The sequence below is a fragment of the Bos mutus genome, chromosome 5 (assembly GCF_027580195.1).
Source record: "Bos mutus isolate GX-2022 chromosome 5, NWIPB_WYAK_1.1, whole genome shotgun sequence".
Taxonomy (NCBI): Eukaryota; Metazoa; Chordata; class Mammalia; order Artiodactyla; family Bovidae; genus Bos; species Bos mutus.
The window spans coordinates 43280897-43425075 of NC_091621.1; the positions used below are offsets into that span (position 1 = coordinate 43280897).

At 39.4% G+C, this 144179-nt stretch overlaps 2 protein-coding genes and 1 non-coding gene across 10 annotated transcripts; 2 read left to right on the plus strand and 1 right to left on the minus strand.

Annotated features, from left to right (window-relative positions):
• The first annotated feature begins 687 nt into the window (after positions 1–687).
• Positions 688–66114, plus strand: ATF1 (activating transcription factor 1). Of its 8 annotated transcripts, none has more exons than XM_070370771.1 (8): positions 688–947; positions 8963–9061; positions 42253–42372; positions 44839–44939; positions 55609–55739; positions 59107–59289; positions 59376–59535; positions 64316–66114. In XM_070370771.1, the coding sequence occupies exons 2-8, from the start codon at positions 8969–8971 to the stop codon at positions 64458–64460; spliced, it is 933 nt and encodes a 310-aa protein (XP_070226872.1). In that variant the 5' UTR covers positions 688–947; positions 8963–8968; the 3' UTR covers positions 64461–66114. The 8 variants fall into 8 exon arrangements, with proteins under 8 accessions (XP_070226872.1, XP_070226875.1, XP_070226871.1 ...); XM_070370770.1 differs by lacking the exon at positions 688–947 and adding an exon at positions 1205–1322; XM_070370773.1 differs by lacking the exon at positions 688–947 and adding an exon at positions 1341–1566.
• TRNAG-UCC (transfer RNA glycine (anticodon UCC)) lies at positions 41754–41826 on the minus strand. Its single transcript has one exon. It is a non-coding gene; the product is annotated as a tRNA-Gly (tRNA).
• A 22396-nt stretch (positions 66115–88510) lies between the features above and the next one.
• On the plus strand, positions 88511–122352 carry TMPRSS12 (transmembrane serine protease 12). The gene is made up of 5 exons (XM_005892033.2): positions 88511–88721; positions 89700–89895; positions 106706–106974; positions 115899–116041; positions 122101–122352. Exons 1-5 carry the CDS (start codon positions 88511–88513, stop codon positions 122350–122352), a joined length of 1071 nt encoding a protein of 356 aa, XP_005892095.1.
• Positions 122353–144179: the final 21827 nt, after the last annotated feature.

Sequence of the window (144179 nt, forward strand, 5' to 3'; positions counted from 1 at the left end):
GCTTGCGCGATCTTAGGTCCCAGACCAGAGATGGAACCTTGCTTCCCCTGCAGTGGAAGCGCGTGATGCTAACCATTGCACCGCCAGGAAATTTACTGTAACTTTTCTCTAGTTTAAGTGGGCTAAATCTGTGCTTCAGCGTGACACTCTAACACACCCTACCGACACCTTGTGGGCTTTTAATCCTTTCATGTGTGATTAAAGATACAACTCTTAACGCAGTTTTATGGGATTAACATTAGTTTGGGTGGTAAGAAAAACTGAGGACAAGCCTTCAGGCTTCAAGTCACTCTGTCTACAACAGGCGGCAGGTCAGACGTGGGTCAAAGCCGGGACGTCAGCTCTGGGCCGCACCAAGTAGGAGCTGAGCTGAGACTGACGCCACGAACCGAAGAAAACTGCCTCAGGCCGAGCGGCCTCTTGAGCCCCCGAGCGAGCCCCCGAGCGGGTGCTGGCCTCTGAAAACAGACGTCTGGGAGTAGTGAAGACAGAGCTCCTGAAGCTGAAAGGAACTGCAGGTAACGCCACGCCCAACTCTCGCCAGAATAACACCTTCGCGACACGAACTCGCCATCCCGGGATACCCCGGCACAAGATGGCGGCGCGTCACGTGCGCAACGTGGTGACGTAGGACGGCGCCCTCACGGAAGGACCGCCCTAACCTCACCCCCCACGCTCTGTTACTCAGTTTTACCCCCCTTCACTCCCCCGCCCCCGGCCTGGTGTAGATCATGCCGCCAGTGGCGGCCCTGACTGCCGAGGAAACGGTAGCTTAGGACAGTTGGCTGTTAAGTGACACTGATTCTCCCCGCCCCGCCTGACCCCTAAGAAAGAGGCGCGTCCCCCGCCGCGTGAGGGGGTGGGGAAGTGGGTAGTGAATTCGGATCCACCTGGGAGGGGGGAGTGGAAGTTCCCCGCCCCGGACAGCGGCAAGGCAGCAGCCACAGGTAAGCAGGGGGCGGGGGAGGCGGGTGGGGACGTGCTCCGTGTCCCCGGGCAAGAGGAGGGCGCGGGGACACGGCCCCCGCGGGGACGCCGAGGCGGGTCGCGCGTCTGGTGGGGGTCGCGCGGGGCGGCTGCGGTGGGGGAGGGGTGCGGAGGGCGCCTGGCGGAAGGGGGAGGGGCTGCTCGCTCTCCCCCGGCGGGGCGCGCTTCCGGTTCTCGTTGCCTGGCCTGCTGCACCCCTTTAGTCGGCAGTGTTTTCCTCCCTCCCTCCCGCCTGCTGTCGCCCAATGAAAATTAAAACGAAGACCTCCCGCCGCGGGGCGGTTTTCGCCTCTGAAGCCGCCTCCGCGGCCCAAGGCGAGAGCCCTCTGTCGAAGGTCTCGGGGTTGGGACGGGAGCCGTGGGGAGGGCAGCATGGCCTTGGCCTCCGCGCGTCGTCCGCCGAGCGCCGCCAGAGACCGGTTATCTTCGCCGAAGACCGTAGAGCGTGCCCGGCGCCCTCGGGGTGCGGGACCCGGACCGCTCGCTGTTGGAGCAGAGCCAACCCTTACCATCCGGGAGCTTCCAGTCGAGTGGGCAGACATACGGTAGAATAATCATACACGAAGCAGTCATGGGAAGGTAGTGTGGAGTGACAGAACTCGTCTGTTTACCAACTGGACAGACATTCAAACCGAGAAAACGTTCTCTTCTATTTCCGCCTGTATCACAAAACTAAGCATGGTATTTCAGAGCGTCCACTTCGCCGTGGAGCATCCCGCTTGGTCTCTACTTTTATTGTAGATGTCAATGACTAGTTGTTTTGTCAACTTTTGAGGTGTAATGGGCTAATAATAGTCATCCGGATCCTTTCCGTTTCTGAGGCTTAATTCAGCATAAATTTGGCAAGCATCTTCGCCAAACTGGCCTCTTTTGTGATGTTTGTTTTATCATAGCAAAGTATATTTGCTTATGTTTGCAAAAATCATTTTATCCCGAAAATTTCATTATGAACAGATGTATACCTTTTTATTTAAATGCTGTTTTTACTATAGACTGTATAATATGCAGTTTTTCTCTGTCTCAATTAGAATCAGTACGGTGTTCTTAAAGCCGAATATGTGCTATTGAATTTGCGGTTAACTTTTAAGATTTGTCTGATACGTTTGTGCAGTCCTGCTATATCACCAGTAGGTGGTAGTGCCTTCAAAATGTTTTTTTCCCTTCACATGTCATCCCATTTATTTATATTGATACTACTGAATTTTCAGCTCTTAAAATAGGGTGTTCTCTTGTGCCTGAATTTTCCTGTTTCTAAAGCTGGGTTGAAGTAATTTTCTGAAGATATCTTGTTTGATAAGGTATTTGAAGATATCATTGTTTCCATCAGTTTTATGTAGGTAAACCCAACTAAACACGTTTTATTGCATAGTAGTAAGTGCAAGGTATTATTTTGGGAGTAGGATGTGGTCTTTGACTCCCTAGAGCTTGCCTTCTGGTAGGGAGACAGAAAACAGGTCATTTCAATTCTGTGATGAGTGCCATGAAAGGTAGAGGAAACTTGTGCCATGGGGATACAGCCAAAGCTTCTGGACTTCATCTAGACCAGTCTAAGGGAGGCAGGAAAGTTTCCCTGTAAGACTAACTCATAGGAATAGGTCACATGAGGAGGGATAGTGTTTCTGGCAGAGGAAACAGCATACATAAAAGCTGGAAGGTGAGAGAAAGCATCGCAGGCACATTGGAAGATCTGAAACAAAATAAGTATGACTAATAGCAATTTTGAGGGGATATCATGAGTTGAGTTGTGGAAATGTTTAGCAATACACTTCTTGTCCTCAGACTTGTCCATCATCTACAGGTGGAGAAACTTAAGACCCGCTTCATAATACTGTATTTGTTGATGTTTACTGTTTTACCACATACCTGATGGTCTCTGCTGCACACAGAGCATACATTCACGAGATAGAGGCCCTGTTCTTAGGCACCTTGAGACTGAGGGAAACAGACATGTCAGTAAACAGAGTTTAGAAAGTTAAGTAACCTCATTATAAATAACAAGGTACAGTGGAACAAGGAAGGAAGGACCCAGAGCAGTTGGGTTTGGGATGAAACTTAAGTTTGCCAGGTGGATAAGTTGGGGAGGTGAAGGTATTCCTGGAAGAGGGGCAGTGTAGAATGAAAGAACATGGATTTTGGGTTAAAAGAGTTTGGCTTCAGATCTTAAATTCACATCTTAGGTGAGATCCATAGAAGCAATTTCTTTGAACCTCCATTTCCGTTCAGTTGAGTTCTGTAGGACAATTGTGTCCAACAGTTCGCGACCCCATGAACTGCAGCATGCCAGGCTTCCCTGTCCATCACGAACTCCTTGAGTCCACCCAAAGCCATGTCCATCGAGTTGGTGATGCCATCCAACCATCTCATCCTCTGTCATCCCCTTCTCCTCCTGCCCTCAAATGTTTCCCAGCATCAGGGTCTTTTCCAATGAGTCAGCTCTTCGCATCAGGTGGCCAAAGTATTGGAGCTTGAGCTTCAACATCAGTCCTTCCAATGAACACCCAGGACTGATCTCCTTTAGGATGGACTGGTTGGATCTCCTTGCAGTCCAAGGGACTCTCAAGTCTTCTCCAACACCACAGTTCAAAAGCATCAATTCTTAGGCACTCAGCTTTATTTATAGTCCAACTCTCACGTCCCTACATGACCGCTGGAAAAACCATAGCCTTGACTAGACGGACGTTTGTTGACAAAGTAATGTCTCTGCTTTTGAATATACTGTCTAGGTTGGTCATAACTTTCCTTACAAAGAGTAAGAGTCTTTTAATTTCATGACTGCAGTCACCATCTGCAGTGATTTTGGAGCCCAGAAAAATAAAGTCAGCCACTGTTTCCCCATCTATTTGCCACGAAGTGAGGGGACCGGATGCCATGATCTTTGTTTCCTGAATGTTGAGCTTTAAGCCAACTTTTTCACTCCTCTTTCACTTTCATCAAGAGGCTCTTTAGTTCTTCTTCACTTTCTACCATAAGGGTGGTGTCATCTGCCTATCTGAGGTTATTGATATTTCTCCCGGCAATCCTTGATTCCAGCTTGTGCTTCCTCCAACCCAGCGTTTCTCATGATGTACTCTGCATATAAGTTAGATAAGCAGGGTGACAATATACAGCCTTGATGTACTCCTTTTCCTATTTGGAACCAGTCTGTTGTTCCATGTCCAGTTTTAACTCTTGCTTCCTGACCTGCATATAGGTTTCTCAAGAGGCAGGTCAGGTGGTCTGGTATTCCCGTCTCTTTCAGAATTTTCCGTAGTCTGTTGTGATCCACACAGTCAAAGGCTTTGGCATAGTCAGTAAAGCAGAAATAGATGTTTTTCTGGAACTCTCTTGATTTTTCGATGATCCAGCAGATGTTGGCAATTTGATCTCTGGTTCCTCTGCCTTTTCTAAAACCAGCTTGAACATCTGGAAGTTGACAGTTCATGTACTGCTGAAGCCTGGCTTGGAGAATTTTAAGTATTTACTAGCGTGTGAGTTGAGTACAGTTGTGCAGTAGTTTGAACATTCTTTGGCATTGCCTTTCTTTGGGATTGGAATGAAAACTGACCTTTTCCAGTCCTGTGGCCACTCTGAGTTTTCCAAATTTGCTGACATATTGAGTGCAGGACTTTCATGTCATCGTCTTTCAGGGTTTGAAATAGCTCCACTGGAATTCCATCACCTCCACTAGCTTTGCTTGTAGTGATGCTTCCTAAGGCCCACTTGACTTCACAGTCCAGGATGTTTGGCTCTGGGTGAGTGATCACACCATCATGATTATTTGGGTCATATGATAGTCTTATTCCTAGTTTTTCAAGAAATCTCCATACCGTTCTCCTTAGTGGCTGTATCAGTTTACATTCCAGCAGTGCAAGAGGGTTCCCTTTTCTCCACACCCTCTCCAGAATTTATTGTTTGTATATTTTTGATGATGGCCTTTCTGACTGGTGTGAAGTGATAGCTCATTGTAGTTTTGACTTGCATTTCTCTAATAATCAGAGATGTTGAGCATTTTTTCATGTGCTTATTAGCCATTTGTGTGTCCTCTTTGGAGAAATGTCTGTTTAGGTCTTCTGACCATTTTTTAATTGGGTTGTTTGCTTTTCTGATATTGAGCTGCTTGTATATTTTGGAGTTTAATCTTTTGTCAGTTGCTTCATTTGGTGGCTCAGAGGTTAAAGCGTCTGCTTCCAATGTGGGAGACCTGGGTTCAATCCCTGGGTCTGGAAGATACCCTGGGGAAGGAAATGGTAACCCACTCCAGTATTCTTGCCTGGAGAATCCCATGGACGGAGGAGCCTGGTAGGGTACAGCCCATGGGGTCGCAAAGAGTTGGACATGACTGAGCAACTTCACTTCACTCTCCTATTCTGAGGGTTGCCTTTTAATGTTGTTTATGGTTTCCTTTGCTGTGCAAAAGCTTTTAAGTTTAATTAGGTCCCATTTGTTTATTTTTGTTTTTATTTCCATTACTCTAGGAGGTGGTTCATAGAAAACCTTTTTATGATTTATGTCAGAGGGTGTTGTGCCTATGTTTTTCTCCAAAGTTTTATAGTTTCTGGTCTTACATTTAGGTCTTTAATCCATTTTGAGTTTATCTTTGTGTTGGTGTTAGGAAGTGTTCTAATTCCAGTCTTTTACATGTAGCTGTCCAGTTTTCCTAGCACTGCTTATTGAAGAGACTGTCTTTTCTTCATTGTATAGTCTTGCCTCCTTTGCCAAAGATAAGGTGCCCATAGGTGCATGGGTTTATCTCTGGGCCTTCTTTGTTCTTCCATTGGTCTGTGTTTCTGTTTTTGTGCCACTACCATACTTTCTTGATGATGGTAGCTTTGTCGTATAGTCTGAAGTCAAGAAGGGTGATTCCTCTAGCTCCATTATTCTTTCTCAAGATTGCTTTGGCTATTCGGGAACTTTTGTGTTTACCTATGAATTGTGAAATTTTTTGTTGCAGCTCTGTGAAAAATGCCATTGGTAATTTGGTAGAGACTGCATTGAATCTGTTGATTTCTTTTGGTAATAGAGGCATTTTCACAGTGTTGACTCCTCATCCCCAGGAACATGGTATATCTCTCCATGGTTTGTGTTGGCTTTGATTTCTTTCATCAGTGTCTTAACAGCTTTCTGTATACAGCTCTTTTGTCTTCTTAGGTAAGTTTATTCTTAACTATTTTATTCTCTTTGTTTTCTGCTCTATATTCTTGTGTTTTCTGAAATGGCATGTTTAAAAAGGCATTTTCAGTAGCAATAATATGTAGAAAGTATAAAATTCCATCTTTGATGCTATCTCTATGTTTAATCTGTGGGATTACTACTTCTCTTAGTGTAGATTAAAAATCACTGCATTCTTCCTAAAGAAGAGTCCATATGTAGCTTCAAAAGCAGTTCCAGAAACAACAGGGAAGCACCAGATGAACTTGTCAGAATTTTGAAGTAATCATAATAAAGTCAAATTGGAATAGTATTTGTATTAACATGATAGAAAAAGTTTATATGAAGAAATAATACAGGGTAATAGGGACAACACTAAGATCTGATGAGTGGACAAATAATATAAACAGAGCTCACGCAATTAATGGAGAATTTTAAAAATGTATGACAGTGTACCATTTTCCATCTATTGTGTTGTAATGACTTTAAAAAATTCCCATTGCTTTCTCATGTGCTTCTAGTGGACTATAGTTCTTTCAGAAAGCTTTAAATATTCATACTGCTTAACCAAGTAATTCTCCTTTTTAGAATATATCTTGTGGAAACGATTTTGTTATGTTTATTTTAATTTTTTAATCAATTGGGCTGCATGACTTGTGGGATCTTAGTTCCCTGACCAGGGATTGAACCTGGGCCCCAGCATTGAAAGTGCCAAATCCTAAACACAGGACCATCAGGGAATTCTCTCTCTTTAAAAATTCTTTGAATTATGGAAAAATACACATAAAATAAGATGTATCATAAGTATTTTGAAGTATACAATTCAGTAGTGTTCAGTACATTACGTTGTTTTGCAGCCAATCTACAGAGCTTTTTCATACCATTAAACAACAACTCTCCATCTCTCCCTCCCATCCCTATTAACCACCATTCTTTGTTTCTATGGGTTTGATTATTCCTAAGTAACTTAAATATGTGAAAGCATTCAATATTTGTCTTTTGGGCACTGGTTTATTTCACTTAGCATTATGTCCTTAAAGTCCATTTATATTGTAGCATGTATCGCAATTTCCTTCCTTTTTAAAGCCGAGTAATATACCATTGTGTACGTGTATCACATTTTGTTTATTCATTCATCCATTGATGAACATTTTAGTTGCTTCTGCCTTTTGGCTACTGTATACAGGGCTGTATTCTGCCATGTACAGGGCTGTACAAATATCTCTGTAAGACCCTGCTTTCAATTCTTTGGATAGAGGCACAAATATGGGATTGCTGGATCATATAGTAATTCTGTCTTTAATTTTTTGAGTTACTACCATGTTCTTCCTAGTGATTGCACCATTCTACATTCCCAACTACAGTGCACAAATGTTCAGTTTCCCCACATCCTTGCTAACCCTTGTTTTCTGTTTTTTAATAAATATTAGCCATCATAATGGATGTGAAGTGGTATCTTATTGTAGTTTTGATTTGTATTTCTCTAATACTTAATGAAATTGAGTATCTTTTCATTTTTTGCTGCCCAGCCTTTTCTCTTTTTATGTCTTTCAAAATGATTATAAAACCTATAAATTCTGCCTAAAACTTCTGCTGCTGCTGCTGCTAAGTCGCTTCAGTCGTGTCCGACTCTGTTCAACCCCATAGATGGAAGCCACCAGGCTCCTCCATCTCTGGGATTCTCCAGGCAAGAACACTGGAGTGGGTTGCCATTTCCTTCCCCAATGCAGGAAAGTGAAAAGTGACAGTGAAGTTGCTCAGTCGTGCCCGACTCGTAGCGACCCCATGGACTGCAGCCTACCAGGCTCCTCCATCCATGGGATTTTCCAGGCAAGAGTACTGGAGTGGGGTGCCATTGCCTTCTCGCCTAAAACTTCTACCAGTCTCTAAGTAGTTCTACTTGACATATTCCATCTCTCATAACCCACTTATTCTCATTCTTATCCAGCCTGCATGTCCTGCAGTTGATTAGATCATCTAGATCTTTAGAAAGTCCTTAGGTATGATTTCATTCATTTATTCTGTTCAACCTTTGCTCAATAAATTCTCTGTATTAAACTGTGTATCCAATTAGAAACTGTTCCCTAGACTGCAGAAAAGAATGCTTGTGTTCCTGCATATCATACTTTTTAAAAAAACATTTACCTAATATTTAGTTTCGGTTGTATGTACTGAGTCTCGTTACTGCATGTAGGCTTTCTCTGTTGCTGACGGGTGTGGGCGGGGGCGCTGCTCTTCGTTATGGGCACAGGCTTCTTGCAGTGGCTTCTTGTTGCAGAGCAGAGCCCGGGATCCGTAGTGGTAGCACACGGGCCTAGTTGCTCCATGGCGTGTGCAGTCTTTCTAGACCGTGTCCGCTGCATTGGCAGGCGGATTCTTAATCACGGGACTTCCAGGGAAGTCCTGTCACACTTCTTGAGTGGGATAGCATTTGAAAACGTAGTCATAATAATTTATGTTTGTATACCATTTATTAAATTTAAACATGATCATATGGGTCAAAACTCAAAAAAAATTAAAAGAATATGCAAGGAAAATCTTTATTCTCTTTCTATACCATAGCTACCAGTTGTCTTCCATGGAGGCAACCAAGTTATATTCTATAGCACTTTTTATTTGCCATTTTAAAAGATTTTATCATTAGGTCACTATACACCCAAGAGCAGAGGTATAGGAACATGAGTCTGGATAAACTGAACTAAGCCTTTAGTTTTGTTTTGTTTCTTCAAAACAAAAAAGCTCTGTTTTATTCTTGTGAAAAAGTATGCATGTTAAGAAGAGAAATGTCACAAGATTTCTTGAAAATGAAGTTAGCATCTTTTAACTGATTTTTTTTTTCTCCTTACAGTTGATTATGGAAGATTCTCACAAGAGTAACACTTCAGAGACAGCACCTCAATCTGGTTCCACAGTTCAGGCAGCTCATATTTCTCATATTGCTCAACAGGTAAGGCAGGAACCAGCCAAAATATTGAGCCAGTTAGCAGTGTTTGTTATTGCAGATGAATCTGTTGTTTCAAGTCAATAATTACTAACATTCAAAAAAATAAGCAATAGAGAAAAACTAAAATGTTGAAATGTATGGAAGGAAGGAATATTTACATATGTTGTCAAGATGATTCAGTTTTATTATCTTTTCTACAAAATATACTTAGTGTTGTTTTAATATGTATGTATTTCTCAGAACTTGAGATACTGATAAATTTCATGTGGTACATGATTGTTAAAATATTTTTGCTTAATGGAAAATAGGTATATTCATTTGATAATTTAAATTGATATACATGTACATTGCAGAACTGATGATTTTTTTGCTTTAATTTTTAAGTTAAAAAAAAATTTTTTTTGGCTGCATGGTAGGCAGGATCCTTAGTTCCCCGATCACGGGTTGAACCAGTGCCCTGTGCAGTGGAAGCACAGAATTTTAACCACTGGTCCACCAGAGAAGTCCCAAGAATTAATGATATTTTAAAAATTAGTTTATTTATTTTTGATTGTGTTGGGTCTTCATTGCTGCATGGGCCTTTCTCTAGTTGTGGAGATTTAGTGACTACTTAGGTTGTGGTTGGAGAAGGCAATGGCCACCCACTCCAGTACTCCTGCCTGGAAAATCCCATGGACAAAGGAGCTTGGTGGGCTGCAGTCCATGGGGTCGCAAAGAGTCGGACACGACTGAGCGACTTCACTTTCACTTTTCCCTTTCATGCGTTGGAGAAGGAAATGGCAACCCACTCCAATCTTCTTGCCTGGTGAATCCCAGGGATGGCAGAGCCTGTTGGGCTGCCGTCTATGGGGTCGCACAGAGTCAGACACGACTGAAGCGACTTAGCAGCAGCAGTAGGTTGTGGTACATGAGCTTCTCATTGCAGTGGTTTCTCTTGTTGCAGAGCACAGGCTCTAGGGCGTGCAGGCTTCAGTTGGTACAGCTCATGGGCTCAGTAGTTGTAGCTGGTGGGCTCTAGAGCTCTGGCTTCAGTAATTGTGGTGCACAGGCTTAGTTGCCCCATGGCATATGGGATCTTCCCAGACCAGGGATTGAACCTGTGTCCTCTGCACTGGCACGCAGATTCTTATCCACTGTGTTTTTAAAATTTCAGATTGTCTGATCCATGCATCTTTCTTCATATACCTCCACCAAAACAACATGTGGCATATATTTAATGTAGCAGCAGATAAAGAGAATTCAGGCATTTTCTATTAACTCAAACATTAAGGAGATAACACAGAAGTGTAAAACAATGTCATTTCTCTCACTAACCTTGGGGGGAAATATTTAGTTTTATTAATTAAAATATTATGTTAATGTGTAGTGGATTTATGATTGTTATTTTAAAATGAACTATCAAATATTTTTTAAATATCATTTAAATCTTAAATGTAAGTATTAGATGAAAAGCTGACATAAATGAAAGTTCCCCAATAATTTTTCAGAATATAAAACAGATGAAAAAGTGGGAAAACTAAGCATCTAAAGGATTAATCCTTCAGGCTTGATTTATTCTTCTCTATTATTTGGCTATATCTGTGAAGAATAACAATATTGTCTCCATGTAGGGCTGGAAAAACAGTGATAGAGTTTTTCAGTTACCTTTCTGTTAGTAGAGCCTGTCACAGATGTTTTAATTCAGTTTACTTACTTACACATTTCAGTAATTTTGGTTAGATGTGAATGTTTTCCAAGTTTCCTTAGAAGCGCTTTTACAGAGATAGAATAAGTACACTTCTAGATCTTGAATAGTTTTATAGTGATTTTTAAAAATAATGACTTTGTATCCAAATTATTGTTGCTTGCCTGCTTTATTAGACTTTAAATTCTGTGAGGAAAAAGTATCTAATACAGTAATTATTCAGTAATTCAGTATAAGGTGGGGATATAGCAGTGAACAAAGGTTTCAGTTCTCATGGAACATATATTCTAGTATTGGAGAGAATAAAACATATTAGTTGGTAATATGTGCTGTGAGGCTGATAGAGCAGGATAAGAGGGATCAGTTCAGTTCAGTCGGTCAGTCGTGTCCGACTCTTTGTGACCCCATGAATCGCAGCACACCAGGCCTCCCTGTCTATCACCAACTCTCGGAGTTCACTCAAACTCATGTCCATCGAGTCGGTGATGCCATCCAGTCATCTCATCCTCTGTCGTCCCCTTCTCCTCCTGCCCCCAGTCGCTCCCAGCATCAGGGTCTTTTCCAGTGAGTCAGCTCTTCACATGAGGTGGCCAAAGTACTGGAGTTTCAGCTTTAGCATCATTCCTTCCAAAGAACACCCAGGACTGATCTCCTTTAGAATGGACTGGTTGGATCTCCTTGCAGTCCAAGGGACTCTCAAGAGTCTTCTCCAACACCACAGTTCAAAAGCATCAATTCTTTGGCGCTCAGCTTTCTTCACAGTCCAACTCTCACATCCATACATGACCACTGGAAAAACCATAGCCTTGACTAGACGGACCTTTGTTGGCAAAGTAATGTCTCTGCTTTTGAATATGCTATCTAGGTTGATCGTAACTTTCCTTCCGAGGAGTAAGTATCTTTTAATTTCATGACTGCAGTCACCATCTGCAGTGATTTTGGAGCCCAAAAAAATGAAGTCTGACACTGTTTCCACTGTTTCCCCATCTATTTCCCATGAAGTGATGGAACCAGATGCCATGATCTTCGTTTTCTGAATGTTGAGCTTTAAGCCAACTTTTTCACTCTCCTCTTAGGAGGGATAGGGGATTGTTAATGGGGATGGGGACTTGCCGTCTGATATAAGCTGGACAGAGAAGTCCTATGTGTGGAAATATCTCTTTAATTATATGGACCAACAACTGTGAACTCAGAGACTGAACTGCATTTGGCATGGTTAAGGGATAGCAGGGCAGCCACTGTGGTGGGAGAGGCAGGTGACACAGGCGAGGTGGAGAGGTTGGGTTGGGAGGGAAGAATGCCAGATAACGCAGGCCTTGCATACTACTATAAGATGTTTGCCTTTTAATCTCGGTAAGATGAGGAACTTTTGGAGTAGTGTAAGTAAAAATGTAATCTGACTGATATTTTAATAGGATCATTCTCTCTGCTCTGTGGAGTAGAAGTAGGAAAACCAGTTAGGAGGCTGTTAAAGACACTAAACGTGCATGAAAGACAGTTGTGGCTCAGACTAAGGTGAACGCGGTGGTGGTGAGATAAAGGTAGACTCTGGGTGTAATTTGATTGTAAAGCCAACAGTGTTTGCTTTGGGATTGGATGTGGGTTCAGAGGAAAAAGGAGTTAAGATTGACTCTACAGTTTTTGACTTGAATAACTGTAATAATGGAGTTGCCATTTATTGAGATGGACAATACTGGAACTTTTTCTTTGTTTTTGGGGGGATGTTGCAGGAATTTGGCTTTTGGGCATGTTGAGTTTATGGTACTATCTGTATTAGTTTTCTGTGTTGCAGAACAAATCACTACAAATACAGTGGCTTAAAACAACATGTATTGATTATCTCATAATTTCTGGAGGGTCAGGCACTTCTTAGTTGGGTTCTCTGCTTCAGAGTTTCACAAGCTTCATCAAGATGTTGGCTAGGGCTGCCTTTTTATCTGGAGACTAGGACAGAGAAGAATTCACTTCTAAGCTCACTCAGTTTGTTGGCAGCATTCATTTTGTTGCAGCTGTAGAACTGAGAACTTCTTTTTTGACAGGCGTCCACCTTCAGTTCTTAGAGATCACCTGCAGTTTGCAACTCACAGTATGGCAGCTTGCTTCTTTAAGTTCAGCAAGAGAATTAGAATGAGTCAGCTGGCAAGACAGGGCCTTATATAACATAATCAGGGGTGATACCCTATTCCTTTGCTATAAAACGTGACGTAATCACAGGAAATAACATTCCACCATCTTTGCCTTATTCTGATGGCTAGAATGCATTGGAGAAGGAAATGACAACCCACTCCAGTGTTCTTGCCTGGAGAATCCCAGGGACGGAGGGGCCTGGTGGGCTGCCGTCTATGGGGTCGCACAGAGTTGGACACGACTGAAGTGACTTAGCAGCAGAAGCAAGCTACAGATCCCTCTAACACCCACACAAAGGCATATACACCAGAATGTGGAGACCATGGGGGCCACCTTAGAATCTGTCTGGCAAATCATACAAGTAGACTTGTCCAGCAGGTAGTTGGATATATATGGTCTGGAGTCCAGAAGAGAGGTCCAGACTAGAAATATAAATTTAGAAGTTCTACATATATATATAGGTAATATTTGAACTCATGGAGTGATTTCTGGCTTCCTTTTAGGATGTAGAAAGCTGGAGAGCATATTGCTTCCACTGTGAAACAAGAATAAGCTATAGTATATAAAAAATCATAACTTCTCTCAATGCATTAGAAGTGGGATGTGGGCATGGCTCACCTGTAGCAGAGCACAGGAAGAAAGTAGGGCTTTACTACGGGGGAAAAAAGAATTTAGCTAAATTTCTAATGAATTGCCAAAGTCTAAATGTTAGGCTAGCAAGGAATGACCCCTTGGGAGCTGCAAAACAAGGATAGGTAACACCCACTTTTAGGCTTTTCTCCAAGGACCTCCAAGAGTTGCTTATGAGAAAGATTAGGAAGCAAGGGATATAGAGAATACCTCTCTAGGTGGTACAGGCCTGCCTGGACCATTCATCCTTGTGGAAAAAAGCTTTAAGCAACCTGGGTAAGGGAATAAACCCAATTTTTCCATTATGGGTGGGAGAAGTGAAAAGAAAAAGAAAATCCATAAACCCTGAGGGAAGGGCAGAAAACTTTCCCAGGTTCAGATCATTAGTTTGCCTACTACTGGGAGAAAGCCTCACTTCCTGAGACTGAGACTTGTTCAGTTGCTAGGTCATGTGTGACTCCGCAACCCCATGGACTGCAGCACACCAGAACCAGACATCCCTGTCCTTCACTATCTCCCGGAGCTTACTCAAATTCATGTCCATCACGTCGGTGATGCCATCCAACCATCTCATCCTCTGTCGTCCCCTTCTCCTCCTGCCCTCAGTCTTTCCCAACATCAGAGTCTTTTCCAATAAGTTGGCTCTTGGCATCAGGTGGCCAAAGAATTGGAGCTTCAGCATCAGTCCTTCCATTGAATATTCAGAATTTCCTTTAGGATTGACTCCTTTAGTTTGATCTCATTGGTGTCCAGGGGGCTCTCAAGATCTTCTCCAGCATCACAATTCAAAAGCATCAATTCTTTGACGCTCAGCCTTCTTTCTGGTCCAGCTTTCATATCTATATGAGACTACTGGAAAAACCACAGCTTTGACTATATGGACCTTTGTCTGCAGTGTGATGTCTGGTTTTTAATACGCCGTCTAGGTTTGTGATAGCTTTTTTTCCAAGGAGCAAGCGTCTTAATGGCTGCAGTCACTGTCCACAGTGATTTTTGGAGCCCAAGAAAATAAAATTTGTCACTGTTTCCACTTTTTCCTCCATCTATTCGCTATGCAGTGATGGGACTGAATGCCTTGATCTTAGTTTTTTGAATGTTGAGTTTGAAGCCAGCCTTTTCACTTTCTCACTTTCATCAAGAGGCTCTTTAGTTCCTCTTTGCTTTCTGCCATTAGAGTGGTATCATCTGCATATCTGAGGTTTTTGATATTTCTCCTGGCAGTCTTGATTCCACCTTGTGATGTGTCCAGCCTGGCATTTCGAATGATGTATTCTGCATATAAGTTAAATAAGCAGGGTGACAAGTATACAGCCTTCACGTACTCCTTTTCCAATTTTGAACAGGTCAGTTGAGACTAGGCCAGGATAACAGAGAACTTCCCCATCTGCCCCCATTCCTCCAAGCACGTAAAGCAACAGCAGTCTATCCCCTACCCTTGGGGAGTGCTAAGAGTTTAGAGAGACACTGGGTCAGGTGTACAGAGAAAGCCTAAAACTGAGGGTGGAGCAAGAACATTGAGAAAAACCCTCTGGCAAACCAGACCCCACCCTAAGCAGGTCACAGCAGAGGAATTTGGAGCTGGTAGTGCACTTAAAGGGAAGCCAGTGTCTCAGAGGTAAAGAATCCGCCTGCAGTGCAGGAGCCACAAGAGATGCCGGTGATCCCTGGGTCTGGAAGATTGCTTGGAGAAGGAAATGGCAACCCACTCCAGTATTCTTGTGCGGAAAATCCTGTGGACAGGAGCCCAGTGGGCTACAGTCCAGAGGGTCTCAAAGAGTCGGACAGGACTGAGCGACTAAACACAGAAAGTGTACTTAAGGTAATCATAACAGAACCCAAGCGCCTGAATGGGGGTTTCAACTCCTGAATGGATTGACTCATCCCGCCCCCCACCATCACCTCCACTAAAAGCTTAGTAAAAGGGTGCCTATTTTTAGGCATAAATACTGTTTCCTCAGTCTCTACTCTCCTTACACATGATGTCCTTACACATGAAGCACATACAAAAAAGCAGGGGAAAAAAAAAATCACCCACTGTCAGAAGTAAAAATGATCAGTAGACTCAGGGTGACTCAGTTGTTAGAAATATCAGATAGTGAATTTAAAATAACAATAATATATTAGAGGTTCTAGTAGAAAAGGTGGAGAACATGTATGAACACGAGGTAAATTTCAGCAGAGGAATAGAAACTATGCAAGAGTCAAATGGAAATGCTAGAAATAACAATTGTGAAACAGAAGAAGTATGTGTTAGGGTTTATTCATGCGCCTGACACAACTGAGGAAAGAATCCATAAACTGAGGATAGACCAACAGAAGTTTTCCAGAGAGGAAACAGAGCAAAGGGAAAAGGAAAACAGAGCACCTGAGGTCCGTGCCGCAGTATCTCGAGGTTACTGGGCTTGAGTGTAGTCAGAGATGAAATCAATGGATTTGATTCTGGGACTCCCAACATTTGGGATTTGGGGAGATTGAAATGGGATGGCCAAAGTGGGGGGGGGGAAATCAAGAGAGATTAGGATTTTGGAAATTAAGAATGAGGTGATGGTCAGCTATGTAAGTTGCTGCTGGTACGTCAGATGAGGAGTAACAATAACTATTAATGTAGTTGATTTTCACTTTTCAAGGATTCTGTATTTGCAAATTTACCTACTTAGTAAAATTTGTTTGTAAGCCCCAAATCAGTATGTACTTTTATGGTCATTAGTGGACATGTGTGTTGTAGTGAACAATATGAGTCACTTTCTCAGTTGAGGCTGAATAATGGCAGTATTTTGTCTTACATTAGCTCTCATACTATAAACTGTTCTCTGTGTGGTCTAGTTATTGCTGTGTTTTTCACATTACTGCGCTTTTTGTTGGTGATTTTGCTGTTTAAAATGGGTTCTAAGCCTAGACCTTACGTGTTAAGTGCAAGAAGGTTGTGATGTACCTTGTGTAGAAAATAAATGTGTTCGATAAGTTTCATTCAGGTATGATTTGTAGTGCTGTTGACTGTAAGTTCGGTGTTAATGAATACTGTGTTCCAGACTGCTACAGTAAAGCTGATATTGCAATAAAGCCCAAGTCACACAAAGTTTTTGGTGTCCCAGCACATTTAAAAGTTATGTTTATAATGTATTGTAGTCTGTTAAAATGTGCCTTAGCATTCTGTTTAAATAGAGAACATACTTTAATTAAAAAAATACTTCATTGTGGGAATTCCTTGGTGGTCCAGTGCTTAGGTAGGTTAAGTAGGTAGATTGGGGATGAGCTATTCTGAAAGTTTTCTTTTGATACATTGTTTTTCAGTCAAATAAAACATTTTGAGAACATAGGTAGACTAGGGATATGCAGTAGGATTGTTGGAAAGCATTAACAGTCCACTTGAGGCTAGTGATCATGAACTTAAAGTGAGACCATTAAGTTCAGTATGTGTTTTTTCTCCAGTTGGATTCAGATACTTACTTGTGTACCAGTTACAGGCATAGAGTATGTGAGTTAGCAGGTTGCTGTTTAGTCCAGAGACTACAGCAAAGCAAGAAAAGACAAGGACATTGAAGGTGTATGTGACACAGTGATAATAATGCTGGACCTTGAAGTTGAAGCTGTGTAAGGAAGAAGTGGGTACTTGATGGAGTCGAAAGCAGGGAAAAGATGCAAGGGATTATAGGTTTCTGTGGAGTCCAAGGATTGTCGAGATTCCAAGTCGTAGAGTTAATGAAGGCAGAAAGCGAAGAAGAATTAAAGAGCCTCTTGATGAAAGTGGAAGAGGAGAGTGAAAAAGTTGGCTTAAAGATCAACATTCAGAAAACTTAAGATCATGGCATCTGGTCCCATCACTTCATGGCAAATAGGTGGGGAAACGATGGAAACAGTGAGAGACTGTATTTTGGGGGGCTCCAAAATCACTGCAGATGGTGACTGCAGCCATGAAATTAAAAGACGCTTGCTCCTTGGAAGAAAAGTTATAACCAACCTAGCCAGCGTATTAAAAAGCAGAGACATTACCAACAAAGGTCCGTCTAGTCAAAGCCATGGTTTTTCCAGTAGTCGTGTATGGATTTAAGAGTTGGACTATGTTAAAGAAAGTTGAGTGTCGAAGAATTGATGCTTTTGAACTGTGCTGTTGGAAAAGACTCTTGATAAGAGTCCCTTGAACAGCAAGGAGATCCAACCAATCCTTACTAAAGGAAATCAGCCCTGAATATTCATTGCTGAAGCTGAAACTCCAGTACTTTGGCCACCTGATGCGAAAAACTGACTCACTGGAAATAATACCCTGATGCTGGGAAAGATTGAAGGCAGGAGGAGAAGGGGCCGACAGAGGATGAGATGGTTGGATGGCATCACCGCCTCAATGGACATGAGTTTGAGTAGGCTACGGGAGTTGGTGGTGGACAGGGAAGCCTGGCGTCCTGCAGTCCATGGGGTTGCAGAGTCGGACACGACTCCGCAACTGAACTGAACTGATGAGGAGAGACGTGGTGTTCTCCAGAGGAGAGCAGAGGTTCATTTATGGCAAAAAAGTGAAGGGGAAGGGCTCAGTCCTTGGTGAGTTTCATTTAATTACAAAATATACATAGATTGAGAAGCAGCCTTGTTTAAGACCTGGTTTGAATCCTGGTTTTGTCATTTAGTGACTCTGGAACATTGGCTTGAGTCAACTTATTTAGACGTGATGTTCAGCACCTGGAAATTAAGGCATCATATGTGGTGATTTCTAAGGTCTTTTTCAGCTCATTAATTTCAGTAATTCTCATGCTGTAGAGAATTCTCATACTGTAGAGAAATTTGTGTACTTTAACCATGTGTGAATGGGGAAGCAATGACCGTAGTAACAGCTGACATGTATTGAGTCTCCACTGTGTGCCTAGTGTATTCTAAACATGTTTTAACACCTTCAAACCTCTTATCAACCTATTGTGGTTTTATAATCCCCATTTTAGAGGTTCTTACAACTATTAAGGCTAGAGATATAATTTGAATTCCAGCAGTTTGACTTCCCACACAGCTTGGGTTTCCTGGGTAGCAGACAGGACATTAGCAGGCAGGAAGTTTATTAGGAAGACTTTTGGGATTACCACCTGTGGAAGGGAAAGAAAGAAGTAGAAGGAAGCAGGATTGGGCAGAGGGAAAAGTTGGACTTTGATTCAGTCTCACTGAGGACCTCAGTGGGGATCTTTGAAGCTCAGATTGCTCTTCAGAATTGGGGTAAGGAACCAGCCAGGCCTTTTTATTCCTGCATGTACCACCAAGCATTGTGTCGTGACTGATCTGGGAAGGGGTATGTGTGACCTCAGGCAAGGTGACTCTAATCAGCCAGGGCTTTTCCAAAGGGGGCTGACCCCTGTCAGTAGCTGTCCTCCAGTAGCTGGGGAGTAAGGCTTTTACTGGAGAAAGGGATCGGCCGTTGTATCATGGTGTCTGTTACAACTGCAGACTTTATAATCACCACAGTTGTTTGTTGGCTCCAGGCAATGGATGAGGATAAATGAGGCTAATTTAAGAAATTCCAAATAAGCTTGGCTCCAGAACATTTTTAAAACTGATTGATTTTCATTCCATTCATATTTTTGACATGAGAACTTGACCCAAGGAGGGATAAGCTAAGAGTGTGTGTGTACGTGTGCACAGCAGTGTTTTTGGTAATCCTTTCTTACCTGGAGGTTCTCTGTCTAATGTCTTGGATGTTCTCAGTCATCTGGATTTTACTTTTCAGGAAAGAAAGAACTCTTCTATAGAGAGTTAGAAATCTAAGTTTACTTAGGTGTTTCCAGTATGGATGGTATGGGAACTAGAAGGGTAACTTTCCTTTTTCATTTGCTTAAATAGGGTCTTTCACAGAGCTGAAAGTTTTAAATTTTGATTAGGTTCAGTTTATAAATTTTTCCTTTTATGGACTGTGCTGACTCTAAGAACTCTTTGCTTAGTCCTAAATTTCAAAGACTTTCCCCCCATTTTCTCCTAAAGTTTTATAGTATTATATTTCACATTTAAGTCCATGATTCATTTTAAGATAATTTTTGTATAGATTTGAGGGGTTTTGTTTTCTGCTCGCCTATGTATGTACATTGCTATAGCACTGTTTGTTGAAGAGAGTCCCCTCCTCCACTGAATTGCTTTTGCCCTTTTATCCAAAATCGTTCGGGGATATTTGTCTGTTTCCAAGTTCTCTGCTGCGCTCCTTCCGCTGATCTGTGTGTCTGTCCCTGCCTCGGTGCCGCGCTGTCTTGTGTACCGTGTGTAGTGAGCCTTAACATTGCGAAGATGACTCCTCCCATTTCATTCTTTTTCAGAATTGTTTTGGCTATTTTAGGTCCTTTTCCTTACAGATTTTAGGAGAAGCTTGTCTGTGTCTGAACATGTAGATCAGTTGGGGAGAACTGACGTCTTATTCCCATATCTGTTTTGTTAGTCTTACAGCTAAGTATTTTATTTTCCTTAGAGCAGTTATAAATAGTATTGCATATTTTCTTTAGAGCTGGTGTAGGTGATATTGTATTAATTTTAGATTTCATTTATTGTAAGGACATAGAAGTGCAGTTGATTTTGGTTATTGATCTTGACCATGCAACATTGCTGAACACACTTATTCTAGGAGGGATGATTTTGGTGTTTTCATTTGTTTTTAATATTTCTTAGGATTTTGTATGTTTAGTAGTGTCAGCTGCAAATAGAGTTGGTTTTATTTCTTGTTTTCCAATCTGTATGCATTTTGTTTCTTTTTCTTGTGTTATTGTAATGGCTAGAGCTTCCAGAATTTTCTTGAATAGAGTGATGAAATGGACATCCTTTCTTTTCCCAGTTTCAAATGGAAAGCATTCATTTTTTATCATTAAATCTGACATTAGCTGTGTAAGTTTTTATAGATCCTGTTTGTGAGTTTGAGGAGGTTCCCTTCTAAGTTTTCCGAGATTTTTTTTTTTTTCCCCCATGAAATGATATTAAATCTGTCAGATGCTTCAGATGCTTTTTCTGTATCAGGTAGTGTGATCAGATGATTTTACAACTGGAAGTTTGTACCTCTTGATCCCCTTCATTTATTTCGCCCAACATTAATTCCCCTCCTTTCTGGAAAATCTGTTTGTTCTCTGTGTATGTGAGTGTATATCTTTTGTTTGTTCATTTAAAAAAAAATAGATTCCATATATAAGTAAAACTATATAGTGCTTGTTTTTCTCTGTCCCACTTATTTCACATAGCGTAATACCCTCTAGATGCATCCAGTTCAGTTCAGTCACTCAGTCGTGTCTGACTCTTTGTGACCCCATGGACTGCAGCATGTCAGGCTTCCCTGTCCATCACCAGCTCCCGGAGCTTACTCAAACTCATGTCCATCGAGTCAATGGTACCGTGCAACCATCTCATCCTCTGTCATCCCCTTCTCCTGCCTAAATCTTCCCAGCATCAGGGTCTTTTCCATGTTGTTGCAGATCACAAGATTTCCTTCTTTTTATGGCTGAGTAATATTCCATTGTTCATCATCTTTATCCATTCATTTATTGAAGGACACGTAGGTTGCTTCCATATCTTGGCTACTGTAAATAATGCTGCCATCAACATAGAGGTGCTTATACCTTTTAATTTACTTTTGGACGGTGCTGGGTCTTTGTTGCTGTGCTCTGGTTTTCTCTAGCTGTGGTGAGTGGGGGCTCCTCTTCATTGCGGCTCCTGAGCTTCTCATTGCAGTGGCTTTTCTTGTTGTGGAGCATGGGCTGTAGAGCACCTAGGCTTCGGTAGTTGTGGCACATGGGCTTAGTTGCCTGCAGCCTGTGGAATCTTCCCCCACCAATGATCGAACCTGTGTCCCCTGTAGTGGCAGGTGGATTCTTAACCACTGGACCACCAGGGAAGTACACATACATCTTTTTGAACTAGTGTTTTGGTTTTTTTGGTAAATACCCAGAAGTGGAATTGCTGGGTCCTATGGTAGTTCTATTTTTAATTTTTGAGGAATCACTGTACTGCTTTCCATTGTGTTTGGACCAGTTTACATTCTCAGCAGTGCATGAAGATTTCCCTTTTCCTCACATGCTTACCAACATTCATTTATTGTTGTTTGTTGTCTTTTTGATGATAGCCATTCTGACAGATGGTGAGGTGATATCTCATTGTGGTTTTGGTTTACATTTCCCTAGAGATAAGTGACATTGAGCATCTTTTCATGTGTCTGTTGGCCACGTGTGTGTCTTTTTTAGAAAAATGTCTATTCTGGTCTTCTGCCTATTTTAACATTTGGATTGTTTGGGGGGTTTTGGTGTTAAGTTATTTTGAGTTCTTTTTGTATTTTGGATATTAACCTTTTATTGGATATATCATTTGCAAATATCTCCTCCCATTTAGTAGGTTGCCTTTTTTTGTTGTTGAGATTATCTTTCACTGTGCTAAAAGTATTTAAGCTTGATGTAGTACCATTTGTTTATTTTTGCTTTTTGTTGCCCTTGTCTGAGGAAGCAGATTCAGAAAAATATTACTAAGACCAGTGTCCAACGTCTACTGTCTCTTTCCCTGTAGAAGTTTTATGGTTTCAGATCTTGCACTTAAGTCTAATCTTTTTTTTTTTAATTTTTATCTGTGTATAAGAAACTGGTTCACTTGTATTCTTTCATTTTGAAAGCAGATTAAGAGTTATGAACAGCTCAGATGTTCTCATCATCTACCCATTCATTTTGCACAGTGTAAAATAAGATTTTGTTATAAGGGGATTACTCTTAGCTTCAAACAGTATTAGAAAATGTGTAAAGAATAGCTAATTTCTTCAGTGGGATGTGAGAGTAGATATAAGTTACAAATATGCTAAAATAAAATTTTACCTATAGTAGACATTTTCGGATAATTTAGATACATCATTTTATCATAACAACTGTTTATAGTGTTAATACTCTGGACTTGGCCTAATGAACTGTTGGATTATAGTCCAAAATTATATAAAGTAATATGACTGAACTAATAGACCAAAGGTTCATAATTTAAGTTAATCAGTATATATGGAGGGACTTTAACATGAGAAGTCTCACTTAACAGTCTATGGTAAGAAATTAATGTTCCTCAGAATAGAACATTCTATCAGAACAAAATGTTCTGATTTATATCTGAAGTATAGTAGTAGCAAAATAGTTATTGTAATGTGTTAAGGTAGACTTGGTGAGGTCACTGAAGATGTCCAAATGTTGGAAACCCAAGAGGTCTTGAGTATATGTGAGCTTTTTCAAAGGAAATCTGAGTATACACAATAGCATTTTCTGTTGATGAAAAGTAGCATTTTCAAAGGAAATATGAGTAGCTTTTTCAAAGGAAATCTGAGTACACACAATAGCATTTTCTGTTGATGAAAAATATGAGTACACACAAATAGCATTTCCTGTTGATGAAAAGACCAAGAGGTCTTGAGTATATGTGAGCTTTTTCAAAGGAAATATGAGTACACACAGTAGCATTTTCTGTTGATGAAAAGAGGTTTTTGTAGTAAGAGGACTAAGAACAACAATTACACCTTAGAAGAAAACTCAGTACATTATATCATACACAACTATTTAGAGGAACGGTGACCAGCAAATTTCTGTCCTTAGGGTTATTAAGACTCCAACTTTGTTGAATTCATTTAAAAAAAAAAAAAATACTGAGTTTCAGAGAATTCCCTGGCGATTCAGTAGTTAGGATGCCTTGCTTCCACTGTCAGGGGCACAGGTTCAGTCCCTGGTCAGGAAACTAAGATAACAGCCTTTTTGTGTGTGTAGCACAGACAAAAATAAAACAAAACTGAGTTTGTATTTCAGAACTTTCATGTTGAGTGCATTTTGCTAAGTAATGATATAATTTGGAGTACCCTTTTTTTTTTTGGTAGCTACGTGTTTTGGCTTGTGAGATCTAGTTCCCCGATCAGGGATTGAACCCAGGCCTTGGCAGTGAAAGTGCTGAGTCCTAATCATCAGACCACCAGGGAATTACCTGTTTTTTTCTTGAGAAGCAATTCTGTGGTTTCTTGATATATCTTCTAATGAAGTAATAGAACTCAATTTTGGTCACAAAATTAATAATTCCAAAACTAATTTGCAGTAAACTTTGCTATCACATAATCCATGGTAAGCTTTCAAAAATGTTTAGTGTGCTTCTGAAAAGAAGGTATATTCTGCATTTGAATGCAGAGTTCTATATTTATTAGGTCAGCTTAGGTTGTGTTGTTAAACCTTGTATGGCTTTATCACTTTTTGTTGATTCTTTGATTTGAGAGCACTGCATTTAATCTTCCACTGTAGTTGTATATTGTGATTGAAAGTGTGCTGTGAGGCTGTTTTAAATGAATGTAGATTTTAGAAGTATATTCCTGGAGAATTACCCCTTTTGTGTCTTTATTTCTAGAAAAAACTTTGGCCTTAAATTATGATTTAATACTAATTTTAGTATCTTAATGGCAATCTTTTTTCCTGCATCTCTACTTTCAGTCTTTCTGTGTCTTTAAGTTAGGTTTTAGGTGTATCTCTTGTTAATGCTATATAACTGGATTAAAAAAAAAAAAAGATCTCTCCTAGACGTTTTCCCCCTCAGTTTTTAGGTATTATAAATTATACTTAATGAATACGCTTGTACATATCTGCTGCATACGGGTTGGTATGCAGATATTTAGTTATATTCAATTCATTTCAGTTCAGTCGCTCAGTCATGTCTGACTCTTTGCGACCCCATGAATAGCAGCACGCCAGGCCTCCCTGTCCATCACCGACTCCGGGAGTTCACTCAAACTCATGTCCATCGAGTCGGTGATGCCATCCAGCCATCTCATCCTCTGTCGTCCCCTTCTCCTCCTGCCCCCAATCCCTCCCAGCATCAGAGTCTTTTCCAATGAGACAGCTCTTCGCATGAGGTGGCCAAAGTATTGGAGTTTCAGCTTTAGCATAAGTCCTTCCAATGAACACCCAGGACTGATCTCCTTCAGAATGGACTGGTTGGATCTCCTTGAAGTTCAAGGGACTCTCAAGAGTCTTCTCCAACACCACAGTTCAAAAACATCAATTCTTTGGCGCTCAACTTTGTTCACAGTCCAACTCTCACATCCATACATGACCACTGGAAAAACCATAGCCTTGACTAGACGGACCTATGTTGGCAAAGTAATGTCTCTGCTTTTGAATATGCTATCTAGGTTGATCGTAACTTTCCTTCCAAGGAGTAAGCATCTTTTAATTTCATGACTGCAATCACCATCTGCAGTGATTTTTGGAGCCCAGAAATATTTGGGCTTTGCTGTTTCCCCATCTATTTCCCATGAACTGATGGGACCAGATGCCATGATCTTAGTTTTCTGAATGTTGAGCTTTAAGCCAACGTTTTCACTCTCCTCTTTCACTTTCATCAAGACGCTTTTTAGTTCTCTTCACTTTCTGCCATAAGGGTGGTGTCATCTGCATATCTGAGGTTATTGATATTTCTCCCAGCAGTCTTGATTCCAGCTTGTGCTTCCTCCAGCTCAGCATTTCTCATGATGTATTCTGCATATAAGTTAGATAAGCTGGGTGACAATATACAGCCTTGATGTACTCCTTTTCCTATTTGGAACCAGTCTATTGTTCCATCTCCAGTTTTAACTGTTGCTTCCTGACCTGCATACAGGTTTCTCAAGAGGCAGGTCAGGTGGTCTCATATTCCCATCTCTTGAAGAATTTTCCACAGTTTATTGTGATCCACACAGTCAAAGGCTTTGGCATAGTCAATAAAGCAGAAATAGATATTTTTCTGGAACTCTCGTGCTTTTTATATGATCCAGCGGATGTTGGCAATTTGATCTCTGGTTCCTCTGCTTTTTCTAAAACCAGCTTGAACATCAGGAAGTTCACGGTTCACGTATTGCTGAAGCCTGGCTTGGAGAATTTTGAGCATTACTTTACTAGCGTGTGAGATGAGTGCAATTGTGCGGTCGTTTGAGCATTCTTTGGCATTGCCTTTCTTTGGGATTGGAATGAAAACTGACCTTTTCCAGTCCTGTGGCCACTTTGAGTTTTCCAAATTTGCTGGCATATTGAGTGCAGCACTTTCACAGCATCATCTTTCAGGATTTGAAATAGCTCCACTGGAATTCCATCACCTCCACTAGCTTTGTTCGTAGTGATGCCTCCTAAGGCCCACTTGACTTCACATTCCAGGATGTCTGGCTCTAGGTGAGTGATCACACCATCGTGATTATCTGGGTCGTGAAGATCTTTTTTGTACAGTTCTTGTGTATTCTTGCCATCTCTTCTTAATATCTTCTGCTTTTGTTAGGTCCATACCATTTCTGTCCTTTATTGAGCCCATCTTTGCATGAAATGTCCCCTTGGTATCTCTAATTTTCTTGAGGAGATCTCTAGTCTTTCCCATTCTGTTGTTTTCCTCTATTTCTTTGCATTGATCGCTGAGGAAGGCTTTCTTATCTCTCCTTGCTATTCTTTGGAACTCTGCATTCATATGCTTATATCTTTCCTTTTCTCCTTTGCTTTTCACTTCTCTTCACAGCTATTTGTAAGGCCTCCCCAGACAGCCATTTTGCCTTTTTGCATTTCTTTTCCATGGGGATGGTCTTGATCCCTGTCTCCTGTACAATGTCACGAACCTCCGTCCATAGTTCATCAGGCACTATCTATCAGATCTAGTCCCTTAAATCTATTTCTCACTTCCACTGTATAATCATAAGGGATTTGATTTAGGTCATACCTGAATGGTCTAGTGGTTTCCTTACTTTCTTCAATTTAGGAGTTCATGATCTGAACCACAGTCAGCTCCCAGTCTTGTTTTTGCTGGCTGTGTAGAGCTTCTCCATCTTTGGCTGCAAAGAATATAATCAGTCTGATTTCGGTGTTGATCATCTGGTGATATCCATGTGTAGAGTCTTCTCTTGTGTTGTTGGGAGAGGGTGTTTGCTATGACCAGTGCATTTTCTTGGCAAAACTCTGTTAGCCTTTGCCCTGCTTCATTCCGTATTCCAAGGCCAAATTTGCTTGTTACTCCAGGTGTTTCTTGACTTCCTACTTTTGCATTCCAGTCCCCTATAATGAAAAGGACATCTTTTTTGGGTGTTAGTTCTTTTAAAAGGTCTTGTAGGTCATCATAGAACCATTCAACTTAAGCGTCTTCAGCGTTACTGGATGGGGCATAGATTTGGATTACTGTGATACTGAATGGTTTGCCTTGGAAACGAACAGATCATTCTGTCGTTTTTGAGATTGCATCCAAGTACTGCATTTCGGACTCTTTTGTTGACCATGATGGTTACTCCATTTCTTCTAAGGGATTCCTGCCCAGAGTAGTAGATATAATGGTCATCTGAGTTAAATTCACCCATTCCAGTCCATTTTAGTTCGCTGATTCCTAGAATGTCGACGTTCACTCTTGCCATCTCCTGTTTGACCACTTCCAATTTGCCTTGATTCATGGACCTGACATTCCAGGTTCCTATGCACTATTGCTCTTTACAGCATTGGACCTTGCTTCTATCACCAGTCCCATCCACAACTGGGTGTTGTTTTTGCTTTGGCTCCATCCCTTCATTCTTTCTGGAGTTATTTCTCCACTGATCTCCAGTAGCATATTGGGTACCTACTGACCCGAGGAGTTCCCCTTTCAGTATCCTATCATTTTGCCTTTTCATACTGTTCATGGGGTTCTCAAGGCAAGAACACTGAAGTGGTTTGCCATTCCCTTCTCCAGTGGACCACATTCTGTCAGACCTCTCCACCATGACCCGCCTGTCTTGGGTGGCCCCACATGGCATAGCTTAGTTTCATTGAGTTAGACAAGGCTGTGGTCCGTGTGATTAGATTGGCTAGTTTTCTGTGATTATGGTTGCAGTGTGTCTGCCCTCTGATGCCCTCTCGGAACACCTACCATCTTTCTTGGGTTTCTCCTACCTTGGACATGGGGTATCTCTTCACAGCTGCTTCATCAAAGTGCAGCTGCTTCTCCTTACCTCGGACGAGGGGTATCTCCTTATGGCCACCCCTCCTGACCTTGAACGTGGAGTAGCTCTTGTTGGCCCTCCTGCCCCTGCGCAGCCGCCGCTCTTTGGACGTGGAGTAGCTCCTCTAGGCCGCAGCCCCTGACCTCAGACGTGGGGTAGCTCATCTTGGCTACTGCCCGTGACTAGGTGAGTAATTTTTTCTACAGTATGTCCAATTACCATCCCTTACTGTACAGTTTCAAAAATTCTTTTCCTTGTGCTGAGGAGTTTTAAGTTTTATTCTCTCAGCAATTTTAAAATAGGCAATACAGTATTATTAACTATAGTCATCATGTGGTAAACTGCCTTCCTGTGACTAAGCTGTATTTTAACTGGAAGTTTGTATCTTTTGACCCCCTTTACCCATTTTGCTCACTCCCTGCCTCTGGCAGACACCAGTCTTTCTCTGTGAGCTTGATGGTGGTGGTGTTTTTATTCCACATGTAAGTGAGGTCATGTGGTTTTTGTCTTTCTGTATCTGACTTATTTCACTTAACATAATGCCCTCAAGATCTATTCATGTTGTCCCAGCTGGCAAGAGTCCAGTCTTTTTATGACTGAATAGCATTCCATTGAGGAGAAGGCGATGGCACCCCACTCCAGTACTCCTGCCTGGAAAATCCCATGGACGGAGGAGCCTGGTAGGCTGCAGTCCATGGGGTGGCTAAGAGTCGGACAGGACTGAGCTACTTCACTTTCACTTTTCACTTTCATGCATTGGAGGAGGAAATGGCAACCCACTCCAGTGTTCTTGCCTGGAGAATCCCAGGGACGGGGGAGCCTGGTGGGCTGCCGTCTGTGGGGTCGCACAGAGTCGGACACGACTGAAGCGACTTAGCAGCAGCAGCAGTATTCCATTGTAGTCTTAGACTGAAAATCTTTTATTTAGTTAGTTTTGGCTGCACTGGGTCTGCATTGTGGTGCGTGGGCTTCTCGTTGCAGTGGCTTCTCTTTGTGCATCACGGGCTCTAGGGCTTGTGGGCTCAGTAGTTGCGGCTGGCAGGCTCAGAAGTTGTGGCACATGGGCATGTGGAATCTTCCCAGGCTGGGGATTGAAGCTGTGTCTCCTGCATTAGCAGGCAGGTTCTTTACCACTGGACCACCAGGGAAGTCCCTCCTAGACTTTTAACAGAGCTTTGATCCATGTACAGTTGACATAATTACTGATACGTATTTATTCTACTATCTTATTTTGTACTTTTCGACCCACACGCTCCATGTTTCTTTTTCTCTCCTTTCTTGTCTTCTTTTGAGTTAATTGTTCTCATTCCATCCTGCCATGACTTGTATTAATTTGAACTATACATAAACTCACTACTAGTTTATTAGTGATTTTTCTTAATTACAGCATGCCTACTTAGTAAAGCCCAAAGTTAATTAATACTTTTCCTCTCAGATAGTCCAGTAACTTCAGAATATTTATTTCCCATTTATTGTCTTACTTTCTTTTAGTCACATAAAACATAATTATTTTATGTATTCATCATTTTATTCCCATATATTTATCACTTTTTTTGCTCCTCATTCCTTCTTACATGTCACAGCTTCCACTTGAGATGACTTTTAAGTATCTGCTTTAGAAAAGCCTCAGGACTATGGACATTTGGGGCTGGACAGTTCTTTGTTGTGGGGGACTGTGCATTGTGGGACATTTAGCAGCACCCGCATCTCTGCCCACTAGATGTCAGTACCAACCCCTCCACCCAGTTCTGACATCCCAAATGTCCCCACATGCTGTCAGATGTCGTTGAGGGGCAAAATCATTCCTGATTGAGAACCACTGCTTTAGAATTTACTTTGGTGTAAGTCTGCTGCTCAGTTTTTGTTTCTTGAAAGTACCTCTTTCGTTTTCATTTTTAAAAGGTACTTCGCCTGAACGTAGAATTCTAGGTTATCTTTTAGCGTGTTTAAAATAGCAGTCTGTTGGCTTCTGTCTTCCATTGTTGCTTTTGAGAAGTCAGATTAAGATACGACTATTGCTGTTTTAAATATAAACTTTTTTTTTCTTTCAGGTACTTTTATAGTCTTTTCTTTACCTTTAGTTGTTTTGCAGGTTCCCTTATATTGTGTTTCGGTGTAGAATTCTTATTTATTCCCCATGGGAGTTACCAGGGTTTTTGAGTCTATGGATTGGGGTCTGTTCTAAGACTACTTTTAGCCATTTGTCTATCCTCTTCTTTGTCCTTCTCACTCAACCTCTCATTTTCCATCTGTTTGTCTGTCCATATTGCAGTTCAGATAATTTCTTCATACCTATAATCCCACTCACTAAGTTTCACTTTAGCTTTATTTGGTGTATCTGAACAGTGATTTTTAAAATTTCAAGAATATCTTCGTTTTTAGAAAATGTTTGGTTCTTTTTCAAATCTACTATAGTTTTGTGTTTACTGAAGATATTTTCAAGCTTTTCTTGAAATATAGCCTACCGTTTATTTAAACATAGCGTAATTGTTTTATAATCTTTGATACTGTCATTATTTAAAATCATTTGGGTCTGATTGTGCTGTCTGTTGTAGTTTTTGCATCTTGTTCCTCCTACCTTGTGGTTATTTTTTCTTTACTGTCCATTAATCTTGAGAAACTGTGGACATTTTTTGTGGCGAAGGATGAGAGTTTTTCTCCAAAAATATTTACTATTGCCAGGTGCCTGGGGAATCACCTCTAGAGTTTCAGGCTCTTCTTTTCTTTTTTTGTACCGTCTAGGTCATGTTAATTTGGGTTCTACTGGAGAACTAGTAACATTTTCTTTACCCCTTCCCTCCTCCATACCTATGGAATGTTCCTTTTATTACCTTACCCTGATGATGTGGTCCTTTTTATCTTTACCTAGAGAAAACCCTGGCTTCTTAATGTTCCCCTCTCCTTTGAGAGCAGTTCAAGTCCGCCTTGATAGGTGGTTTTATTTACTCTTTTACTTGTTCTTACTGTATTTCAGGTTTTGGCTTGGTGATTTAGAATCTTGAGTCTTTAGAATATAAGAAGCAGAGGACAGAGAAGCATTAAGTATGAAACATCTAAGATTGTATGTTGTTTTTAAGTTCAAAATATATTTAATAGCAGCATTGTTTTCATTATTTTTATAGTTACCATATAGTTACAGCAAATGATACTAGTTTCTGTTTATCATAGTGAAATAAGGTTTTCTTTTTAAGTACACTTGAGTGTACAAAAGGATATGTACTTAAAGAAAAATAAGAATTGTATAGGAGATACTTGAGTTTGGCATTTTCCTGAAAGCATACTTCTGAGTATGAATTTATTTTGTTTGTAATTTGAGTATGAATTCTTTACTTTGGTCAGTTTACCATGTATGAATCCTCTCTGCCCAATCTTGTTTTAAAGTGTATTTATTTTTGGCCGTGCTGGGTCTTCGTTGCTGCACGTGTGTTTCCCTAGCTGCGACTAGTGGGAGCTGCTCTCTCGTTGCAGTGTGCAGGCTTCTCTTTGCGATGGCTTCACTTGTGGAGCTCGGGCCGTAGGGTGCAAAGGCTTCAGTAGTTACAGTTCCAGGCTCTGGACTGCAGGCTTAATAGTTGTGGTGCACCGACTTAGTTGCTCCGCGGTATGTGGGATCTTCCTGGACCAGGGATCAAACCCATGTCTCCTGTGCTGGCAGGTGGATTCTTAACCACTGAGCCACCAGGGAAGCCTCAGATCATTTTGAATCTTTAGAGACCTAGAAAGAGAAACACTTTGGGGCAAGTACAGCATACTACGGGGAAAATGTTTTTTAAACCACAAGAACTACAGTTAAATTATCTTTAAATAATAAACCAAAAGATGTAAAAATTTGACTCATTTTATTTTTCATTTGTATTTTGAATTAATGGCTCCAATCATTAATGACTGAGCAGATACCCTGGGCTTACGGGTTTGCCATAGTTGATACTGAAGTAAGTAAAAAATAATCATTCCAAATGTCAGAATAGTCTGTTCTTTCTTTTTCCTTGAAATGAAAAAGCAAAACAAATAAACTTATTATGTGGGAAGCAAATGAGAACATGCAGTGTGAGAGGTTTTAAAACTCAGTGGTAAGAAGGAAGAAGATGTCTTGCAAAGAGGATTGGGCTCTGGAGCCACACAGGATCAGCCACTATTGTGTTCACTGTTGCACTGAGTATTTTTCAAAAAACTTAATATGGAAAATTTCAAACACATTCCGAAGACAAGATGTTTGAGCCATTATGGTTCCCATCACCCTGTTTCAGCAGTTATTAAACTCACGGCTCCTTGTCCCCTCTGGTCCCCCGACAACTGGATTATATTGAAGCAAATTCTAGTTATCATTTCAGCCTTCAATGTTTTATTCTGTATCTCAAACAGAAGAACTCCTTTAAAAACATAACCACATTACTATTATCACCCCTAAATGTTATTATTATTGTCATAAAATAACCAGTATTTAAATTTTCTTGTTATTTGTTGTGTGTGTGTACACAAACAAATCTTTTTTTTCCCCTAACAGTTTGTTGAAACAAGATCCAAGTAAGAGATATATATGCAGGCTCTTTCTCTTCACCTCCCCCATTCCATTTGTTTTTTACTTATTATTTAATCTTCACTATAACTCTGAAAAAGTAATATTCTATTTACAAAGGAGAACTGAGGCCCTTGGGGGGTTACAAATTTGTTCAGTGTCACAGAGCTGAAAATGACAGCCTTTAGCTGAAAATCAGCCCACATCTGTCTGACTCCAGAAATAGATGTGCCGTTTCTGGAGTTAGAAGACTTTGGATTCATACTCTAATAAATAGAGGTTTCTTGACCATACCATTCCACTAACTCTCCAGCCTCCCTCACCCAAGTGTTTATGGTCCAAGGACCCCCCAGTTAGTGAGGTGAAAGTGTTAGTTGATCAGTCATGTCCAACTCTTTGTGACCCCAATGACTGTAGCCCACCAGTCTCCTCTGTCTATGGAATTCTGTAGGCAAGAATACTAGACTGGGTAGTCATTCCCTTCTCCAGGGGATCTTCCCAACCCAGGAATCAAACCCAGGTCTCCTGCACCGCAGGCAGACTCTTAGGGAAGCCCAGTTACGGAGCTAAAAAGCACTATGCTAATTTTTTGCCCAGCTATTTGTATAAGAATGAGCCCAGCTACCGTAGTGTGACAGGCAATCAGTTCCCCGAAGTTCCCAGTTTAAGCAGCTGCTGCTGCTGCTGCTAAGTCACTTCATTTGTGTTCAACTCTTTGTGACACCATGGACTGCAGCCCACCAGGCTCCTCCGTCCACGGGAGTTTCCAGGCAAGAGTACTGAAATGGGGTGCCATTGCCTTTTCCTCAGTTTAACCGGAGCAGCTCCAAAAAATCATTTTCTACTTCTTCTAACATCTCCCAAGAGAGATTCTGAGGTTAGTGCCATGGTGTACTAGTAGGTTCTACAGCTCTAAGGTCTAGAACTGTTCAGTGTGGTAGCCACAAATGGGTATTTCATTTTTAATTTAAATTACAATTAAATAAAATTAAACATCCCTCAGTCACACTAGCCACATTTCAAATGCTTGATAGTAACTACCATATTGCATAGTGCCGATTTATAACATTTCTATCATTGCAGAAGGCTCTGTCAGTGCTGAAAAATAACAGGTGGAGGCAATCATCTGTGTTTCAACCACAGATTAAAATTGGGGGGAGTGGGGAACAGCAGCTCCCTCTCCTTTTCTTTCTTTAAGAAGGACCTCAGGATTTAGATGGCCATGTTTGAGAGTGGCAGTGGGAAGACACAAGGCTTTAGGACTCTGAGTAGTAGGCATTTTGTGAAGTTAAAACAATGATTAGTAAGGCAAAGTGATGACTACTAGCTGAAACAAAATCTGGTGCCTTTTTTCCTTAAAATGTGCCAGATCCACAGCCTGCACAAAACACTAGGATTACCAGAAACTCTGGAGGAATGATTTACTTTTATCCTTTTAGAAATGTAAATTATCCCCCTCACAAGCTTGCCTCATTATTTGAGTGACTGGCTTTAGTTGTTCAGCAGCGAGTTGCTGAATAACCGTTGCTGGAGAATGTTGGATCACATCACCCACGTCTAAGGACAAAGCAGAAGCCCCAGCAAGATGGTAGGAAGGGCAAAATTGCGTTTAGACTCAAAACCCTTAGCCGCCAGAGAGTCTCAGAGGGCTCAAACAAACCTTGTGTGTACCAGGACCCACAGAGACTGAGCCAGAACTGTGATTGAGTGTCTCCTGGGAAGGTACAGGTCAGCAGTGGCCTGCCGCAAGGGCCTGCTGCAGGTATGGCATAAGCCCTCTTGGAGAAGGTCACCATCATCCCCACCATAGAGCTGCCAGAACTTACACAGGACTGGGGAAATGGACTCGTGAAGGGCACAAACAGAACCTTGTGAGCACCAGGACCCAGGAGAAAGGAGCAGTGACCCCACAAGAGTGATCCAGACTTGCCTGTGAGTGTCCAGGAGTCTCTGGTGGAGGTGTGGGTTGACAGTGACCTGCTGTGGGGTCGGGGGCACTGAGTGCAGCAGTGCTGCACGGGACCTTTTGAAGGAGGTCGCCATTATCTTCATTACCTCCACCTCAGGTCTAACAACAGGGAAGGAACGAAGCCCTGCCCATCAATAGAAAGTTGGATTAAATTTACTGAGCATGGCCCCACCCATCAGAACAAGACCCAGTTTCTCCCTCAGGCAATCTCTCCCATCAGGAAGTTTCCATAAGCCTCTTATCCTTACCCATCCAAGGGCAGACAGAATGAAAACTTAACCTAACTGATCACATGGACCACAGCCTTGTCTAACCCAAAGAAACTATGAGCCATGCATGCCCTGTAGGGCCACCCACCCATGGTGGATGGGTCATGATGGAGAATTCTGACAAAATGTCGTCCACTGGAGAAGGGAATGGCAAAGCATTTCAGTATTCCTGCCTTGAGAACCCCATGACCAGCATGAACAGGCAAAAACACAGGACACTGAAAGATGAACTCCCCAGGTCAGTAGGTGCTCAGTATGCTGTGGGAGATCAGTGGAGAAATAACTCCAGACAGAATGAAGAGATAGAGCCAAAGCAAAAACAACACCCACTTGTGGATATGACTGGTGATGGAAGTAAAGTCCGATGCTGTAAAGAGCAGTATTGCATAGGAACCTAGAATGTTAGGTCCATGAATCAAGGCAAATTGGAAGTGGACAAACAGTGGCAAGAGTGAACGTCAACATTTTAGGAATCAGCAAACTGAAATGGACTGGAATGGGTGAATTTAACTCATATGGCTGTTAGTTACATCTACTACTGTGGGCAAGAATCCCTTAGAAGAAATGGAGTAGCCATCATAGTCAACAAGAGTCTGAAACACGTACTTGGATACAGTCTCAAAAACGACAGAATGATCTCTGTTTGTTTCCAAGGCAAATCATTGAATATCACAGTAATCCAAGCCTACGCCCCGACCAGTAACACTGAAGAAGCTGAAGTTGAACGGTTCTATGAAGACCTACAAGACCTTTTAAAAGAACTAACACCCAAAAAAGATGTCCTTTTCATTATAGGGGACTGGAATCCACAAGTAGGAAGTCAAGAGGCACCTGGGGTGGTAAATTTGGCCTTGGAGTATAAAACGAAGCTGGTCAAAGGCTAACAGTTTTGCCAAGAGAATGCACTAATTATAGCAGACACCCTTATTCAACAACAGAAGACTCTACACGTGGACAACACCAGATGGTCAATACCGAAATTAGATTGGCTGTATTCTTTGCAGCCAAAGATGGAGAAGCTCTATACAGTCAGCAAAAACAAGACCAGGAGCTGACTGTGGCTCAGATATGAACTCCTTATTGCCAAATTCAGACTTAAATTGAAGAAATTAGGGAAACCACTAGAGCATTCAGGTATGACCTAAATCAAACCCCTTACGATTATACAGTGGAAGTGGATTAGATCTGATAGAGTACCTGAAGAACTATGGACGAAGGTTCGTGACATTGTACAAGAGGCAATGATCAAGACCATCCCCAAGAAAAAGAAATGCAAGAAGGCAAAATGGTTGTCTGAGGAGGCCTTACAAATAGCTGAGAAAAGAAGGGAAGCCAAAGGCAAAGGAAAAAAGGAAAGATATACCCATCTGAATGCAGAGTTCCAAAGAATAGTAGGGAGAGATAAGAGAGCCTTCCTCAGTGATCAGTGCAAAGAAATAGAGGAAAACAATAGAATGGGAAAGACTAGAGGTCTCTTCAAGAAAATTAGAGATACCAAGGGAACATTTCATGCAAAGAACACAATAAGGGACAGAAGTTGTATGGACCTAATAGAAGCAGACGGAGAAGGCAATGGCACCCCACTCCAGTACTTTTGCCTGGGAAAATCCCATGGATGGAGGAGCCTGGCGGGCTGTAGTCCATGGGGTCGCTAGGAGTCAGACACGACTCAGCGACTTCACTTTCACTTTTCACTTTCAAGCATTGGAGAAGGAAATGGCAGCCCACTCCAGTATTCTTCCCTGGAGAATCCCAGGGATGGGGGAGCCTGTTGGGCTGCCGTCTATGGGGTCGCACAGAGTCGGACACGACTGAAGCGACTTGGCAGCAATAGAAGCAGAAGATACTAAGGAGAGGTTCAAGAATACACAGAAGAACTACACAAAAAAGATCTTCATGACCCAGATAATCATGATGGTGTGATCAGCCACCTAGAGCCAGACATCCTGGAATGCGAAGTCACGTGGGCCTTAGGAAGCATCACTGTGAACAAAGCTAGTGGAGGTGATGGAATTCCAGATGAACTATTTCAAATCCTAAAAGATGATGCTGTGAAAGTGCTGCACTCAGTATGCCAGAAAATCTGGAAATCTCAGCAGTGGCCACAGGACTGGAAAAGGTCAGTTTTCAAAATCCCAAAGAAAGGCAATGCTAAAGAACATTAAAACTACTGCACAACTGCATTCATCTCACATACTACCAAAGTAATGCTCAAAATTCTCCAAGCCAGGCTTCAACACTATGTGAACCATGAACTTCCAGATGTTCAAGCTGGATTTAGAAAAGGCAGAGGAACCAGAGATCAAATTGCCAACATCCACTGGATCATTGAAAAAGCAAGAGAGTTCCAGAAAAACATCTACTTCTGCTTTATTGACTATGCCAAAGCCTTTGACTGTGTGGATCACAGTAAACTGTGGAAAATTCTGAAAGAGATGGGAATACCAGACCACCTGACCTGCCTCAGAGAAGCCTATATGCAGGTCAGGAAACAGCTGTTAGAACCAGACATGGAAAAACAGACTTGCTTCCAAATTGGTAAAGGAGTATGTCAAGGCTGTATATTGTCACTCTGCGTATTTAACTTATATGCAGAGTACATCATGCGAAATGCCGGGCTGGATGAAGCACAAGCTGGAATCATGATTGCTGGGAGAAATATCAATAACGTCAAATAGACCAATGACACCACCCTCATGGCAAAAAGCGAAGAAGAACTAAAGAGCCTCTTGATGAAAGTGAAAGAGGAGAGTGAAAAATGTGGCTTACAACTCAGCATTCAGAAAACGAAGATCATGGCATCTGGTCCCATCACTTCATGGCAAATAAATGGGGAAACAATGGAAACAGTGAGAGACTGTTTTCTGGGCTCCAAAATCACTGCAGATGTTGACTGCAGACATGAAATTAAAAGACGCTTACTCCTTGGAAGGAAAGCTGTGACCAACCTAGACAGCATATATAAAATGCAGAGACATTATTGTACCAACAAAGGTCCGTCTAAGCTATGGTTTTTCCAGTAGTCATGTATGGATTTAAGAGTTGGGCCTTAAAGAAAGCTGAGCACCGAAGAATTGATGCTTTTGAACTGTGGTGTTGGAGAAGGCTCTTGAGAGGCCCTTGGACAGCAAGGAGATCCAACCAGTCCATCCTAAAGGAAATCAGGTCTGAATATTCATTGGAAGGACTGATGCTGAAGCTGAAACTCCATTACTTTGGCCACCTGATGCGAAGAATCGACTCATTGGAAAAGACTGGTGCTGGGAAAGATGAAGGCAGGAGGAGAAGGGGATGACAGAGGATGAGATGGTTGGATGGCATCAATGACTCGATGGACATGAGTTTGAGTGAACTCTGGGAGTTGATGATGGACAGGGAAGCCTGGCATCCTGCAGTCCATGGGGTCACAGAGAGTCGGACACGACTGAGTGACTGAACTGAACTGGCTTTAGTTAGGATCTGAAAAGTAAGGGAACCTCTGAGTGTAATGATACCTCTAGAGCTAGACTCTTAAGATTCATGAGTTCTGTTTATTTTTACTCATTAATTTCTGGATCTCCATAGTGGGATACTGTCAACAAAAACACAGTTAGACACCTGTTAAAGGCAGCAAGATTTCACAATTCATTCATACAGTAGGGAAGAGAAACTCCAGCATAAATTAAGCTCAACTCTGCTGAAAGAAAAGTTGGGTCCCTTTTAAAATGCTGGGGTGTCCTAAAGGAAAAGTATTGAAGATGTTAGGTGGAGAGGTTGGTCAGTGTGATCAAGCCGTCTGTATCCGCTTGCTAATTGGTGCTTCTCAAATTGAGGTTCCCATCCTTCCACAAAGACTGGTAGACAAGGGCCCTTTCCTTCTCGGTGATTACATTTCAAAGGGAGGACTTTCAGGTCCTTGAGAGAGACATTTCTGGGTTGTAAAAGATTTGTATTTCAAGGGTCAGAGAAAGGATTGACAGCTGCAGTTTTTCTAAGGTTAAGTGCTCCAAGAAAAGCGAGGTCATAGGTATTGGCAAGAACAAGCAGTTAATTATTTTGGCAGCATTAAGCTTTCTCAGGGAGACCTTTTGAAGGTTCTGAGTCATCCTAGGGACACAGCCTTAAGCTGACAGAAGGTGTGCTAGAGTTTGGTCTTGTCTCTTAAAGTGTGTGAGGGCGGTTGAATGGAGTTGTTTGTGCTGGGAATCTACAGTTTTCAGTCCCTGGATAAAGGGGTTTCTGTATGTTTTTAATCGAAATATAATTGATTTGCAATGCTGTGTTACTTAATGCTGTTCAGCAAAGTGATTCAGTTACAACTAATAACAATAATAATAATCTCTCTTCTCTCTCTCTCCATATATATATGTGTGTGTGTTAGTCGCTCAGTCATGTCCAACTCTTTGCGACCCGGTGGACTACAGCCCACCAGGCTTCTCTGTCCATGGAATTCTCCAGGCAAGAATACTGGAGTGGATTGCCATTCCCTTCTCCAGAGTATATGTGCAATATTCTATGCTGGGGCTTTCCAGATGGCACTAGTGGTAAAGAATCCACCTCCCAATGCAGGAGATGCAAGATATTGCTGGGTCAGGGAGATCCCTGGAGTAGGAAGTGGCAACCCGCTCTAGTATTCTTGCCTGGGAAATTCCACGGGCAGAGGAGCCTGGTGGGCTACAGTCCGTTGGACAGCAAAGAGCTGGACACGGCTGAGTGACTGAGCACACACAATATCCTGTGCCAAACCATAAGGGAAAATAATATTGACAAGAATAGTGTATGTATGTATTTTTTTTTAAAATATTCTTTTCCCTTATGGTGTAGCATAGGATATTGAATATAGTTCTCTGTGCTGTACCTGAGTGGGACCTTGTTGTTCACCCATTCTGTGTATAAAAGCTCACATCTAACTCCAACCTCTCACTCCACTCAGTCCCTCAACCCTCCCCCTAGGTAACCACCACTCTCTCCTCTCTCTGTCTCTGATTCTGTTTCATAGGTAGGTTCATTTGTGTCGTATTTTAAATTCCATATGTAAGTGGGTATCATATGGTGTGTGTCATCCTTCTTTCTGACTTCACTTAGTATGATAATCTCTAGTTGTATTCATGATGCTGCAAGTGGCATTGTTTCATTCTTTCTAATGGCTGTGTAGTACTCCGTTGTTTAGATATACTGCATCTTCTTTATCCGTTCATCTGTTGGTGGATGTTTCTGTTGTTTCCATGTCTCGCCTATTGTGTATAGTGCTGCCATGAACGTAGGGATGCATGTATCTTTTGAATTGTGGTTTTGTCCAATATATGCTCAGGAAGTAGGATTGCTGGATCATATGGTAAATCTGTTTTTAGTTTTCCAAGGAATTTCATACTGTTTTCTATAGTGTCTGCACTACTTCACCAGCTTACAGTCTCACCAACAGTGTAGGAAGGTTCTTTTTTTTTTCTCTACACCCTCTCCAGCATTTGTTATTTGTAGACTTTTAAATATGGCCATTCTGACTGGTGTGAGGTGGTACCTCATTGTATTGTTTTGTGTGTGTGCAGGATCTTAGTTCCCTGCTACTAAGTCACTTCAGTCGTGTCCGACTCTGTGCGATCCCATAGACGGCAGCCCACCAGGCTTCCCCGTCCCTGAGATTCTCCAGGCAAGAATACTGGAGTGGGTTGCCATTTCCTTCTCCAATGTAGGAAAGTGCAAGTGAAGTTGCTCAGTCGTGTCTGACTCTTAGCGACCCCATGGACTACAGCCTACCAGGCTCCTCCGTCCATGGGATTTTCCAGGCAAGAGTACTGGAGTGGGGTGCCATTGCCTTCTCCATCTTAGTTCCCTGCTGCTGCTAAGTCGATTCAGTCGTGTCTGACTCTGTGCGACCCCATAGACGGCAGCGCACCAGGCTCCCCCGTCTCTGGGATTCTCCAGGCAAGAGCACTGGAGTGGGTTGCCATTTCCTTCTCCATCTTAGTTCCCTATCAGGGATCAAATTTGTGCCCACTTCAGTGGAAACTTGGAGTCCTAACCACTGGACCACCAAGGAATTCCCCTCCCTATAGTTTTGATTTGCATTTTTCTAATAAATTAGCAGTGTTGAGCATCTTTTCATGTGCCTGTTGGCCGTCTTTGTGTCTTCTTTGGAGAAACGTGTTATTTAGGTCTTCTGCCCATTTGGGGATTGGGTCGTTTGTTGAGTTGTATGCTCTGTTTGTAAATTTTGAAAATGAAGCCCTTGTTGGTCACATCATTTGTTAATATTTCCTCCCATTCTGTAGGTTGTCTTTTTGTTTTATTTATGGTTTCCTTGCTGTGTAAAAGTTTGTAAGTTTGATTAGGTCCCTTTTCTTTGTTTTTGTTATTATTTCTGTTGCCTTGGGAGACGGACCTAAGAAAACATAAGTACTATTTGTGTCAGAGAATGTTCCGCCTACGTTCTCTCCTGGGAGTTTTACGGTGTCAGGTGTTATTTTTGTATATAGTGAGAGGGTGTGTTGTAGCTGTCCAACTTTCCCAGCACTGCTTGCTGAAGAGACTGTCTTCTCCCATTGTATGAATATACAATATTCATACAATATTGTTTCCTGTGTTGAAGACTGACTGTAGGTGTGTAGGTTTATTTTTGGGCACTCTTTTCTGAGCCATTTATCTATATGTCTGTTTTTATGCCAATACCAGCCTGTTTTGATTACTGTAGCTTTGTAGTATTGTTGAAGTCTGGGAGGATTATACCTCATGTTTTGTTCTTTTTCTTCAGGATTTCTTTGGCAGTTCTGGGCCTTTTATGGTTCCATATGAATTTTAGGATTATTTGTTCTGGTTTGGTGAAAAACATCAGTGGTAATTTGAGAGGGATTGCATTAAATCTTTAGATTGCTTTGGGTATTATTGTGTTTTAACAATATTAACTCTCCCAATCCAAGAGCATGGCCTATCTTTCCATTTCTTTCAATTGTCTAATGTTTCCTTTATTCATGTTTTATAGTTTCAGCCTATAAGTCTTTCATCTCCTTGGTCAGGCTTATTCCTAAGTATTTTATTTTGGGAGAATGCAATTTTAAAAGGTGTTTTTTTACACTCCCTTTCTGATAATTTGGATAAATTTTTATATACAATATTTTATGACCTTTAGATATTCAGGGGATAGTGAAACGAATTTTAATCCAACTTTGGGAAAGGATAAAGAACCTTAAATGAAAGTGAATAAGGCATTGTTATTGGGAACCTGTTGCATACACAGAAAAGAGTCACAAAGGTGATTTTCAGAACTTGAGGAGCAGCCTTGAATTTTATTTTGTGTTTAAGCCCAGGATGAATGATTAGAACCAGTATAGTCTAGGGGAAGGCAAGAGATCTGAAAATTTCTGGCAAGGCTTCTTGGAAGAGGTAGAACCTGAGCTGAGTCTTGAAAGATGACGGGTGGACTTTTCTTGGTTTAGTATTTTATTGTGGTATTTCCATAAATCCCCATCTGCTTTCCACAGAAATAAAATATTTTAAGTAAAAAATTGAATCATGAAAAAAAATTTTTTTAAAGATGCTGCCCAAAGTTGGAATTTCTCACTTTTTAAAAAATTTAAAATTTTTTCTTGGCCACACCACAAATCATGTGGGATATTAGTTCCCCAACCAGGGATCGAACCTGTGTCCTCTGCAGTGGAAGCACAGAGTCTTAACCACTGGACTACCAGGGAAGCCCCTCTCTCACTTTTTGACCCTTGATTTCTTAATTGTTTTTTAACCAGCTGTCTTCAGAATGACATGTCCTAAAGAACAATGATGTTTTTATACAATCAGTTCCACCACCCAAAATATCTTCCAACCCTATTCCCCATGCATACCATCAGGAAATTATGTATCTTTCAAGACCCAGCTGAAAGAGCACTCTATCTTTGCTCCCACAGTAGATTGGTTTCTATATTTTTGCTTGTATTATAACTCTTACTCTGTTCATTTTATACTCCTAGTGCAATCCCCTGCACACAGAAAATAGCTAATGTGTGATTAATAGATGTGGTTATATATAATAAGCTCTAAAATGTGTTTTTTAGTATAAAGAACTCAGCTTCTTACATGCACAGGTATTATATTATGTTAATTGAATTTTTATTTGTTCTTAGATGTCATTAAGAGGATCTGCGCCAGTGACAATTGTACCTCTTCCTGGAAAGCAAGTACAGGTTCAGGGGGTCATCCAGACAGCTCAGTCTTCTGTAATTCACCCACCACACGTGCAAACGGTACAGAAATTAAAAGACTTAGTGGCTGAGAGAGGGCACTTGTGAACCTGGAGTCTCTGGACAACTGAAGTTGCTATAGTTTCAATATTATAGACCAAGATAATGATGTCTTAGAGATTGGACTATAGAACAAATGAAGTGAATGGAAAAGTTTTAGAACTTCTAGTTTCATGTATATACTACCCAGTGAAAACAGAAGGCAATTTTGGGGAGAAGTTATTGTTTAGAATTTAAGGAAATGAAAGATTTTCTGAAGGGAAAGCACCTTTTTATCCTAGTGGTATCCTTCACGAAAAAGAGAATTCTGAAGAAAGGGTAATGATGTGAGTGTCTTAGCAAAATAAGAAAGTACCTACTTTATGCTTAATGGTGATCAAATAAAAGAGAGTTCCCTCATTGTAAAGTTCTTACTTATACCTGTCTGTCTGTTTACACCTGGCAACAATAGGAAGGAAAGAGCCATCCTGGGTTCTTTGCTTTTTACTCTTTCTCCCCATTTTATCTTCTGGCTCCTGTGAGTCTCAGAATGCCTTTGGTCATCTCTCATTTTTAGAAGCAGCTGTCTTGGAAGAAAAGCTGTGTAGCCCATTTTCCCTCTTGAGTATATACAGTGTCTGTATAACTCATACAGTGTCTGTGTAGCTCATTTCCCTCTTGAGCATATGCAGTGTCTGTATAACTCATTTTTCCTCGAGTATATACAGTGTCTGTGTAGCTCGTTTTCCCTCTTGAGTATATACAGCACCTGGCAGGGCTGTCAGCTCTGGAGCTGCGTCTTTATGTGTTTTTTCCTTTGTGAAAGGTGATTGCTGCATGGTTTTGCTGAGTTTTTAATGTGAAGATTTTACTCTTACTTGCTAGTGAGAAGTAAGGTTCTTCCTCTTAGTTATAAGTAATGTCTTAGTTCTAGAAATTATTTTCTTACTTGAGTTCACTGGGAGGCTTTGGAGTAAATCTGCAGACAAAAGGCAAAACAGCTAAGATTTAGATTAGAAATGGTATATCTGTGATGCTTGAGGAAGCAGAAGCGACTGATCTTCTTTAATTATTACTGTATTGTTTGTTACTGTGATTATTTATTAACTATTACTGATTATGACCCGTTCTTTCTTTTCTATCAAAAGATAAAGATTTAAGATATAAAAAAGTATAAGTACACTTGAACTCATTTTTGAAGGTGATTATACAGTGTAAAACAAGCTTCTTTGGAAATTTAAGATCTAAGTCTAAATAGTTTAGGGGAAGGCTTTCTGTATACAATAGGTAATGTAGAGAATTTATTTATTATGTCCTTTCTAGAAGCCTGTTTTATTTTTTTTAAAGAAGTGTCACAATGTAGCTTCAGAAAAATGAGAAATTTAATATGTTTTAAAAATTCTTATTTCCTCAATTGTAAGATGTAACTTAAAACTTTCATATGGTTATTGTGTTAACTAGTTTTAATAGGTTTTCCTTTTTTTCTCTGCTTGAAAGCTTTCTCCTCAACATCTCCAGTATTGGCTTCTCTTGCCTTTCAGATCTCAAGTTAAATATCAAGGAGGCTTTCACAAACAATCAATAGGTTTATTATTAATAGCAGTTAACATTTAATGTGTGCTTGTGCTGTGCCGTGCACTAAATGCTCTACATGTATTTACTAATTCAATTATGAAATGAGATAAAGCTAATTATTACAGATTTTTAAGTTTACTTGTTTGTACCTGCCCTTGCCAGTGACCTCCACTTTGCCAGATCTAATGGTTGTCCTGGGTCCTTATATTATTTCACCTGCTAGCAGAATTTGACATGGTTGATCATTCTTTTCTCCTTAATACTCGTCTTTGCTAGTTTTTCAAGGACACCACACTCATTTGGTATTCCTCCTGCCTCACTGGTGGCTTATTCTTGGCCTCATTTGCTGGTTCCTCCCCTTCTTTCCAACCTCTTACTGCTAAGAATGTCCCTGGGTTTTGTCCTATCTCTCCTTCCTGAGCTCACTCAGTCTTGTGGCTTTAAGGACTGTCCTAGAGAGCTGACTTCCAATACATATTTCTAGCCCAGAGCTCTTCCCTGACACACAGGTTTGTATATTCAGCAGACTCTTCAATGTCATCATCTATTAACTAGATATTAGTTGGATATCTAGTAGTATTTCAAAGCATGTCCAAAATCCAAATCAGATAGCATTAATGATAAAAAAAATCTGAGTAGTGTGCATCAGTCTCAAGACTGATATTTACAACTCTAGTGCAGTAGTATTGCTTTATTTGGGGGATAGACATCTTAGTTCTGAGCCTGTTCCTATAGTTTAGACTCCTGAAATAAACTTTCTCCTTTTTCTTTTTCTTTCTTCTTTTAGACCTTAGATTTAATGACAAATGAATTTGGGTGGTAGGAGACAGATCATTTTTTCTGAAAGTAAAAATGAAATTTAATTCTTTTCCCACTTGGTTTGTTCATCTTAGTAAAACCAGTTCTGTTTTTCAGGTATCATCTTTATCAGAGAGTGAGGAGTCTCAGGACTCATCTGACAGCATAGGCTCCTCACAGAAAACCCACGGGATCCTAGCACGGCGCCCATCTTACAGGTTAGTGCTCATGTATCAAATCCTGTGTGTGTTATATTAACCACAGGAGTTTGAATGATGTTATACAAAGCAAATTACATCAAGAAGAAACATGTGTTTGTATCAGAAGGCATGTGTTAAGAGAGATAGGCTTGAGCCAGGTTATGAAGGGCCCCTGTTGCTGTCCTAAGGAGGAATTTAGACTTACCTTCTGGCAAAATATTAGATATCTGTATTTACTTTTAGTTAACTTTAATAGTAATTTGAAAGGACTGTAGATTTTAAGAATTGAACTACTCTGTGTTCCCTTCCTTAGCCTCCTAGCTTTTGTCTCTTCCTTATGTGTGTCCCTTTGGTGAAACACAACTCTTCTACATTCTAGGCCTCATTTCCTCCTGGAAGCATTCTTTGTTTATTTCTCTGCAGCTTCCCAAGACCAGGTTAGGTCTTTCTTCAGTGGCATCCTGTAACTGATTCCTTTTATAGTACTTTATCTCATCCTATTAGAATTCCAGTTTATTTATGGGCATGGTCTATGCATTATTTTTTGTGATTCCAGAACCTATCAAAACGACCAGCTGAAAGTAGATGCTTAATAATTACTTGCTGAAGTAATGGAGAGCTGAAGTAGTACAACTCACAGAAAGCTTTTAAAATAACCTGGGTGATTTCATATAGGGTAGTGGGATATCCGGAGAAGGCAATGTCACCCCACTCCAGTACTCTTGCCTGGAAAAGCCCATGGATGGAGGAGCCTGGTTGGCTGCAGTCCATGGGGTTGTGAAGAGTCAGACACGACTGAGCGACTTCACTTTCATGCATTGGAGAAGGAAATGGCAACCCACTCCAGTGTTCTTGCCTGGAGAATCCCAGGGACGGAGGAGCCTGGTGGGCTGCTGTCTATGGGGTCGCAGAGTCGGACACGACTGAAGCGACTTAGCAGCAGCAGTGGGATATCTTTGACATGGGTGGATCTGAGACATTTCTGTGTTAGAATCGACAAAACCTGGTGACTAGAGGGTAGGAGGAAAGGGAGACAGAAAAGGATGAAATGTTTTTGAAAGACATAAACAAATGCATAAGGTTTTAGATCTTATAAGAGAATTTTGTATAGGGTGTAGGGTCATTCCTGCCTGATGGAACAAATGGGAAAGACTTCATAAAATATGTGATTTAGTTCATTATCAGTCTGATAAATTTTGAGAGTTAGGAGCAGGAATAGGTTTTGTGAGGCAGAAAGAGAGCTTCTTAGGCTGAGGAAACAGGGTAATAAAGGTGGATTATATGATATCGAAGAAGCTGGCCTGTTCTGGGAACTGGGAATTTAAGGTACAGAGAGGAACGGGTTGGTTTAGCAAGAAAAGGTAAACAGGAGCCTCGTTACTTAGAACCTTGTTACCATGTTAAGGAATTGAGACTCTACTGAATAAACAGTTAATGAACAGAAGAAATTTTGTCTGGAATTTGGGGGAAGGGGTATGTGAAAAATAAGCCTACTAAAAGGAGCTCGTAATCTGAAACTAAAAAAAAGTAATCCAGGGACTTCTCTGGTGGTCTAATGATTAAGACTCCGTGCCTCTATGCAGGTGGCGGGGGTTTGATCCCTCATCAGGGATCTAAGATCCCACATGCCATACTGTGTGGCTTCAAAAAAGAGTAATCCAGTATGAAAGGAATTTCTCAGCTTTAGAAAACAATGTCCCAACCAGATAAATTAATATAAACTTACACCTAGATATATCTTATGAAGCAATAAAAATAAGATCTTTGGAAGAAAGCTTCCAAAGAGAAAAGATGTGACCATTAGGCAGACAACAGATTTTTGAAGTGTATTATTAGAAGACAATGGACTAAAATCTTTAAATGACAAGAGAGCATATCAGTTGGCCGGAAATTACACATCCACCTGAACAATCACTCAGAAATAATGGTGAAGTTAAAATCATTTGAAGCTGATACAAGAAATTACTAAAGGGTACATGTCAGGAAGAATAAAATGAAATGAAACAAAAGGAATGTGAATATAAGAATGGTGAACCAAGACATTAAGATACCATTGACTTTTTAGAATAATACTAATAATGATTAATTTGAGTAGTTTAAAATGAAATGTAAAAAATATACCAGACAGAAACATATAAGACTGGAATGGTCTTCCAGAGTCTTGTATTAATTACTTTTAGACTGTTAGACATAATGACCAAAGGAATATGGGTAAAATGTTTACTTTTCAAATAGGGCTCTCTCAGCACAAAACAGTTAGCTCCTAGATAAAATACTTACTAATGAATTGTGCATTTATAGGAAATAATAGAAATGTCTTCTAACCCTACTCCAATAAATATAAAGCCATGTACATTAGCTGAAACCAGAATGGGAAGCAGAAGCAAGCAAGCATGAAAGCCAAGGTATACCCATTACTTCTGCAGGAAGGGACCATGAACCCAAGATTTTTGTATTAAGCTGAGAACCCTACAAGAAGCTAGAACATCTGAAACAAAGCTTCCCCAAGTTAAGTTTTCTGAATTTATCAAAAGTCAACCAAATATGGATTTACAGTCAGAAATCAAACATACGAGGAAATAAACCATCATAAGTGAGAATCAAAAGAAACAATATATAATCAACTCAAATGCAGAAAAAGTACTTAATAAAATTCAGCACCTACTCATATTTTTAGCAAGTAAAGAATAAAAATGGACTTTCCTAGCATACATAGACTTTGAGAACTGAACTATACATACGGCAGATCATAGGTCAAGTTCCAAACTGGCCACTACATGGTGCACACAGGGTCAAATCTGAAGAGCACTGCAGAGTCTTTGAAAACGGAAACGGATGTTGGAACTACAGTGCACAGAAGGCCAATCAGGACTTGTGGCTTAGACACAACCAGGTTGATAGCCTGCTAAAAGAAGAATATCAAAAATTCTCTGCAGGATTTAAGAGTCAGGTGTCATAATATTGAAAATGTCCATTACTTGGCATACAAAGAACCTGGAAGAATCTTAACTTGTAAGGAAAGACTATCAGCAAATGCCATCATCTCCTAGATGAACAAGATAAGATACTGGAATTATATGACAAGGACTTTAAAGGAGCTATTACTGCAATGTTCTGACTAACAAGTAAGGGTAGATTCTCTTGAAATGAATGGAAAGATAGAAACTCTCAGCAAAAAAAATAGATATAAAGAGAACAAAATAGAAATTCTATAGCTGAGAAATACAGTTAACAGAAAAAAAACCTCACTGGATGGATTCAATAGGAGAACAGAGGTAAGAAGTTACTCAACTTTAAAGATAGTTCAATGGAGAGCATCCAGTCTGAAGAATAGAGATCAGAAAAATTAAGTCTCAGGGACTGGAGAAACAGTACCCAAAGATTTAACATTGTGTCATGCGAGTCATAGAATAGAAAAAAAGTATGTTGCAGAAAAAATAGTTTTTGAAATAATGACTGAAATGTTCCCAAGTTCAGTGAAACCTACAGATTCAGAAAACTTGGCAAATCTTAAACAGGATAAAACACAAAGAAACCTCTGCCCAGACATACCATAATCACATAGCTATGAAATAAACACATATTGTGAGCAACCACTTATATGACATACCACTTATAAGGGAATGCTGTGAAAGACTCTAGATTTCTCACCAAAACTGCAGGTTAGAAGAAATGAATAGCATTTTTAAAGTGCTGAAAGAAAAGAACTGTTAATCCAGAATTCTGTGTCTTGAAAAATAACCCTAGGAAATGGAGTTGAACTAAGTATTCTCAGATAAAAGAAAACTAAGAGAAATCATTAACAGTAGAGTTGCTCTAAAATAGCTACTAAGTTATTAAGACCAAAAGAAACTTGGAATAGCAAGATTTGGGCAAATAGACCGTTCTTCTGTGAATAGTTTGATAGTTGAAATATATTTGACAGTTGAAAAATCACACTGATGGGGCTTTCAGTGTATGCAGAGTTAATATATAAGACAACTTACAAGATAAATGGGATAAGGTAGGGATTTAATATGGTAGTAAGGTTTCTAAGGTTCACTTCAAGTGGTAATACATTGACTAAGTAGACTTGTCATCTGTATTGTAACACCAGAGCAACTACTAAAGAAACTATACGAAGAGATTTAGTCAAATACACAATAGGTAAATTAAAATAGAGTTTTTAAAACTCTTAACTCAAATGCAGAAGAATTTTTTTAAAAAGCAAATAATAAAATGTTAGTTCCACCAGTATCAATAATTATATTAAGAGAGCATGGGACTTCCCTGGTGCGCCAGTGGTTAAGACTCTGCACTTTCCAACCTAAATGTCCATCAACAGAGGAATGGATAAGAGAAGATATGGTCCATATACACAATGGAATATTACTCAGCCATAAAAGGAACAAAATAGTGCCATTTGCAGAGACATAGATAGACCTAGACTCTGCCATACAGAGTGAGGTGAGTCAGAAAGAGAAAAACAGATACTGTATAATATTGTTTATATTTGGAATCTAGGAAAATGGTACAGGTGAACTTATTTGCAAAGCAGAAATAGTGACACAGATGTAGAGAAAAAATTTACAGATACCAAGATGGGTGAATGGGATGAATTGGGAGATTGGGATCGACATATATACACTATTGTGTATAAAATAGATAAATTAATGAGAACCTGCTGTATGTAGCACAGGGGACTCAACTTAATGCTCTGTGGTGACCTAAACAGAAAGGACATTTAAAAAGAGGGGATATATATGTATGTATAACTGATTCACTTTGCTGTACAGCAGAAATTAATACAACACTGTAAAGCAACTACACTCTATAATAAAAACCAATGTTAAAAAAGACTGCACTTCCACTACAGGAGGCATGGGTTCCATCCATGAGCAGGGAGGTTCCACATGCCCTGTGGTGTGGCCAAAAAAAAAAAAAAGAGCACATGACTTAAACTCACTAGTTAAAAGAGATTATAAAACTGTATACCAGTATTCCTTGTGAATACAGACACAAAAATCTTCAACAAAATACTAGTAAATCAAATTAACAAATAGAAGGTATTATATACCATACTTGAGTAGGATTTATTCCAAGAATGGAAAATTGGTTTAACATCTGAAAGTCAATTAATGTAATAAATCATATTTGTAGGATAAAACCAAAAAACGTATAGTCATCTCAACAGACACAAAAAGCATTTGATGAAATCGGGGTTAAAGGGCTTCCCCAATGACTTAGCACTAAGGAATCTGCCTGCCAATTCAGGAGATGCAAGAGACACAGGTTCGATCCTTGGGTCGGGAAGATTTCCTGGAGGAGGGAATGACAACCTACTCTAGTGTTCTTGCCTACAGAATCCCAGGGAGAGAAGAGCCTGGCAGGCTGCAGTCCAAAGAGGCACACACAGCTGAATGACCAGGCACACACGCAGTGCCCTTTAATGATAAAAATCCTCATCAGACAAATAGATGGGAATTTCCTCAACTTGATGATGAGTATCTACAAAAGCCTGTAGCTGACATATTTAATGGAGAAAGATTGAATATTTTCTCCTCCTAAGAGCAGGCACAAGACAAGGCTGTGAATGTCTCATTACTTCTACTCTCAGGCAGTTAAGAAAATTAAATAAAAAGCATACTGGAAAGGAAGAAATAATAGTTTGCAGATTGCAGATGACAGTGATTACGTATATAGAAAATCCCAAAGGATCCACTAAAGTAGAAATAATAAGTTCAGCAGGATTGCAGGATACAAAATGAATTGTATTTCTCTACATTAGCAATAAACAATCCAGAAATGAAATTAAGAAAACAGTCCTACTCATAACAACATAAACTGTATAAAATACTTGAAATTAAATTTATAAATCCAAATTATATATCAGATCAGCCAAAAAGTTTGTTTGGGTTTTTTCCATATGGAAAAGCCTAAATGAACTTTTTGACCAGTCAAGTAAATTTAACAGATGTATATAATATTAATACTTGCATATTGAAAACTATAAAACTTCACTGAGAGGAATTTTAAAAAATCTTACCTGAAAAGACATTACATGTTCATCAACTGGAAGACTGAATATTGTTAAATAACCCAGTTAAAACATGAGGAAAAGACTAGAATATCCAGAGAAGAAACACAAATGGCCAATAAGCATGTAAAAAATTGTTTAGCATGATTTGTCATTCAGTTCAGTGCAGTCGCTCAGTCGTGTCTGACTCTTTGCGACCCCATGAATTGCAGCACGCCAGGCCTCCCTGTACATCACAAACTCTCAGAGTTCACTCAGACTGACGTCCATCGAGTCAGTGATGCCATCCAGCCATCTCATCCTCTGGCATCCCCTTCTCCTTCTGCCCCATCATTAGGTAAATGCAAATCAAAGTAATGAGATACCACTTCAAACCTAGTAGGATGCTTAAAAAATCCCAAACAAAGCATAACAAATGTTGGTAAGGGGGACAGTGTCTGTGGAAACAAGCTGGCAGTTCTTCAAAATACTGAACATATTTACCTTATAAACCACTACTACTATTGCTATACATATAACCAAGAGAAATAACATAATGAAAACAAAAATAAAGTGGATGTATTAGTATCATACAAAATAGACTTCAGAGCAAAAAAATTTATCAGAGATAAAGAGAAAATCAGTTCACCAAGAAGATATAACAACCTTAAATATGTATGCACTTAACAACAGAGCTTCAGAATACATGTATCAAAAACTTACAGAACTGAAAAGCAATATAAATCCACAGTTATAGTTGAAAATTTGTGTACATCTGTCTTAGTATCCAACAGAAGTTACAGCAGAAAATAAGCAAGATTATAGAACTGAACAATACCATCAACCAGTTGGATCTAATTGGCATTGTTAGAACACTTCACCTACGTGCACAAAGAATATCCACCAAGAAAGACCACGTCCTGGATCATAACAAACCTTAACAAATTTAGAAAAATTGAAATTACACAGAGTTCTTTACTCATACTTGAATTAGACTAAAGCCAATAAAGGAAAGATAACAGGAAATCTCCATACAGAAATTAACACACTTAGAAATAATCTGTGGACCAAACAGAAAATCTTAAGGGAAATTAGAAAACATTGAACTTAATGAAAGATAAAAATACAAAATACCAAACTCTGTAGGAAATAACAAATCAGTAGGAAATAGACGGAAATTTACCTTATTAAAAACACTTTATAGGAAGGAAGGTCTCAAATCAACGGTCTCAGCTTTCACTTTAAGAAACTAGGGGAAAAACAAAATAAGCTTAAAACAAGCAGGAGAAACAAAATAATAGAGATTAAGAGCAGAAATCAGGGAATTCCCTGGCAGTCTGTTGCTTAGGACTCCATGCTTCCACTGCTGGAGGGTTCAGTCCTGGTTGGGGAACTAACATCCTGCAAGACAAAGTGGCGCACGTGGGGGTGTGGGAGAGCAGAAACCCGTGAACTTAAAGAGAAAACAAACAGAGATAATATAACTGAAAGGTGGTTCTTTGCGGGGGTAGGGGGTGTGGAATCAGTAAAATTGATAATCTTGTAGCAAGATGGCTGGATGGTGACTATAAAGGGAAGAAGTCACAGGGACAAACCTTGGCAACCATGTCATTTATTCTGGTAGGGAACCATTTTGCACACGAGTGATTTGATCTCACTGACATTTTAAAAAGATGACTGGTTGTTGTGTGGAGAGCAGGCTGTAGCAAGGAGAACCTGCTAGAGGCTGTTGTTCGGTCAGGAGGAGCTGGTGGCATGGACTTGGGGAACCATAGTGGAGGTGATGAGGATGGGTAAGATTCTGAATATATTTTCAAGATAGAGACAATGAGATTTGTTTATGAATTGGATAAAGGTTGTGAGAAAGAGGACAACTCCAAAATTTTTGAAAAGTAGAGTTGATATTTACTGACATGGGTAAGACTGCCAGGGGTAGGATATCTGATACTAGATTTGGAGGTATTAAGTTTGAGGTGCCTATTGAATGGAAGCATTCAATAGACAATTGGATATGTGAGTTTCGAGTTCAGGAGAGAAGCTGAGAAAATACCATTTTGAGGGGTCATCAGTGTACACAAGGTATTCAAGCCTTTGGGACAGATGAGCTCATTGGAAAGAATGTAGATGGAGAAGTCCAAAAGACGGCTCTTTAAGATGCTCCAAGGTTGAATAAGGAGGATGAGGAAGAATGTAAGACAATGGCAAATAGTATCTCAAAATATAGTAAAAATAAAGTAATATATGCGGGAATGATAAATAACAATTTAGATAATGGCACTCATTGAGAGGGAAAAGGGAAAGGAATTGGTGGTGACATTTTGGTGTATATGTAACTTAATTCCTGTTAAAATGAGGTATCTGAAGCAAACATGGCAAAATGGCAATCAGTTGATTCCTGGTATATGGTACATAGGTGTTTTACCTTCTATCCTTTTTTTTTGCTGAGCTGGGTCTTGCACAACTTTTCTCTCGTTGAGGTGAGCTGCTCTTGAGCTACTCTCTAGCTGTGGCATGCAGGCTTCTCATTGTGGTGGCTTCTCTCATTGCTGAGCACGGGCTGTAGGGTGCACGCGCTCAGGAGTTGTAGTTCTCTGGCTCTAGAGCACAGGCTTAGTAGTTGTGGCACAGACTTAATTGCTGCACAGCGTGTGGGATCTTCAAGGAACCAGGGATTGAACAGTGGCTCCTGCATTGGCCAGCAGATTCTTTACCACTGAGCCACCAGGGAAGCCCTTCTGTACTTTCTGTGCTCAAAATCTTTCGTAACTTAAAACTGAAAAAGAAATGGGCACAGCATTCCACCTCTTCAGGCAAGGTTGGCTGCTTAGGACCATGCAGGCAGTTTGTTAAATGTATTCTCGAGCTCTGTCCTGACCAGCTCACTCAAATCATCAGAGGCGCCATTTGGGAGTCTGGATTCAATAAACCTCTCCAGATGATTCTGGTACATAGCAGGTTTGGGAAGCACAGTGGCAGTTCTGCAGATGGCTAACACAGAGTTCACAGGACCGCCACGTCCTTTGTTCTCCACTGTGGAACTTCTGGTAGTGTACTCTACACTTGTAGTTCTTGCTGGGAACACTGTCCAGGTTAAGGGGACCAAGCTGGGAAAGGATCTTCAACATGTGATAAGAGAACATCTGAAGGATCTGAAGTTATCTGGCCGCCAATGAAGAACACCTGAAGCAGTTGTCAGATACTGCAAAGCTAGGGCATGGATATAGGATTAGGGTATAAAGTTTAACTTTCTCTGGTTTCACTGGGTGGAATTAGCTTTGAATCTAAACAAGGATGAGCTCTAGCCATCCAATAATTGAATAGTTTGCTTTGTGAAATTGTGGATGCCTTATTCTTATAAATAGAAGCTGTTAGTAATGTTAGAGAATTCCTGAATGGACTGGAATTTTAGCATAGGTAACATGAAAGATCTCTTTTAATGCTAAGGGTTATTTTGTTTTTCTTTGTGATTCTTTTTTGTTACTGTTTTTGCACAAGTAGTTAAGGTTTTCTAATTTTTCTCCAACAAACGTGGAATTCTTGAGTAAAAATTTCTTTTTTCTTTTCTTCTCAGAAACAAATAATGCTCCTTCCATCCCCAGCTGTGTTTTGGAAGACCTTTCTTTTCAGCAAGGCATCTTTTTCCATTCCCTTATTTTTGCCTTATTTTTGCCTTATTTTTGTGGAGTCAAGTATACTTCTTGTTAAAATAATGAATTTTATTTATCACAAGGTACTCTGTTTTTATAGTATTTTTTTTATAATTTCCATCAAAGTTAGGAAAATGGACTCTATCCCCCTAATTTATACACACATATATACATTTTTTTACACATGGTTTATCACCAGATATCGACTGTAGTGCCCTATGCAGTAGGGTATTGTTTATCCATTCTAAATATTACCAGTTTGAATTCACTAACCCCAAACTCCCAGTTCATCCCCTTCCACCTTGGCAACCACCAGTCTTAGAGTAGTATTTTTAATCTTCTTGTTTCTTTCTGAGAACTATAGGTTTCTCTTCCTTTATAGAGTTGAAAGTTGAAAAAATAAGTTTAATCTATTGATTGATCACTGCACCATGCAGCATGTAGGATCTTAGTTCCCAGACCAGGAATCAAACCCGTGCCCTCTGCAGTGGAAGTGTGGGTTCTTGACCATTGGGCCGCCAGGAAAGTCCCCAATTTGATCTTTTTAAATAAAGGTAACTGACACTGTTTAGAAAATGAATAGCACCTTGTACTCACAGTGGAGCCACCTCTCCTATAAAGAGACCTTTTCTACCTCTGCAAGGGCCTTGTTTTTGAAAAGGCACTCTGTGGGTATTTGTTCATTGTCTCTTTTCAGGTCATCATAAACTAAAATGTAACCAGCCTGCTAAACAACGTCTTGTTGTTTAGTCACTAAGTCATGTTTGCTTCTTTGCAGCCCCATGAACTGCAGCACACACCAGGCTTCCTTGTCTTTCACTATCCCTAGCTTGAGATAAAAAAAATAGTATGTGCTAAACAAATGATTCCTTGACACCACAGTTTAGGTGTTTACTGCTGCTGCTAAGTCGCTTCAGTCATGTCCAACTCTAGGTGTCTCCTAGATCACTGTATTTTTAACCTGAAATTGAAAGAGGTTTAGTAATTTCTTTTTGTAAAGTTGTCCTCATTACCAACATTAATAATAGAGTTCTATTTTTCACAGAAAGATTTTGAAAGACCTATCTTCTGAAGATATACGGGGCAGAAAAGGAGACGGAGAAAACCCTGGAGTCTCTGCTGTCACTTCTATGTCTGTTCCAACTCCCATCTATCAGACCAGCACCGGACAGTACAGTACGTACCGGAGGCATTCCCCACCTGACAGACACAGAAAATAACCTTCCTGGGTGAAGAAGCTGGTATAGACTGTCATGCTTTAATAGTGATGAGTATTAAAGGATAATAAGTAACATTTTGAGCCAGAAATAATGCAGAGTTCTTTTTTAGCATTATCTCATTTATTCCCTACAACAATTTTGTAAGGTGGGCGGTTACCAATTTATGAGGGAACTGAGGTTAGAGAGTTAGACAATTACTATCCCTAAAGTCACACAGCTTGCTAGTGATACATAGCTTACATACTTATTTTGGGGGTAAGTCTGTGAGTTTTGACAGATGGAGTTGCCTAAGCACCACCACAATCAAGATACTTCATCACCCCCAAGAAATTCATTTGCGTTGTCCCATTTGTAAATAACCTCTCCCTTCTCTCATAAGCCCTGTTCTTTAAGTCTAATTGGCTCTTGCCACAAAACAGCTGTCCTATTCTAACCACCTCTCACCATCTCTACTGTCATCTGAACTACTGCAGTATCCGATTATCTTGCTTCCCATTCTTGCTCTGATAGTTTTCAATATTGCAGCCAAAGCAGTTTCTTTTAAATGTCTATTAGATTACACCACTTTAGCTCAAAATCTTCCAGTGGCTTTCTGACACATTTAGAATAAGTCCTACACGTCCTGCATTCAGGATCTGGCTTTGCCTACTCTGGTCTCATCTCCTGCCACTTGATGCCATTTGGTCACACAGACTTTCTTGCTGCTGCTTAAACACATGAAGCTCATTTCTGCCTCAGGATCTTTGGAGGTGTCATCCCTACCACCTGCACGTTCTTGACCCAGATCCTCACATGGCTTACATCCTCACTCTTGCTCTGCTTAAGTGTCACCTCCTCAGAGAGACCACTGTGGCTAAAATATATTGCTCCACCCTTTATTTTCTTAGGTACTTTTCCAATATAATTACATGTAAATGCTTTAAAGTATATTTGTTTAATTATAGAATATATATAATTATAGATTAGCTTATTTGATTTATGAATATAGTTCCTTGAGGGAGAGAACTTTGTCTTGTTCACAGCTATAACCTTGGCATATTGGGTCTGGCACGTAGTAGGCTTTCAGTAAAATGTGTTATGAACATGTAGTTTAAGAATATATATAGAATATTTTTGAGAACACAAACTGGGAAAAGTGGTTGCAAGGAAGGAAACTTAGGAGCAGAGCTTAGAAGCAGTTGGGAGGTTCACTTTTCATTTTAAACAAAACTGAATTTTTTTAATCATACATGTATTATTATTTCCAAAAATATTTACGACAGCGTATTAGCAAAAGTTATGATACATGGTTTACTATTATGAAAACTATATAGAAACTTAGGCCAGTATTTCATATGTTACAATCCAAGTACAGAACAGTACATGTTGTATTAAGGGCAGTTTGATGCAGCAGAACTTCCTTGGTGATGCAGATGTTCTATATCTGCATTGTTCAGTACAGTAGCTCCTAAGCTGTGTGACTACTGAGCACCTGGTGAGACTGAGGAACTGAATTTTTTATTTTAATTAATTTAAATAGCCATATGTGGCCCATGGCCACTATACTGAATAGTACAGATAGAGAGTAAATTCAACCAGGTAAATACATATGTTAATCAAGTACAGGAAGATATATTGCAAAAATGAAAACACTTCTGTATTAATGTATACATTTGCATAAATCAGAGGACGTGTATCTATAATGTGTGTGAATAGATAAATGCATCGGGTCTTAGTTGTGGTGCACGGACTCCCTAGTTGTGGCCACGGGCTCAGTCGTTGCAGCACACAGGCCTGGTTGTTCTGCAGCATGTGGGATCCTAGTTCCCCGAGAGGGGATGAACGAATGCAGGGTACCTCTGTCCGCTGCATTGCAAGGCAGTTCTTAACCACTGGACCGTCAGGGAAGTCTCTGTATTTTGATATTATATATCAGTCTATATGAGCATAGGGAGATGCCAGGAAGGATGTGCACCAAAAATAATGGTTACCTCAAGAGGGTGGTAGGAAATGGCAAGTGGAATAAATAGGGATAATGGGCCTTTTACTTTTTTTTTTAATATATTTTATTTTTTATTTATCGGCTCACTGGGTCTTCATTGCTGCGTGCAGCCTTTCTCTAGCTGTGGAAAGCAGGGGCTGCCCTCTGGTTGTAGTGCATAGTCTTCTGACTGTGGCAGCTTCTCTTATTATGGAGCATGGGCTCTGGGGCAGGCCGGCGCAGTTGCCCTGTGGCTTGTGGGATCTTCCCAGACCAGGGATCGAACCTGTGTCCCCTGCCTTGCAAGGCAGATTCTTAACCACTGGACCACCAGGGAAGGCCAGACTTTTCCTTTTTATATATATTTATGTATGTATGTCGGAGAAGGTGATGGCACCCCACTCCAGTACTCTTGCCTGGAAAATCGCGTGGACAGAGGAGCCCAGTAGGTTGCAGTCCATGGGGTCACGAAGAGTCGGACAGGACTGAGCTACTTCACTTTCACTTTTCACCTTCATGCGTTGGAGAAGGAAATGCAACCCACTCCAGTGTTCTTGCCTGGAGAATCCCAGGGACGGGGAGCCTGGTGGGCTGCCGTCTATGGGGTCGCACAGAGTCGGACAGGACTGAAGCGACTTAGCAGCAGCAGCAGCAGCATGTGTGTACGTAGTGTCTGTTACAGGGAAAGAGATGAAAGTAAGTGCTACTGTAAATTTAAAACAAATCTCTACATCTGAAAAACTTTAATGTCTTTTCTTCTGAAGTCATTTTATAAATTATGTGGGAGTATTTGTGTGTGGCAGTAGGGAAAGGCTGAGGATAACTAGAAACAGTGTCACCACTGGAGAGTGGAGCTGAGAAAGCCTATGAAGATTTATTTTTTCATTACGTAACCTTTTATCCTTTCTGAATTCCATAGGCACACTTACCTAGTCAAAAAATTTTAAGATAAAATCTTTCTAATGCTTTTAAATAAAAATTACAGACTGTGTTACTCTTTCCTTCTACTTACTTTTGCTTTAAAAGTTAGTTGTCAGTGGTATCCCCTTCTCATGCCCCAGAACTGCTGTGACAACATTAACAATTAGCATGTAGTGCTCCATAGAGCCCAAAATGACCAGTTATTGTATAATTTAAGACTAAATTTAAGATTAGTGCAAACTTTTATCTGAAATACAAAATTTTATCAAGAAATGCCAAATTTTCCTTCTTTTACATGGAACTCAACAAAAGTAACCAACAGTCATCAAGTGAAATTGCATTTAAACCTGTTTTAATAAAAAGCGATTGTTTTGTTTACCAGTCCTTTGTAGTAAGTATGTTGTATAGCCTTACATTAGCTATGTTTTCTCTTTGGTTAAAGTTGCCATTGCCCCAAATGGAGCCTTACAGCTGGCCAGTCCAGGCACAGATGGAGTACAGGGCCTTCAGACATTAACCATGACAAATTCAGGCAGTACTCAGCAAGGTACAACAATTCTCCAGTACGCACAGACTTCTGATGGACAACAAATACTTGTGCCCAGCAACCAGGTTGTTGTACAAAGTAAGTATGCTTAAGTATCTATGGAAAGCATCCAGAGTACTTTGAAAGATACGTATGAATTTTAACTCATTCTTTGGACCACACAGCTGCGTCAGGAGATATGCAGACATATCAGATCCGTACTACACCTTCAGCTACTTCACTACCACAGACCGTGGTGATGACATCTCCCGTGACCCTTACATCTCAGACATCCAAGACAGATGACCCCCAACTGAAAAGAGAAATAAGGTTGATGAAAAACAGGTAAGTAGTAAAATTATACTATCAGAATGGGTGATGCGTGTTTATAAATCTCAGAAAGATTTTAACTGAGATTATATGTTAGAAATGAGAAGAGTTTGTATCAGTTCTATTTTAATTGTTAATCTGTCTTGTATGTCTCTAGCAGCTCAGTGAGTCCCTTTGCACAGTCTCTTATTAATATGTGACCTAGAGCTCTTCCATTTCTGTTGGGTTCTTCAAATAGCACTCTTAAGAAAAACTTCTTAAACAGTATTGTTCTTGTTGGGTTGACAAAGTTAAGTGAAAATAATAATTTGCTGCTTGCTGTTTGTTGACTAGAGTAAGAATAGGGAAGAATTACTAGGTTTCTGCCGTAATACCTAGTATACTTATGGATACAGAATAGTTCTTAAAAATGAATTTTGATCGTGAAAATGTAGTAGTCATTTAACCCCCAGAAACATTACCTTTCATTTACTATATATTTTAAACAACGCTGTTTGCATCTCATGTACATCTGGTATTAAAACTAATTCTTTGAGAAAAATAATCTAATGGATAGCTTTTTGCAGTGTGTTCAGGGGAGAAGAAAAAAGATACCAATAAACTATATTAGAAACAAAAAAGGGTAAATAGCTACAGATTACAACAAATTTTTAAAATTTTAATAAAGTTCTATTTTCAGATCCTCTTGAGTAAGAAAATCAGAATAAAAGGATAATTTTCTAGAGCAATAAAAATTACCATAAAGGAGCAGATGGATACACTTAGTTACTTCAAGATAAAATGTTTTACTAAAAATAAAAGGGAGCAATTATCACTGTAAATAAAATTGGAAACAAGGCAGAGACCATCTGTTGTTTTGGAGGTTCCAACAAATACAGTAAGACAAGTAAATGAAATAAGTCATGTAAATATTAGAAAAGAATCCTATTTCTTTGCTGATGATATGATTGTGTACCTAGGAAACCCAGAAGACTTGTTAAAAATTACTAGAGTGAGACTTCTCTTTCTGACAATGTAACTTCAACTGCATAATATTTTTAAAAGCTTGATGAAATATAAAAACCATTCTTCTACATGATTGGATGAGCATGCAGAAAGAGATCTGTTGAGGTTAGAAATGAACCAGAAGCACAGGACCATGATGTTAATAAGCACTGAAGCAGCTGCTGTATATTCCTGGGGATAAGTTCAGATCTTTGTAATTGGCATAGCTTTCGTATGCAGAGGGGACCAGGGACAGAGCGTAGGGACTCCAGCTTGGAGAACTGGACCAAAGATTTTCTTCCTTGAGGTCAAGACCCAAGAAGATCTACACCCATAAGCTGAGAATTGTAACTTAAAAAATGGGTATTGGGACTTCCCTGATAGTCTGGTGGCTAAGAATCTGCCTGCCACTGCAGGGGACACTGATTCAGTCCCCTGGTCCAGGAACTAAGATCCATATGCCACTAAGCCTGTGCGCCCTATAGCTGTCTTCTGCAACAAGAGAAACCGCCACAGTGAGAAGCCCACGTGCCACAACTAGAGAATAGCCCCGCGCACAGCAACAGAGGTCCAGTGCAGTCCAAAAAAATAGAGAAATAACGGGTGAGGGTTCATAGGGCCCCCGGTTGCTTGGAGAGAGCAACCTCAACACAGGCTCTAAAGAATTCCTACACATTGAATTCTAACAAATATAAGTTGAAAAATCAGAATACCCGAAGAATTAGGCCTCCGTTATATATGCCAAGCCCTTAGACCATTTTCACAAAAAATTATTTCCATTTTCTTGAGGAAACTGAGGCCTAGAGAAGTCTAGTTACTTGACCAAGGTTACACTGCCCAGTAAGTGATAAGAGGCAGGATTTAAATTCATGGGTCCAGGTTTTAGGGTCCAGAGTCTTGAGGAATAATACCACACAGCCTTTTAGAAGCAAGAGTCAGCAGAAAGAGCAGACAACAGAATGAGTGTTGTGAAGTCTTCAGTTATCTAATAAGAGAGATGGAAAGAAGCATGTTTTTCATATTTAGAAAAGGATGTCATTGAAAATCATCAAAGATCAAGAGACTATAAAAATGATAAAAATTGGAGAAGAAAAGTAAAACTGCTAATTTTAACAAAGATACATTCATTTGCTTAGAATATTCAGGAGAATAATCTGCAAACTCTCTAGAAATGAAAAAGAACCAGTTCTCTTCAACACTATACTAGAAATCCTTGCCAGTTTAGTAAATCAGGAAAAAAGAGGGGATATTACAAGGATTTAAATGAAGAAAATAAAAGCTGTTACTATTTTTTGTATGATTGCCTGATTTAAAAAAAAAATTTTTGATTTAGAGAAGGATTACTGTAAGTAATGAATTTATAAGGTTACTAGATATAAAATCAGTTTCAAAGATCAACTGTCGTCTTCACATCAGCAATAAAGAGTTTGGTAAATAGTTATTTAAAAGATACTTATATTATCAATAAATGAAATATATGAGAATAAATCTAACAAAAGATGTCCAGGACACTTATGGAAAATATTGTTTTTTAGAGACATTAAAGAAGATCTAATAAATAAATGGAGAAATATACAATGTCCACAGATACAGAAACTCAGTATTATAAAGATGACTATTTTTCCCCCCAATTGATCCATAGATTCAATGCAGTTCCAATCAAAACCCAAACAGGTTGTTTGAAGAACTTGACAAGTTGATATTAAAATTTATAGAAGAGTAAAAAAAAGGGTCAAGAGCAGCCAAAATATTCCAGACAAGAATAAGATGAGGAGATAATCAAATCTTGTTTAAACCGTGAATTAAAATAATGTGATACTGGCATCGAGGTAAACAAAATCACTAGTGAAATAGAGTAGAGAGCTCAGAAACACATCTGTGAATACATGAAACCTTGGTAGGGCAGATTATTGGGGGAAGGAGGGACTCCAATAAATGATGCTAGGATAGTTACTTTATGTGAAAAAATTTCAAATTTCTTCCTCACACCATAGCAGATGAATTAAAGAGTATGTGAAAGGTGAAATTTTAAAGAACTTTTAGGTTGAAAATATATAATCTCATAGTTTCAAGTGTAGGCAAGATTCCTTAAAATAACACACACATAAAAAATTAACATGAAAGATTGATGAATCTTCATTAAAATCAGTAACTTATTAAAAGAAAGTGAAAATATAAGCTTCAAACCTATAGGAGATATTAGCAACATATCTGCCCCCCAAAAAAAGATTTCTTTGAAAAAATATAAAGATCATCTGAATTAATAAGTACAACCCAACTGAAAAAAAGTTGAATATGTTTTTGAAATGATACACAACTCCACATCCAGAAGAAAATCAAATTGGACTCCTATTTAATACCACATACAGAAGTAATTACAGATGGATTAAAGCAAACTCTGAAAATTAAGCAATAAACTCTTGAAAATAAAATTTAGGAATATATAGTGCATGGTAGTTTTTAATCTAAGCCAAGAAAAAGACTAAAAAAGAGAATTTATCATATAAGAAATAAAAATATCAGAAATCAAGTGGTAGATTAGAAAATTATATAGAAACAGATAATGGGTTAGTATGTATAATTCATTGAGAGTTCTTAGGTTGTGTGTCTTTATAGTAATTTCTAAATGTAAAATAGGCAAAAAGTATGAATGAACAGGCAAATAAATAAGAGCAGACCCAGAGGAGACTGTTAAACTTTTGAAAATGTTCCGTTTCACTAGTAGTTAGGGAAGTGAAATTAACAATGAAATGCCTGCATGACAAAGAACTGTGTACCAATATAGAGACATCATTAAAATAGTATGTGTCAAAAAAAGCAAGTTGCAGATAATAATATCTTCAGTTTTTAGTTCAAAAAAAAATTCAAAATACTTTTTTACTTGTTGTATATGTATATAAAACTTCAATGAAAATCCACAGAAATATTCTAACAGGACATGTACAAAACTGAGTATCAAAACATTGTTTATAATTAAAAATTGGAGTTTAGAGGATTTATATGTCCAAAGTTAACCAGAGGACCCACACATTTCACTTCTTGGTGTTCATCCAAGAGAAATGGGACATATGTTCTCAGAGACTGGCACAAGGACATGCGTAGCAGCTAAAACTAGTAAATGGCTCAACAGAATGGATAAACAAATTGTAATGATATCCATACAGTGGAGTATGGATAAACCTCAAAAATACACTGAGTGACAGGAGACCAGACACAAGAGTGCATTCTGGATAACTGTTGTCTGAAGGAAATTCTGTTACAGAATAGGAAAAACTTCATCTCCGGTGATAAGAGGGGACTTCTGGGGCAGTAAACATGTCTGACTCGATGGATGTGTGGGTTATATAGGTACATGCATGCATTTGCCATAGCAAATTGAATTCTGCACTCACTGTATATAGATGATACCCTAATTTTGTTTTAATGAGGGGAAAAAAAGGATGACCAGGGAAAATTACTGAAGTGCATTTACCATTTAAAGAATGTGAACTTTTTTCTAACTTTTTTCACCTGGGCTTCCCAGGTGGTGCAAGTGGTAAAGGAGCTGCCTACCAATGCAGGTTAGATGTAATAGACATAATACGTGCCGGGTCGATTCCTGGGTCAGGAAGATCCCATGGAGAAGGGAATGGCAGTCCACTCCAATAATCTTGCCTGGAGAATTCCATGGACAGAGGAGCCTGGCGGGCTGCACTTCATAGAGTGGCAGAGTCAGACACTACTGAAGCAATTTAGCACACACACAGCACACGTTTACCATTTAAAGAATTTGAACTTTTTTCTAACATTGGTTTTTAATGCTTATATTTAGAGAAGCTGCTCGAGAATGTCGCAGAAAGAAGAAAGAATATGTGAAATGCCTGGAAAATCGAGTCGCAGTTCTGGAAAATCAAAACAAAACTCTAATAGAAGAGTTAAAAACTTTGAAGGATCTTTATTCTAATAAAAGTGTTTGATTCTTAAGAAAGAAAATATTTTTGTGGACTTGCCTAAAAATTAGATGGATTTCTTTTTAGTGGAGTTTTATGAATTAAAAGGTCAAAAATGAAGCTTTTTATTTAGGTTTTTACAACTCAAAGAGAAATACCTTACATGAGAGATCTGGTGACAGAGGATAAAGTGGAAAAAGACCTTCAAGGAAGTTACTGGCACAACTGGAAGCTCTGTAAAAATTAAACATACTCAAGAAACATTTGAAATGAACTTTCACCAATTCAAATTTTCTAAATAACAATAGTTGCCAATATTCCAAAAATGGTAGATAAGATGAAATTTGGTAAATCAAATCTTTACAAATAAATCAGTTTACCGTTACAGGTTTGCATTTCTGTTTCCTAAAATTTATCTTTCTTCAATTGTGTGTGTGTGTTCTGTTTCTGCCAATAAATTCTACATTGCAAATAGAAAAGAAAAGCTAATACATAACTAAATATATAAATTATGTATCTTGATTATATATACTTGTTCCGTTGTCAGGTCTCAAATGGGTTTTTAAAAGTCTGTTCGTTGGACTCAGGAGGGGTTTTGAGACTAGGTTAACAATTTTTGAGGCCTTGTCCTAAAAGACATCTAAGGTACATGAATGGAGTATGGTGATTTTGTAACATTTTTTATCAGAAAGGAAAAAGAATTGTTTAAAAGTTTGATACTTTTAAATAGTTTTTTGGTTACTCTGGGAATGGTGATTTTCTACCAATATTTAATAAATTGTTTTTTGATTCTATATTCTGTATGCAGTTGAATATACCTTACTTACTCTGTTGTGCTTTAATAGAATGGAATGTTTACAGGCCCTTAAGATAGAGTATTTTGAAAACCTTCTGAAGATGCATACCAAAGTTTTCCAAGAGGATTTTATAATCAGTTTAATGTAAGGTTTATCAGATTCTAAATACAGTTACTAAGGCAATTTTATGTTAGAGACTATTTTGTAATGTAGTGAATGGTACATTTATAAGAAAAGTGACTGCCAATATATTTTTATAGCTAATCTTTATAAATTCTAAAGTTAAGTTTTTAATGATTATTTTAAATGTTTATATAGTTTGTTAGTAAAAAATATTTTGCATCTCAAAGTATCATTTTTATATTATGGGAAGCAAAGTTTCCAGATTGGCTAATATTTGAATTGTAAGTTTTGTATGCAGTTTATCCAAAGTCAAGAAATGCTGTCAGCACACCAGTGTTCAACCTCTGTATTCCAACTTGTATACACTTTGAAATTGTACTGCAAAACTATTGTGCGCTTCTTATACAATATGTATCATATTGTTGTGTATGAAATTAAAGGACATTTGATAAAATTAAGTTTGCTGAATATAAAATACATTGCTTGATATATGAATGACAAGCTTCCTGATAACCATTTTGTTAATTATACTAACTATAGTGCATTCCTAGTTTTGAAATGATAAATTTACAAATCTGGGCTGCACAACCTATTTTAAGAAGGGGATATGTTTAAATGTTTTGCTTCAGTCAGAACCAATTATAATAAAGATAGCTAAATATTTTGTTCTACAAGTGTTTAGAACATGGTTAAGGGGCCTGTCATGTAGAAATTTTAATTGATAAATCTATTAATTCTAATAAAATTTTTCATTAACAGGGTCAGGGTCTTTTAGAATGGGGCTTTTTGTTGATCTTTTAAAATGGGACTTTTTTTTGTTGATTTGTCAGCAGTTTATGAAAAGAAAGAAAAGTCTGAACACCAGTGAAATTACTTCTATCACTATCCTAAAGCCTGAGTCTCAAAACAGTGGCCCATCAGGCTAAAGAATATTAGGGGTATGGGGTCAGTGGATTATATCAAGAGTGTTTTAAAAGTTAATTTATTGGGTGGATGTTGCATTTGGCTCCAGTAGCCTAGCTCTTAGCAACTGGACATACACAAATACTGTAAACTCTCCACAACCTACACATCTCTGGCGTAGGGTCTTGCTCACTAGTTCACATTATGTAGTTAAGCTGTATGTAACAGGCATGGACAAGCCAGTGAGGAGTCCATAAATGCATACCAATTTATGAGGCTTATGACACTTTAAAGGTGATTATACTACAAGCCTGAAATTAAGATTTCAAAAGTTTGAGAGACCAATGAAATTATTTCCTTAGTTCAATTTACTATTGAATTTATAAGTAAATTATCACTTACAGTTTGTTACATTGATGGAAATAACATTACTGCCCACAAATGCATCCTTGAGCATATAAGATTAAAAAAAAAAAAAAATCCCTTTAATTTTATTCCTCTTCTGTGAAGAATGGACATGTGTTAAAGCTTCAGAAATCTTACCATATTTATTTTTTCATTCAGCAATTACTATTTTAAAGTTACTGTGTTTTTCTCCAGTTAAAACATATATTATGCCTTGGAATTATAAAGTTATAATTGCAATTCAGATTCCCAGATGCTGAAATGATACAAACTGAGTGAATTTGACTAAGTTAAAGGAAAAGTCATAGGTTATAGTGAAACAAAATGTCAAAGTATATCAGTCTAATTGCAGTAATTGTATTATTTACTATTACTCAAATTTGGTTTTTATTTTTTAATAAATACTGCCTTTTTTCCCCCAAAACTTTTTCCTATAAAGAAAGTAAAGGAACACTTAAATCAAGGTTGTAGAATTCAGAAGCCCACTCTAGGGAGTGTTTCGCAGAAGTATATTTTTTTGGCCATGCCATGCAGCATGCAAAATAGCACGCGGAATATTAGTTCCCTGACTAGGGACCAAAGCCACGACCCTTCAGTGGAAGGGTGGAATCTTAACCACTGGACCACCAGGGAAGTCCTTGGCAGAAATCTTTGAGTCAGTTGAAGGAGATGTAGGCCATTTGACTTTTTTTTTTTTAAGGGATTCTGGTAACTCAGTCCCTTTTTATTCATGTACATTTCTTTACAGCAAACACAGGGATTAGAGACCAAGTCTTTGCCATTTCATGGTTGAGATCCTTTTCCTCAAAATTGATGGATATATGTGATACTTTGCTGCCTTCAATAAGTATATATGTTTTAACATATAAATATACATTTATTACAAAATTGAGTTACCTATATATATAACACGAACAGTTTTACCATTTCCTTAACATCTACTATTTATTGAGTAATTACTATGCATGTGTGTGTGTGTGAAATCACTCAGTTGTGTCCGACTCTTTGCGACCCCGTGGACTGTAGCCCACCAGGCTCCTCCGTCCATGCAATTCTCCAGGCAAGAATACTGGAGTGGGTTGCCATTTCCTTCTCCAGGAGATCTTCCCAACCCAAGGATTGAACCCGGGTCTCCCACATTGTAGGCAGACACTTTACCGTCTGAGCCACCAGCATAAGAAACTATTAAAGTAGACATTCATTCTGAAGATACTTATTGAAGGCCTTTTACATGCCAAGCATTACAGGAAGAGTGGCAGACAAGGCAGAGTTGTATCTCTTATGGAACTTAGGTAAGTACCAGTCTCACAGGATGACATTAATATCTAACTAAGGTTATATGAGTATTAATAACTAGGGATCTGGGATTTAAACCTAACCTCTAACCATTCACTATAAAACAGCACATATACCCTTACCCCCAACAACACACACCTTTATTTTAAACTTGAAGGGGAGCCTGCATCTTCTGCTTTTCTGTACCCCCGCCCCCCCAGGTCTAGGGCAGTCCTTACCCGGTTTAAAGGAGTGCTCTATTGTTGTGATAGTCACTATGTCGTGTCTGACTCTGCGACCCCCACGGACTGTGAAAGTCACTCAGTTGTGTTTGACTCTGCAACCCCATGGACTGTACAGTCCATGGAATTCTCCAGCCCAGAATACTGGAGTGAGTAGCCTTTACCCTCCAACCCAGGGGTCGGAGCCAGGTCTACCCATGGATTCTTTACCAGCTGAGCCACAAGGTTCCTCTGTCCATGGGATTCTCCAGGCAAGAAGATGAGGGGGTTGCCATTTCCTTCTCCAGGGGATCTTCCTGACCCAGGGATCGAACCCTGGTCTCCCGCACTGCAGGCAGATTCTATAACTAATGTTATTCTACCTAGGGTTACTTGGTAAATAGGGTTTGGACCTCAGCTTGATCAACTCCAAAGTCTGTGGTCTTAATCTAGAGCGTACCTTCTTAACATGTTCTGGAAAGCCTGAAAAGCTTCACTGAATCTGTGCACTAGAATAGCACAGATTTTTAAAGTTCTATTTAAATGTGTCCACTAGATGGCAACCTCCGTTTTAAAAATCACAGAAGTTTTACAAACTTTAAAAATTACATAGAAAACTACACAAGTTAACATATCAAATCCTTGTACATGCACCATTCAGAATTAATAAATGTTAACATTTTGTTGTCTTCAGCTCATTTTCTGAATAGGAAAAAATGCACAGATAAACTCCTCATCTTTCTTTCCCTAGTCCAATTTCCCTCCCTGAAGGAAACCACTATCATGAATTCAGTATGGAACCAGTCCGTGTTTTTATGTTTACTATATGAACCCATAAATAACATGTCAGACTAGTATCTCTTAGAAGTTTATAAATGGTACTTTAATTCCTCAAATGAAAGATCAAGCAGACCAAAGAAAGTTTAGGATTTTAGCTATGATAAAGTAATAACTTTCTTTTGGAAAAAACCTGAATATGAGAGCAATTTTTTTTTTCTCAGCTGACAATTTTCAGAATTTACCATCATTTCTGAAAAAAATGCTTGCCAAGAAAAAAATTTTTTTTTAATTCATAAGATGTGCAAGACAGCTTAGGCTTAGTTGATAAAACAGTAAACAAAAACAGACCTGCAATGAATTTTAAAAAGAAAAAGTTACATAATTTCTTTCCCCACTACCCACTGCCATCATAAATAAGCAATCAAATAAAATTTTGAGGAATTAACTGCTCAGTGAAGGATGCTAATTAAACATGAAACATGGTGTTTCACAAGCTCAGACTCCTTGCGGAAATGACAGAGGGCATTGGAAGACCCGCTCTACTTTTCACTACATTATTTGCATGTTCTAAGAAATCTAGAAATCTATACCCACTAAAAAAATTCTCATTAATCCAAAAGAAACAGGCAGGACAAATTGCCTCCCCCCCAAAATTATAGAAATCTATGGATATTAGTAATCATAATAAATGTAAATGCACTGAGCATTTTAGTTAAAGACTGCCATGTTTGATTAGAAAACAAAATTCAGCTATATGTTGTTTATATCCCTAAAATATAAGGATACAGCAAGGTTGACAGCAATTATTAGCCAAAAGAAAGCACAAAGCATAAATAGCAGATCAGATCAGATCAGTCGCTCAGTCGTGTCCAACTCTTTGCGACCCCATGAATCGCAGCACGCCAAGCCTCCCTGTCCATCACCAACTCCCAGAGTTCACTCAGACTCACGTCCATCGAGTCAGTGATGCTATCCAGCCATCTCATCCTCTGTCGTTCCCTTCTCCTCTTGCCCCCAATCTCTCCCAGCATCAGAGTCTTTTCCAATGAGTCAACTCTTCGCATGAGGTGGCCAAAGTACTGGAGTTTCAACTTTAGCATTATTCCTTCCAAATAAATCCCAGGGCTGACAGCTATATTTATGTTGAACATAAAAAACTATGGCTTGGGACAAAATAGTCACTATAAAAAGATTTTAACTCACTTGGAAGATAAAAATACATCTAAACTTATATGCACCTAATAATACAGGGTCAAGATGTTAAGCAAAATGCAGAAATAAGAGAAAAAAATTCATAATCTTAGTAGAATTTAATATACCTCTCTCATAATTGATACAAAAAGCAGGAAAGTAATCAGTATAGCGGAGAAGGCAATGGCACCCCACTGCAGTACTCTTGCCTGGAGAATCCCAGGGACAGGGGAGCCTGGTGGGCTGCCGTCTATGGGGTTGCACAGAGTCGGACACGACTGAGGCGCCTTAGCAGCAGTAGTAGCAATCAGTATAGAGACTTGAACAATGAAAAAACTTGACCTAACATACTGAATTTCATCATCTGTAAGCCATCACTGATTATAAGACAAGCTATTAAGTACCACTAAGAAGGAAAGGCCATTGCCAGTTAACTATACCACGCCATTGATGGCCAGATGCATACTTGATTTCAGAGATGTTTCAATGTGGAAAACACATCTTTTAATCAACGAAATTTGATGTAGAAAATGCAACTGTAAATAACACATAAGTATTATTTATGAAAGTAGAACCATATAATATGGGCAATAAAGTAAGTCTCAACAAATTTTGAGGGCTTCCCTTGTGGCTCAGCTGGTAAAGAATCTGCCTGCAATGCAGGAGACCTGGGTTTGATCCCTGGGTTGGGAAGATCCTCTGGAGAAGGGAAAGGCTACCCACTCCAGTATTCTGGCCTGGAGAATCCCATGGACTGTATACTCCATGGGGTTGCAGAGAGTCAGACACAACTGAGTGACTTTCAACAAATTTTCAAAGAGTTGGTTTGATATGGACTATGTTCCATTGGTCTATATGTGTCTATCCTTTCAATAAAACCACTGTCTTGATTACTGTAGCTTTATAATAAGTCTTAAAATCAGGTGGTATGAATTCAAGTTTTTTTTCCCCAAAAAATTATTTTAGCCATTCCAGTTCCTTTGCCTTCTATATGAATTTTAGAATCAGCTGGTTTGTATCTACAAGAGATCCTTCTAGGACTTTGGGGTTGTTAAAAATATATGTAGATTAACTGGTGAAGTACTGACAACTGAACAATATTGAGGCATCCAATCCATAAATACAATATATCTCCACTTAGTGTTTCTGATTTTTTTTTCTTCACTGTTTTGTACTTTTTGGCAGAGACCATGTACATATTCTGTTAGATTTATACCTAATTACTTTTTCTTATGGGTATTTTAAATGTTTAAATTGTTCTTGGCTAATATATGAAAAGAGAAATTTTGTCGTGGGATCATACTAAATGCACTTAGTAGTTCTGCTGCTGCTGCTGCTAAGTTGCTTCAGTCATGTTCGACTCTTCGCAACCCCATGGACTGCAGCCTACCAGGCTCCTCCGTCCATGGGAGCTTCCAGGCAAGAGTATGGGGTGGGGTGCCATTGCCTTCTCCGTTAGTAGTTCTGATGCTGCTAAGTGGCTTCAGTCGTGTCCGACTCTGTGCAACCCCATAGACGGCAGCCCACCAGGCTCCCCCGTCCCTGGGATTCTCCAGGCAAGAATAATGGAGTGGGTTGCCATTTCCTTCTACAGGTTAGTAGTTCTAGGAGCTTTTAAAACAGATTTTCTTGGGGGATGGGAGGCGGTTTCTATCTAGACAGTGACATTTGTGAATAGAGACAGTTTTATATCTTTCTTTAAAGTATGTCTTTATCTTGCTTTATTGTACTGCCTAGGATTTTTTGTACAGTATTAAATAGCACTGGTAAGAGTGGACTTCTTTTTTTTCCTTTGGTCATGCTCTGTGGCTCGTGGAATCTTAGTTCCTGTCCCAGGGACTGAATCTGGGCCCCGGCCATGAAAGCACCCAGTCCTAACCGTGGACCTCCAGGGGAATTCCCACTAGTTAAGGGAATTCCCATACTGTTAAGTCCTAATGCAGTAAAACAAGAAAAGGAGATAAAAGGTATACAGATTGAGAGGGAAGAAATAAAATTTTCTTTGCTCATAGATGATATGATAATCTATATAGAAAATCCAAAAGATTCTACAAAGGAACTCCTGTAATTAATAAGTGATTACAGCAGGGATGCAGGATACAAGATTCATATACAAAAGTCATTTGCTTTCAGATGTAACAGCAATGAATAACTGGAATTTTAAATTAAAAATATAATACTATTTACATTAACACCCCCCAAAATGAAATACTTAGGTATAAATCTAACAAAATAAGTACAAGATTTGTATGAGCAAAACTACAAAACTCTGACAAAAGAAATCAAATAAGAACTAAATAAATGGACAGGTATTCCATGTCAATGGATAGACAGTTAACACTGTCAGGATGGCAGTTCTTCCAAACTTGTTCTACAGGTTCAAAACAAGCCCAATCAAAACCTCAGCAAATTATTTTGTGGATATTAACTGACTCTAAAGGTTATACAGAGAGGATAAAAGACTCAGAATAGACAACACAGTATTGAAGGAAAAGAACCAAGTTGAAGAGCTGCCAGTACCTGACTTAAAGACATACCATAGAGCTACAGTAATCAAGATGATATTCACAAAAGGACAGACAGATAGGTCAATCGAATAGAACAGAGAGCCCAGAGACAGACTTACATAGGTACAGTCAACTAATCTTCAGCAAAGGAGCAAAGGCAATAAAATGGAGCAAAGACAGAGTTTTTAATAAATGATGCTGGAACAGCTGGAGATCCACGTGAAGAAAAAGGTGAATCTAGATATAGACCTGTATCCTCCACAAGAATTACCTCAAAAATGGACCGCAGACCTAAATGTAAAACACAAAAGTATAAAACTCTTAGAAGATAACATAGAAGAGGGCTTCCCTGGTGGTCCAAGGGCTAGGACCCCATGCTCCCAATTCAGGAGACCCAGGTTCAATCCCTGGTCAGGGAACTAGAACCCACATGCTGCAACTAAGACCCAGCAACAGTTAACTAAATAAATAACTATTTAAAAAAAAAAAAAAGGAGAAAATCTAGATGACCTTGGGTTTGGCAATAATTCCAAAAGTATGATCCATGAAAGAAATAACTGATAAATTAGACTTCATTAAAAGTAAAAGTTTCTGCTCTGTGAAAGACGATGAAAAGAAAAGCTACAGACTGAGAGAAAATATCTGCAAAAGACATACCTAACAGAGGACTAGGGGCTTCACAGATGGTGCTAGTGGTAAAGAATCCACCTGTCAATGCAGGAGACATAAGAGACACAGGTTCGATCCCTGGGTCGGGAAGATCCCACATGCTATAGAGCAGCTAAGCCCATTTGCCACAACTACTGAAGACCACACACCTAGAGCCTGCGCACCACAACAAAACGTAGCCCTGTTTTCCACAACCAGAGCACGGCCACAGGCAGCAAAGAAGACCCAGTGCAGCCAAGAGCTAATTTTTAAAAAATGAGATTCCACTAACACACTCACTCATTGTTCAGTCGCTAAGACTCTGCGGCCCCATAGACTGCAGCACACCAGGCTCCTCTGTCCTCTACGGTCTCCTGGAATTTGCTCAAACATGTCTGTTGACTTGGTGATGCTATCTAACCATCTCATCCTCTGCCACTCCCTTCTCCTTTTGCCTTCAATCTTCCCCAGAATCACGGTCTTTTCCAGTGAGTGGGCTCTTCACATCAAGTGGCCAAAGGACATTATGGAGTTTCAGCATCAATTCCTCCGACGGATATTCAGAGTTAATTTCCTTTAATATTGACTGGCTTGATCTCTGTGCTGCCCAAGGGACTCTCAAAAGTTTCTCCAGCACAATTCAAAAGCATCAGTTCTTTGGCACTCAGCCTTCTTTTTGGTCCAATTCTCACATCCGAACATGACTACTGGAAAAACCAAAGATTTGACTATACAGACCTTTGTTTGCAAAGTAATGGCTCTGCCTTTTTTTTTTTTTAATTGAAGCATAATTGCTTTACAGAATTTTGTTGTTTTGTGTCAAACATCAACATGAATCAGTCATAGGTGTACATATGTCTCCTCCCTCTGGAACCTCTCTCCCATCTCCCTCCCCATCCCACCCCTCTAAGTTGATACAGAGCCCCTGTTTGAGTTCCCTGAGACATATGGCGAATTACCATTGGCTATCTATTTTACACATGATAATGTAAGTTTCCATGTTACTCTCTCCATACATCTCACCCTCTCCTCCCCTCTCCCTGTGTCCATAAGTCTGTTCTCTATGTTTGTTTCTCCACTGCTGCCTTGAAAATAAATTCTTCAGTACCATCTTTCCAGATTCCATATATATGTGTTAGTATATGAACTGTGGTGTTGGAGAAGACTCTTGAGAGTCCCTTGGACTGCAAGGAGATCCAACCAGTCCATTCTGAAGGAGATCAGCCAGGGGGATTTCTTTGGAAGGAATGATGCTAAAGTTGAAACTCCAGTACTTTGGCCACCTCATGCGAAGAGTTGACTCATTGGAAAAGACTCTGATGCTGGGAGGATTGGGGGCAGGAGGAGAAGGGGATGACAGAGGATGAGATGGCTGGATGGCATCACCGACTCGATGGACATGAGTCTGAGTGAACTCCAGGAGTTGGTGATGGACAGGGAGGCCTGCATGCTGCGATTCATGGGGTCACAAAGAGTCGGACATGACTGAGCGACTGAACTGAAACTGATATGATATTTATCTTTCTGATTTACTTCATTCTGTATAATAGGCTCTAGGTTCAGCCACCGCATTAGAACTGACTCAAATGTGAATATTCCATTGTGTATATGTATCACAACTTCTTTATCCATTCATTGGTCAAACATCTAGGTTGCTTCCACGTTCTAGCTATTGTAAATAGTGCTGCAGTGAACACTGGGGTACATGTGTCTTTTTCAATTTCGGTTTTCTCAGGGTATATGCCCAGGAGTGGGATTGCTGGGTCATATTGAGGTTTTGTTCTTAGTTTTTTAAGGAATCTCCATACCATCTTCCATAGTGGCTGTATCAACTTACATTCCCACCAACAGTGCAAGAGGGTTCCCTTTTCTCCACACCCTCTCCAGCATTTATTGTTTATAGACTTTTTGATGAGGGCCATTCTGACAGGTGTGAAATGATATCTCATTATAGTTTTGATTTATATTTCTCTAATAATGAGCGATGTTGAGCATCTTTTCATGTGTTTGTTAGCTATCTGTATGTCTTCTTTGGAGAAATGTCTGTTTAGGTCTTTTCCCCACTTTTTGATTGAGCTGTTTCTTTTTCTGGTATTGAGTTGTATGAGCTGCTTATATATTTTGGAGTTTAATCCTTTGTCAGTTGTTTCATTTGCTATTATTTTCTCCCATTCTGAAAGTTGTCTTTTCACCTTGTTTATAGTTTTCTTTGCTGTGCAAAAGCTTTTAAATTTAACTACATCCCACTTGTTTACTTTTGCTTTTATTTCTATTACTCCAGGAGGTGGGTCAAAGGGGATCTTGCTTTGATTTATGTCATCAAGTGTTCTGCCTATGTTTTCCTCTAAGAATTTTATAGTTTCTGGTCTTATATTTAGGACTTTAATCCATTTTGAGTTTATATTTGTGTATGCTAGTAAAGTAATGCTCAAAATTCTCCAAGCCAGGCTTCAGCAATACATGAACCGTGAACTTCCAGATATTCAAGCTGGTTTTAGAAAAGGCAGAGGAACCAGAGATCAAATTGCCAACGTCTGCTGGATCATGGAAAAAGCAAGAGAGTTCCAGAAAAACATCTATTTCTGCTTTATTGACTATGCCAAAGCCTTTATGTGGATCACAATAAACTGTGGAAAATTCTGAAAGAGATGGGCATACCAGACCACCTGACCTGCCTCTTGAGAAACCTGTACGCAGGTCAGGAAGCAACAGTTAGAACTGGACATGGAACAACAGACTAGTTCCAAATAGGAAAAGGAGTACGTCAAGGCTGTATATTATCACCCTGCTTATTTAACTTATATGCAAAGTACATCATGAGAAACGCTGGGCTGGAGGAAGCACAAGCGGGAATCAAGATTGCCGGGAGAAATATCAATAACCTCAGATATGCAGATGACACACCCTTATGGCAGAAAGTGAAGAGGAATTAAAAAGCCTCTTGATGAAAGTGAAAGAGGATACTGTATTGGTGTTTTTCTTTCTGGCTTACTTCACTCTGTATAATAGGTTCCAGTTTCATCCATCTCATTAGAACTGATTCAAATGTATTCTTTTTAATGGCTGAGTAATACTACAGTATACTAACGCACATATATGGAATTTAGAAAGATGGTAACAATAACCCTGTGTATGAGACAGCAAAAGAGACACCGATGTATAGATCAGTCTTATGGACTCTGTGGGAGAGGGAGAGGGTGGAGAGATTTGGGAGAATAGCATTGAAACCTGTATAATATCATGTATGAAACGAGTCACCAGTCCAGGTTCGATGCACGGTACTGGATGCTTGGGGCTGGTGCACTGGGACGACCCAGAGGGAGGGTAGGGGAGGGAGGAGGGTTCAGGATGGGGAACGCGGGTATACCTGTGGCAGATTCATTTCGATATTTGGCAAAACTAATACAATATTGTAAAGTTTAAAAATAAAATGAAAACAACAACAACAAAAAAAGAAAGTGAAAGAGGAGAGTGAAAAAGTTGGCTTAAAGCTCAACATTCAAAAAACTAAGATCATGACATTTGGTCCCATCACTTCATGGGAATTAGATGGGGAAACAGTGGAAACAGTGTCAGACTTTATTTTTGGGGGCTCCAAAATCACTGCAGATGGTGACTGCAGCCATGAAATTAAAAGACCCTTACTCCTTGGAAGGAAAGTTATGACCAACCTAGATAGCATATTCAGAAGCAAAGACATTCCTTTGCCAACAAAGGTCCATCTAGTCAAGGCTATTGTTTTTCCAGTGGTCATGTATGGATGTGAGAGTTGGACTGTGAAGAAACCTGAGCACCGAAGAACTGATGCTTTTGAACTGTGGTGTTGGAGAAGACTCTTGAGAGTCCCTTGGATTGCAAGGAGATCCAACCAGTCCATTCTAAAGGAGATCAGTCCTGGGTGTTCTTTGGAAGGATTGATGCTAAAGCTGAAACTCCAATACTTTGGCCACCTCATGCAAAGAGTTGACTCATTGGAAAAGACTCTGATGCTGGGAGGGATTGGGGGCAGGAGAAGGGGACGACAGAACGTGAGATAGCTGGATGGCATCACTGACTCAATGGACATGAGTTTGGGTGAACTCCGGGAGTTGATGATGGACAGAGAGGCCTGGCGTGCTGCAATTCATGGGGTCGCAAAGAGTCGGACATGACTGAGCGACTGAACTGAACTGAACTGATGGTGTTAGGAAGTGTTCTGATTTCATTCTTTTACATGTAGCTGTCCAGTTTTCCTAGCACCACTTACTGAAGAGGCTGTCTTTGCCCCATTGTATATTCTTGCCTCCTTTGTCAAAAATAAGGTACCCATAGGTGCATGAGTTTACTTCTGGGCTTTCTATCTTGTTTTACTGATCTATATTTCTGTTTCTGTGCCAGTACCATACTGTCTTGATGACTGCAGCTTTGTAGTATAATCTGAAGTCAGGAAAGTTAATTCCTCTGGCTCTATTCTTCTTCCTCAAGACTGCTTTGGCTATTCAGAGTCTTTTTTGTTTCCATATGAATGGTAAATTTTTTTGTTCTAGTTCCTTGAAGATGTGATTTTAATTTGATAGGGATCACACTGAATCGCACTGTAGACTACATGTGGTAGCTTAGTCATTTTTATAATATGAATTCTTCCTATTCAGAAACATGGAACATCTCTCCATCTGTTTATGTCATCTTTGATTTCTTTCATCAGTGTCTTATAATTTTCTGTATACAGTTATTTTGTCTCCTTAGGTAGGTTTATTCCTAGATATTTTATTCTTTCTGTTGCAATGCTGAATAGGATTCATTTCTTAATTTCTCTTTCTGATTTTTCATTGTTAGTTTACAGGAATGCAAGTGACTTCTGTGTATTGATTTTGTATCCTGCAACTTTGCTAAATTCACTGATTAGCTCTAGTAATTTTCTGATAATATCTTTAGAGTTTTCAATATCATGTCATCTGCAAACAGGGAGCACTCTTACTTTTCTGATCTGGATTCCTTTATTTCTTTTTTTTCTATGATTGCTGTAGTCTAGATTTCCAAAACTATGTTGAATAATAGTGGTGAGAGTGGACACCCTTGTCTTGTTCTTGATCTTAGAAGAGATGCTTTCAGTTTTTCACCATTGAGAATAATGTTTGCTGTGGGCTTATCATATATGGCCTTTACTATATTGAGGTAGTAGGTTCCTTCTGTGCCCATTTTTTGAAGAATTTTAATCATGCTGCTGCCGCTGCTAAGTCACTTCTGTTGTGTCCGACTCTGTGTGACCTCATAAACGGCAGCCCACCAGGCTCCACCATCCCTGGGAGTCTCCAGGCAAGAACACTGGAGTGGTGCCGGGAACCAGCACGGGAGTTCCCACCCATGACAAGGTCATGTGGGAGAGCCCTGACGGGCAAGGTGAGTCAGGGCTCGAGAGGCCCCCTGGACCTGCCTGAGCATCTACCCCAAAACCAAAATCTGTCTGTTTTACTATTTCACAACTTTCACCAACTCTTCTGACATGAACGGGGGGCTATCCCCGACCACCTTTCTCTGTAAGAAAATCAACTTAAAACTCTAGTTAATAAGTCTCCTGGGCGTAAAAGGAGTGTTTCAATTCAAACCCCTCTGATGACTTTCTAGCTTGCCTGACAGGTTTGTTCGGACTCCTGCAGCTACGCATGTGATTGTTCACAGCCTCCGAACCACGAGAGGCACAGGAAGCTTAAGATATTCTAACAATGCAGAGCTTCTCAGAGAGTTAAAATTGTTAGAATAGAACTAGTAGAGGATTTCTTTGTTGAGCTAATGCTTGCTGCCAAGTTTCCATATCCCTTACCTACTGTGTCCCTGGGAGTATATTGATTAATATAGTTGGTGTATAGAAATGTAAGTAGTAGCTTTAATGTTTGTAACCTTGGACCCTTGAGTTAATTCTTTTCTTGTTATAGCCCACCACATTTTTGCCCTATAGGAATGCAACTTTAATGCTTTTGGAGGGTGGTGTCTGACTTTAGAATAATCACCTTTAGAGAAAAATAAGTTTTCTGAAGAAAGGGTCATAAAATGTTAACAGGCCTCCTGGCCAGAAGATTATGTAAATCACCTAAAGCTTTTGCATATGATAAGTTTGCAGAAAGAAAGCCTGGCTTCAATAAGGATCAAGGACTGCTGACCTTGCATGACTCTACCCTTCCCACCCCGCCCCTCCCATTATCCTCTATGCACAACTTAAGGTATAAAAACTACTTTGTAAAATAAAGTGTGGGCCTTGCTGAAACTTGGTATCCCCATGTCGTTCTTTGTCTTTTCTTTTCAGGCTGATTCCCTGGAGCACAGGGGCCCTCTGCATTCACTTTCCTGCCTGGGCTTCTAAGACCCACTTGAGAAGGTGCCTAAGGTGGGGCACCTTCAGCTATTTGAGAGGGCGCCTGCGGCCTACATGAACAGAGCAAGTCCCATGCTGGGGCTTTATTGGCTTTCTGTGTAAACCAAGGAATATCAGCCTCTTTTCTCTCCTCTATTTTCTTAACTGCAAAATTCTTTTCTTATCTCTTTCTCTATTTCTCTCAGTCCCCGATGCCGTCCTCCCAAGGGAATCCCTGGATCCAACCGGGGCTGGACCCCGGTAGAGTGGGTTGCCATTTCCTTCTCCAATGCATGAAAGTGAAAAGTGAAAGTGAAGTCGCTCAGTCGAGTCCGACTCTTCGAGATCTCATGGGCTGCAGCCTACCAGGCTCCTCCATCCATGGGATTTTCCAGGCAAGAGTACTGGAGTGGGGTGCCATTACCTTCTCCCATTTTAATCACAAATGGGTGCTGAATTTTTTCTGTATCTATTGAGATTATCATATGGTTTTTATCTTTCAATTTGTTAATATGGTATATCACATTGATTCATTTGTGTATATTGAAGAATTCTTGAATCCCTGAAATAAACTCACCTAGATCATGGTGTATGAGCTTTTTAATGTGTTGGTGAATTCTGTTTGCTAAACTTTGTTGAGGATTTTTGCATCTATGTTCATCTGTGATATTGGCCTGCAGTTTTCTTTTTTTGTGTTGTCTTTGTCTTGTTTTGGAATCAGGGTGATGGTGGTTTCATAGAATGAGTTTGGAAGTGTTCCTTCCTCTGCGATTTTTTGAAAGAGTTTTAGAAGGATAGGTATTAGCTCTTCTCTAAATGTTTGATATAATTCCCCTGTGAAGCCATCTTGTCCTGGGCTTTTGTTTTCTGGGAGATTTTTTATCACAGTTTTGATATCAGTGCTTGTTCATAATTCCTATTTCTTCCTGGTTCAGTCTTGGAAGACTGAACTTTTCTAAGAATCTGTCCATTTCTCCCAGGTTATGCATTTTATTTCCATACAGTTGCTCATAATAGTCTCATAATCCTTAGTATTTCTGCATTGTCTGTTGTAGCCTCTCCTTTTTCATTTCTAATTTTGTTGATTTGATTCTTTTCTCTTTTTTCCCTGATGAGTTTGGTGAAAGGTTTGTTAATTTTGTTTATCTTCTCAAAGAACCAGCTTTTAGTTTTATTAATCTTTATTATTGTTTCTTTCATTTCTTTTTCATTTATTTTTGCTCTGACTTTTGTGATTTCTTTCCTTCTGCTAATTTTGGTGGCGGGGGGGGGGTCTGTTGTTCTTCTTTTCCCAGTTGTTTTAGGTGTAAAGTTAGGTTGTCTGTTCGACGTTTTTCTTGTTTCTTGAGGTAGGATTGTATTGCTATAAAATTCCCTCTTAGAACTGCTTTTGCTGCATCCCATTGGTTTTGAGTTGTCATGTTTTCATCTCATTTTGTTTTTTTCTTTATTTCCCTTTTGATTTCTTCAGTAACCTGTTCCTTATTTAGAAATGTATTGTTTACTCTCCACGTGTTTGTGTTTTATACAGTTTTTTTCTAGTAATTGATATCTAGTTTCACAGTGTTGTCGTCAGAAGAGATGTTTGATATAATTTCAGTTTTCTTAAATTTACTGAGGTTTGATTTGTGATCCAGGATGTGGTCTATCCTGGAGAATGTTCCATGTGCACTTCAGAAGAAGGTGTATTCTTCTGCATTTGGATGGAATGTCCTGAAGATATCAATGAAATCCATCTCATCTAATGCAGCATTTAAGATTTGTGTTTTCGTATTAATTTTCTGTTTTGATGATCTGTCCACTGGTGTAAATGGGGTATTAAATTCTCCTGATATTATTGTGTTACTGTAAACTTTTCCTTTTATGTTTGTTAGTGGTTGTCTTATGTATTGAGGTGCTCCCATGTTGAGTGCATAGATATTTACAATTGTTATGCCTTCCTCTTGGACTGTTCCCTCATTATGTAGTGTCCTTCCTTATCTCTTGAAACCTTCTTTATTTTAAGGTCTATTTTGTCTGTTATGAGAATTGCTACTCCAGCTTTCTTTGGATTTCCATTCACATGGAATATATTTTTCCATCCTTTCACTTTCAGTCTATATGTGTCTTTAGATCTGAAGTGGGTTTCTTGTAGACAGCATATATATGGGTCTTATTTTTGTATCCACTCATCCAGTCTGTGTCTTTTGGTTGGAGCATTGAATCCATTTACATTTAAAGTAATCATTGATATGTTCTTATTGCCATTTCCTTAATTGTTTGGGGTTTGTTTTTGTAGATCTTTATATTTTCTTGTATTTCCTGACTATATAAGTCCCTTTAACATTTGCTGTAAAGCTGGTTTGGTGGTACTGACTTCTCTTAACTTTTGCTTGTCTGTGAAGCTTTTGATTTCTCCATCAATTCTGAATGAGATCCTTGCTGGGTAGAGTAATTTTGGTTGTAGATTTTTCCCTTCCAGTACTTTAAATATATCCTGCCATTCCCTTCTGGCCTGCAGAGTTTCTATTGAAAGATCAGCTGTTAAACATATGAATTTCCCTGGTATGTTACTTGTTGCTTTTCCCTTGCTGCTTTTAATAGTCTTTGTGTTTAATCTTTGTTAGTTTAATTAGTATATGTCTTGGCGTGTTTCTCCTTGAGTTTATCCTGTATGGGACTTTTTGCATCTCTTGGACTTGATTGACTATTTCCTTTTCCATGTTGGGGAAGTTTTCAACTATAATCTCTTCAAAAATTTTCTCATACCCTTTCTTTTTCTCTTCTTCTTCTGGGACCCCTATAATTTGAATGTTGGTGCATTTAATATTGTCCCAGAGATCTCTGAGACTACTCCCAGTTCTTTTCATTCTTTTTACTTTATTCTGCTCTTCAGCAGTTATTTTCACCATTTTATCTTCCAGCTCACTCATACATTCTTCTATTTCAGATATACTCTTGATTCCTTCTAGAATATTTTTAATTTCAATAATTGTGTTGTTTGTTTATTCTTTAATTCTTCTAGGTCTTTGTTAATTGATACTTGCATTTTCTCCATTTTCAAGATTTTGGATCATTTTTACTATCATTATTTTGAATTCTTTTTCAGGTAGTTTGCTTATTTCCTCTTCATTTATTTGGACTTGTGTGTTTCTAGTTTGTTCCTTCATTTGTGCAATATTTCTCTGCCTTTTCATTATTTTTTTTAACTTATTGTGTTTGAGATCTCCTTTTTCCAGACTTAAAGGTTGAATTCTTTCTTTCTTTTGGTTTCTGCCCTTGTAAGTTTGGTGCAGTGGTTTATATAAGCTTCATGTAGGATGTAACTTGTGCTTATGTTCTGGTGGAAGGAGGTGACTTTTTTTTTTTCCTCTGATGGGCAGGGCTAGTGCGGTGGTACTCCTGTCTGCTGATGACTGGGTTTGTGTTTTTGTCTTGTTTGTTGTTTGGATGAGGTGTCCTGCACAGGGTGCTACTGATAGTTGGGTGATGCCGGATCTTGTATACAGGTGGTTGCCTTTGTAGGAGTTCTCACTATTTAATATTACCTAGGGTGAGGAGTTCTCTGGTAGTCTAGGGTCTTGGAGTCAGTGCTCCCACTCCAAAGGCTCAGGGCTTGATCTCTGGCCAGGAACAGAGATTCCACAAGTGGTCTGTTATGGCATTAAATGGGATTAAAATAAATACCCCAAAACGAAAAGCCAAAGACAACCACAGACAAATGGCAATTACAAAATCAGGCAAATAATAATTAAAATAATGGACTATACACACATACATATACATCCATAAGCAAAATCAAAACAGTCCAACAAAAATGAAGTATAACAGATTGACCCGGTGAACAAAGGAAACCAAAAATGTTACCCACCAGTTAAGAACAAAACTAACTAAAGCACAAACTGGAAAACAAAACTAAAGCAGGGTACCAACTGGGGAATAAAGCAATGAAAGCAAAACTAACAAATATGGTGAGAAAAAGAAAGGAAAGAAAGAGAATAGAAATGCAAAGTTAAACAGAAGTAGATAAAGAATACTTACATATATTAAAGATTAACAGCAAGGGGTAAAGAACAGTAGGAAAAGCAAACAAAGGAATAAATGTAGAAAAAATAATAAGTTTTAAAAATTTAAATAAAAAGAGAGAGAAAAGGAAAACTCTACAGAACTGCAAAAGGCCAACATAGAGACAGAAATAACAGTGTGATTGAAAAAAAAAATCTCAAAAGCTTAAATAGATTTCACAATGCTAATAAAACCAACAACTACAACAGAAGGAGGGAAAATAACAAAAATAAATCCAAAGAAACTAAAGAACAAGTCAAAATATAAGAATAATAAATGTTTTTCTTGAGCCTCTGCTGTCAGCGTCCTTTCCCTCACTGGGAGTCACAGTCCACCTCACTTCGCTAGGATGCCCTCCAACACTGTGCTGGTCTCTGGACCTGCTGTGAGGGCAGCTTAGACTATAATCTGGTCCTACTCCTGTGTGTTCTTGCCTCCAATGTCCACAGCTGTCAGAACTAGTGCATTTTCTTTTGTGGGAGTGCTCAATGTCTTTTTATATATTCCATAGACAACAGGGTCTGACTAGTTGATCATGTGGATTTAATCTGCAGCTTGTACAGCTGCTGGTAAGGTTTTGGGCCTTCTTCCTTAGCCACACTGCCCCTGGGTTTCAATTGTGGTTTTATCTCCACCTCTGCATGTGGGTAGTCCACTGGGGTTTGCTCCTGATGCTGCCTTGAAGAACTTAGGTCTGCTCCAGTGAGTGCCAGGTATTGAGGTGCTGCTTGGGTTGCGGGGACCCTGGTGGCGCCAAGTGTGCAGGGATGTGGACTGCCTCAGCCACAGGAGTTAAAGGAGCATATGAGGGACTTAAAGGGGCACACTGGGTGGAGTCCTACTCTACTGTTCCCTGCATCAGGCAGTTGATGGGCCAGCCTTTATTGTTCAGCTGCTGGTGCTGATGTGCGGGGAGAGAGAGGCTATGGTGATGGCTCCACCCCTCATGCATGACTCAGCAGTATCCCTGCTTCCATGGCTGCCTCGCTTTCCTCTATAGGCACTTCCTCCCTCACGTCCTCTCAGTCTGTCTCCAAGCAGTCAACAGCAGCCTTCGCCCTGGGATTGTCCACAATCTCTATGCTCCAGTTCCCACCTGCTGCACCTTCTAGGGGACCTGCGTCCCTGTCCAGGGTACATATGTCTGTAGCAAGGATTGTCTGATTCTCATTTCATTTAAGTTGTCACAGATCAGCTGCTTTATGTTTCTTAGCCTCAAATGTTTCTCCTCTGACCCAGACAATTGCCCTGATGTGGGGATCAGACCCCTGCTTCAGTTCCCCCACCCGCTGAGGGTAGGTCCAGTCCTACTAACACTCCCTGCTTTTCCCCCTAGTTCATTCATCCTACTGAGTTTTGCGTGGTTCTATATATTCTTTTCCAGTGGTCAGGTACTCCTGCCTGTTCTCAGTAGGTGTACTGCAAGCCCTTCTGTGTCTGAAGGTGTATTCTTGATGTATCCGTGGAGAGAGATGTACTCCATGTACACCTACTCCTCTGCCATCTTGTTCTCTCTCAAAAACGTTTCTGCTTTTTAATACACTCTCTAGGTTGGTCATAGCTTTTCTTCCAAGGAGCAAGCGTTTTTTAATTTCACGGTTGCACTTACCATCCACAGTGATTTTGGAGCCTAAGAAAATAAACTCTGTCATTGCTTCTACATTTCCCCCTTCTATTTGTCATGAAATGAGGGAACTGGATGCCATGATCTTAATTTTTTGAATGTTGAGTTTCAAGTCAGCTTTTTGACTCTCCCCTTTCACCCTCAAGAGGTTCTTTACTTCCTCTTCACTTTCTGCCTTTAGAATGGTGGTGGTGGTTGTTCAGTCACTAAGTTGTGTCCAACTCTTTGCGACCCCATGGACTGCAGCCAGGTTTCCCTGTTCTTCATCATCTCCCGGAGTTTGCTCAGATCCATGTCCATTGAGTCTGTGATGCTATCTAACTATCTCATCTTCTGCTGCCCTCTTTTCCTTTTGCCTTCAATCTTTCCCAGCATCAGGGTCTTTTCCAATGAGTTGGCTCTTCACATTAGGTGGCCAAAGTATTGGAGCTTCAGCATCAGTCCTTACAATGAATATTCAGGGTTGATTTCCTTTAGGATTAGAATGGTATCATCTGTATATCTGAGGTTGTTGGTATTTATCCCAGCAATCTTGATCCAGCTTACAATTTATCCAGCCCAGCATTTTACATGATATACTCTGTATGTAAGTTAAATAAGCAGGGTGACAATATATAGCCTTGACATACTCTTTTCCCAATTGTGAACCAGTCTGTTGTTCCATATCTGGTTCTGACTGTTGCTTCTTGACCTATATACAGGATTCTCAGGAGACAGGTTAGGTGGTCTGGTATTCCCATCTCTTTAAGAATTTTCCACAGTTTGTTGTGATCTACAGTCAAAAGACTTCAGTGTAGTTAATGAAGTAGATGTTTTTCTAGAATTCCTTGCTTTCTCTATCATCTAACAGATGTTGGCAATTTGATCTCTGGTTCCTCGGCCTTTTCTAAATCTAGTTTGTACATCTGGAAGTTCTCAGTGCACGTACTGCTGAAGCCTAGCTTTAAATATTTTGAGCATAACCTTATCAGCATGTGGAATGAATGCAACTGTGCAGTAGTTTGAACATTCTTTGGCACTGCCCTTCTTTGGGACTGGAATGAAAACTGACCTTTTAGAATAGGCCAATCCAAATCACCAAATGCTGGTACGAATGTGGAACAGGAACCCTCACTCATTGCTAATGGGAATGCAAAAATGGTGCAGCAAGTTTGGAAGACAGTTTGGCCATTTCTTACAAAACTAAACATACTCTTACTGTATGATCCAGCAATTGCACTGTTTGATATTTGCCCAAAAGAGCTTAAAACTTATGTTTATACAGAAATCTGCACACAGGTATTTATAGCAAATGTACTCCTAATTGCCAAAACTTGCAAGCAACTAAGTTATTCTTCAGTAGGTGAATGGATAAGCTTCGGTATATCCAGATAACAGAATACTATTGATCACTAGAAAAAAGTGAGATCTCAAGTCATGAAAAGATATAGAGAAATGTTAAATGCATATTGCTAAGTAAAAGAAACCAATCTGAAAGGCTACATACTGTATGTATGTATTATATATTCTGAAAAAGGCAAAACTATGGAAACAGTACATGAAGAGTGGCTGCATTAACGAAATCCATAAGACAAACACATAAAAGACCTAAGCAGGTACTTAATATGACATAATTAATGTCCCTTAAATACAGGATGAAAACATGAAAACATATTCAAATATTCAAATTCATTTAAAGTCAGGAAAATGCAGATTGAAACCATGAGCCCTCAATTTATACCCATCAGACTGCTAAATTAAAAAGCAGCAGAAAGGAGTACATCAAGGCTGTATATTGTCACCCTGCTTATTTAACTTATATGCAGAGTACATCATGAGAAATGTGGGGCTGGAGGAAGCACAAGCTGGAATCAAGATTGCTGGGAGAAATATCAATAACCTCAGATATGCAGATGACACCACCCTTATGGCAGAAAGTGAAGAAGAACTAAAGAGCTTCTTGATGAAAGTCAAAGAGGAGAGTGAAAAAGTTGGCTTAAAGCTCAACATTCAGAAAACTAAGATCATGGCATCTGGCCCCATCACTTCTTGGCAAATAGATGGGGAAACAGTGGCTGACTTTATTTTGACTCCAAAATCACTGAAGATGGTGATTGCAGCCAAGAAATTAAAAGACACTCCTTGGAAGGAAAGTCGTGACCAACCTAGACAGCATATTCAAAAGCAGAGACATTACTTTGCCAACAAAGGTCTGAATAGTCAAGGCTATGGTTTTTCCAGTAGTCATGTATGGTTGTGAGCACTGGACTATAAAGAAAGCTGAGCGCAGAAGAATTGATGCTTTTGAACTGTGGTGTTGGAGAAGACTCTTGAAAGTCCCTTGGATTGTAAGGAGATCCAACCAGTCCATCCTAAGGAAGATCAGTCCTGGGTGTTCACTGGAAGGACTGATGTTGAAGCTGAAACTCCAATATTTCGGCCACCTGATGCAAAGAGTTGACTCATTTGAAAAGACCCTGATGTAGGGACAGATTGAAGGCCGGAGGAGAAGGGGATAATAGAGGATGAGATGGTTAGATGGCATCACCGACTCCATGGACGTCAGTCTGGGTAAACTCTGGAAGTTGGTGATGGACTGAGAGGCCTGGTGTGCTGCGGTTCATGGGGTCACAAAGAATTGCACACGACTGATCATCTTAGGCTGAACTGAACTGAACTGAAATTTGATTCTATCAGCTCAGCCTAAGATGATCAGTTGAAGGTAAACTACTACAAAAATATAGTAAGATCAATGTGTACAAATGAAACTGGCCTCAGATCCCAACCTCCGTACTTCTCTGCCTTCTGCTTTACATTTCCCTTCTCCAGCTTACCCACTTCAGTTTAGACGCTCTTCCTTCTGGAAGCCTTCCTGGCCCTGGAAATCTGAGCTAGCAGCGCCCTCCAGTGGTTCCAGCTCTAAGCGTGTAGATCTGGCTCAGGAAGGTCTCATCAGCGAATCCGCAGACCCTGGCTGAGGGCGAGATACTCCGTCTGTCCGGTAACTAGAACAACGGGGAGGCCTGATTCATCCAGGTTATCTCGGCAGCCTCACAGGCCTCACGTATGGCTTCTAGCCTACTTCACGTGCACAGTCCTTCCCCGCCGCCCCGCACGCTTCGCCACTGCCTTCCACTCCCCTCTCTCCCACCTCGCAAACCACATCATCTAGGCCGCAGGCCCACGAGCTCGCGGAGAGGCGGGAGCCGGCAAGAAATGCCTGCCGCCATCTTGCCCACCGGGAGTTCAGACATGGCGCTGGGGCTCCCGAGTGCAGCGCTGTTGTTTCTGGCGAGCGCTCTCATATGCTCAGAACACTACTCGCTCTTCTCTGAAAGGAGTAGGCGCGGCTCCTCGTGGGAACAGGCTGGCGGTCTGGGGTGGCCTGAGGCCGTGAGTAGGAGGCCCAGAGGGCAGAAGGCGCGCGAGGCCCGCGAACAGCAAGAGTTGGACGCAAAGGGCAGTATCTGTTCTCTTCTTTAGTCAGTCGCCCTTTCTTTCTTTTGTCCCACTTAAGTAGTATTTGAATTTGGGGCCCTCCTTTTCTGTTTTTACCAACTGCCTTTACCTAAAAATGTACAGACCCTAGCTGCTGCTGCTGCTAAGTCGCTTCAGTCATGTCCGACTCTGTGCGACTCCATAGACGGCAGCCCACCAGGCTCCCCCGTCCCTGGGATTCTCCAGGCAAGAACACTGGAGTGGGTTGCCATTTCCTCCTCCAATGCATGAAAGTGAAAAGTGAAAGTGAAGTCGCTCAGTCGTGTCCGACTTTTAGCGACCCCATGGACTGCAGCCTACCAGGCTCCTCCGTCCATGGGATTTTCCAGGCAAGAGTACTGGAGTGGGGTGCCACTGCCTTCTCCCATACAGACCCTTGCAGTTCTATATTAATGATGACTGTAATAGTAGTACTTTTGGTAGAAATGACATACACTTGTGCGTCTGTATATGCACCTTAAAATATTCTGGGGTGTGTCATTCCCACTTTACAGATTAATAGTTCATTGAAATTCAAAGCTTAAAGGGCTGTTAGGTGACTTTTTCATGCTGTTCAGAAAAATTAACCCCACAAGTTAAACGGCAAGTATTAGAAACTGTAGCTCTTGGTTCACCAGTCCCAGGAGCTCTCAGTTGCCATTTCAGATAAGGAAAAATGTGTTACCTGACCAGAGAAACTTATCTCACTATTACACTTTTCAGAAGCAAAGTTTTAAAATTCATGAATTGAGCTTATTTGATGTCTATTTGTAAGCAATCTGACATCATGTTTGTTTTAACTCGCTAAGATTTTTTTGTCAAATATGGGCATAGCTTAGGTATCCAGCTTGCTCTATCAGTTTTTTTTAATAGGAATTTAAAGATTATATAAATGTATTAAGATTAGAAACAAATACATATAATAATATGTTCAGTTCAAATAATATATCATTTTTATTTTTAGATTGTGGAATAGCACCACTTATGCATATGTTCAAGGGGTCTCGGATTGTAGGGGGCACAGAGGCTCAAACTGGCGCATGGCCATGGCTAGTTAGCCTACAGATTCATTCTGGCAGATTTGGTGCTCATGTATGTGCGGGAAGCTTAGTGAAAAATAGATGGGTCCTCACGGCTGCCCACTGCACTAAAGACGCTAGGTATGTATTCAGAACATTCCTACTTTATTATTTTAGGGGATATTTTGAAGCTCTTCTCACCTATTAAGTCCTGACATTGCACCTTTACTGGTCTGTTCCTTTGAGACGGTGGGGAGACTAACGCATTTGGAGAGGGGCAACCTGTATCCTAGTCCTCCTCTGACACTTTGTGGTGCAGTGGTTTTAAGTAAGGTTCCAGAACCTACTAGATGTACCAACTTGATCAAATAATATAGCTGTGTTACACTGTCACAGAGGGTGACTTCCCTGGTGGCTCAGACGGTAAAGCATCTGCCTACAATGCGGGAGACCCAGGTTCGATCCCTGGGTAGGGTCGTGAAGAGTCGGACACGACTGAAGGACTTCACTTTCACTTTTCACTTTCATGCATTGGAGAATCCACTCCAGTACTCTTGCCTGGAAAATCCCGTGGACGGAGGAGCCTGGTAGGCTACAGTCCATGGGGTCACAAAGAGTAGGACACGACTGAGTGACTTCACACTTCACATACTGTCACAGAATCTTAGAGTTCACAGAGGTATTTTAAGGGTTTAGTTCAATTCTCTGTCCTATATTTGAATCCTTCTTACAGTACTGAAATAAAGGGTTCTCTAGTCTGAAATAATTATTGCTTTAATGCATTGAGCCGGGCATTTTTTCATACACAATTTCCACTACTCCCCACAACCACTCTTTGCTAGAGGGAGACCCTGACTGGAAAGCAACAAAATCAGGGATCAAATCCAGGTGTGTCAGAATGAAAATCCACACACGTAACCATACCATTTGGCTTTCTACTTAAAAACTACCTTTTGTGATGATGAACCTTGGAAAGAACCTCATTTAAATTTTGTACAGCTTTAATTCTTAGAAAGCCTTTCCTTATGCTGAATAAGTGTCTTGACTTTTATTCTGCCTGTTGAAGCCATATGTATTAAATTTCATTCCTCTTCCAAGCATTTGAAGATAGTATTAATTTTCCACCTAACAGTTCTCAAACCTAAATCTTATTGATATTTTTACCTTTTTACTCAACAAAAACTTACTCAATATGTTATATACTAGGAACTGGGCAAGATGCTGAGGAAGTCAACATTACTGAGGTACAGTCTATTTTTTAGGAGTTCCTCCTGTTTCAGAAAACTCTGCTACTTCTATTCCTGTTCCCCTTCATTTTCTAAATCTTGCACCATCAGCTGTCCCTTATTCCTTCTTAAAACAACTATTTATCAAAGACCTGCTCTGAGATTAGGTACTGTTTAAGGATGTTACATATAATTCTGTATTTAAATAAAATACCCTCTCAGTAGCCCTCTGGGAGAAGGCAGTGGCAACCCACTCCAGTACTCTTGCCTGGCAAATCCCATGGATGGAGGAGCCTGGTAGGCTGCAGTCCATGGGGTCGCTAAGAGTCAGATATGACTGAGTGACCACTTTCACTTTCCACTTTCATGCATTGGAGAAGGAAATGGCAACCCACTCCAGTGTTCTTGCCTGGAGAATCCCATGGACGGAGAAGCCTGGTAAGCTGCAGTCCATGGGGTCGCACAGAGTCGGACACGACTGAAGCGACTTGGCAGCAGCAGCAGCAGCCCTCTGAAATTGCTGTTACCTCCATTTCACACTTGAGGAATCCAGAGATCAGAGAGATTTGGTAACTTGCCCAAGATCACACTGCTGTAAAGTGGCAATCTATTGATTTAAACCTATTCTCAAATCTATGCTGTTTCATTATATCTCACTGTCTCTTTAGTATTTTTCAATATTTTCCTCGTTTCTTCCCTACAGCTTTCAAACATGTGTAGCTCAACTCATCATTATTTAACAAACAAACGAACCCTACCTGTTTCTGTTCTTCCTTTCTGTTCGGGTTTTTTTCTCCAGGACTTGGAAATGACGAACCTGAAAGAATGACATTTGGACAGTCTCTTGTAAGGACTGACAAGTTTATTTTTGTAGTCAAGTTTTTTTATAGAAGCAGGAACAAAGAGCTTAAAGTATGCGGCTGGCAGAGCGCATATGGAGTTAACACATAATCAGTAAAGACATTTTAAGGACAGCGCGCTCTAAATGACTCATGGGCTTATCTCACAACCCGCTCTCACAAGTAACATCCCTACTTATTATTAACTCTTGGTGCTGAGCATAACCAAAGGCAGGAGATGTTTTATTGTCTGCAGTGTAAAGCTGAGTATTTTTGGCCCTTTGTCATTTTTTCAAGGACTTTCTCCTTTTACGGCTATTTTGCACTATGCTTCTCAACACTTTCACTACTAGATTCCTTGAAAAAAAAAGGCTCCTTTTGTTCCACCTGCATTGACTCATAAAATCCCAGTTGCAATCTGATTTCCCAGCGTGCAATAGAACACACTATTAAAGACCCACCTCCATGCCAAATCCAATGAGCTCCACTCAATCCTTATCCTATTTTATCTCTATAACATTTGGCAAAGTTGATTACTGTTCTCTTCTTTCTTACTGGCTGCGCCATGTGGCTTGTAGGATCTTAATTCCCTGACCAGGGATCCAGCTCACACCCTCTGCATTGGAAGTGTGGGGTTTAACCACTGGACCACCAGGGAAGCCTTGTCATCTTTTAAATGACAGTATTTTCAAGAGTTCCACCTTCTATCCTCTTTCCTTATCATCTGAACTCTTTCTGAGAGATGTCTCATCTCGGAAATGAGATGAGACTCCTGTTTTAGGAGTCATCATGTGCTAGTAACTCCCAAGTCTCTCCAGCTGAGTCATATTTCCAGCTCCCTCCTATACATATATATTGGAGTCACATTCTCAAGAAGTCTAAACATGAAATTTTTAAATCTTTCTTCTAATTCTTTCCCTTCTCTATTTTCTTAGATAATAGCTTCACCAACAGTTCCATTACCCAGAGAGTTAGTTGACTCTCTGCAGTATCTCTTAAATTTGTTTCTTTTTGTCTCCCAATACTACTCTCCATTGATTAGAAGTAGATTCAGAATATCAGTCTCCATATCCTTAGTTCCTTACTCCTTACACTGTTACTGTGGTAAATATCTGAATGAATGTGAAGTGGTATCTCATTGTGGTTTTCATTCACATTTCCCTAATGATTAGTGACGGTGAGCACATTTCCATGTGCTTTCTGGCCATCGTATTTCTTCTTCCTTTTTTTAAAGTTTGATTTACTTTAGCTTTGGCTGCACCATGCAGCATGTTCTGTATGCAGGTCAGGAAGCAACAGTTAGAACTGGACATGGAACAACAGACTGGTTCCAAATAGGAAAAGGAGTACGTCAAGGCTGGATATTGTCAACCTGCTTATTTAACTTATATGCAGAGTACATCATGAGAAATGCTGGGCTGGAGGAAGCACAAGCTGGAATCAAGACTGCCGGAAAAATATCAATAACCTCAGATGTGCAGATGACACCACCCTTATGGCAGAAAGTGAAGAACTAAAGAGCCTCTTGATGAAAGTGAAAGAGGAGAATGAAAAAGTTGGCTTAAAGCTTAACATTCAGGAAACAAAGATCATGGCATCCAGGCCCATCACTTCATGGCAAAGAGATGCAGAAACAGTGGAAACAGTGACATTTTATTTTTGGGGGGTCCAAAATCAGTGCAGATGGTGACTGCAGCCATGAAATTAAAAGATGCTTACTCCTTGTAAGGAAAGTTATGACCAACCTAGAGAGCACATTAAAAAGCAGAGACATTACTTTGCCAACAAAGGTCCGTCTAGTCAAGGCTATGGTTTTTCCAATGGTCATGTATTGATGTGAGAGTTGGACTATAAAGAAAGCTGAGTGCCAAGAATTGATGCTTTTGAACTGTGGTGTTGGAGAAGACTTGAGAGTCCTTTGGACTGCAAGGAGATCCAACTAGTCCATGCTAAAGGAAATAAGCCCTGAATATTCATTGGAAGGACTGATGTTGAAGCTGAAACTTCAATACTTTGGCCACCTGATTCGAAGAGCTGACTCACTGGAAAAGACCTTGATGCTGGGAAAGATTGAGGGCAGGAGAAGGGGAGGACAGAGGATGAGATGGTTGGATGGCATCACCAATTCAATGGACGTGAGTGTGAGTAAACTCCGGGAGTTGGTGATGGACAGGGAGGCCTGGTGTGCTGCAGTCCATGGGGTTGCAAAGAGTCGGACATGACTGAGTGACTGAACTGAACTGAACTGAACTGATGCAGTATGTGGGATCTTAGTTCTCGGACTAGCAATCAAACCTGGAAGCATGAACCACCAAAAAAGTTCTGTATTCTTCTTTGAAGAACCATTTATTCAAGTCCTTTCCCCGTTTTTGAACTGGGCTGTTTGGATTTTTGTGGATATTGAGCTGTAGGAATGCTTTATTTATTTTCAATATTAATCCCTTACTAGTCAAGGCTATGGTTTTTCCAGTGGTCATGTATGGATGTGAGAGTTAGACTATGAAGAAAGCTGAACGCTGAAGAATTGATGCTTTTGAACTGTGGTGTTGGAGAAGACTCTTGAGAGTCCCTTGGACTGCAAGGAGATCCAACCAGTCCATCTTAAAGGAGATCAGTCCTGGGTGTTCTTTGGAAGGACTGATGCTGAAGCTGAAACTCCAATACTTTGGCCACCTCACGCGAAGAGTTGACTCATTGGAAAAGACTCTGATGCTGGGAGGGATTGGGGGCAGGAGGAGAAGGGGACGACAGAGGATGAGATGGCTGGATGGCATCACTGACTCGATGGACATGAGTTTGAGTGAACTCCGGGAGTTGGTGTTGGACTGGGAGGCCTGGCGTGCTGAGATTCCCGGGGTCGCAAAGAGTCAGACACGACTGAGTGACTGAACTGACTGACGGAAATATATATGATTTGCAAACATTTTCTCAAATTCTGTGACTTGTCTTTTCACTCTCTTAATAGTGTCCTTTTATGCAAAAGTTTTAACTTTGACCAACTCCAATTTATTTTTTTCTTTTGTTATTTATATGTTTGATGTCACATCTGAGAATCATTGCCAAATCCAATATCATGAAGCTTTTCTTCTGTGTTTTCTTCTAAGAGTTACATAGCTTTATTCTTACACTTAGGTCTTTGATCTGTGTTGACTTAACTTTTGCATATGTTATAAAGTAGGATCCAATTTCATTCTTTTGTATGTAGATATCCAATTTTCCCAGCACCATTGCTGAAAAGTCTTTCCTTTCTCCATTGAATAGTCTTGGTACTCTTGTTGAAAATCAACTGACCACATATGCAAGAGTGTATTTCTGGGCTCTCTAGTCTTTTCATTGCCATATATGTCCGCCCTTATGCTAGTACCGCACTGTTTTGATTACTGTAGCTTTTCATTAAGTTTTGAAAACTAGAGGTATGATCCTCCAACTTCATTCTTCTTTTTCAGATTTATTTTGGCTACTTGGGGTCTTTTGATATTCCCTATGAATTTTAGGATTTTTTTTTAATTTCTGCAAAAACATTGGTATTGGTATAGGTGCTGCATTGACTCTATGGAGCATTCTGTGTAGTACTGTCATTTTTAACAATATTAAGTCTTCCAATACATGAACAAGGGATGTCTTTCCATTTATTTACATCATCTTTAATTTCTTTTAGCAAAGTTTTGTAGTTTTCAGTGTATATAACTTGCTTTCTTAATCTTATGGTCTGAATATAAATTGAAGTCAGTTCAGTTCAGTTGCTCAGTCATGTCCAACTCTTTGTGACCCCAATGGACTGCAGCACTCCAGGCTTCCCTGTCCAGCACCAACTCCTGGAGCTTGCTTAAACTCATGTTCATTGAGTTGGTAATGCCATCCAACCATCTCATCCTGTCATCCCCTTCTCCTTCTGCCTTCAATCTTTTCCAGCATCAGGGTCTTTTCCAAGGAGTCAGTTCTTAGCATCAGGTAGCCAAAGTATTGGAGCTTCAGCTTCAGCATCAGTCCTTCCATGAATATTCAGGACTGATTTCCTTTAGGATTGACTGGTTGGATCTCCTTGCAGTCCAAGGGACTCTCAAGAGTCTTCTCCAACACCACAGTTCAAAAGCATCAATTCTTCGGTGCTCAGCTTTCTTTATAGTCCAACTCTCACATCCATACCTGACTCCTGGAAAAACCATAGCCTTGACTAGATGGACCTTTGTTGGCAAAGTAATGTCTCTGCTTTTTAATATGCTGTCTATGTTGGTCATAGCTTTTCTTCCAAGGAGCAAGCATCTTTTAATTTCATGGTTGCAGTCACCATCAGCAATGATTTTGGAGCCCAAGAATATAAAGTCTGTCACTGTTTCCATTGTTTCCCCATCTATTTGCCATGAAGTAATGGAACCAGATGCCATGATCTTAGTTTTCTGAATGTTGAGTTTTAAGCCAGCTTTTTCACTCTTCTCTTTCACCCTCATCAAGAGGCTCTTTAGTTGTTCTTCACTTTCTGCCATAAGGATAGTGTCGTCTGCATATCTGAGGTTACTGATATTTCTCCCGGCAATCTTGATTCTAGCTTGTGCTTCATCCAGCCCAGCATTTTGCATGATATACTCTGCGTGTAAGTTAAGTAAGCAGGGTGACAATATACATCCTTGACGTACTTCTTTCCCAGTTTTGAACCAGTCAGGTTCCATGTCTGGTTCTAACTGTTGCTTCTTGACCTACATACTGGTTTCTCAGAAGGCAGGTAAGGTGGTCTGGTATTCCTATCTCTTTAAGAATTTTCCAGTTTGTGGTGATCCACACAGTAAGTAATACAAACTGATTTAGCTATTCTTTGTCATTTGATGGAGGATTTAATCTGTTTACATTTAAACTAATTATTGATAGGTAAGGACTTACTATTGCCATCTTAATTGTTTTCTGGTTTTTTTATAGATCCATTATTCCTTGTTTATTAGCCTGCTGTTTTGTGTGTGCGTGTGCTTTGATGTCTTTTGGTATGAGTAAGCCTTGACTTCTTTTTTTAAATTTATTTTTAATTGGAGAATAATTGTTTTACAAAGTTGTGTTGGTTTCTGCCATACAACAATGTGAATCAGCCATAAGTATACATATGTCCCTGCCCTCTTGTCACAGAGCACAAGGTTGGGGTCCCTGTGTTATACACCAACTTCCCACTATCTGTTTTACACATGCTAATGTTGCTTTGACTTCTTTATTGTGTCCTTTTGTGTAATTGCTACAGGTTTTTCCCTTGAGATTATCAAGAAGTTTACACAAACTACCTTAAAATTATAACATCATATTTTAAGCTGTTACAACTTCAATAGAATTCCTAAACTTTACACTTTAGCTTTTCCTCCACCTCACATTTTAGGATACTGTTGTAATGGTTTATGTATTTTTATGTAACTAATGGATGATTATAGTTATGATTATTTTTACTACATTAATTTAACTTTTAAACTAAAATTGTAAGTAAATTATATGCCACTATTACCAAATTACCGAATGTAAGTTTGACTGTATGTTTACCATTACCAATGAGTTTTGCACTACCTTTTAATGTCTTTATGATGTTAATTAGTGTCCTTTTACTTTCACTCAAAGAACCTCCTTTAGCACTTCTTGTAAGGTTGTTGTTCAGTCGATCAATTGTGTCTGACCCTGTGACCCAATGGACTGTAGCACGCCAGTCTTCCAAGTCCTTCACCATCTTTCAGAGTTTGCTCAAATTCATGTCCATTGAGTCAGTGATGGCATCCAACCATTTTGTCCTCTGTTACCTCCTTCTCCTCCTGCCTTCAATCTTTCCTAGTATCAGTAAGTGTGTTAGTCACTCAGTCATGCCTGACTCTTTGCGATCCCATGGACTGTAGCCTGCCAGGCTCCTCTTTCCATGAAATTTTCCAGGCAAGAATACTGGAGTGGGTTTCCATTTCTTTCCCAGCATAGGGTCTCTTCCAGTAAGTCAGCTGTTCACATCGGGTGGCCAAAGGATTGGCACTTTAGCTTCAGCATCAGTCCTTCCAATGAATATTCAGGGTTGATTTCATTTAGGATTGACTAACTTGATCTCCTTGCAGTCCAAGGGACTCAAGAGTCTTCTCCAACACCATAGTTCAAAAGCATCAGTTCTTTGGCACTCAGTCTTCTTTATGGCCCAGCTCTCACATCCATACATGATACTGGAAAAACCACAGCTTTGACTACATAGACCTTTGTCAGAAAAGTAATGTCTCTGCTTTTTAATACACTGTCTAGGTTTGTCATAGCTTTTCTTCCATGGAGCAAATGTCTTTTAATTTCATGGCTGCAGTCACCATCCACAGTGATTCTGGAGCCCAAGAAAATAAAGTCTGTCACTGTTTCCATTGTTTCCCCATCTATTTGCCATGAAGTGATGGAACCAGATGCCATGATCTTAGTTTTCTGAATGCTGAGTTTTAAGCCAGCTTTTTCACTCTCCTCTTTCATCCTCATCAAGAGGCTCTTTAGTTTCTCTTCACTTTCTGCCATTAGGGTGGTTATCATCTACATATCTGAGGTTATTGATATTTCCCCCAGAAATCTTGATTCCAGCTTGTGAATCATCCAGCCCAGCATTTCACATGATGTACTCTGCATATATGTTAAATAAGCAGAGTGACAATGTACAGCCTTGACATACTCTTTTCCCAACTTTGAACCAGTCCATTGTTCCATGTCCAGTTCTAACTGTTGCTTCTGGACCTGCATACAGGTTTCTCAGGAGGCAGGTAAGGTGGTCTGGTATTCCCATCCCTTTAAGAATTTTCCACAGTTTGTTGTGATCCACACAAAGGCTTTAACATAGTCAATGAAGCAAAAGATGTTTTTCTAGAATTCTTTTGTAAGGTTAATGTAGTAGTAATGAACTCCTTCAGCTTTTGTTTGTTCAGGAAGTCTTTATCCAACAATTTTCTGTCTACAAGGGACTCACTTTAGTTTTAAAGGCACACATAGGGGACTTCCCCGGTGGTTCAGCAGTTACAAGTTTGTCTTGCAATGCAGGGGGTGCAGTTCAGTTCCAGGGAACTAAGATCTCATATGCCATGGAGCAACTGAGCCTGCATGCCACAACCAGACAGCACACACATCACAGTGAAAGTTCCCACATGAGACTATGAAGGTCCCATGTGCAGCAACGAAGATTCCATGTGCAGCAATCTTCATTGCTGCACCAGACCACCTTACCTGCCTCCTGAGAAACCTGTATGCAGGTCCAGAAGCAACAGTTAGAAGCAGCCAAATAGATAAATTAAAAAAAATTTTTTTAAGGCACATATAGACTGAGAGTGAAGGGATGGAAAAAGATATTTCAAGAAATTGGTAACCTCCTAAAAAGCAAGGGTATTTATATTAGACAAAATAGACTTTAAGCATAAAATGGTAAAAGAGACAAGAAAAGATCAGCATACAATGGAAAAGACCCTGATGCTGGGAAAGATTGAAGGAAAAGGAGAAGAGGGTAGGAGAAGATGAGATGGTTAGATAGCATCACCCACTCAATGCACATGAATCTGCAAACTCCAGAAGATGATGAAGGACAGGGAAGCCTGTTGTGCTGTAGGCCATCAAAGAGTCAGACACAACTTAGTGACTGAACAACAATAATAAAGGGGTCAAGCCATCAAGAAGATATAATAACAGTAAGTATTTATGCATCCAACACTGGAGCGTCTAAATATATAAAGCAAGAACTAACAGAGTTAAAAGGAGAAATAAATAGCAATTCAGTAATAGTTGGGGACTTTAGTTGGGGATCTTAACAATTGACAGATCATCTAGAGAGAGAATCAATAAGGCAACAGCAGATTTAAACAATGCTATAGATCAAGAAGGACTTAACAGACATAGACAACCTTCTAGCCAACAGCAGCAGACTATACATTCTTCTCAAGTACACATGGAACATTTTCTATGACAGACCATATGTTAGGCCACAAAACAAGTCAGCAAATTCAAGGAGACCGAAATCATACCAAGGATCTTCTCTGAACACAATAGCATGAAAGTAGAAATGAATAAAAAGAGGAAAATTGGAAAATGCATGAATACATGGAAATTAAACAATACTCTCCTAGGAAACCAATGGATCAAAGAAGAAACTAAAAGAGAAATTTAAAAAGGATTTTGAGACAAAAATGGAAACACAACTTAAGCAGCAAAAGCAGTTCTAAGAGAGAAGTTCATGGCAATAAATGTATATATTAAGAAGCAAGATAATACCAAATAAAGAACCCACCTCTGTACCTGAAGGAACTAGAAAAAGAAGAAACTGAACCTAAAATTAGAAGGAAGGAAATAATAAAGATTAGCACAGTGTTAAATAGATACCAAAAATATATAAAACATTAACCAAACTAAGAGTTGGTTCTTTGAAAAGATAAACAAAATTGATAAACACTTATTTACCAAGGAAAAAAGAGGTATAACTTATACCACAGAAATACAAAGGATCATAAGATTTTTTAAATGGGTATAGAATCTGAGTAGATATTTTTCCAGAGAAGATAAATGGTCAACAGGTACCCAGAAAGATGCTCAACTCACTAGTCATTAGGGAAATGTAAATTAAAACCACAATGAAATATTACCTTACAATGACCATCATCAAAATAGACAGCTAACAAATGCTGGTGTGGATATGGAGGAAAAGGAACACTTGTGAACTGCTTATAGGAGTATATAAATTGGTATATCTACTATGGAAAAACAGTATGGAGGGTTCTCAAAAAATTAAAAATAGTACTATAACATGATCCAGCAATTCTATCTCTGGGACTATATCCAAAAGGGATGAAACATTAACTCGAAAAGATACCTGCACCCCATGTTCATAGCAGAATTATTTATAACAGCTTCTAAGTGACAAGTAATGGATGAATGGATAAAAAAGTAAAGAAATGTGATGTGTGTGTGTGTGTGTATAATTTAGCCATAAATAATGAGGAAATCCTATCATTTGTGACACTGTGGACGGATCTTGAAGGCATCATGCTAAGTCAAATAAGTCTGACAGACAAATTCATACTGCATGTTCTCCGTTATAAGTAGAATCCAAAAAAACCAAAAAATCCCCACCAAATTCAGAGAAAAAGAGATGAGATTTGTGGCTTGTTTCCAGAGGCAGGCTGAAGGATATTGGAGGAGAGGTAGTCAAAGGTACAAACTTCCATCATAAGATAAATAAGAACTAGGAATATAACGTACAACATGATGAGTATAGTTAAGACTGCTGTATGATATACAGGAAAATTGTTAAGAGAGTATGTCCTAAGAGTTTTCATCACAAGGAGAATTTTTTTCTTTCTTTTTTATTGCATATAAATGAGATAATGGATGTTACTTAAACCTATTGTGGTAATCACTTTACAATATATGTAGATCAATGTGCAGTACACCTTAATCTTATACAATGATGTATGTCAATTATTTCTCAATAAAACTGAAAAAATTTTAATTCAAGAAAGATAAATTAATTTTATCTTTATCTTTAAAGATAATTTAATTCAAGAAAGAAAAGAAACATTATTTAAAAGTTCAGTTCAGTCGCTCAGTCGTGTCCGACTTTGCAACCCCATGAACCGCAGCACGCCAGGCCTCCCTGTCCATCACCAACTCCCAGAGTCCACCCAAACCCATGTCCATTGTGTCGGTGATGCCATCCAACCATCTCATCCTCTGTTGTCCCCTTCTCCTCCAGCCCTCACTCTTTCCCAGCAACAGGGTCTTTTCAAATGAGTCAGCTCTCCACATCAGGTGGCCAAAGTATTGGAGTTTCAGCTTTAGCCTCAGTCCTTCCAATGAACACCCAGGACTAATCTCCTTTAGGATGCACTGGTTGGATCTCCTTGCAGTCCAAGGGACTCTCAAGAGTCTTCTCCAACACCATAGTTCAAAAGCATCAATTCTTTGACATTCAGCTTTCTTTATAGTCCAACTCTCACGTCCATGCATGACTACTGGAAAAACCATAGCCTTCACTAGATGGACCTTTGTTGGCAAAGTAATGTCTTTGCTTTTTAATATGCTGTCTAGGTTAGTCATAACTTTCCTTCCAAGGAGCAAGCGTCTTTTAATTTCATGGCTGCAATCACCATCTGTAGTGATTTTGGAGTCCAGAAAAATAAAGTCAGCCACTGTTTCCACTGTTTACCCATCTATTTCCTATGAAGTGATGGGACCAGATGCCATGATCTTCGTTTTCTGAATGTTGAGCTTTAAGCCAACATTTTCACTCTCCTCTTTCACTTTCATCAAGAGGCTCTTTAGTTCTTCTTCACTTTCTGCCATAAGGGTAGTGTCATCTGCATATCTGAGGTTATTGATTTTTCTCCCAGCAATCTTGATTCCAGCTTGTGCTTCCTCCAGCCCAGCGTTTCTCATGATGTACTCTGCATATAAGTCAAATAAGCAGGATGACAATATACAGCCTTGACGTACTCCTTTTCCTGTTTGGAACCAGTCTGTTGTTCTATGTCCAGTTCTAACTGTTGCTTCCTAACATGTATACAGGTATTTAAAAGTAGCTTAAAGCATTTAAGCTATAATTTCCTTTTAAACACAATAGAACTAGGACTTTAAAATATTTTTACAAAGTTTTTAGAGGTTACCTAGTCCACTTTTAAGATAGCTAAATATCTTCTACTTCCTTGGAATAAATTCTAGAAAGCTGAATTGCAGTGTCAAATACAACATAGTTTTTATAGGTTACTGGTACATGCTGCCAAAGTACCCATCTATTTGTATTTTCCCCAATGAATAAGAGTAACTTTGTTCCTCTGACTCTTGTCTGTACTGAGCATAATCATCAAATATGCATACACACAGTTTGCCAATTTGAAGGATGAGAAGAGCTTCAGCATTTGTAAACAACAGGGTATAAAGTAAATAGTTCCTCCAAACCAAATTCAAATGCAGTAACTATTAACCACTTGGGGCTTTAATTGTTAATTTTTGACCTATAAAAGATTTTTTGGTTTAGTTTGATTTCTGCTTGCTTTTTTTTAAAAGACTGTCAAGATCCATTCAGTTCAGTTGCTCAGCCATGTCCAACTCTTTGTGACCCCATGAATCGCAGAATGCCAGGCCTCCCAGTCCAACACCAACTCCCGGAGTTCACTCAAACTCATGTCCATCAAGTCGGTGATGCCATCCAGCCATCTCATCCTCTGTCATCCCCTTCTCCTTCTGCCCCAAATCCCTCCCAGCATCAGAGTCATTTCCAATGAGTCAACTCTTTACATGAGGTGGCCAAAGTATTGGAATTTCAGCTTTAGTATCATTCCTTCCAAAGAACACTCAGGGCTGATCTCCTTTAGAATGGACTGGTTGGATCTCCTTGCAGTCCAAGGGACTCTCTAGAGTCTTCTCCAACACCACAGTTCAAAAGCATCAATTCTTCGGCGCTCAGCCTTCTTCACAGTCCAACTCTCACATCCATACATGACCACAGGAAAAACCATAGCCTTGACTAGACGAACCTTTGTCGGCAAAGTAATGTCTCTGCTTTTCAATATGCTATCTAGGTTGGTCATAACTTTCTTTCCAAGGAGTAAGTGTCTTTTAATTTCATGGCTGCAGTCACCATCTGTAGTGATTTTGGAGCCCCCAAAAATAAAGTCTGACACTGTTACCACTGTTTCCCCATCTAATTCCCATGAAATGGTGGGACTGGATACCATGATCTTCGTTTTCTGAATGTTGAGCTTTAAGCCAACTTTTCCACTCTCCTCTTTCACCTTCATCAAGAGGCTTTTTAGTTCCTCTTCACTTTCTGCCATAAGGGTGGTGTCATCTGCATATCTGAGGTTATTGATATTTCTCCCAGCAATATTGATTCCAGCTTGTGCTTCTTCCAGCCCAGCATTTCTCATGATGTACTCTGCATATAAGTTAAATAAACAGGGTGACAATATACAGCCTTGATGTACTCCTTTTCCTATTTGGAACCAGTCTGTTGTTCCATGCCCAGTTCTAACTGTTGCCTCCTGACCTGCATACAAATTTCTCAAGAGGCAGATCAGGTGGTCTGGTATTCCCATCTCGAAGAATTTTCCACAGTTTATTGTGATCCACACAGTCAAAGGCTTTGGCATAGGCAATAAAGCAGAAATACATGTTTTTCTGGAACTCTCTTGCTTTTTCCATGATCCAGCGGATGTTGGCAATTTGATCTCTGGTTCCTCTGCCTTTTCTAAAACCAGCTTGAACATCAGAAGTTCACGGTTCACGTATTGCTGAAGCCTGGCTTGGAGAATTTTGAGCATTACTTTACTAGTGTGTGAGATGAGTGCAATTGTGCGGTAGTTTGAGCATTCTTTGGCATTGCCTTTCTTTGGGATTGGAATGAAAACTGACCTTTTCCAGTCCTGTGGCCACTGCTGAGTTTTCCAAATTTGCTGGCATATTGAGTGCAGCACTTTCACAGCATCATCTTTCAGGATTTGAAATAGCTCAACTGGAATTCCATCACCTCCACTAGCTTTGTTCATAGTGATGCTTTCTTCTTCTTCTTTTTTTTAAATTTTATTTTATTTTTAAACTTTACATAATTGTATTAGTTTTGCCAAATATCAAAATGAATCTGCCACAGGTATACATGTGTTCCCCATCCTGAACCCTCCTCCCTCCTCCCTCCCCATACCATCCCTTGGGTCGTCCCAGTGCTCTAGCCCCAAGCATCCAGTATCGTGCATCAAACCTGGACTGGCATCTCGTTTCATACATGATATTTTATATGTTTCAATGCCATTCTCCCAAATCTTCCCACCCTCTCCCTCTCCCACAGAGTCCATAAGACTGTTCTATACATCAGTGTCTCTTTTGCTGTCTTGTACACAGGGTTATTGTTACCATCTTTCTAAATTCCATATATATGTGTTATTATACTGTATTGGTGTTTTTCTTTTTGGCTTACTTCACTCTGTATAATAGGCTCCAGTTTCATCCACCTCATGAGAACTGATGCAAATGTTTTCTTTTTAATGGCTGAGTAATACTCCATTGTGTATATGTACCACAGCTTTCTTATCCATTCATCTGCTGATGGACATCTAGGTTGCTTCCATGTCCTGGCTATTATAAACAGTGCTGTGATAAACATTGGGGTACACGTGTCTCTTTCCCTTCTGGTTTCCTCAGTGTGTATGCCCAGAAGTGGGATTGCTGGATCATAAGGCAGTTCTATTTCCAGTATTTTAAGGAATCTCCACACTGTTCTCCATAGTGGCTGTACTAGTTTGCATTCCCACCAACAGTGTAAGAGGGTTCCCTTTTCTCCACACCCTCTCCAGCATTTATTATTTGTAGACTTTTGGATCACAGCCATTCTGACTGGCGTGAAATGGTACCTCATAGTGGTTTTGATTTGCATTTCTCTGATAATGAGTGATGTTGAGCATCTTTTCATGTGTTTGTTAGCCATCTGTATGTCTTCTTTGGAGAAATGTCTGTTTGGTTCTTTGGCCCATTTTTTGATTGGGTCATTTATTTTTCTGGAGTTGAGCTGTAGAAGTTGCTTGTATATTTTTGAGATTAGTTGTTTGTCAGTTGCTTCATTTGCTATTATTTTCTCCTATTCTGAAGGCTGTCTTTTCACCTTGCTAATAGTTTCCTTTGATGTGCAGAAGCTTTTAAGGTTAATTAGGTCCCATTTGTTTATTTTTGCTTTTATTTCCAATATTCTGGGAGGTGGGTCATAGAGGATCCTGCTGTGATGTATGTCAGAGAGTGTTTTGCCTATGTTCTCCTCTAGGATTTTTATAGTTTCTGGTCTTTAATCCATTTTGAGTTTATTTTTGTGTATGGTGTTAGAAAGTGTTCTAGTTTCATTCTTTTACAAGTGTTTGACCAGATTTCCCAGCACCACTTGTTAAAGAGATTGCCTTTAATCCACTGTATATTCTTGCCTCCTTTGTCAAAGATAAGGTGCCCATATGTGCGTGGATTTATCTCTGGGCTTTCTATTTTGTTCCATTGATCTATATTTCTTTGTGCCAGTACCATCATAGTGATGCTTTCTAAGGCCCACTTGACTTCACATTCCAGGATGTCTGGCTCTAGGTCAGTGATCACACCATCGTGATTATCTGGGTCGTGAAGATCTTTTTTGTACAGTTCTTCTGTGTATTCTTGCCATCTCTTCTTAATATCTTCTGCTTCTGTTAGGTCCATACCATTTCTGTCCTTTATCGAGCCCATCTTTGCATGAAATGTTCCTTTGGTATCTCTGATTTTCTTGAAGAGATCCCTAGTCTTTCCCATTCTGTTGTTTTCCTCTATTTCTTTGCATTGATCGCTGAAGAAGGCTTTCTTATCTCTTCTTGCTATTCTTTGGAACTCTGCATTCAGATGTTTATATCTTTCCTTTTCGCTTCTCTTCTTTTCACAGCTATTTGTAAGGCCTCCCCAGAGAGCCATTTTGCTTTTTTGCATTTCTTTTCTGTGGGAATGGTCTTGATCCCTGTCTCCTGTACGATGTCACGAACCTCATTCCATAGTTCATCAGGCACTTTATCTATCAGATCTAGGCCCTTAAATCTATTTCTCACTTCCACTGTATAATCATAAGGGATTTGATTTAGGTCATACCTGAATGGTCTAGTCATTTTCCCTAGTTTCTTCAATTTAAGTCTGAGTTTGGCAATAAGGAGTTCTTCTCAGGTACTTGAATCCGTTTGAGACTTTCTGCCCCACTGATCTTTTTCTCCTTTCAAAACTACATCACAGTAGTTAGGTTTTTCCTTGATACGACTTTGTCAGATGAAAGTAGGATTAATTTTTTTTTGTTATTAATCTAACATGAGAAAAACAAAAACTAGTGGGAGAAAAAGAATATTTACTTAAATAACCATGTTTATAACAAAAGCATTTACTTTCTTTCAGAAATCCTGTAATATGGAGAGCTGTGATTGGAACTAATAATATAAAAGGGAGTGAGCCATACAGCAAGAAGATCAAAGTTAATGCAATCATTATCCATCCAGACTTCAACGTGGAATCTTATGATAATGATATTGCACTTTTTCACTTAAAAAAAGCAGTGCGTTATAATAATTACATTCAGCCTATTTGTCTACCTTTTGGTGTTTTCCAAAGACTAAACAAAAACACAACATGTTTTATAAGTGGCTGGGGAAGAACAAAAGAAGAAGGTAATTATAATCTGAGTTTTGCTGATACAGGTTTTCCTGATAATCGGCAGAGGGTGAATTCTTTTATGTATGTTTTTATATCTCTTTATATCATGAGTTTAAACAGTAGGTCTTTATAAACCAGTGAAAAGAAAATGTGTTTTAATTTTCTATGTTTTTTTCTTCCTTGTGGGAGAGAGAAATTTATCTTCCAAAGCAGAAATAGAGACTTCTTTTGTTATACGTGCCTACATGCCAAGACACTTAAACTTTTAGACTATCTCAGAGAGAATGATGGTTCCAAGTGTTTCTATAGTTTCTGAGACTCCTAGGTGATAAAGCAAGTTCTGTGGCAGATCTGCTTATCTTAAATGATAAGCTTCTGGCTATAAGGAATCAAATTTAGTATCCTTTTTATTTAGTGTACTGTTTAGTATCAAACAAGTTGATTGCTATGTATTTTCTACAGTACACAAAGGTGCACAAAAAATTGACTATCTGAACTAATGGAAGGAATTAAAAAAAATAGAAAACAGTCTCTGCAGACAATATTAAAGAAAAATAGAATTGTACGACAAACATTATAACTTCCCTATGATAGTAGGGAATTTTCACACAACTCTTTTATTATTGGCATATTATGCAGATGAAAAATTAGTAAAGATTTATAATGTTTGCTTTTCCAGTAAGTGGCCTGAGTGACCTCTAAAAATGGTGCACTATTCACTCGACCCAGAAAACCCCACAAAATCATGCAAATCAGGAGGTTCAAATGTTCATGTTCACTTTAAGAACACTTGTGGAACTGCCCAGGCCGTAATGGGTATGCATATCCGAAAAGCCACCAAGTATCTGAAGGATGTCACTTTAAAGAAGCAATGTGTGCCATTCTGTCATTACAGCGGTGGAGCTGGTAGGTGTGCACAGGCCAAACAGTGGGGCTGGACGCAGGGTCGGCAGCCCAAAAAGAGTGCTGAAATTTTACTGCACATGCTCAACAATGCAGAGAGTCATGCTGAAGTTAAGGGCTTAGATGTAGCTTCTCTGGTCACTGAGCACATCCAGGTGAACAAAGCCCTCAAGATGCGGCGCAGGACTTACAGAGCTCACGGTTGGATCAACCCCTACATGAGCTCTCCCTGTCATATTGAGATGATCCTTACTGAAAAAGAACAGATTGTTCCTAAACCAGAAGAGGAGGTTGCACAGAAGGAAAAAGATATCCCAGAAGAAACTGAAGAAACAAAAACTTATGGCCCCGGAATAAATGCTGCAAAAAATAAATGCAAATAAAAGTGTTGGTTGTAAAAAAATAATAATAATAAAATTATAATGTTTGAATTAGCAAGCTTGATTTAATAGCCAAATCAGAAAATTCTGCACCCCAAAATCAGACACTTTCATCTTTTCAAGTACAGGTAGAACCTTTATAAAAACTGACTGCTAACTAGGCCATAAAGAAAATCTCCAAGTTTGAAGGACAGGTAATGTACAGACTATATACTCTGATTACAATTAATTTAGAAATAAGAGAGATGGGAATATGATGGAATAAGGAGGTTGGCAAATCCTCATCCCCCAACATAAGCATAAATTGGGAAAAAAACTCAAAAACTGTCAAAAGCAACCATTTCAGAGCCCTGGAAATAAAAACGCACAATAAATTGAAGAGTATTTGTTTATTATAAGCATCTAGAAATTTGGGTAAAAAGAGGAACTTGTAGTTTTCTTGCTGTGGCTGCTCCTAACTCCCCTTCAGATCAGTCAGTATAATAGCTTTACCAAGATCAAGAGGATCAAGAGGATCATGAGGAAAAAGGATCTTGCTACCAGAGGATATGGACTTGATTTGGAGTAGTAGTTGATAATCCAGGCCAGCAGCACTGTCAATAAAAGTAATTGATTCAAAAAACTAAATAAAAAAAATTTTTAAATAAATTTTAAACAAGTATTGGACTCAGCAAGAGATGAATGGGGGAACACACAGCTCTGCTGGTCTGGGATTGTGATCCTAGATGCAGCCAGGAGTGGAAAAGTTCAGAAATTTGACAAGAAGAACCTCAAAATTAGACAGCTACAGAATGGCTAGATAAGCTCTCCAAACATCCTTGGTTTACTGGGAAACACACATGTATACACGTGTGGGGAAAAAACCTGAGAGAGCTTAGCATAAAATGAAAACCAAGGCAGACTTGAAATCTGACTGAACTCTGAACATGCTCCCCAAACCATACATAGATTCATCAGCAGAGGATGAAAGCCCAAATCATTAACTGATTAGTAAACTATACACACACATGGATAAGCCCTGTGAAGGCAGGTTAAAAGGTAAAAATCAGAATTAAAAGACTGAGCAGAGACATCAACAGTCACACAGTGTGGGACACACAGATTCTACAGTTTAAGTCCAAGCAAGTTATTTTTAAGAAAACACAACAACATTGTTGAGAAGAGAATCAAAACCCAGAGTTGTTACAGTACATTAATCTGAAAATGCACAATTTTCAACAGAAATACTGTAAGACATCCAAAAAACTAAGAAAAAAAAACAAACAAACCCACAGAAATGTGACCTATATTCAGGGGAAAAAAGTAGTCAATAGAAACTGACTCTGGACAGGTTTAGATGTTGAATACAGCAAAGACTTCAAAGCAGCTCTTTAAATATGTTTGACAAGTTAAACAAATTATTGTTCAAAGAATTAAAACCGTGATGACAATGACTTAACAAATAGGGAATGCCTGTGGAGAAATAAACAATTTAAAAAAGGACCGAATGGAAATTCTAGAGATTTGATATGGCACAAGAAAGCATCTGTAAACTTAAACTACAGAACAGAAATAATATAATCTGGAGAAAACAGAAAAAATTCTTGAAGAAAAATAAACACACTCAGAGAGGCCTGTGGCACAACATCAAGTATACCAGCATACATATGGTGGGATTTCTGGAAAGGAAAGAGAGAAAAAATGGGGACAAAAAAATAGCTGAAGAAAATAATGGCCCCAAACTACCTGAATTTCATGGAAAAAGAAAAACAACACAAAACTTTAATTTAAAATAAAGAAGCTCAACGAATCCCAATTAAGATTTTAAAAAAACTAAAAATGTGCAAAACATGTATGCTTAAAACTACAAAATGTTACACAGGGAAATTAAAGAAGACCTAATAAATTGAAAGACATACTACATTCATGGATTCAAAGACTCAATATTGTTAATATGGCTATTATCCTCAGACTGACCCATATATTCAATGCAATCCCTATCAAAATCCCAGCAAAGTTTTTTATACAATTTGACAAGTTGATCCTAAAATGTATTTGGAAAGGCAAAGAACCTTGATTTCTTGATATTTTTTGAATAGTCAAAAAGTTTTTTTGAAGAACAACAAAACTAAGTTACTCTACCTAATTTAAATTTACCTATAGTAAAAACTACAGCCATTAAGACAGTATGGTATTGATTTATTTTCTGGTAGCATGTTTAGAATTTTCTATGTATAGTATCATGTCATCTGCAGATAATGACAGTTTTACTTCTTCCTTTCCAATTTGGATTCCTTTTCTTTCTTTTTCCTCTTCAACTACTGTGACTAAGACTTCCAAAACTATGTTGAATAAAAGTGGCAAGAGTGGGCATCCTTGTCTTGTTCCTCATCTTAGAAGGAATGCTTTGACCTTTTCACCATTGAGTATGATGTTAGTTATAGTGTTTATTATGTTGAAGTATGTTCCCTCTATGCCCACTTTCTGGAGAGCTCTTCTTGTAAACTGATGTTGAATTTTATAAAAATTCTTCTGTATCTATTGAGATGGTCATATTGTTTTTATTTTTCAATTTGTTAATACAATGTATCAAACTGATTGATTTACAGACCTTGGAAAATCCTTGCATCCCTGGGCTGAATCCCACTTGGTCATGATATATGATCCTCCTAATGCATTGTTGGATTCTGTTTGCTAGTATTTTGTTAAGGATTTTTGCATTTATGTTCATTAGTGATACTGCCCTATAATTTTCTCTTTTTTGTGATATCTGTAGAATTCAACTGTGAAGCCATCTGGTCCTGGATATTTGTTTGTTTGTTGGGAGTTTTTAAATTACTGATTCACTTTCAGTACTGTTAATTCAAATTTGGTTTCTTTTTGGTTGAGTCTTGAGAGATTGTACCTTTCTAAGAATTTGCCCATGTCTTCTAAGGTATCCATTTTATTGGTGTATATTTGCTTGTAGTAGTCTCTTATGATCCTTTGTATTTCTGCAGTGCTGGTTGGTTAAACATAGCAGAGATCAATGGAACACAATACAGAGTCCAAAAAAACCCCCAAACAACCCAACTTATGTTTATGATCAACTGATTTATTTATACAAAATTCCTAGAAAAGGCAAACCTACAGAGACAGAAATTCTATCAGTCATTTTCTGAGTGTGAGGCTGGAGGTGAGAACTGACTGCAACTGGGCATGGAGAGGACTCACTGGAGTGGAAGTATCCTAAAACTGGATGTGGGCCTGGTATAAATTTACCAAAAATCATTGAACTGCTTTCTTACAGTCTGAGAATTGTTATGTAAATTAAACATAAATAAAGCTTCTTTAAAAATGACCAAAAAAATTTAAATCACACATTTGAAAAATTTTAAATATACTACTAAATAACTCCTATGTCAAAGAAGAAATAATTATAATCTTAAATCCTTGTATCTATATAATAATTTATATCAGTTCAGTCAGTCAGTTGTGTCCGACTCTTTGCAACCCCATGGACTGCAACATGCCAGGCTTCCCTGTCCATAACCAGGGAAGTTTACTCAAACTCATGTCCATTGACTCAGTGATGGCATCCAACCATCTCATCCTCTGTCGTCCCCTTCTCCTCCCACCTTCAATCTTTCCCAGTATCAGGGTCTTTTCCAATAGTCAACTCTTCGCATCAGGTGGCCAAGTACTGGAGTTTCAGCTTTAGCATCAGTCCTTCCAATAAATATTCAGGACTGATTTCCTTTAGGATGGACTGGTTGGTGCTCCTTGCAGTCCAAGGGACTCTCAAGAGTCTTCTCCAACACCACAGTTCAAAAGCAGCAATTCTTTGGCGCTCAGCTTTCTTTATAGTCCAACTGTCACATCCATACATGACTTCTGGAAAAACCATAGCTTTGACTAAACAGACCTTTGTTGGCAAAGTAATGTCTCTGCTTTTTTGTTTTTTGTCTCTGCTTTTTAATATGCTGTCTAGGTTTTAACTGTCTAACTTTTCTTCCACAGAGCAAGCGTCTTTTAATTTCATGGCTGCAGTCACCATCTGCAATGATTTTGGAGTCCCCCAAAATAAAGCCTCTCACTGTTTCCATTGTTTCCCTATCTGTTTGCCATGAAGTGATGGGATCAGATGCCATGATCTTCATTTTCTGAATGTTGAGCTCTAAGCCAACTTTTTCACTCTCCTCTTTCATTTTCATCAAGAGGCTCTTTAGTTCTTCTTCACTTTCTGCCATAAGGGTGGTGTTATCTGCATATCTGAGGTTATTGGTATTTCTCCCAGCAGTCTTGATTCCAGCTTGTGCTTCCTCCAGCCCAGCGTTTCTCATGATGTACTCTGCATATAAGTCAAATAAGCAGGGTGACAATATACAGCCTTTCCCGATATGGAACCAGTCTGTTGTTCCATGTCTAGTTCTAACAGTTGCTTCCTGAACTGTATTCAGATTTCTCAAGAGGCAGGTCAGGTGGTCTGGTATTCCCATCTCTTTCAGAATTTTCCACAGTTTGTTGTGATTCACACAGTCAAAGGCTTTGGCATAGTCAGTAAAGCAGAAGGAGATGTTTTTCTGGAACTCTCTTGCTTTTTCGATGATCCAGTGGATGTTGGCAATTTGATCTCTGGTTCCTCTGCCTTTTCTAAATCCAGCTTGAACATCTGGAAGTTCACGGTTCACGTACTGTTGAAGCCTGGCTTGAGAATTTTGAACATTACTTTGCTAGTGTGTGAGATGAGTGCAATTCTATGGTAGTTTGAGCACTTTGGTATTTTGAAAACTGACCTTTTCCAGTCCTGTGGCCACTGGTGAGTTTTCCAAATTTGCTGACATATTGAGTGCAGCACTTTCACAGCATCATCTTTTAGGGTTTGAAATAGCTCAGTGGGAATTCCATCACCTCCACTAGCTTTGTTCCTAGTGATGCTTCCTAAGGCCCAGTTGACTTCACATTCCAAGATGTCTGGCTCTAAGTGAGTGATCACAACATCATGGTTATCTGGGTCATGAAGATCTTTTTTGTATAGTTCTTCTGTGTAATCTTGCCACCTCTTCTTATCTGCTTCTGTTAGGTCCATACCATTTCTGTCCTTTATTGTGCCCATCTTTGCATGAAATGTTCCCTTGGTATCTCTAATTTTCTTGAAGAGATCTCTAGTCTTTCCCATTCTATTGTTTTCCTCTATTTCTTTGCATTGATCACTGAGGAAGGTTTTCTTATCTCTCCTCTTTGGAACTCTGCATTCAAATGGGTATATCTTTCCTTTTCTCCTTTGTTTTTTGTTTCTCTTCTTTTCTCAGCTATTTGTAAGGCCTCCTCAGACAACCATTTTGCCTTCTTGCATTTCTTTTTTTATTGGGATGGTCTTGATCACTGCCTCCTGTACAATGTCAAGAATCTCCATCCATAGTTCTTCAGGCACTCTGTCTATCAGATCTAATCCCTGAATCTGTTTGTCACTTCTAGTGTATAATCATAAGGGATCTGATTTAGGTCATACCTGAATAGTCTAGTGGTTTTCCCTACTTTCTTCAATATAAGTCTGAATTTGGCAATAAGGAGTTTGTGATCTGAGCCACAGTCAGCTCCCGGTCTTGTTTTTGCTGACTATATATATAGAGTTTCTCCATCTTTGTGCAAAGAATATAATCAATCTGATTTCGGTATTTACCATCCGGTGGTGTCCATGTGTAAAGTCTTCTCTTGTGTTGTTGGAAGAGGGTGTTTGTAATTGATCAGTATAGTATTTGTGCAAGAATATTCTAAGTAACCAGTGGAACAGAACAGAAAACACAGGCATCTATTTCTGGGCTCTCTTTCTCCTATTCACTTCAAAAATCTCTAGTTATTTTGAATAACCCTACACCAATATCACACTGGGTTAGTATTGTTCATAAATCAGGTAGTAGGTTTACAGATGTTCATTCCATTATTATATCTGGTTAACATCTATGTTACATATACTCTTTTATATACAGCCAGTATTACTTTAATTATTTGAAAACCAAGGGTAGAAATGCGTCTTTCCTCTAGGAAGCACTGATCCGGGAATTTGGATGTCATTAGATATACTTTATTTTTATTTCCTTTTCTTATTCTCTATCCATGTTGACTTTACTTTCTCAGGCTGCCTGTCCTCATAAGTGTGGAACTATGGCTGCAGGCTGATTTGAACTTATATTAATAGCTAATCATGTGACTAGGGTGAAACAGATTCTTCTCTGGTTGCTGGTGCTTCTAAGTCACTTCAGGCATGTCCTACTCTGTGCAACCCCATAGACAGCAGCCCACCAGGCTGCCCCGTCCCTGGGATTCTCCAGGCAAGAACACTAGAGTGAGTTGCCATTTCCTTCTCCAATGCATGAAAGTGAAAAGTGAAAATGAAGTCACTCAGTCGTGTCTGACCCTCAGCAACCCCATGGACTGCAGCCTTCCAGGCTCCTCCATCAATGGGATTTTCCAGGCAAGAGTACTGGAGTGGGGTGCCATTCCCTTCTCCTATTCTCTGGCAGCTCCAGTTAAAAAAGCTGGATAAGTATTCCAATTGACTAGGCTTATACCAACGGAGAAGGCAATGGCAACCCATTCCAGTACTCTTGCCTGGAAAATCCCATGGGCAGAGGAGCCTGGTAGGCTGCAGTCCATGGGGTCGCGAAGAGTTGGACACAACTGAGCAACTTCACTTTCACTTTTCAGTTTCATGCATTGGAGAAGGAAATGGCAACCCACTCCAGTGTTCTTGCCTGGAGAATCCCAGGGACAGGGGGGCCTGGTGGGCTGCTGTCTATGGGGTCGCACAGAGTCGGACATGGTTGAAGTGACTTAGCAGCAGCAGCAGCAGCAGGCTTATACCAAATATAGTCACCTCTAGACTAATTCCAGGAGAATGGAATTCTGTGAATGGAACAGTTTGGTCATTTTCCCACTTGCAGTAAAGGGTAAAATGTCTATTACTTGAAAAGCCAAGGAAGAATGTGGTGCACATAAAATATTCAGCTTCCACATGTGATAACTGCAATTCTGAGACAGTCTGATGGTATCAGATGCTGCTGTTACAGTAGCTTTTCTGTGGATAAATCTTAGAATAATCTGAAGTGTTATCTTGTATCTTCCTATCTTTTCTGTAGCAAAGAACCACTTTATGTTCAAGAATAAGCATAGAAGTTATGGGAGCACATGAATTAGAAATCTGCTTTATTTTCATGTTCAACATTTTGCAAGACGGCATCATTAGAAAATTTAATTAAAATTATTCACAACTTACAACATAAGACTGACCTCAGCATTTACCTCTTTCAGTTCAGTTCAGTTACTCAGTCGTGTCCGACTCTTTGTGACCCCATTTACTTCTTTAGCCCTTGATAATTTTTATAGTTTTATTTTGCAACACTACAGATCCTTCTGTGAGACCTCCAAGAAACACAAGAGAGCAAACATTAAAAAAAAAGTAACCTGAAATTCCTACTATCTAGAGATAACTATCGTTAAGACTTGGTAGACTTTCTTTCACCGTATCTCCAGGCATTCATACATGCATACATATCTGGATACAATTTTACATAATTGTTCAATCAGTCACTATGGAAAGAAAACCTGTTGAACATGAACATTTCATATTGCTATCAAAATGTCTGCTCTCCAAAATAATTTAACTGGTATTTTTTTGTTGTTGTTGTTGTTAATAGGTAATGTTACCAAAGAGTTACATGAAGCAGAAGTGCATTATATTTCTCGAAGTTTCTGTAATTCTGAGAGGAGCTATGGGGGTATAGTTCCTAACACTTCAATTTGTGCAGGTGATGAAGATGGAATTTTTGATTCTTGCAGGGTAAGACCAAATAATTTTCATTAGCAATATTTTCTAAAGACAGAAAGGAACTGAACAAGTCTTTGATCACTTTCTGGTGAAGTCTTAATTCTCAAGTCTAAATTATTTTTCTCCTTTTTAAGTATTCCAACAATCCAAATCATCATGCTTGCCTGATTCCTTGGTTTCTACAATCATGATCAACCTTAAGAGATATTTGCCTTGAATCTTTTTTTTTTCATTACCACCTTTTTAAAGGTGGTACAATTTATAATTTTTAATTCACCCATTTAAAAGTGGGGGGTTTTATATTTAGAGTAGTGAACCATTACCATAATCTAATTTTTAGAACACTTTTGTCACCCCCCTCAAAAAAAAAAAAAAACTCTTCCCATTAAGGCAACCATTAGCCTGTAGAGATTTGCCTATTCTGGAAATTTCCTATGAACAGGATCATTCAATTTGTGGTCTTTTGTGACTAGGTTCTTTTACTTAGCATAATGTTTTCAAGGTTTGTCTCCATTATAGCATGTATTAATACCTTATTCATTTTATTGCCAAATAATATACCATGGTTTGGATATGTCACATTTTATTCATCCATCCATTTGTAGATAGATATTTAAGCTATTTCTGCTTTTTTGGCTATTACAAATAACATGGCTATAAATATTTGTGTACATGTTTTTATGTGTAAGTATGTTTTTCTTTCTCTTGGAAATTCTACATAGGAGTGGAACTGCTGAGTCAATTCTTAACATTTTAAAGAACTGTCAAACTGTATTCCAAAGTGCCTACACCATTTTACATTCTTGTGCAACAATATGAGACTTCTTCTGTTTTTTATTGGAATATAGTTGATTTGCAATGTTGTGTTAGTTTCAGGTATAGAGCAAAGTGAATCAGTTATACACACACACACACACACACACATACACACACATATATTCACTTTTTTAAGGTTCTTTCCTCATATAGGTCATTACAGAACATTAAGTAGAGTTCCCTGTGCTATACAGCAGGTTCTTTAGTTATCTGCTTTAAATCTAGTCGTGGGTATATGTTAATCCCAATCTCCCAATTTACCCCTCCCCTCTGATCCCCTATTAACCATGAGTTTGTTTTCTACATCTGTGACTCTAATTCTATTTTGTAACCAAGTTCATTTGTACTCCTTTTTTTTAGATTTCACATATAAGCAATATCATATATTTGTCTGTGTCTGACTTATTTCACTCAGTATGACAGTCTCTAGGTTCATCCATGTTGCTGCAAATAGCATCACTTTTTTAATGGCTGAGTAATACTCCATTGTATATGTGTATCACATATTCTTTATCCATTCGTCTGTTGATGAACACTTAGGTTGTTTCTGTGTCCAGGCTATTGTAAACAGTGATGCAATGAATGTTGCAGTACATGTAATCTTTTTGAAATATAGTTTTCTCTGGGTATATGCCCAGGAGTGGGATTGCTGAGTCATATGGTAGTTATAGTTTCAGTTTTTAAAGGAACCTCTATACTGTTCTCCTGGAGAAGGAAATGGCAACCCACTCCAGTGTTCTTGCCTGGAGAATCCCAGGAACGGGGGAGCCTGGTGGGCTGCCGTCTATGGGGTCGCACAGAGACGGACACGACTGAAGCGACTTAGCAGCAGCAGCAGCATACTGTTCTCCACAGCAGCTATACCAATTTACACTCCCACTAACAGTGTAGAAGAGTTCCCTTTTCTCCACACCTTCTCCAGTATTTACTGTTTGTAGATTTTCTGACGATGGCCATTGTGACTGGTGTGAGATGATACTTCATTGTAGTTTTGATTGGCATTTCTCTAATATTGATAATTAGTGATGTTGAGCATCTTTTCATGTGCCTTTTGGCCATCTCAGCAATGTATCAGTTCAGTTCAGTCGCTCAGTTGTGTCTGACTCTTTGAGACCCCATGGACTGCAGCATGCCAGACCTCCCTGTCCATCACCAACTCCTGGAGTTTACTCAAACTCATGTCCGTTGAGTTGGTGATGCCATCCAACCATCTCATCCTCTGTAATCCCCTTCTCCTCCTGCCTTCAGTCTTTCCCAGCATCAGGGTCTTTTCAAATGAGTCAGCTCTTTGCATCAGGTGGCCAAAGTATTGGAGTTTCAGCTTCAGCATCAGTCCTTCCAATGAATATTCAAGACTGATTTCCTTTAGGATGGACTGACTAGAGCTCCTTGCAGTCCAAGGGACTCTCAACAGTCTTCTCCAACACCACAGTTCAAAAGCAGCAATTCTCCAGCACTCAGCTTTCTTTATAGTCCAACTCTCACACCCATACATGACCACAGGAAAAACCATAGCTTTGACTTGATGGACCTTTGTTGGCGAAGTAATGTCTCTGCTTTTGAATATGCTGTCTAGGTTGGTCATAACTTTCCTTACAAGGAGTAAGCATCTTTTAATTTCATGGCTGCAATTACCATCTGCAGTGATTTTGGAGCCCCAAAAAATAAAGTCAGCCACTGTTTCCACTGGGTCCCCATCTATTTCCCATGAAGTGATGGGATCAGATGCCGTGATCTTCGTTTTCTGAATGTTGAGCTTTAAGCCAACATTTTCACTCTCCTCTCTCACTTTCATCAAGAGGCTCTTTAGTTCTTCTTCACTTTTTGCCATAAGGGTAGTGTCATCTGCATATCTGAGGTTATTGATATTTCTCCCGGCAATCTTGATTCCAGCTTGTGTTTCTTCCAGCCCAGCGTTTCTCATGATGTACTCTGCATATAAGTTAAATAAGCAGAGTGACAGTATATAGCCTTGACATACTCCTTTTCCTATTTGGAACCAGTTTGTTGTTCCATGTCTAGTTCTAACTGTTGCTTCCTGACCTGCATACAGGTTTCTCAAGAGCCAGGTCAGGTGGTCTGGTATTCCCATCTCTTTCAGAATTTTCCACAGTTTGTTGTGATCCACAGAGTCAGAGGCTTTGGCATAGTCAATAAAGCAGAAACAAATGTTTTTCTGGAACTCTCTTGGTTTTTTGATGATCCAACAAATGTTGGCAATTTGATCTCTGGTTCCTCTGCCTTTTCTAAAACCAGATTGAACATCTGGAAGTTCACAGTTCATGTACTGTTGAAGCCTGGCTTGGAGAATTTTGAGCATTACTTTACTAGCGTGTGAGATGAGTGCAATTGTGCGGTAGTTTGAGCATTCTTTGGCATTGCCTTTTTTGGGACTGGAATGAAAACTGACCTTTTCCAGTCCTGTGGCCACTGACTGAATTTTCCAAATTTGCTGGCATATTGAGTGCAGCACTTTCACAGCATCATCTTTCAGGGTTTGAAATAGCTCAACTGGAATTCTATCACCTCCACTAGCTTTGTTCCTAGTGATGCTTCTTAAGGCCCACTTGACTTCGCATTCCAGGATGTCTGGCTCTAGGTGAGTGATCACACCATTGTGATTATTTGGTTTCTAATTTCTCCACATCCTTGTCAGCACTTATTATTGTCTATCTTTTTTTAAATAGAAATACAATTGATTTTCAATATTGTATTAGTTTCAGGTGTACAGCAAATTGATTCAGTTATATGTGTATACTTTTCCAGATTATTTTCCATTATTGTTATGACAAGATACTGAAATCCTTGTTGCTTATCTATTTTATGTATAGTAGTTTGTATCTGTGAATTCCATACTTCTAAATAATTTATTCCTCTCTATCCCTTTCCCCTCTGGTAATCATCAGTTTATTTTCTATGTCTGTGGTTTGTTTCTGTTTTGTTTAATGATTTTTAAAAACAACTTTATTTCTTTTTGGCTGTGCTGGGTCTTCACTGCTACACAGGCTGTACTCTAGTTGTGGTGAGTAGGAGCTGCTCTTTGTTGCGGTGTGCAGGCTTCCCATCGTGGTGGCTTCTCTTGTTGCACAGCAAGAGCTCTAGGCACGCAGACTTCGCTAGTGTGGCACGCGGGCTCAGCACATGCAGCTCCCAGGATCTACAGCACAGGCTCAGTAGTTCTGGTACATGGGCTTAGTTGCTCCACAGCATGTGGGATCTTCCTTGACTAAGGATCAACCTGTGTCTCCTGCACTGGCAAGCAGATTCTTTACCACTGGGCCACCAGGGAAGGGCCATCTTTGTTTTTTTTTTTTTTTCAATATTTACTTGGCTGTGCTAGGTCTTAATTGTGGCACTCGGGATCTTCAACCTTCACCGCAGGATCTTTAGTTGTGGTAATTGAAGTCTCAGATCTGGGAGCACAGAGTCTTAGCCACTAGACCACCAGGGAAGTCCCATCGTGTTTTTTTTATTTTTCTCACTTTTTGTTTTTGGCTGCACTGGGTCTTTCAGAGAAGGCAATGGCATCCCACTCCAGTACTCTTGCCTGGAAAATCCCATGGACGGAGGAGCCTGGTGGGCTGCAGTCCATGGGGTCGCTAAGAGTCGGACACGACTGAGCGACTTCACTTTCACTTTTCGCTTTCATGCATTGGAGAAGGAAATGGCAATCCACTCCAGTGTTCTTGCCTGGAGAATCCCAGGGACAGGGAGCCTGGTGGGCTGCCATCTATGGGGTCGCACAGAGTCGGACATGACTGAAGCGACTTAGCAGCAGCAGCAGCAGCACTGGGTCTTCTTTCTGCACATGGGCTTTCTCCGGTTGCAGCGAGAGGGGGATACTCTCTAATTGCAGGCTTCTTATTGTAGTGGCTTCTCTTGTTGCAGAGCACTGGCTCTAGAGGGTGCAGGGTTCGGTAGTTGCAGCATCAGGCTCTAGAGCAGGGGCTCAGTAGTTGTGGCACAGAGGCTTAGTTGCCCTGCACCCTGTGAAATTTTCCAGAACCAGGGCTCAAACCCATGTCCTCTGTATCAGCAGGTGGATTCTCAACCACTGGACCACCAGGGAATTCCCATCTGTGATTTTTTTTTTTTTTTTTTTTACAAAATCCAATTTATCTGTTTTTTTGTTTTGTCCCTTGTGGCTTTTAAATCTTTCTTTATTCCTCTTTTTTCTTCACTGCTTCTAAATCTACCAGCACATCACTCCCAAACAGTGCCCCATGCTCTGATCTTTTCCTACTCATTTTGATTTCTGCTATTCAGGGTTTATCTTTCCTGTATCTTTTTCCTTAAAAATCTTACTGAAAAGAAGGATTCAATCTAATTTAATTGCATTCATAAATGAAACATTCTAATTGTCAAAAAATAGTTTTTTAATGCTTTCCTTATATAGAGAATTTGAAAACACCTTAGAAACATGGTCTTTAAACTTTAAGCATTAAAACAGTTATCTCAGTGTCCTTATTGTTTTGAATGATTAATACTCTTCAGTAATGGTGTTTCAGTGTATTAACAGTCGAGTATAAACCATGACAAAGATTTGTCATTTGTAATACCATTAAATGTTAGCTTCTCAGTCATGTTGACTCTGTGATCCCATGAACTGTAACCCACCAGGCTCCTCTGTCCATGGAATTCTTCAGGCAAGAGTACTGGAGTGGGTTGCCATGCCCTTCTCCAGGGGATCTTTCTGACTCAGGGATCGAACCCCAGTCTCCTGCATTGCATGCTTAGCTATTTATTCCTATGATCCTGCACCAGTCAATGTCAACACTCAGAAAGATGCCATGTCTTGCAAGATGCCTGTTCACTCCTGTCCTCTAGTTAGCAAACCACACACACACCTAAATGAATCCATTATATATCTTAGTTCTACCATTCCTACATAGCATTAATACAAGTATTCTAATAGACAATATTTATAGTATTTTGCACAGTTCCTAAATTATATTCCTCCTGAGTAACTACACTAAAAAATCCAAACAATTCGATTTATAGCATTTTGGTTCAAAACTATGCAGGTGGAAAATTTATCCACCAGCTATATGGTTCCTCAAAAATAACAGGCCAGACTGAATACCTGTTTCAGTTGGAATATAAAACTGAAAATCTATGCATCTTTATAAGTTAGAAGTAAGTTAAAAATGTATATTTATATAAATATATGATTAGTGTGATTAATTTATTCCAGATTTATTGTTGTTTAAAGCCTACTGGAAGTAACTAATACTATTTTGGGACTTTTTTAATAGGGTGATAGTGGTGGACCATTAATGTGCTACCTACCAGAACGTAAACGATATTTTGTAATGGGAATTACCAGTTACGGATACGGCTGTGGTCGAAAAAATTTTCCTGGTGTCTATAGTGCACCATCCTTCAACCAAAAGTGGCTGACAGAGCAACTCTACCAATCAAGCAATAAAGGCATACTTAATATAAATATTCTACTTGGACAGGTCCTTATAGCCTTAGGTTCTGTTGTCTTACTTGCAACTCCATAAAAAAATTCTGAAGAATCTTTATTTTGCATCGTGTCCCTTTCCAGGTTCTACATAATGAAAATCATTTATTCTTTTGATAAATAATTGCCCATTTTAGAGTTCCCATGTGAACATTTTTTGGAATAAAAGGACTGTGACATATTAGATAAGTGATTACAAATTTGGCACTCAATCACATTCTTCCTTCATGTATCTTGTTATACTTTATAATCATAATTTTGCATTTGGAATATCTTCCTAGAATTTGTATAAACAGCTATATACTTAATGTATATAAATGTCAAATAATAAAGAGTTAATTAAAAGAAAAGTTGGTTTTTGTTAATCAAAACTTTTAAGTTAGGTTTTATTTTATTCAAAAACATTTGGTTGTATGATATATAGTTTTTGAATTATCATCTTGTTTCTGACTCTCAAAGGATATTTGAAGAAGTATCTGCCTATTATTCAAATTCTAATTAGAACTATTTAATATTAATACTTCCTTTCCGATGCCAAGAGAGAATTGTGGTGCAAACACCTCCAAATAATTTACTTCTTATTTAGAAATGTATACTAAGACTTTTTTTTTGCAATGTTATAATCTACTTTCTGAACGTTATTTTCTTGAAGCCCATGCTAAAAGTCTGTATTCCTTGGGCCCTTGAATTAAATGTGAGGAGAGGTGACTGAGAAGCATGCTCAGAAAGCAAGAATACCAACCTGGGATTAACTTTATGATGACCAATCTATAATATGAATTATTAAAACAAAAAAGACAGTATTAGAATCTACTCACATCTCCCTTAAACTCTGGAGAACTCATGCATAAAGGAGAAGTAATTATTTTCTCATCCTTCCTTTTAATATTCAACCAGTTAAAACCATGTATTTTTGTTGTTTTGTTTTGCTTAGCTTAAACCTAATTTTAGGATTTAACTGAAAGTAAGCATGAGTTTTCCATCAATTAATTCCCTTGGGGATCATCAGCAGTTTAATGTTCAAGGGGTAGAAAACTGATTTTTTTATAGACATGTGAGCAACATTCAGGGGATACTGACTCTTCTTTTTTGAAGGAGACCCTAGTTTATCCATTGACAAGGTCTTATAAGGAATTAGTGGGTGATGCTTCTATAACAATCAGTATAATACATTAGTCATTTTCTGTTTATTCTACCTGACTATCATTCAGATTCACTTGATAAGCCCTGGATATTAATGTTAAGAAACTCTTCTGAATGTATTGACAGCACTGGAGGGAAAATCCTTGCTTTTCAATTCAAAGGTATGTCCTACTTACTGCTTAGGTCTGCCAATCTAATCAGGCAGCATCTATTATCTGCAACCTCTTATCTTTTTGCCCAGTTCAGTTCACTTATTTCAGCCAACCAGAATTCAGTTGTATAACATTTCTCTACACCACAAGAGACTATTAGAGGATAGATTTTGGAACCTAAGACAGACTTTGTTTCAAATTTCATTCTGTTAACTTAGTATTTGTAAGAGTTGGGACAATTATTGATACCTACTTGGCGCCAGTGTTGTGATAATTAAACAAGTTGATTATACAAAGTTTTGATATACTGAAGGTACTCAGTTCCTATTATTATTATCCCAGGTAGCACTAGGGCTAAAGAACCCACCTGCCAATGCAGGAGATATAAGTGATGCAGGTTTGATCCCTGGGTTGGGAAGATCTCCTGAAGGAGGAAATGGCAACCCACTCCAGTATTCTTGCCTGCAGAATCCTACGGACAGACGAGCCTGGCCTGCAGAATCCTACGAACAGAGGAGCCTGGCAGGCTACTGTCCGCATGGTCGCACAGAGTCGGACACAACTGATGCAATTTAGCACACACATGATTCATACAGTCTTTTCATTATATATATCAGATAGATAACTTATTTCTTTCAAAATCTGAAAAATTTACTACAACGAAGGACTTGTTATTACTTATAAACTCAAATTTTAATGTATATTATTTTTAACATAAAAGAAGCAGACTCACAGATATAGTGGTTACCAGTTTGGGGTGAGGACGATATAGAGGTGGGGAGTGGGAGGTACAGACTACTGCGTATAAGATAGGTTCGAGGATGCACTGTGCAACATAGACAATATAGCCAATATTCCGTAATGGAAAGCGGAGTGAAGTGAAGTGGCTCAGTCGTGCCCGACTCTTTGCGACCCCGTGGACTGTAGCCTACCAGGCTTCTCAGTCCATGGGATTTCCCAGGCAAAAGTACTGGAGTGGGTTGTCATTTCCTTCTCCAGGGGATCTTCCCGGCCCAGGGATCGAACCCGGGTGTCCTGCATTGTAGGCAGACGCTTTACCCTCTGAGCCACCAGGGAAGCCCAATGGAAAGTGGAAAGTTACCTTTAAAAACTGTATGCTTTCTATTTTACACAATGACAACACCTTTACAATCATTGTGTAAAATAGAAAGGACAAGGACAAATGCAGCATAACGACTAATAAATTGCAATTCTCGACACTTTCTATATGATTGGAATCCCTGCCCCCTTTTTTCTTTTTCTTTTGTCTCCTGATGATTAGGCCAGGGTCTAGGAGTAGAGAGGGGATTAGGTACTGGGAGCAAAGAAAGAATTAGCGTGGAACTTTTGAGATGATCCCTAACATACTGTACTACTTGCTTTTACAATGTGTTAGCAGAGACCAATGTGTTATAAATGTAGAGTGACGTGCTTTCTGCCAAGTGGTATATTCACCCTGGTTTGCTATGTTAAAGCTGTAAATACAACAGAACATTAATAAACGTCTCTTGTGTAGCAAAAAAATAAAAAATAAAAATAAAATAAAATAAAAACTGTATGCTGCTGCTGCTGCTGCTAAGTTGCTTCATTCGAGTCTGACTCTGTGCGACCCCATAGATGGCAGGCCACCAGGCTCCCCCGTCCCTGGGATTCTCCAGGCAAGAACACTGGAGTGGGTTGCCATTTCCTTCTCCAATGTGTGAAAGTGAAAAGTGAAAGTGAAGTCGCTCAGTCGTGCCTGACTCTTAGCGACCCCATGGACTGCAGCCTACCAAGCTCCTCCGTCCATGGGATTTTCCAGGCAATAGTACTGGAGTGGGTTGCCATTTAAAAACTGTATAAAATCGGGCAATTCCCTGGTGCTTCAGTGGTTAGGACTCAGTGCTGTCACTGCTGTGGTCTGGATTCAATCCCTAGAAGATCCCAAAAGCTGTGTGGCGCAGCAAATAAAATATTTTATAAAATTAAAAAATTAAAGTGTACTATTATAAATTTTAATTTATTTTTCCAATTCCCAAAATAGTCTATCCTCATATTATGCTATCAAAATCTGAAGTACAGAAAATTAGTAGAGAAAAAATCGTACATAGGCGTACTATGCAAAGGCAGCTACCATAAGTTCTGCCTATTTCATTTACAAGGAGGATTTTTACAGACTCTTCTTAAGCATTATTTTATCCCAGCTATTTTCAGTCTAAAAGGTGAAAGATGAGTACTACGACTGTCCGCCTTTATTCGCCAAACATTAAACTCTTGCCCTGTTTGCACATTCTTTTTTTCTCTCTCCACACACACACGCTTTTTTTTTTTTTTTTTTTGGTTTTTAACAATCTGAAAGCAAATACTACAACACATTATCTCCCAAGAGCAAGAATCACAATACCATTATCCCACCAATGAAATTTAACAATGATTTATTAATACCATCTAATATAGGGTCTATATTCCAATCTTCCTATCTTAAAAATGTTTTTATAGTCTCTGCCCTACTCCAGTATATAATCCAAATTCCACACATTGCAATGTCCTTTAATTTAAAAGTTTCCTCTGTCCTTTTTTATATTCTTTTTTGTCTTTCATAACAGCGATAGAGTCCAAGTCAACTATCTTATAGAATCCTCTGCATTCGGGCTCACCACAGGGACGGGATACTGGCAGCAGCAGTCCTGGAAGATCCCCCTAGGCATAAGCCCTCTTGGAGGTCACCATTAACCTCACCATACAGCCCACAGACCCCAGGCCTGGGTTGCTTCAGGCCAAACAACAGGAAGGGAGCAAAACCCCACTTCAGTTCAGTTGCTCAGTCATGTCTGACTCTTTGCGTCCCCATGGACTGCAGCACGCCAGGCCTCCCTGTCCATCAACAACTTCCAGAGCTTGCTCAAACTCATGTCCATCGAGTTGGTGATGCCATCCAACCATCTCATCCTCTATGTCATCCCCTTCTCCTCCTGCCTTCAATCTTTCCCAGCATTAGAGTCTTTTCTAAGGAGTCAGTCCTTCACATCAGGTGGTCAAAGTACTGGAGTTTCAGCTTCAGCATTAGCCCTTTCAATAAGTATTCAGGACTGATTTCACTTAGGATTGACCCCTTTGATCTCCTTGCAGTCCAAGGGATTTTCAAGAGTCTTCTTCAACACCACAGTTCAAAAGCATCAAGTCTTCGGCACTCAGCTTTCTTTATAGTCCAACCCTCACATCCATACATGACTACTAGAAAAACTGAGCAAGGCTCTGCCCACCAGAGCAAGACCCAGTTTTTCCTGGTCCTTCCCATTAGGAGGGGCTTCTCTCATAGCTCAGTCGGTAAAGAATCTGCCTGCAATGGAGGAGACCTGGGTTTGGTTCCTGGATCAGGAAGATCCTCTGGAGAAAGAAATGGCAACCCACTCTAGTATTCTTGCCTGGAGAATCCCATGAACAGAGGAGCCTAGCAGGCTACAGTCCATGGGGTTGCAAGAGTTGGACAAGACTTAGCAACTAAGCCACCAGGTAGTAGTTCTATTTTGTTTTTTTGGGAGGGTCAGTTGGTAAAGAATCCCTGTACAAAAAATATCTTCACGACCCAGATAATCACACTGGTGTGATCATTCACCTAGAGCCAGACATCCTGGAATGTGAAGTTAAGTGGGTCTTAGGAAGCATCACATGAACAAAGCTAGTGGAGGTGATGGAATTCCAGTTGAGCTATTTCAAATCCTGAAAGATGATGCTGTGAAAGTGCTGCACTCAATATGCCAGCAAATTTGGAAAACTCAGCAGTGGCCACAGGACTGGAAAAGGGCAGTTTTCATTCCAATCCCAAAGAAAGGCAATGCCAAAGAATGCCCAAACTACCGCACAATTGCACTCATCTCACATGATAGTAAAGTAATGCTCCAAGCTGGCTTCAGCAATATGTGAACCGTGAACTTCCTGATGTTCAAGCTGGTTTTAGAAAAGGCAGAGGAACCAGAGATCAAACTGCCAACATATGCTGGATCATTGAAAAAGCAAGAGAGTTCCAGAAAAACATCTATTTCTGCTTTATTGACTATGCCAAAGCCTTTGACTGTGTGGATCACAATAAACTGTGGAAAATTCTGAAAGAGATGGGAATACCAGACCACCTGACCTGCCTCTTGAGAAACCTATATGCAGGTCGGGAAGCAACAGTTAGAACTGGACATGGAACAACAGACTGGTCCAAATAGGAAAAGGAGTATGTCAAGGCTGTATATTATCACCCTACTTATTTAACTTATATGCAGAGTACATCATGAGAAATGCTGGGCTGGAAGAAGCACAAGCTGGAATCAAGATTGCCAGGAGAAATATCAATAACCTCAGATATGCAGATGACACCACCCTTATGGCAGAAAGTGAAGAGGAACTAAAGAATCTCTTGATGAAAATGAAAGAGGAGAATGAAAAAGTTGGCTTAAAGCTCAACATTCAGAAAACTAAGATCATGGCATCCGATCCCATCACTTCATGGCAAATAGATGGGGAAACAGTGGAAACAGTGTCAGACTTTATTTTTTTGGGGCTCCAAAATCACTGCAGATGGTGATTGCAGCCATGAAATTAAAAGACACTTACTCCTTGGAAAGAAAGTTATGACCAACCTAGACAGCATATTCAAAAGCAGAGACATTACTTTGTCAACAAAGGTCCATCTAGTCAAGGCTATGGTTTTCCAGTAGTCATGTATCGATGTGAGAGTTGGACTATAAAGAAAGCTGAGCGCCAAAGAGTTGATGAACTGTGGTGTTGGAGAAGACTTGGGAGTCCCTTGCACTGCAAGGAGATCCAAACAGTCCATCCTAAAGAAGATCAGTCCTGGGTGTTCATTGGAAGGACTGATGTTGAAGCTGAAACTCCAATACTTTGGCCACCTGATGTGAAGAGCTGACTCTTTTGGAAAGACCCTGATGCTGGGAAAGATTGAGGGTGGGAGGAGAAGGGGATGACAGAGGATGAGATGGTTGGATGGCATCACCGACTCAATGGACATGAGTTTGGGTAAACTCCAGGTGGTGATGGACAGGGAGGCCTGATGTGCTGTGGTTCATGGGGTCGCAAAGAGTTGGATGCGACTGAACAGAACTGGTAAAGAATCTGCCTGCAATGCAGGAGACTCCAATTCAATTCCTGGGTCAGGAGAAGGGATAGGCTACCCACTCCAGTATTCTTGGGCTTCCCTTGTGGCTCAGCTGGTAAAGAATCCATCTGCAATGTGGGAGACCTGAGTTCGATCCCTGGGTTGGGAAGATCCTCTGGAGAAGGAAAAGGCTAGCCACTCCAGTATTCTGGTGTGGAGAATTCCATGGACTTTATTGTCCATGGGGTTGCAGAGAGTTGGACATGACTGGGTGACTTTCACTTTCCCATTAGGAAGCTTACACAAGCCTCTTAGCTTCCTCCATCACAAGGCAGACAGAAGAAGCAAGAAGAACCACAATGCCATAGCTGCTAGAACAAAAACCACATTACAGAAAGTTAATCAGGAGGAAAAAGCAAAATGTCCCAGATGGAAGGACAAGATAAAATCCCAGGAAAACAACTAAATGAAATGGAGATAGACAATCTTCCAGAAAAAGAATTCAGAATAATGATAGTGAAGATGATCCAGGATCCCTAGAAAACAATGGAAAAGAGGCAAGAAATGTTTACCAAAGACCTACAAGAACTAAAGAACAAGCCAAGAGGAATAATACTCTAGAAGGAATCAATAGCAGACTAACTGAGGCAGAAGAACAGATAAATGACCTGGAGGACAGAATGGTGGAAATCACTACCATAGAACAGAATATAGAAAGAAGAATGAAAAAAAAAAAAAAATGAAGACACCCTAAGAGACCTCTGGGACAACATGAAATGCACCAACATTCACATTATAGAGGTCTCAGAAGAAGAAGAAAGGACCTGAAAAAATATTTGAAGAGATAATAGCTCAAAAATTCCTGAACGTGGGAAAGGAAGTAGTTAACCAAATCCAGGAAGTGCAGAGTCCCAGGCAAAATAAATCCAAGGAGGAACACACTCAGACACGTAGTAATCCAACTGACAAAAATTAAAGACAAAGATAAAATATTAAAAGCAACAAGGGAAAAACAACAACGTACAAGGGAACTCCCATCAGGTTATCATCTGATTTTTTAACAGAAACTCTATAAGCCAGAAAGGAATGGCACAATATACTTAAAGTGATGAAAAGGAAGAACCTACAACCAAGAACATTCTACCTAGAAAGATTCTCATTCAGATTTGATGGAGAAATTAAAAGCTTTCCAGACAAACAAAAGTTAACAGTATTCAGCATCACCAAACCAGCATTACAACAAATGCTAAAGGAACTTCTCTAGGCAAGAAACACAAGAGAAGGAAAAGATCTACAGAAAATAAACTCAAAACAATTAAGAAAATGGTAATAGCATCATACACATTGAAAATTACATAAATGTAAATGGATTAAATGTATCAACCAAAAGACATAGACTAGCTGGGCAGGTGAAAACATGTTCATCTATGCACTTCCACTTACCACATCACTCTGCTTGAACACCCCAAACTGTATGTAATTATTCTATGTTGTTAGGTTAATCATGTTCCTATCATGGCTTGCAGTTGTAATTACCTTTTACTTTCTGTCTGGCTATTGATTGTGAAAACTGATAAACATCTTTTACTATTCTGATTATGCACCTGTTACTCAGTACCATTATATCATGATTTGTCATTGGACAAATAACAGAAGTCTATATCATCAAAACTACCATTTAATAGGAAAATATGTAATCACTTTTTAAAATACAGATGCGTATCAGAATTATCTTGAAATTTTTTTGAAAAATACAAATGTCCAGGTATTTTTTTCTCTCCAAAGCTCCAGATATGTTTCCAATGAGCAGCCATGTTTAAAAACAACTAGACTATATGATGATCTTTTATCTAGCTTGTTTTGCTTTTTCTATTTCATATTCAGTGCTCTCATTTCATTTAGTTTATGTTTTCCAATTTCTCCATCTCTTTTTTTCTTTCTCAAGCCTTTATCAAGCAAAGTTTTTGTATACTTATAAATAGTATGTATAATATATATCAGAAAACTTACAAATTTTAGCCTAACTAAAAAATTTATAACATTTTGATTCCTCTTGTTTGACTTAATATGAAGAGAATGCTAGATTTCTAATAAAAAAATAGGTATGCAACAAGCAACAAAGAGTTACTGTATAGCACAGGGAACTATAGTCAATATCTTGTAATAACCTATAATGGAAAATAATTTCAAAAATAATATTTGTGTATATGTATAACTAAATCACTTTGCTGTGAACCTGAAACACTGTAAGTCAACTACACTTCAATAAAATATATATATTAAGCAAAAAAGAATCAAAATAGACTTGAATAAATGAAATGCTTTAATACTGTGAATTTTAATAAAACACTTTGTTAAACCTTTGACATTATTTAAGGATAGTATGGGATTTTAAGCATATTAACATTGATTTAAAAAAAAAAGAATCTTCTGCACTCTGAATTTATCTGAATTCCTCATGATAAGTCAGAGTAAAGGTTTTTTCACAAGTACTGTTGTTGTTGTTCAGTTGCCAAGTTGTGTCTGACTCTTCACTACCCCCACAGACTGCAGGACACAAGGCTTCCCTGTCTCTCACCATCTCCCAGAGTTTGCCCAAGTTCATATCCATTGAGTCAGGTGATGCCACCCAACAATTTCATCCTATGTCGCCCTCTTCTCCTTCTGCCTTCAATCTTTCCCAGCATTAGAGTCTTTCCCAGAGTCAGCTGTTTGCATCAGGTTGCCAAAGTGTTGGAGCTTCAGCATCAATCCTTCAAAGAGTTTTCAAGGTTGATTTCCTTTGAGGTTGACTAGTTTGATCTCCTTGCTGTCTAAGAGACTCTCAAGAGTCTTCTCCAGCACCACAGTTCTTTAAGCATCAATTCTTCAGCACTCTGCCTTCTTAATGGTCCAGCTCTCACATCCATACATGACTACTGGAAAGATCATGGCCTTGACTATATGGACCTTTGTCAGCAAAGTGATGTCTTTGCTTTTTAACACACTATCCAGGTTTGTCATAGCTTTCCTGCCAAGAAGCAGTCATCTTCTAATTTCATGGCTGCAGTCACCATCTGCAATGATTTTAGAGTCCAAGGAGAGGAAATCTGTCACTGCTTCCTCCTATTCCCCTATCTGCCATGAAGTGATGGGACCGAATGCCATGATCTTAGTTTTTTTAATATTGAGTTTTAAACTGGCTTTGTCACTCTCCTTCTTCACCCTCATCAAGAGGCTCTTTAGATCCTCTTTGCTTTCTACCATTTGAGTGGTATCATCTGCATATCTGAGGTTGTTGATATTTCTCCCGGCAATCTTGATTCCAGCTTGTAACTCATCCAGCCGAGCATTTCGCATGATGTACTCTGTATATAAGTTAAATAAACAGGGTAACAATATACAGCCTTGCTGTACTCCTTTCTCAATCCTGAACTAGTCAGTTGTTCTTCTACACAGTGTTCTGTTGCTTTTTGACCTGCATATAGGTTTCTCAGGAGGCAGGGTAGGTGGCCTGGTATTCTCATCTCTTTAAGAATTTTCCAGTTTGTTATGATCCACACAGTCAAAGGCTTTGGCATAGTCAATGAAGCAGAAGTAGATGTTTTTTCTGAAATTCTCTTGTTTTGTCTACGATCCAACAGATGTTGGCAATTTGATCTCTGGTTCTTCCGCCTTTTCTAAATCCAGCTCGAATATCTGGAAGTTCTCAGTTCATGTGCCGCTGAAGCTTGGCTTGGAGAATTTTGAGCATTACTTTGCTAGAATGTGAAATGAGTGCAATTGTGTGGTAGTTTGAACATTCTTTAGCATTGCCTTTCTTTGGGATTGGAATGAAAACTGACCTTTTCCAGTCCTGTGGCCAATGCTGAGTTTTCCAAATTTGCCGGCATATTGAGTGCAGCACTTTCACAGCATCATCTTTCAGGATTTGAAATAGCTGAACTGGAATTCCATCACCTCCATTAGCTTTGTTCATAGTGATGCTTCCTAAGGCCCACTTGACTTTGCACTCCAAGATGTCTGGCTCTAGGTGAGTGATCACACCATCATGGTTATCTTGCCACCTCTTAATCTCTTCTGCTTCTGTTTGGTCCTTACCATTTCTGTCCTTTATTGTGCCAATCCTTGTGTGAAATGTTCCCTTGATATCTCCAATTTTCTTGAAGAGATCTCTAGTCTTTCACATTCTGTTGTTTTCCTCCATTTCTTTGCATTGATCACTTAGGAAGACTTTCTTATCTCTCCTTGCTATTCTTTGGAACTCTGCATTCAGATGGGTATATCTTTCCTTTTCTCTTTTGCCTTTCACTTTTCTCAGCTATTTGTAAGGCCTCCTCAGACAATCATTCTGCCTTTTTGCATTTCTTTTTCTTGGGGATGGTTTTGACCACCGCCTCCTGTACAATGCCACAAACCTCCGTCCATAGTTCTTCAGGCACTCTATCACATCTAATCCCTTGGATCTATTTGTTACTTCCACTGTATAATCATAAGGGATTTGATTTAGGTCATACCTGAATGGTTCTAGTGGTTTTCCCTACTTTCTTCAATTTCAGTCTGAATTTGGCAATAAGGAGTTCATGATCTGAGCCACAGTCAGCTCCCACTCTTGTTTTTGCTCACTGTATAGAGCTTCTCCATCTTCAGCAGTAAAGAATATAATCCATCTGATTTTGGTATTGACTATCTAGTAAAAGTAGGAAGTCAAGACACACATCGAGTAACAGGCAAATTTGGCCTTGGAGTACGGAATGAAGCAGAGCAAGGACCAACAGAGTTTTGCCAAGAAAATGCACTGTTCATAGCAAACACCTTGTTCCAACAACACAAGAGAAGACTCTACACATGGACATCACCAGATGGTCAACACCAAAATCAAATTGATTATATTCTTTGCAGCCAAAGATGGAGAAGCTCTATACGGTCAGCAAAAACAAGACCAGGAGCTGACTGTGGCTCAGATCATGAACTTATTGCCAAAATTCAGACTGGAATTGAAGAAAGTAGGAAAACCACTAGACCATTCAGGTATGACCTAAATCAAATCCCTTATGATTATACAGTAGAAATGAGAAATAGATTTAAGGGCCTAGATCTGATAGATAGAGTGCCTGATGAACTATGGAATGAGGTTCATGACACTGTACAGGAGACAGGGATCAAGACCATCCCCATGGAAAAGAAATGCAAAAAAGCAAAATGGCTGCCTGGGGAGGCCTTACAAATAGCTGTGAAAAGAAGAGAAGTGAAAAGGAAAGATATAAACATCTGAATGCAGAGTTCCAAAGAATAGCAAGAGAGATAAGCCTTCTTCAGTGATCAATGCAAAGAAATAGAGGAAAACAACAGAATGGGAAAGACAAGAGATCTCTTCAAGAAAATCAGAGATACCAAAGGAACATTTCATGCAAAGATGGGCTCAATAAAGGACAGAAATGGTATGGACCTAACAGAAGCAGAAGATATTAAGAAGAGATGGCAAGAATACACAGAAGAACTGTACAAAAAAGATCTTCACGACCCAGATAATCACAATGGTGTGATCACTGACCTAGAGCCAGACATCCTGGAATGTGAAGTCAAGTGGGCCTTAGAAAGCATCACTACAAACAAAGCTAATGGAGGTGATGGAATTCCAGTTCAGCTATTTCAAATCCTGAAAGATGATGCTGTGAAAGTGCTGCACTCAATATGCCAGCAAATTTGGAAAACTCAGCATTGGCCACAGGACTGGAAAAGGTCAGTTTTCATTCCAATCCCAAAGAAAGGCAATGCCAAAGAATGCTCAAACTACCTCACAATTGCACTCATCTCACATGCTAGTAAAGTAATGCTCAAAATTCTCCAAGCCAGGCTTCAGCAATATGTGAACCGTGAACTTCCTGATGTTCAAGCTGGTTTTAGAAAAGGCAGAGGAACCAGAGATCAAATTGCCAACATCCATTGGATCATGGAAAAAGCAAGAGAGTTCCAGAAAAACATCTATTTCTGCTTTATTGACTATGCCAAAGCCTTTGACTGTGTGAATCACAATAAACTATGGAAAATTCTGAAAGAGATGGGAGTACCAGACCACCTGATCTGCCTCTTGAGAAATTTGTATGCAGGTCAGGAAGCAACAATTAGAACTGGACATGGAACAACAGACTGGTTCCAAATAGGAAAAGAAGTAAGTCAAGGCTGTATATTGTCACTCTGTTTATTTAACTTATATGCAGAGTACATCATGAGAAATGCTGGACTGGAAGAAACACAAGCCGGAATCAAGATTGCCAGGAGAAATATCAATAACCTCAGATATGCAGATGACACCACCCTTATGGCAGAAAGTGAAGAACTAAAGAGCCTCTTGATGAAAGTGAAAGTGGAGAGTGAAAAAGTTGGCTTAAAGCTCAACATTCAGAAAACGAAGATCACGGCATCTGGTCCCATCACTTCATGGGAAATAGATGGGGAAACAGTGGAAACAATGTCAGACTTTATTTTTTGGGCTCCAAAATCACTGCAGATGGTGACTGCAGCCATGAAATTAAAAGACGCTTACTCCTTGGAAGGAAAGTTATGACCAACCTAGATAGCATATTCAAAAGCAGAAGACATTACTTTGCCAACAAAGGTCCGGCTAGTCAAGGCTATGGTTTTTCCTGTGGTCATGTATGGATGTGAGAGTTGGACTGTGAAGAAAGCTGAGCCCCGAAGAATTGATGCTTTTGAACTGTGGTGTTGGATAAGACTCTTGAGAGTCCCTGGACTGCAAGGAGATCCAACCAGTCCATTCTGAAGGAGATCAGCCCTGGGATTTCTTTGAAAGGAATGATGCTAAAGCTGAAACTCCAGTACTTTGGCCACCTCATGCGAAGAGTTGACTCATTGGAGAAGACTCTGATGCTGGGAGGGATTGGGGGCAAGAGGAGAAGGGGACGACAGAGGATGAGATGGCTGGATGGCATTACTGACTCGATGGACGTGAGTCTCAGTGAACTCCGGAGTTGGTGATGGACAGGGAGGCCTGGCGTGCTGCGATTCATGGGTCGCAAAGAGTCGGACACGACTGAGCGATCTGATCTGATCTGGTGACATCCCTGTGTAGAGTCTTCTCTTGTGTTATTGGAAGAGGGTGCTTGCTATGACCAGTGCATCCTCTTGGCAAAACTCTGTTAGCCTTTGCCCTGCTTCATTTTGTACTCCAAGGCCAAACTTGCCTGTTACTCCAAGCATCCCCTGACTTCCTACGTTTGCATTCCAATGCCCTATGATGAATAGGAACTTTTTCTTTTTTTTTTTTTGATGTTAGTTCTAGGAGGTCTTTTAGGTCTTCATAAAATTGATCAACTTCAGTTTCTTCAGCATTGGTGCTTGGGGCACAGACTTGGAATCCTACGTTTATGACATAAACAATATACTTCTACTGTATTCCATCAAAACATACAATGTCAGTTTGTCTCATAGGTGATGCTGTTTGATCATTTTATCACTTTTATCTTGAATAAAGTGGTATTTGCCATATTTCCTTATTGCAAAGATACCCTTTTTCTTTCATAATTAATTAATAACCTTTGAGAGGATACTTGGAGATCATATGAATATCCTTTTCCTCAAGAAATTTACACTCAATGGTTTTAGTTGAAGTTCCTTGCTCAAATCAACTACTACATTAAGGGTTGCAAAATGCTTATTTCTCATTCTTTTTATATTTATTAGCAAGTATTTTTCTGCAAAAGAGCTTTCTTCCTCTCTCTTCTCCTTTTTTTCAACATCAGAATGGATTATAGGCTTCTTTTTAAAATTTAGTGTATAATCCAGTTACCATCATTATTCTCTTGGTGCCCAAACTGTTGCAGATTTGGCCAATGAAATTCAAGGTGGCTACTATGTTCTTTTGCCATTCCTCCATTAGCTTTTAAGCACTTCCTTTCTAACACAACAAGATGTTCTAGGCTAAACTTTTAGTTTTCCTGACTCATATCTAAAACCACTCAATTTCCAAGGAACCCTAATTTCTTTTAATGGGAAATGGTTTTTAAAACCAAGAATAAGGAATGGTCATTGCTACTGAGTTGTCATTCATTTTAGGTTAAGTGGAGAGAAATAAGAAATACATTTTTTTAAGGCATAACTTCATCCTGGTTGGACTTCACTGGTAGCTCAGATGGTAAAGAATCTGCCTGCAGTGCAGAAGACCTGGATTCCATCCCTGGGTCAGGAGGATTCCCTCAAGGAGGGAATGGCTACCCACTCCAGTATTCTTGCCTGGAGAATCCCACAGATAGAGGAGGCTGGTGGGCTATAATCCATGGGGTTGCAAAGATTTGGACACCACTGAGTGACTAACACTTCATATTGATATTTCCAATTTAAATCCAATATCAAAGTGTTATTCAGTACCTTTCCCTAGTTCATATTTGCACCTCCCTTCCTTTGCAATAATTACCCACAACATAATTTGCTCTGTAACGCACACAAAATAGTTTCACAATCACTACACTGAAATCTATACCAGTAGACACCTACTTGGTAAAATTCAAGACATCACTGTATCTCTTTTTTCTGTGAGGACAGAGTACTATATTAGTGGTTACATGAACTAAGTAATTTTCTGTGTAGCAGTTTTATCCATTAATAATATTTATTTCCATCTGCATCTGATTTTAGAGTTTATTCTTCCCTTTTATAAAGATTTAATTTTTATCAACTCAATTGAGATATCATTTATAAACAAAATGCACACATTTTAAGTGTACAATATGACTTTTGAAAAATGTATATACTTATGTAACCATCCTCATAATCAAGACATAGAATATTTTCCTCAGCTCAAAAATTCCCTTGTACCCCTTGCCATTAAATCCCACCTTGATCAGTTTTCTATAATGACATATTTGTCCTTTCTAAAGTTTCATATTAGTGAAGTCATTAACACACACTCTTTCGAGGCTGGTTTCTTCCACTTAATATGATGTTTCTAAGACTCTTCCATGTTCTTTCACATTCCGGTAGTTCCTTCCTTTCACTGCTGAATAGAGGCAAACGTGAATATGACACAATTTGTTTTTCCATTTATGTACTGATGGACATTAGAGATATTCCTAGTTTGGGATTTTTATGTATAAACCTGCTATGAACATTTACATACATCATGTGCACATAATTTTCCTTTCTCTTGTGCAAATACGGAGGAGTGAAATTGCTAAGAGCTAATACAGTTAAGTGTACCTTTAGCTTTATTAGTAACAGGCAATTTTCCAAAGTTAATATACCATTTACATTCCCACCAGTTAATGTATAAGTGTTCCAGTTGCACTGGGTTGGCCAAAAAGTTTGCTTGTGTTTTTCTGTAACATGGGAAAAATTAATAAATTTTTTGGCTAACCCAATACATTCATGCTAACATTTGGTATTGTTAGTCTTCAAAATTTTAGCCATTCAATTAGGTGTGTAGTGTTATCTATTTGTGGGTTGAGTTTGCATTTCCCTGATGATTAATGATGTTGAAGATTATTATTAGCCAAAAGAAGTTTGTTATTTAAATCTTCTACTCGAGATCAAATTGCCAACATCCTCTGGATCATGGAAAAAGCAAGAGAGTTCCAGAAAAATATCTATTTCTGCTTTATTGACTATGCCAAAGCCTTTGACTGTGTGAATCACAATAAACTATGGAAAATTCTGAAAGAGATGGGAATACCAGGCCACCTGACCTGCCTCTTGAGAAACCTATATGCAGATCAGGAAGCAACAGTTAGAACTGGACATGGAACAACAGACTGGTTCTAAATAGGAAAAGGAGTAAGTCAAGGCTGTATACTGTCACCCTGCTTATTTAACTTATATGCAGAGTACATCATGAGAAACACTGGGCTGGAAGAAGCACAAGCTGGAATCAAGATTGCCGGGAGAAATATCAATAGCCTCAGATATGCAGATAACACTACCCTTATGGCAGAAAGTGAAGAAGAACTAAAGAGTCTCTTGATGAAAGTGAAAGTGGAGAGTGAAAAAGTTGGCTTAAAGCTCAACATTCAGAAAATGAAGATCATGGCATCTGGTCCCATCACTTCATGGGAAATAGATGGGGAAACAGTGGGAACAGTGTCAGACTTTATTTTTTTGGGCTCCAAAATCACTGCAGATGGTGATTGCAGCCATGAAATTAAAAGATGCTTATTCCTTGGAAGGAAAGCTATGACCAACCTAGACAGCATATTCAAAAGCAGAGACATTACTTTGCCAACAAAGGTCCATCTAGTCAAGGCTATGGTTTTTCCAGTGGTCATGTATGGATGTGACAGTTGGACTGTGATGAAGGCTGAGCACCAAAGAATTGATGCTTTTGAACTGTGGTGTTGGAGAAGACTCTTAAGAGTCCCTTGGACTGGAAGGAGATCCACCCAGTCCATTGTAAAGGAGATCAGTCCTGGGTGTTCTTTGGAAGGACTGATGCTAAAGCTGAAACTCCAATACTTTGGCCACCTCATGTGAAGAGTTGACTCAATGGAAAAGATTCTGATGCTGGGAGGGGCTGGGGGCAGGAGGAAAAGGAGATGACAGAGGATGAGATGGCTGGATGGCATCACCGACTTGATGGACATGAGTTTGGGTGAACTCCAGAAGTTGGTGATGGACAGGGAGGCCTGGCATGCTGCAATTCATGGAGTTGCAAAGAGTCGGACATGACTGAGCAACTGAACTGAACTGAACTCATTTATATTAGGCTGTCTTGTTACTGAATTAAGAGTTCTTTTATTCCTCTAAAGTCAGGAACAAAACAAGGGTGCCCACTTTCACCATTACTATTCAACATAGTTTTGGAAGTTTTGGCTACAGCAATCAGAGCAGAAAAAGAAATAAAGGAATCCAAATTGGAAAAGAAGAAGTAAAACTCTCACTATTTGCAGATGACATGATCCTCTACATAGAAAACCCTAAAGACTCCACCAGAAAATTACTAGAACTAATCAATGATTATAGTAAAGTTGCAGGATATAAAATCAACACACAGAAATCCCTTGCATTCCTATACACTAATAATGAGAAAACAGAAAGAGAAATTAAAGGAAACAATTCCATTCACCATTGCAACGAAGAGAATAAAATACTTAGGAATATATCTACCTAAAAGAAACTAAAGACCTATATATAGAAAAACTATAAAACACTGGTGAAAGAAATCAAAGAGGACACTAATAGATGGAATATACCATGTTCATGGATTGGAAGAATCAATATAGTGAAAATGAGTATACTACCCAAAGCAATTTATAGATTCAATGCAATCCCTATCAAGCTACCAACAGTATTCTTCACAGAGCTAGAACAAATAATTTCACAATTTGTATGGAAATACAAAAACCTCGAATAGCCAAAGCTATCTTGAGAAAGAAGAATGGAACTGGAGGAATCAACCTACCTGACTTCAGGCTCTACTACAAAGCCACAGTTATCAAGACAGTATGGTACTGGCACAAAGACAGAAATATAGATCAATGGAACAAAATAGAAAGCCCAGAGATAAATCCACGACATATGGACACCTTATCTTTGACAAAGGAGGCAAGAATATACAGTGGATTAAAGACAATCTCTTTAACAAGTGGTGCTGGGAAATCTGGTCAACCACTTGTAAAAGAATGAAACTAGAACACTTTCTAACACCATATACAAAAATAAACTCAAAATGGATTAAAGATCTACCAGAAACTATAAAACTCCTAGAGGAGAACATAGGCAAAACACTCTCTGACATACATCACAGCAGGATCCTCTATGACCCACCTCCCAGAATATTGGAAATAAAAGCAAAAAATAAACAAATGGGACCTAATTAAACTTAAAAGCTTCTGCACATCAAAGGAAACTATTAGCAAGGTGAAAAGACAGCCTTCAGAATGGGAGAAAATAATAGCAAATGAAGCAACTGACAAACAACTAATCTCAAAAATATACAAGCAACTCCTACAGCTCAACTCCAGAAAAATAAATGACCCAATCAAAAAAATGGGCCAAAGATCTAAATAGACATTTCTCCAAAGAAGACATACAGATGGCTAACAAACACTTGAAAAGATGTTCAACATCACTTTATCAGAGAAATGCAAATCAAAACCACTATGAGGTACCATTTCACACCAGTCAGAATGGCTGCGATCCAAAAGTCTACAAATAATAAATGCTGAGAGGGTGTGGAGAAAAGGGAACCCTCTTACACTGTTGGTGGAATGCAAATTAGTACAGCCACTATGGAGAACAGTGTGAGATTCCTTAAAAACTGGAAATAGAACTGCCTTATGATCCAGCAATCCCACTGCTGGGCATACACACTGAGGAAACCAGAAGGGAAAGAGACACGTGTACCCCAATGTTCATCGCAGCACTGTTTATAATAGCCAGGACATGGAAGCAACCTAGATGTCCATCAGCAGATGAATGGATAAGAAAGCTGTGGTACATATACACAATGGAGTATTACTCAGCCATTAAAAAGAATACATTTGAATCAGTTCTAATGAGGTGGATGAAACTGGAGCCTATTATACAGAGTGAAGTAAGCCAGAAGGAAAACATAAATACAGTATACTAACGCATGTATATGGAATTTAGAAAGATGGTAACAATAACCCTGTGTACGAGACAGCAAAGAGACACTGAAGGGTGGGAAGATTTGGGAGAATGTCATTGAAACATGTGAAATGTCATGTATGAAACGAGATGCCAGTCCAGGTTCAGTGCACGATGCTGGATGCTTGGGGCTGGTGCGCTGGGAAGGCCCAGGGGGGGATGGTATGGGGAGGTTGGGAGGGAGGAGGGTTCAGGATGGGGAGCATGTGATTTTTAAAAAAAAAAAAAAAAAAAAAGAGTTCTTTTAGATATTGAATGTAAGTCCTTTGTCAGATATAAAAGATATTTTCTTCCATTCAGTGGTTTGCCTTTTAGTTTTGGTGTCTTTTCAAAGAGCAGAGATTTTTAATTTTAATGAACTACAACTCATTATATATGTGATATGCTTAATGTCATTTATATAAACACACATATATACATATTTATATATAATACACAGCTTATATGTATGATTTGTGCTTTTTATATCTATCCTAAAATTTTTTGCCTAAAATAAAGTCATATGGATTTTCTTTTTAGAAGTTTTAAGTTTTTGCTTTTATATTTAGGTCTATGATCAACTCTGAGTTTTTGTATAAATGAGGTAAAGTTTGCAGTTTAGTTTTCTATATAAGGATATTTAGTTGTTCCTGTCATTGTTTAAAAGATTACCCTTTTCTTCATCAATTTACCTTGGCAGTTTTTTCAAAAATCAATTGACCATATATCATGGGTGTAATTCTGGACTCTATTCTATTCATTGATTGATATATTTATATATACACAAAAAACACATTGTCTTCATAACTAACTCTTTTTGTAACATAGTTTAAATCCTCTAGCTTTACTTTTCTCTTTCAAAATTATTTTTGGCTACTCTAGATCCTTTGTATTTTAATAGAAATTTCAGAAACAACTACTAATTTTTACATAAAATTTGCTGGGATATTTACTGGAATTGAATTAAAGTTACAGATTAATTTGGGAAGAATTGACATCTTAATCATACTGAATCTTCTGATTCATAAACCTGCTGTATCTTTCCATTTGTAATCTTTAATTTCTCTCAGCAGTCTTTTGTGGTTGTTATTGTGTACACATTGTTGCTAAGTTTATCTCCAATTATTTAATGTCTTTGATGCTATTTACATGACAATTTAAATTTAATTTACTTCAATTTCCAATTGTTCCAATTGGCATTATTAGTCTTACCTGTTTACTGTGTATCTCATCACCTTGCTAATAAACTCTCTGAATAACTTTAGTAGCTTTTCTGTAAATTCCTTAGGATTTTCCACATACACAATCATGTCTGTGAATAATAACTGCTTTACATTTTTCTTTCCATATGACTTTTATTTCTTTTTCTTGCTTTTTGTACTGTCTAGGACTTCCAGTACAATGTTGACTAGAAGTGGTGAGGGTGGAGAGCTTTGCTTTATCCCAATCTTAGAAGCAAATACAACTATTTAAAAAAAAAACAGCAAGTATTTATTAGGATGTAGACAACCCTTGTGCACTGTTGGTAAAAAATGTAAAATGGTGCAACTGCTATGGAAAATAGTATAATGAAAAATTAAAAATGAATCACCGTATGACTCAGCAGTGCTACTCCTGGGCATATAACAAAAGAATTGGAAGCAGGCTCTCGAGGAAATATTTGAATAATCATGTACACGGCAGCATTATTCACAGTAGAAGCAACCCACGTGTCCATCAACAGAATGGTATACACGTACAATGGAGCATTATTCAGCCTTAAAAAAGAAAGATATTGTGTCACTTACTACGACATGGATGCACCCTGAGGACACTATATTAACAGAAATTAGCCAGTCACAAAAGGACAAATATTGTATGATTCCAATTATATGAGGCATCGAGAGTAGTCAAATTCAGAGACAAAAAGAATATTGGTTATCAGATGCTGGGGAAAGGGGAGAAATGGAGAGTTATTGCTTAATTGATAGAGTTTTGCATGATGAAGAGAGTCTGTGGATGGAAGGTAGTTACAGTAGCACAATATGCATGTACTTAATGTTGCTGAACTGAATACTTAAAAATGGTTAAGATGGTACATTTCATATTATGTCTATTTTACCGCAATTTAACATACTAAAAATTTTTAAGGCAATGATTACCGAACTAGGTAAAAAACAAGAACCAAGTGATCTCCAGGCAAGAATACTGGAGTGGGTAACCAATGCCTTCTCCAGGGGGTCTTTCCAACCCATGGATCAAACCCAGGTCTCCTGCATCACGGGCAGATTCTTTACCATCTGAGCCACCAGGGAAGCCCAAAGATGTCCATAGATGCATTTAAAATATAAAGATACATATAGGTAAAAATTTAAAGTTGGAAAGAGGAAACATAAGAAAGCATAAGGAGTGGCTACATACATATCAGACAAAATAGACTTTAGAACAAAAACAAACACTAAAAATAAAGAGGGACACTCCATATTCATAAAAAGGAAATATATCAGGCAGCTATGACTATTATATATGCATTTGTGCCTAATAATGGAATCTCAAAATACATGAAGCAAAAATTGAAGTAACTAAAGGGAGAAACAAATTCACAATCATAATTGTAGGGCTTCCCAGGTGGCTCAGTGGTAAAGGATATGCCTGCCAATGCAAGGAGACACAAGAGACACAGGTTTAATCCCTGGGTCAGGAAGATCCCCTGGAGGAGGAAATGACAACTAATGCATTCCAGTATTCTTGCCTGGAAAATCCCAGAAACAGAGGAGCCTGGGGTACTACAGTCCATAGGGTCACAAAGAATCAGACACGACTGAGTGACTGAGCATGCAGTACATCTTTCACTATAACTGATAGAGCAACTAAATAATTAATAATACAGAAGATCTGAATGACACTTTCAACTACCTTAAGTTAACTGACATT

Bases quoted from the DNA above. Each gene is read 5' to 3' on its own strand.
- TMPRSS12 (XM_005892033.2), top strand. From the start codon at position 88,511: ATGGCGCTGGGGCTCCCGAGTGCAGCGCTGTTGTTTCTGGCGAGCGCT. The intron at 89,896-106,705 runs GTATGTATTCAG...ACTTTCTTTCAG, and splicing joins CACTGCACTAAAGACGCTAG to AAATCCTGTAATATGGAGAG. The intron at 106,975-115,898 runs GTAATTATAATC...TGTTGTTAATAG, and splicing joins GGGAAGAACAAAAGAAGAAG to GTAATGTTACCAAAGAGTTA.
- ATF1 (XM_070370770.1), top strand. From the start codon at position 1,233: ATGAAAATTAAAACGAAGACCTCCCGCCGCGGGGCGGTTTTCGCCTCT. The intron at 1,323-8,962 runs GTCTCGGGGTTG...TTCTCCTTACAG, and splicing joins GCGAGAGCCCTCTGTCGAAG to TTGATTATGGAAGATTCTCA. The intron at 42,373-44,838 runs GTACAGAAATTA...TCTGTTTTTCAG, and splicing joins ACCCACCACACGTGCAAACG to GTATCATCTTTATCAGAGAG.